The sequence below is a fragment of the Euleptes europaea genome, chromosome 3 (genome assembly GCF_029931775.1).
Source record: "Euleptes europaea isolate rEulEur1 chromosome 3, rEulEur1.hap1, whole genome shotgun sequence".
NCBI classification, from domain to species: Eukaryota; Metazoa; Chordata; class Lepidosauria; order Squamata; family Sphaerodactylidae; genus Euleptes; species Euleptes europaea.
In genome coordinates, this window is record NC_079314.1 from 33,602,778 (window position 1) to 33,743,299 (window position 140,522).

The 140,522-nt window shown below is 48.0% G+C and overlaps 6 protein-coding genes across 8 annotated transcripts in view; 2 read left to right on the forward strand and 4 right to left on the reverse strand.

The window, feature by feature from the left end:
- The first annotated feature begins 1,190 nt into the window (after nucleotides 1-1,190).
- Nucleotides 1,191-29,035, forward strand: THRAP3 (thyroid hormone receptor associated protein 3). The gene is made up of 11 exons (XM_056846060.1): nucleotides 1,191-1,268; nucleotides 9,127-9,287; nucleotides 12,268-13,155; nucleotides 15,283-16,035; nucleotides 18,462-18,634; nucleotides 19,860-19,965; nucleotides 20,512-20,596; nucleotides 23,166-23,347; nucleotides 25,790-25,988; nucleotides 27,129-27,287; nucleotides 28,809-29,035. Exons 2-11 carry the CDS (start codon nucleotides 9,151-9,153, stop codon nucleotides 29,028-29,030), a joined length of 2,904 nt encoding a protein of 967 aa, XP_056702038.1. The 5' UTR covers nucleotides 1,191-1,268; nucleotides 9,127-9,150; the 3' UTR covers nucleotides 29,031-29,035.
- A 9,454-nt stretch (nucleotides 29,036-38,489) lies between these two features.
- On the forward strand, nucleotides 38,490-64,480 carry SH3D21 (SH3 domain containing 21). The gene is made up of 17 exons (XM_056846441.1): nucleotides 38,490-38,493; nucleotides 40,213-40,370; nucleotides 44,313-44,373; nucleotides 45,305-45,429; nucleotides 46,300-46,390; nucleotides 47,785-47,879; nucleotides 50,041-50,101; nucleotides 50,701-50,807; nucleotides 51,631-51,729; nucleotides 52,497-52,533; nucleotides 53,708-53,776; nucleotides 54,748-54,862; nucleotides 56,315-56,379; nucleotides 56,547-56,662; nucleotides 59,567-59,718; nucleotides 64,121-64,184; nucleotides 64,343-64,480. Exons 1-17 carry the CDS (start codon nucleotides 38,490-38,492, stop codon nucleotides 64,478-64,480), a joined length of 1,557 nt encoding a protein of 518 aa, XP_056702419.1.
- Nucleotides 64,481-69,447: 4,967 nt separating this feature from the next.
- On the reverse strand, nucleotides 69,448-79,741 carry EVA1B (eva-1 homolog B). Of its 2 annotated transcripts, none has more exons than XM_056847416.1 (3): nucleotides 79,644-79,741; nucleotides 74,619-74,705; nucleotides 69,448-69,904 (listed from the first exon to the last, which is right to left on the reverse strand). In XM_056847416.1, exons 2-3 carry the CDS (start codon nucleotides 74,683-74,685, stop codon nucleotides 69,486-69,488), a joined length of 486 nt encoding a protein of 161 aa, XP_056703394.1. In that variant the 5' UTR covers nucleotides 74,686-74,705; nucleotides 79,644-79,741; the 3' UTR covers nucleotides 69,448-69,485. The 2 variants fall into 2 exon arrangements, with proteins under 2 accessions (XP_056703394.1, XP_056703395.1); XM_056847417.1 differs by lacking the exon at nucleotides 79,644-79,741 and adding an exon at nucleotides 75,064-75,082.
- A 20,342-nt stretch (nucleotides 79,742-100,083) lies between these two features.
- STK40 (serine/threonine kinase 40) lies at nucleotides 100,084-111,946 on the reverse strand. Its single transcript, XM_056846871.1, has 10 exons — nucleotides 111,836-111,946; nucleotides 110,698-110,783; nucleotides 109,594-109,737; nucleotides 107,688-107,915; nucleotides 107,250-107,302; nucleotides 105,879-105,994; nucleotides 104,717-104,861; nucleotides 104,425-104,544; nucleotides 102,518-102,602; nucleotides 100,084-100,354 (listed from the first exon to the last, which is right to left on the reverse strand). Exons 1-10 carry the CDS (start codon nucleotides 111,939-111,941, stop codon nucleotides 100,136-100,138), a joined length of 1,302 nt encoding a protein of 433 aa, XP_056702849.1. The 5' UTR covers nucleotides 111,942-111,946; the 3' UTR covers nucleotides 100,084-100,135.
- Nucleotides 111,947-130,274: 18,328 nt separating this feature from the next.
- On the reverse strand, nucleotides 130,275-130,782 carry LSM10 (LSM10, U7 small nuclear RNA associated). The gene has a single exon (XM_056847261.1). It carries the CDS (start codon nucleotides 130,732-130,734, stop codon nucleotides 130,363-130,365), a length of 372 nt encoding a protein of 123 aa, XP_056703239.1. The 5' UTR covers nucleotides 130,735-130,782; the 3' UTR covers nucleotides 130,275-130,362.
- A 3,537-nt stretch (nucleotides 130,783-134,319) lies between these two features.
- The window catches only part of OSCP1 (organic solute carrier partner 1), a 15,912-nt gene continuing 9,709 nt past the window's right edge, over nucleotides 134,320-140,522 (reverse strand). For both annotated transcript variants that reach the window (XM_056846796.1, XM_056846795.1), the window contains 8 exons: nucleotides 140,006-140,173; nucleotides 139,260-139,340; nucleotides 139,017-139,120; nucleotides 138,052-138,180; nucleotides 137,891-137,960; nucleotides 136,078-136,217; nucleotides 135,695-135,758; nucleotides 134,320-134,462 (listed from right to left, as the gene is read on the reverse strand). In XM_056846796.1, the coding sequence (XP_056702774.1) occupies nucleotides 134,346-134,462; nucleotides 135,695-135,758; nucleotides 136,078-136,217; nucleotides 137,891-137,960; nucleotides 138,052-138,180; nucleotides 139,017-139,120; nucleotides 139,260-139,340; nucleotides 140,006-140,173 (873 nt within the window). In that variant the 3' untranslated portion in view covers nucleotides 134,320-134,345. The remainder of the gene's footprint in view (nucleotides 134,463-135,694; nucleotides 135,759-136,077; nucleotides 136,218-137,890; nucleotides 137,961-138,051; nucleotides 138,181-139,016; nucleotides 139,121-139,259; nucleotides 139,341-140,005; nucleotides 140,174-140,522) is intronic.

A 140,522-nucleotide genomic window follows, 5' to 3' on the forward strand; every position in this document is an offset into this window, starting at 1 on the left:
ACTTACTGATAGTTCAGGAAGACACTTCAAATAATATCCAAGCAACAGTTGCCTCATAATAGAAATGAGAAGGCTAAGCTGTTTATATAGTAGGTAGATGTGAAAGGTGACTGGTACTTGTGTGCAGTTCCTCCTACGTATAAGAAGCTGCAGAACATGTTTTCATATGCTTCTGAAGTGGCAACGTTCTACACTCTGTATTTGGTGGGCCTGCACTTTGATGCACAACATGTTTGATTAACTCTGTTATAGAGATGTGAAGGCTGGGGAGGGGGGCTCTTGAGGATTCTTCTTGGAAATTTTGGGGAGCAATAAAAACTTGTCAAATATATATATTTGTTTTGGAATAAGTGAAATGGGCTAAGATAATACACAATGCAACAATTTATTACTCTCTTTTTTTTAGTATCACCAATATACCTTAATTCTCAGCATGACCAAATCTATGAATGCTTAAGTCCAGAGACTGGAGCCAGGAACAGACAAGACAGATCTTTCTACAATCCTGAGGAAAGCCCCAAGGTTGTAGAAAAAATCTGAAATCTTAAAAAATATATACATCGGGGGTTAAAACAACTGCAAAATAATAGTCCAATGCCTGTACCTTTAAGAAAGAAATGCCCCCTCAGTGGCTGTTATGGCTGTTGCTAGGCAACCACAACAGTATTGCCTGCCTTCAAGCCTTGGTTTCTGCCAGTAAAAGGACCTTTTCCAGCGCTGTTTTGGCCTTTTAGGGAAGACTTATTGGGACCAGGCCTGGCAGGCAGCCATTGAGTAACTTGCCACCATGCAGCTTGCATGACGCACCTGGAACCAGCTGCTTGCTGCTGTTCAACAGTAACCACCCCATGAAACCCATTGTGGTATAGTGTTAGAATTACAGACTAGGATCTGGAGGCCCGGGTTCAGAACCCCACTCTGCCATGGAATCTTGTTGGGTTAACTTGGTCCAGTTACACACACTCAGCCTAACCTGCTTCATAGGGTTGTTGTGAAGATGAAGAGAATGATGTAAGCTGCTTTGGGTCCACACATTGATGAGAAAGGTGGGACATAAATGTAGTAAATCTCTGAAATTCTATTGCTTCATGAATTGCTTGATACAATTATTCTGATCCACCTGAAGAAGCAAGGGTGAAATGCGTAAGGACAGTACATCTGAATAAAACATGCTGTTCCTTTTGTCTTGCAGAACTTTTTGATTTCACAAGCCTGAGGAGTCCAGACAGCAATTGTATTGTGTGAAGAAAGAGAAAATATCAAACAAGGTAGGCTTGCATCACCTTAGCATTAATAGTGGGAAGGGCTTGAGTCTACTTTAAACTCATTTCCATGAAAAGTATTGTTCTAGCATTTTCATGCCTTTTCACTGAGCTGGTTCTACCTCTGTGTGACATGCTCACAATACAGTTAACCCTGGATTTTCTTCAAGCTCCCCTGAAATCTCTGTGTTTCCCATTTTTATTGTTTTATTAGCTTATGAAGCTGTGCTGTGAAATTACTTGGGATTTCCAAACAGGAGCCCATTATGCTATTGCAGTAATGCTTACAGCAACTTCTGTTTCTTAAAATTTCAGCATTCTGCATCACTATTCTCAATAGTTTTACAACCTGTACTTAGGCATTCATCTACCAAACTTCCCTCTTGTTATGCTTGATTTTTCAATAGCGTGTCATCAATAAAATAAGAGTGTCGCTTCCTGAAACACACTGCCTGTGTTGATTGATGGTGCTGTGTTTTAAGTCATTTTTTTTAAAAAAGAAAAATACTGCATAGCTAAGGCACAAAGCATTGGGTGCTGGTATGCATATCGGAATGTCCAAATGGTCAGGAAAGGGCCAAATGATCACCCCGCACTTGTCAGAGGAAAACCAGATCCGAAGCTGTTCTTTGCGGGGCGGAAAGAACTCAACAAAGAAAAAACTGCAAGCCACGAAGGGCAATAAAATGGCTGCCATAAATCAGGGAGAGAAACAAGAGGAAAGGAGAAACCGACCCAGCAAGGTGCCTGCCTCTAAAGAGGATGTCTTGTGAAACTCTTTAGACACACAGCAACAAATAATCAGTAGAATGGAGAGCCTGCTGTCCCCAATCAACGCGCAGTTAACGGAGATCAAAAGAGGCCTCTTGGAGACAGCAGCAATAGCAGGGGAGGCTAAGGACATGGCCAGTTCTAACCAAATGAAAATTGAAAACCTGGAACGGAGAGAATGTGACCTCCTTCACAAGGTTCTGTCACTGGATGCTAAATTAAGGCAAAATAATTTACGATTTAGAGGATTTTTGGCTGGAGAAGAGGGAAGTGATCCAGCACTGTTTCTTTCAAACTGGCTAGTAGGGGTGCTTGACTTGGAAGAAGGCATAGCTCCAGTTATAAATAGAGCATACAGGGTGGGCCCTCCACACAAAGAGTCCCCAAGGTTTACAAGAGACATATTGGCAAGCTTTACTCAAGAGAGGACAAAGGCTAAAGTCCTCAGAATGGCAAGGGAGAGCGGGACCCTAACCCACAAGGGAAAGAAGATACAAATTTTTGCAGATATTGCCCCAGAAATTCTGGAAAAGAGGCAGAAGCTTAAGATGGCTGCTCAGCCCCTACGGGAGAATGGGATTCGATATAGATGGGGGTTTCCCACCAAAATTGTGGTATACCATGACAACCATCTTTTCATGGCCTCTGATGAGCAACAAGGCAAGCAACTGCTATATGATTTGGGCATCAGGAATCCTTCACCTGTTAAATCTGCAAAAGCTTCGACTCCAACCTCAACTTCGCCAAAGCATAACTGATCGTTTTAAACAGAGCCGGGGGTTCCAGGTTTCTGCTTTTTAGACGGTCCGTGTCTTAATGTGGGCCAACCCTTGAGGAGTGTACAGTTATATTTAATTGGTTAAAACTGGCTAACAAGAGTATTCTATTTGACCCAAGAATAGTAACTACATAAGAAGCATGTTTCAGTTATAAACACTGTGTTGTACTGTATAATTTCTGAGGGACATACTGCCTCAGAGCTATATTTATTACAGCTGAATACTAAGCATGTTTTATTTGAGTTAAGGTTAATGCTGAGTAAAAAGGCAATTTTTAGTTTTCTCAAAGCTAAAAAGAACGGAAGTTTATTCTATGTATGAAAAGGGTGCAGCGGAGTCTGAAATAAGATACAGCTGCAAATGTTTTGTTAAACTTATTTAATTTTGTTTTTATTAAAAAAACGGGGGGATAGGAATTGATATCTTTTAATGGGTCTATATATTTAAGCATTGAGGAAGAGCATTTCTAGAAGGGTATTCTATTATAATGGACTTCCTTAGTTATAAGCAGTATGTGAAGCATATTTTAGTTATAGTTGAAAACTGAGTGTGAAGAATGTTCTACATGGTTTTAGGAGCTTTTTGTGTTTTGAAGGCGGCTAATCTTCAAGGAGGGTGATACAACAAATGGTTTTTATGGCTACAACAGTCCAGTACCCAGATTTCGCTTAACCCAAAAACAAAAGCTAAATATGAAGCATGTTTTAGTCACAGATGAATTAGGAGATTATTATAAGTTTTATCATTTTTGCTGGGTCAGTCAAAGTGCTTTATAAATTTTGATAAATCAGTTACTGGAGCAACATCTGTGTTAAACCACGTTGCTTTCTCCAATTATAAATGACCAACAAACATATTTCCTTTGCCCTGAGAGTTTAAACTAATTATGAAGAATTTTCTGACTTAGGCCATGGAAAACATACAAAGACAGGAGTAAGCCCTGAAAGCAAATCTTGAGGCTAAGTTAGCTTACAGCCATTTCAGATTAAACGTGGTTGTGATTGGCCACTATGGGCTCTTAAATTGACTAAAGGATAACTTAGTTCTTGAAATGAGGTTGAATAATTTGATTCATTGATTTGATGACTAACATGACCCTAGTATTTTCATTACATTGAAACCCAATTAGCATAAGTTAACTATGAGGGGAGAAGGACTGTAGACTCTTAACTGCTTCATTGAATGATGGTCTTAATATACTTATAATTTTAGTAAAGCTGGCTATGACAAAAGACTTAGCCACAGATGTGATGAATGCTGATTGTCTGCTCTCAGGTTTTAAATTAGGGGCCCAGCTGATCTCACAGGATATTTTGACAGAGGGCTCGAACTGATTATAGAATATCTATCAATTTCATATAGGAATAGATAGGAGAGCGGGGGGAGAGCATTTCTAGTGTGTAAACCTACACATCTCCCCAAAGACTTTACTCCTCATCGGATAGGGAGTTCCAAGAACTCTCTGAGGGGGTCATGAGAACCTCCTCACTCCTGAGAGGAAACACCTGCTTTCAGGTGTGCTTGTTGACACTCTTAATGTTTTGTTTTAGAGTGTCCAGTTTTTTTTTTCATTTGTTAGTTTTACGTTCCTGTTCCATCAAGCATGGTACACCACGCTACTAAAGATCAAAACTACAACTTTATGTAGGAGGGGAAAGGAATTCAGATTTGTACAACTTGACAGAACCACAAAATCACATTCAGAATGCACTCTAAATCACGATATAACTATACTAATAGTTTTCAAAAAACTTCAATGACGGGTTCAGTTGTCCACTATATGACATATAACTGCAAGGGGCTGAATAATCCGATCAAAAGGAAAAGAATTTCATTAATTTTGAATAAGGAAAGACCAGATGTACTATTTATACAAGAAACACATATAAAAACTGCTTCCTCGAGACTTCTTAACATACCTTGGTTTTCCCAACAATTCCAGGCCCCTGGATCCTCTAAGGCAAGAGGAGTAGCAGTACTAATCTCTACAAATTACCATTTCCATTTACAAGACTCAATGATAGACCCAAATGGAAGATTTATATTTATAAAAGGTATTCACCATGGTCAAAAAATTACTCTTGGATCTATTTACACACCCAGTGATCAACAACTTAAGTATAATGAAGAAGTCCTTTCTAAATTACTTGCATTCGGGAAAGGGGAACTAGCTATAGGAGGTGATTTTAATTTAGCGCCAGACCCTGTATGGGATAAATCTAAATATAAAAAACAAGGGCACCTTTTAAAAATGTAAAATCAAACTTTAAAGATTTATTAGAGACCTTAGGACTCTGCGACGCTTGGAGAATCTTGCACAGGGGAGAGAGAGACTACACCTTTTATTCTAATGTTCATAAAACTTATTCCCGTATAGATCTTATAATAATCCTGGTGACCCAAGTCTCTAGATTAATGGCAGCAGATATTAGACCAATCATTTGGTCTGACCACGCTTGGGTAACCTGCTCATTGAGCTCACAGGAAAATAAACAGCAATTCTCAGACTGGAAATTGAATAATTCTCTTTTAATGAAGGAAAAGATAATTTCAGAAACAACAATGAGTATTAAAGATTTTTTCCTGCATAATGAGAACTGTGGGGTAACATCGCAAGTGGTATGGGACGCATTCAAGGCGGTAATCCGAGGTAAACTAATTTCCATGGCTTCTTACTATAAAAAAGAAAAACAAAAACAAACAGAATCCATAGAGAAATTGGAAACCAGGCATAAAAAATTTGGTGGGAGGAAAACATATACAAAACTCCAAGATGAATGCATGAAATTGGAATTGTTAGAATCACACACGGTGCAAAAAAATCTCTTATTCATGAAACAAAACTATTGGGAATCAGGTGCAAGGGCTAGCAAATTACTGGCCAGAAGGGTAGCACAGCGGAAGGCATCTAATCTGATAGGTGCAATGAAAGATAAGACAGGAAAAATAAAAACAAAAAATGAAGCGATTTTAGAAATTTTTAAACAATACTACATGGATCTATATACATCAGACAAAAGCTGATGTTATGTAAACCTATGTTTTGTCATGTATGAAAATTAATAGATTTTAAATTAAAAAAAAAGAATGGGTCAATTTGGTCATATTTCACGGGGCCTTTGGAAATGATTTAATAATGGAGCCAGGGTATGAATACTTGAGAGAAATATGCAGAAAGTCTGTTAGGCTAGCCCAGTAGCGCTCAGGTAGGTCAATATTTTTATCCTCATATAGCAAATGATTGGGGGCTGAGATTTAAAGAATAATGGCTTGTTGCACCATATAGTGAATCGGTAAGGTGAAATTTGAGTGCAAGGCCTCACAGCTTGTACTCTGAGCTACTGTTTTATGCCAACTGAATCATTGCATGGACCTGCTTCATCTCAAGTTATGCATAGGAGGCGCAGCAGATGAAGGATGCCTTCAGTTGGCTAATTTTGTGACAAGCATAAATCTAAAAGTTTAGCTTTTGTTCTGGCCAAGTTGGCCAAAAGATTCCTTAAATCAACAACTTTGCACTTTGAGTAGTCTCAGAAACACCACTGGATTTATTGCTGTTGAGAGGCCCACATCTTAGTAACAACTGGATTGAGGATATAAATCTGAAGGAGGCTGTAGACTGAGAGGAAGCAAGGTAGTAGAAACTAAAAAGTAGGCGATTGGGTTAAAGGACAAAGAAACCATTTGGAGTGGCCCATAAACTGGATAATCTGTATTTTGCACAGTTGTTTGAAGAACTGTAGCAAAACTCTTAACCAGCCATTTTGAACAGAATAGGGAAATCCGTTTACACGGCATGTCCCAATGTGTTCTTTTAGTGGTTTCGTTTTTGTGGTCATTGTCTTTTTAGCACAAGAGGTAACAGCAAAAGCATCTTCACCATGCAGTTGTTGGGGGGGATGCCTAGTCCGTATAAAGAAAGATGGAATAGATGGGAGTATTAGGTTTCAGTGAGGGCACTCCCAGCTCAGACCAGCTTTTCAGCCCCAATCAGTTTGTCAGAGGGTGCTCCGCACTTCAGTTGTTCTTGGAAATCTTTTCCTGTGTACAGAATTTAATGTGAACATTAACACAAGTGGCAGCTGTGTAAGGTTGTTTCTGCATGGCAATGATTCTCTGTAGCGTTCATTGCTACTGCGAATGCAACAAAACATTCACATGGAAGTTTCCCCTGCACATTCCTCACCATGACTGCTATTCTGCCCCCTCCTCCAGACCTTTTTCAGGCTTAAAAAAAATCAGCAGTTAATGTATCACTATAGAGTTAAAATGATCTTTCTACTGGTTTCTCTGAATTCCCATCTTTCATTTAAAACAAAAGAGTTTTGTTGCAGAATTGTAAGTGGGGAAGCATATCTCCAGAATGAAAAGGGCTAGAGATGTAGGTTTTTTTTGTTTTGTTTTTAAATGAAAGCTGGGAATTCAGAGGAACTAGTAAAAAAAGATTGTTATACCCCTTTAGCGATATGTCAATTGCCAATTTAAAAAACCAACATGAAAAACCCCTATAGTGGTGGGGAGGGAATTGGTGGCTATAGGGGGGTGCTGAGGAAGGAAAATCCTGCTCAAGTTTGAGGGACATGCAAGACTGGATCTTCCCATTCACACAGCACAAAAATACACTTTGATCTTTCAGAAAAGATCGTAGCAAACTATATTTGGGAAATTGCAGCAAAGGGAGAAAAAACATAGAAAGTGAATGATTAGGGGATGATGTATGGAACCAGCTTAAGTTAATTTTTAAAAAATTTAAGAGCAAAAATGTTCACTTTGAAGCCTACTTAAATTTTTATCTTTTTTTTTATCTCACCCACATTTGTATCCTGCTGGGTGAATGTCAGGGCTTCAGAATATAGCTGACTCCACCACTTTTGCAGGAGTGGGAGGAGAATGAAGATTTAACCCTTGGTGTAAAAAAAAAAAAGTATCTGGAAATCCCACTTGTGTTGCTTCACCCCTTATAATTGCTAGGGAAGTGTAAGGGAGTGTTCGGTAGAACCGCTGTGGTATGGCTATAAACCTCCTCATTTTTCCTTGATTTCAGAGAAGCAAAAGTATTTATGATTTAAGGGGATCACTCCAAGAAATTAAGTCAGTGTGTGCTTAACTGCACAGAACTTGAGCTCCAGTTTGCTCTTTCGACGGTGAAAGTGATGAGCCAGGCCAGGTGTTAGCTTTATAGGGTTAGGTTTGCAGCACAGCCGTGTCAGAAATACAGGGGGGGCTTTCACAGCCTTCGCCAAGGATTACTCGAGGTATGTGACATCCCTGTTCCATTTCAAAAAAATGGGCTGAGCATGCAAGGGAACTGGTTTTTCTTTTAATTTGCTAACCTGAATTAGAACAGAGTCTGGGGATGGATGTGGAGAGAGGAGTTTTGTACTACACGTATGTACTTTTCACTTGCGTTTTAGATGTGCTTTGTATTCTGTTTGCAACATTAAACGGTAGGTAAGAAAGTTTTGCTTATTCTTGAATAACCAGGAGACTTTTGTTAGGGGAAGAATAGATTTTTGCAGCTCATTTGTAGCAGCGTGCTCTTTTGCTCTGCTTTGCAGCCGCAGGCTACTTGTTCTGTTGAAAGTGGCCACTTTAGGCTTTTCTTACTAGTCTAGTGTAAAAGCAGGCTCATGAAAGGTGCCTCTTGAGGAGCTTAGTCATTCTCTGTTTGGTTATGATTGGGGTGTTGGCGACGTTTTGTTTTGCCCAAGTTAGTTGCTAGAAGGATGGGGTTTCTGTTAACAGGTAACTTTGCTACATTCTGTCTATGCAAAATGTTATTCTTCAAAGACATTTGATTCTGTAGGCAAATTCTTTTCTGTTACCAACATTTGAAACCTTGGAATACTTGGAAGGACTCCCGATTTTATCTCGGCTGCAAGAGGAGTCCCTAGTGGCCACTTGATTATGACAAGTGTATAACTTGGTTCATCAGCACCAGGGCTTTTCATAGAGCCAGTACCTCATCCTTTGATCTAGTGTGTAAGTGTACATTCGTCTTAAGTGGGGGAGGTTTAGCCTCTGGTGGACAGTGAATTTTGTGTCTCTTTCTTCAAAGCATATGAGAATGCTTCAGGAAGCCTGGACAAACTTGCCTTTTGTGGTTAGACTCTAAGTGGTTTTACTTATACAGACAGTAAGAAGAGTGAAATTCTTCTGTAATGAAAGAGCATAAAAGTAGTAAATTAAAATTCCGTTTAAAAAGTTGTTGGGTATTTTTTGGATAGAGAAATGTATTGTTCTTAAACTTCTCAGAACAGCCAAGTGAAGAAGCTTGCGACCTTTTTTGATTATCTTTCTTTTTGTGACGACAGGTTGAAGTCAAGGAGGTAGCAGAGATGTCAAAAACGAATAAATCAAAGTCGGGATCCCGTTCCTCTCGTTCAAGATCTGGATCCCGGTCTCGGTCCAGATCTTTCTCAAAGTCTCGCTCTCGGTCCCGGTCTGTGTCACGGTCAAGGAAACGCAGGCTTAGGTAAGTGCTGCTGGTTGCTTCTAATAGTGTTGCGATGGTCTTTCTCGTTTTCTCGTGCACAAACTGAAGCTGTCCTGTAGAAAGCCCCTAGCTGGATTCCAGATTATTCTAAATATTCTGCCGTCTCAAGTTACTGGTTTGTTGTCTGCCACCTCCTTCTATTTTTATAACCTTTCCCTCAAAATGGCCCTGACTCAGCCACGTCAAGAGTAGCTTTTTAACCCTTCCGTTTCTTTCCCCCCCTGTGTTCTAGATTCCTCGGGAAGGACTTTTCAATACTTAGGCTTTCTTTTAGGTTTGGGTGTTGGCAGGGGTTCTGAGTGACTGGCCAGTTTCTGGCATTCTTGTGATGTGCTTAGATAAGCAGAGGAGAAGTCTGTGCTCAAGACTTCGGGTTTGGAGCTTTTGTATCTAACCTAAATTTCTTATACTTGAGCTTCTGACAACTGAAAGTAGAAAATGACATGGTGAAGCTGGTGTGTGAATTTTCTGTGTCTCATGATGAATATTCTTGAAACTTGGGAGAAGGAATTAATTTTTAACGTGGGTCTAGTTAGTCCTTAAACCTGGACTCCCTTAAAATAAATCTAAATTGTTCTTGATAATCTGAGAGAGCAGCTTGCTTGGTTCCAATTACTCCTTGAACCAGGACTCACTTAAAGAAAATCTGAATTGTTCTTGATAATCCGAGGGAGCAGTTTGCTGGCTCATTTTTCAGGCTGAAACCTCACATCTTCTATGATGCTGGTTTGCTTTTCAGGAACACTTCCTTCTATAATTTGAGTTTTTTTAAAAAATTAATACCCATTTTGTTTAGCTGAAATAACGGTAAAGGGGAAGACCAATACTCTGAATTATGCTGGGCTAGAAGTGCTGCTGTTAATAATTAGTGTGTGGTTTTGAGCAAGATACAGAAAAACAACAAAATACTGTGTGTGGGGGGGGAGTAGGAGAAGACAAAGCCAGATGGAGGAGAGGAGCCGAAAGACAAGAAATCTCTTTACAGCAGGCAAGAGCATTGGGAAAGGACTACCCATAGGCTGGGTATGTCCAGCTGCATTCAGGAGATCTGTGGTAAATGGAGTATCAGCCTGGCATGCCACATGTCCCTGGCAAGAGTCAGCTGTGGGCGTGGCTTCAGTTTTGTGAATGTCTTGGCTAGGAATCAAAATGGAGGAGACTGGCACATGCAAATCATTTGGCAAGAGCTTGGCACACTGGCAGAGGTAGGTTTTGCTCAGTGTTTTGTGGCAGAAAAAGCTGTTGCTCTTGGGTGCTTGGATTGGGAGACTGTGACTTGTTTTTCTGGGAGTCTCCCTTTACTGTGTTTCAGATCCAGTTGGGTTCTGAAGTGGGAGGAGTTAGCAGGTTGCGTGTCTCTTTTGTTCCATCCCCACTGCGCAGTTTGTGAACCTAAGATGCAGGTATAGTGTTGTGGCTCACTGGAGACTTCACAGCCCAACAGCAGCCTTTGGAAAACAACACCTCCCTCTCCACCTGTCTGCAGGTGTCCACTGCCCTTCATGTTCTGTGTCCTTTCAAGTGATTTCTGGTGGATGGCTGTCACAGATTTTTGAAGGGAAACGTTTGCAAGTTCTATGCCCCTTAAGTGGCAGAATGGATTTTGGAAGGAGCCGGCAGCAGGTCTCTTGGCAGTAATTGATAAGGCAATATAGTAGCCGCCTGGGGACTGGCTCTTACATGCACTGTTTAGTGCTTTCTGAACACATCTTAATTGGCTCATTTTTACCACCTGCACCAGGCTGTATGCATGTCTCTTCCATCTTAGGTTGCTGAAACTGTTTGCGAATGAAACAGTATCTAAGGTACGTTGCTTACCTTTCTTCCTCCCAGCAAAGGAGAATGTGTTAATGCAGGAGATGAAGCAGCAACTTCTCTTGTGTGGATTTGTAGTAAATGTTTCTGGTGCACGCAGACATTACCTTGACTGTTCTAAAGCCTGCTTTTGTTTGACTTAGATTTTTTTTTAAATTCCATACAGCATGTGGAATCTTGTCTCTTTCCCCTTCCATTCTCTTAAATCACATTTTTACACATTGTATTTAGCTCCTCCTTAGGATTGAAATCTGACACCTAGTCATATTAATGGTCCATTTTAGTTAATCAGGTTTCCTCCATATTGTGCAGAACACTTTTTGAAAGCGTTTAGTCTGTGGAAATTAATCCTGTCATGAGCACCCCGTCAGTGGGGGTTTTAATAGTGTTGTTCAAAATGTTTGCTTGTTTTCCACCAACGAGATTTTCTCTCCAAAACTGTATTTTGTAGCTGTCGTCTACAGAGTACCCCTCATGTGCTTGAGACCTACGTTCATGCTTCTTGCAGTGTGTATTCTGGCCTTGCTTTCTTTTGCTTAAAAACAGATATAAATTTCTGCCATCTTAAAAAAAATAGTTATTTTATTGAGCAGTAATCTCTGATGGAGAGTTCTTGGCTATCTACCACTCTTTCAAGAAGGAAAAATAGTGCTTGGTTAGATTTCCCCATTTGCTGTCTTAAACCTTCCCGCCCCCTTGTTGGGAGAACTTTTCTCATTGAAGCCCCATTTTTTGTGACAAATGTAAGTTTTATCTGTGAAGGACTTTTCTCTAATTAGCCATGGTTAATTGGTGAGTTTAAAATACAGGTGGCTTCTACCTGATATGCCTTCTAGTGCAATAGCTCTTGAAGGTGGGTGCTTTGAGAATGGTGTTTTGGAGGCGCATGACTAGGTGCCCAAACAGCAGTCTTGTAGGTAAATTCCAGTCTCTGCAGTAGCAGCTTCTTTTGTCCATCTACATTACCTGGGATACCCATGCAGTATAAGAAGGACAATATTGTGATACATACTGAGGTGTACATACTGAAGTTGGAGATGGCAGAAGGGAGTGATGCACACAAAAATGCTCACATTATTATTTTGCTGTCAGAAGGCTGCAATACTAGATGCAGCAGTTTCCAAATACCTTTTCTTTTTCTCAGTTCTAGGTCCCGCTCGAGATCGTATTCTCCATCTCACAACAGGGAGAGAAACCATCCACGAGTGTACCAGAATCGGGATTTCCGAGGCCATAATAGAGGGTATCGGAGGCCCTATTACTTCCGTGGAAGAAATAGAGGATTCTACCCATGGGGCCAGTATAATCGAGGCGGCTATGGAAACTACAGGTCCAACTGGCAAAACTACCGCCAAGCTTATAGCCCTCGTAGGGGCCGTTCACGTTCTCGATCGCCCAAGAGGAGGTCTCCATCCCCAAGGTCTAGAAGCCATTCTAGAAATTCTGACAAGTCTTCGTCTGACCGGTCAAGGAGGTCGTCTTCTTCTCGGTCCTCCTCTAATCACAGCAGAGGCGAGTCCTCCAAGCGTCGGTCTGTGAAGGACAAGAAGTCCTCTTCCAAGGATGCTCGAGGATCTCAGGGTGCTGGAGACAGCCAAGGAGAAGACGCCAAGGAACCACCTTTCTCGGGAGGAACTGCCCAGGATGCCAAATCTTCAGAGGGGTCAAAGCCTTGGCAAGAAGTGGGCACTTACGGCGTGAGCTCAGCATCAAGGGGCTCTGCTGTGACAGAGCTGAGTCCAAAAGAGCGCAGCCCGGCACTGAAGAGCCCCCTCCAGTCGGTCGTAGTGAGGCGCCGTTCCCCCAGGCCGAGCCCCCTTCAGAAGCCCAGCCCAACATCATCCAACCCTTCTCAGATGGGCTCGGCTCTGCAGAGCAGCAGCTCCTTCCAGGCAGGCTCGCATCAGTTTGAGCATAACTTAGGCGGCCTGAGTCCAACGAGGAAGAGCCCTGTATGCAAAAGCCCCACAACAATTGGTTCCATTTATGGGGCGTCTCAGAAGGAGGAAATGGGGTCAGCCTTCTCCAAGAGGCAAGCCTTCTTGATTCCTCCAATTTTGATTTATTGAATGTTTGCCTGACTTTTCAGTTCACTCATAGCTTGGTTTGTAGTTAGGCTAGGCGTAAGTAGTCTAAAAAGTTTAACTTAGGCTAATCAGAAAGTTTGGGGACAGCTGTTATGGAAACAATGATGTACCTTCAGTAAGCAGAAGAAAGTATTTTAATAGGGTATAGTTGGCTACAGGGGCTTAACATCTGTGGGATCTTGATCACTTATGACATTTCTAGTCTTCTCATAGAATGGCAGACTGCTCAGGGTGGCACACATGATGATGTAAAACCTATGACAATAACATAATTAAAATTGTACTTTTAAAGCCTGGAAGTTGGTTAAGGCTGGAACAACCAACTAGCATAATTCTAAAAATCTTTGCCAAATAACGTTTTAACCAAATGGCTGAAGGCAGATGGTTGAGTAGCTTAGTGGGCTTCCCCAGAAACAGGTGCAGTGAAAAAGCAGAGCTCCCTTTCAGAACTGATTTCACTAATAGAAGTTGCAGGGTGAGGACTGGGCAATACAGCTTCAGAAATAATGGTCCCTTCCATTTATATTTCAGTTTGGTACATAATGTTTTGTCTAATGCCCTAGTATGAAGTGAGAGTATCTTCCTGAGAAACTTATCTCTGGGCACATGGCTTGCTGCTGCTGAAATCAGTATGCAGTCTTGTCCGTAATTGTCATGAGTATAAATGGGCTTTGAAAAGGGTAAGAAAAACATCTGTAAGATAAGTTTAGTGGAGGCTGTATACCATGGCAGCCATTTTTAGAGATGGTGGGAGCTGACAGGGGTCAGAACCCACCCTCTTGTTCTGCATGTGAGAATAGACAGAACAGGGTTGCTCTGTCCCAGAATGGCAGTTGTTGCCTCCTTAAAGGAGGAAAGCTGTTTCTTTAACTGCTGTAGGTTGACTAGGGCTTGAGGCTTCTTGTGCACGTTTTAGATTCATGGTGCACAGGTGTTTCCTCAGGCTTCCAGGGTACAGTACTTTTTATTTTTATTTTTTAAAGAAAGTCAGATTTCCAGGCACCATCAGTGTCATGTTTTAGAAGCAGAGGAGTTTCCAGACCTGCTTTTAGAAATGCTATATGAGGCTCTTAAAAGAATGGGCAGGATTTTTGCCTTCCTCTGGAATCCGCTCATGAGCTCAGTTTCTAGCAAATCCTGGTGACAGCTGTGGAAACGCCAGCCTGCATATCCAGCAAAAACAAAGCCGTGCGCGCAGCCACCAAGATGGGAGCTGGTGCGTGTGCTTTGGGCAGGAATATTGCTTGAACTTTATTGTTTATTTTCCCAAGCTCAAAGTTCAAGAAAAACAGGCAATAAAGCCATTAACATACTAAGAAAATACAGCCTTGCCTTCCATGGTTCTTTTTGGTTGATCCCGGCTCTTTCTAAAGCCCATTTCAGAAGGAAGGATATTAATATTTTTTTTAACTCTAACTTGATTTTGTGATGTCATTCACCATTACCCAAACATGTTTTTGAAATCCACCTTGAATTGTCACTAACTCCCCCCCCCCACCCAGCATGGTAGTTTAGACATCATGCAGTTTAGTTGGGGGTTGCCAAGCTTAATGAGGTTGCTGATCTTTCGTGTTCCTCCAACCCAATGAAATATTTTCCCCGTTAACATTTTTGCTTCTATTTGTGTTTTGAATTATTCCTAGCTTCCCTAGGAGACTTGCCTCCAAATTTGAAGTAGCTTTTGAGGCTTTAATTTCCAATGTGTGTTACTTAAAAAAAGCACAACAGTCCAAGGTGAAAATATTGATGGGTTAATTCTCCACAAACAGGTTTGTAAGTGAATGCACAGGTGGGGTAAGACCTTTTGCATATTTCTCCCCCTCCTAGCTGTGGAAATAGGTTCTTTGCTCGTGCTGCAGTTCCATTTTATTGGTGGTACTTGAGTTCTGTATGCCCACCTTACACATGACCTGGTGTGAATAGATGTCTGTTTCTAAGCACTCACAGCTGAAAGAAGCTAAACAAAGTAGTAACTTTTATCAGTGACACAAGGGGCCTCCCCGCAATTCTTATCAAGGAGCTTTCAAAGTAACAGTTCCTAACCTAGTGTATATTCTGTCTCTTTAAAACAGGTACTTGGAAGAGCAAAAGTCTGAGAATGGGAAAGAAAAAGAGCAGAAACTGATGAATGTGGAAAAGGAGAAAATGAAGGAGAAGGGAAGTTTCTCCGAGATGGGATTAGCGGATGGTAAAGCAAAACTGGATCCATACGCTCCCAAAGCTGATCCTGAGAAGGTCTATCGTGGAAGTCAGTCCCCAAAGCGCTATAAGTTCCGGGATGACTTTGAAAAAAAGACAGCCGAGTTCCACAAGGAGAGCCACTATGGCAAAGATGAGGCAGATGAGCCAGACAAAAAAATGAAGGGCAAAGGGCGAAAGGATCCCAATTTTGATGAGGATGAGGATGATGAGCCCAAGTTTCTGTCTAAGACCGTGTCTGCTGCCAGTAAAAATCAGGAGGAAGATCGGGCGGGCAAATGGGAAGGCCTGGTATTTTTGCCTGGGGCTAAAGAGAAACAGAGGAAAGCAGAAGAGATGGAGGAGGACTCCTATGCCGAGCAGTCTAAGAAAGAAGAAAGGCAAGCTGCCAAGAGAGCAGAGGCCGGGCACAGAGGCTTTGTTCCAGAGAAGAATTTCCGAGTGACCACTTACAAAGCTGGCCAGGAAAAAAGTGCTGCTTCTCCTCCTCCAAGAAAGGCCTCAGAGGGTAGAGAAAAGGCAGGTGCTCGGGGAGATGGTCTAGCCGCTGGGAAGTCCTCCTTTTCAATTACTCGTGAGACCCAAGTCAATCTCCGGATGGATTCTTTTGACGAGGATCTTGCACGGTGAGAGGCTCAGCTTGTCTGTCTTTGCAGTGGAATGGAAGGCAAAGAGATGGGAGGGAGAACCAAAATGGGCAAGCCTCTTTGTACTGGGTTATTACTCTAAAGAGAATAGACATGTAACCCTTTAGAAAACTAATCATAGGAATGTGTTCCGAAATCAAATTGAACCGTACACCTGTCACAAAAGATGTAAATATAACCTTACGGTCCAAAATCAAAGTAGTAGTCCTGAAACTGAATAGGCTGCAAAGTACTAGGCTTAAATACAACAATCCCTGAAGGAAGAGCAGAAAATCACAAGTACCTGAGGATGGGGGAGAGAGCTGCTCCAGCCGCTTGCTATTAAAGTATGTCAGGAGAGGGAGAAGAAATTTTGCCCTGAGAATGCTTGCAGTCTCCGATTTCTATGGAAAACCAGCCATGCAAAGTGGCACCTGGCACAAACCCATCCTGAGTCATGTATCAGCAGGTGAAACTATCAAGGGTTCTTAGATTCTTTTTTAAAAAGATACTTCAGATAATGAATCTGGTCAGTAGATTAACCTGCTTGTAGTGAAATGTCTATATTGTGACCAAACCAATCCTTACTATATTTTCAAATGCACATCATGGCCATAATACTGCAGTAGTTACAAAACACAAGAGGTCAGATCCAAAAAACAGCACCTTTTTGCAAAAAAAAAAAAAAAAAGAAGAAGAAGAAGAAGAAAAGGTTGGAGTCAATCTTTCACTCAACTGATTTTTACTCTAAATCAAGATGTGCTAAAGTTAACCCAGATGTGCCTTTATTAGCACCTTGACTAAAATGTAAAGTCTGTATGTAATGCATTTAAATGTTGGGCTGGAGGAGCTTTTGTTGACCCATGCTTGGTTTGACTCCTATATTTGACTTCTGAGAGCCTTTGTCTTTCCCCTGCAGTTACCAAACTCCATTTACATAAATGACACTCTTGCTCCTATAAGGAGTGAACTTTAAAAAATATTTTTAATTCACTACTTGGAAGAGGTTATGAACAGAAAACACAACTGTGCTGTTTACAATGACCTCTACTGAACTTATACAAGTTCTTATACAAGACTAACAGATTCCCCTGAAGAAGCCTCTTGGGCGAAACACATCTGGACTTTTATCTGAGTAATAAGATGTATTTTACCTATTTTGCACCATCAGCCTAGGCCTTATTTTTTAATCTCCTGGGACTGGTGCGGCCCTTTTATTTCTTGCTTAATAGATGTTCCCTGTGTTAGCTTTCCAACCTGTAAAATGGTGTCTGCTTCTTGGTGTAACCTCCTTTATGAAGGAAGTCCAAAGACCCACGGATGAAATCTGAAATCTTTCTTTGAACCATAGTTAATACTTATTTCGGTTCTGGATAAATTGCTTTTGAGGTGATATGTGTGGAAGCCATCATAATATACGATAACATTTCTGTCAGGTTTTCACCTGTGAACACATTCACCAGTATGTTAAAGAGAGACTGATATAGTAGGCTTGGAAGGCTGGAAGAATGAAATTGATCCACTTATGGAAATCATACCCTTGTTTAATCCTTAAATAGTTTTAAAAAGGCCAAGTTTGCGATGAAGCAGTATGTTTGCCTTAAATTGATTGTTTTCTGACTCTCTTTATAGGACATTTTATCTTCCCACATCATGGAGATATTAGAAAGATTCAGGAAAGAGTTATTTTACCTTCTCTTAAGTCAATAGGAAAGAAAATGGTCCCTGAACTGAAAATAATGTTTAAAGTGTATTAAAGAATTTGATGTTGGCTGACATGTCTCAGGATTGAAAGGCAGGTTGCAGCTTTGTGGCTTCTGGCACAGCCAGTTACTCTGGATGACTTAAGGAAGCAAGCCATGCTACATCTGAAAGGAGGGAACACAGGGGACCCTCTTCCCTCCCCTAAGATCTGGCTAAAGTTATCTAAGAAAACACCTTCCCTGCTCTAATATGTAGCCCTCACTCAAAAGCTGAGCGTGAGCAAAATCCCTCCAGTGAGCCACCTCAAAAGAATTGGTTCAGGGCTCACGTTTGGGACGCTTGGCATTTCTGCATCCAGTCATGATATTCCCAGTGCCTATGGGAGAGATAACATGGATCGGCATTGGAACAGAGAATACAACTCTCCTAAATTAATCACAAAGTGCCTTCAGTTAGAAATCTTTGGTCCAAAAAGTTAGGAGATCCCTCCCCCATGGAGTTACGCTCCCCCGCCACAGGACCATCTATCGAACAGCCTCCCCCACAGATGACTGTGCGCTGCCGAACCAGTGCTTACAAAGACCTCAGGAGAAGCGCAGCCAGTTAACTCTTATGGCAGGTCAGCCTGCAATGCATGATATTAGCTGGCAGCTGTTGATTACCTTGCCTTTGTGGTGGCCGTACTTCTTTAACCCCTGTCTGTGTGCCTGTTTCCTCACCAGCCCAAGTGGGATTTTGGCTCAGGAGCGCAAGCTGAGTCGCGACCTGGTGCACAGCAACAAAAAAGAGCAGGAGTTCCGCTCCATTTTTCACCACATCCAGTCGGCCCAGTCTCAGCGGAGCCCCTCGGAGCTCTTTGCCCAGCACATAGTTACTATTGTCCATCATGTGAAAGGTGAGTTGCCGCAGGTGAATGTCTGGTGATCGTGCAACTGGCTTGGTGGTCGAGTCTGACGTCAGAACTAGCCTGTTGTCATTGATCCGTAGAAGGGGTGCGACTTGGTGAAGCCCCAAGGTGGCACCCTGCTCATTTCTAATGGGCTCCTCCTGTTCATGGAACTTCCGCACAGTGACTAGTGCTCATCTTGCAGTTGTAAAGGTTTTTCCAGATACGAGCAGGAGGAGTAAAAAGCCCTCAAAGGATCTTGAAACTGTCATCTTGCGTTTTTATTTTTCTGATGTGTTTGCGTTTGCAACCTGTACTGGAAGTGGAGGGGCAATAGCTCCTTGAGGCCAGAGGGAATTTAAACCAAAATGTCTAGTTGCCGAAGAGCCAGCATTTTAGTGGCACATCTCTTTTGGGGGGTTTGCGTGCAGTGCTGCAGCTACATTTGAATGGGATGCACTCTGGAATACCAAAGCCCTTATCAGTGATGTTGGACATTATGAAGCCTGACTACTTGGGAAGATGGCAATTTGAGGGGCAAAATGCACTGGTCTCCAAGCCATTTCTGGAGAAGAGGGTGGCGCTCTGGTGCAGAAAAATTAGCCACTCTTGACCTCAGCAGTTAACTAAATGGACTCTAGCAAGTGGGAAAGAATGCAGCGGGGTCCTCCTTTCTACTTGGCATCCGTCTCACAAGTGCCACCACCCAAACAGAGTGCTTTCTTTAAAAAAAAAAAAAAAAAGAGAGAGAGGTCACTTACCTGAACAACTGGGCACTAGGAACAGGATACACACGGGAAAGAAGAATGGCACAATTTCTGGGCGCAACTTCGGGTGTTCAGTAGCTTTAGGTGGCCTGCAGATTTACTGCTCTAGCAACGGCGCTATCCCCTCATGTGAGAAGCCTTCCCGTAGGCCAGGGTTCAGGAGTGCCCCTTGCATTAGGATATGAGGCATCTTGTTCTGGGACGGGCTTAGTGCAACAGATCCAAGGGGGGTCCAGCCACCGTTTTTTAAGAGAACAGATTCTCTAGTAAAATGGTCTGTGTCTCTTAGCAGTGAGATAAATCCTTTCTTCTTCCTAGTTTGTTTTTATTCTGCCCCCTTTACTTTTTTACAACATTTGCTTCCCTAAGGTATTGAAGACTTGCTGGCAGAGTTCACTGTAATCTTATCCTAGAGTCAAAATGCAATATTAACTCTTGTGATATGTTTCATCACCTCAAATTAACAGAGCACCACTTTGGGTCTTCGGGAATGACTCTGAACGAGCGCTTTACAAAATATCTAAAGCGAGCGGAGCAGGAATCGGCTAAGAACAAAAGCCCTGAAATCCACAGGTATGTGGGACTTGGCCTGATCACCAGGGTCAGGAAGGGACTGGATGGCTTGCCACTTCTTAAATTGCCTTAATGCTCCTGGGTTGCTTTTTTAACCTCCCCAAGACACCAGTGCTTTGGGGAAAGTGCCGTCACATCACAGGTGACGTTTGGTGACCCTGTAGGGTTTTCAAGGCAAGAGGCGAACAGAGGTGGTTCACCATTGCCTGCCTCTGTGTAGCAACCCTGGTCTGCCATGGTGGTCTCCCATCCAAGTGCTAACTAGAGCTAAGCCATTTGGGCTAGCCTGGGCCAGCCAGATCAGGGCAGATAAGGCTGTAGCAGTAGTGGCTTGCCCAGGACAGCCTTGGGGGTTCATGGCTGAGCCCAGGACGTTAGGCTGGGGCCTCCTGTATGGAAACCCACACTCTGTTCATCAAGTCAACTGAACACTGCGAGTCAGCTGCTGTTTGTGACATGACTTTTATGTCTGATTTGTATGTTACTTGTGTGGCAAAAAAAGTGGTTTTCATACAGTGATTTCTTGTCTCATCTCTTTATTTTTAGGAGGATAGACATTTCTCCGAGTTCATTTAGAAAACATGGATTCTCACAGGAGGAAACCAAAAGTTCCAAAGAAACCGGCTATAAGGTGAACTACTGTTTTGATCAGTAGTGGAATATGATGTGTGCGTGCTGTGGGCATGAACTTTATTTTATTTTTTTAAGAAAGTGATATTTTTGTTTAACTTGCTCTCTACTTAAGTTTGTGTTTTTCTTTCAAGGATGGGCATAATTCTAAAAATGAACTACAAAGGGTTAATTTTTATTAAAAAAAAATGTATCAACAACCTTTGTGAAGTGGTTAGAAATATGGTAAAATGACCCCAAAGTCAATTGAGGTTGAGCTTGAAACAAAAAGTGGATTTTTGGAAACAAGTGACCTTGATGATGGAAGAGACTTTTTGTGATATTTTGCTGCTTGTAAGTATGACTAAATCACTTGTATTACCCGTGATATTTCCAACCATGTTTTCAAAAAGACATGCATGTCAGAAACAGAGGGAAGTAAATCGACTCCATATCTGAGCCAAACACACTGTTGCTTAATCAAATATTTTTTCTGCAGATGTTATTTTCTGTTGACTTTCATTACTTTATTTAAAAAATACTGCAGTGAATTAAACTTTCTGTGGATCTTTTAAGCAGTTATGGACAATAAAATGATTATATAAGTTATTTATTTTAGTATCATTTTTAAAAGCTGAAACCAAAAATATGGGCACATCTTTGGGTTTAAGCATTGTCTGTTCACCTTCATACATGTTTGCTGCAAAGGTTTTTTTTTATCAATCCTGCCAAAGTGTTGCTTTCCTATCATCTGTGTTCGCAGTTCTTCAAATTCATCTGTCACTTTTGAAGGATAATAGACCGCTGGAATGGATGGGGCCTTGAGCACCAGTTGGCAGTGCAGGCCTGTGCGGGCACACGCACAAAAAGAGGCACATGCTTCAGGTGTACGGTCCTAAAGAGCTCCACATGAAACCGAACTAAGCAAAAATGTCGGCTACCTACCTTAAGTTTTGCTGCGGCCATTCAGATTACAGATCAGTTTCCGCTGTGGTGGCCAGCAATCCGCTTTGTTTTCTGAGTAGAAAAGAATCCTCCTTCACCTGTGGAAGGCAGAGGAGCAAAAACAAAACAAAAAAGATGCGCCCCTGCAAAAAAAATGGCCAGCTCCTGCTATCTTTGAAAACAACCTTTATTTTGACCCAAAATGTGCTAGCAACGCGTGTAAGTAAAACCTTTAGTAGAGGGCTGCTAACCCTTTTAAAGCTTTGCTCGTTCTCGATCCAGTTGTCCGAGGTCTCTCCTAATCCTGGGCTTGAAAGATTCTGAAGTGGATCGAGAGGCTCTAGAGATCCACTGTTAATGGTAGCCACTAAACGAGGAGGATTTGTAACAATGCAGCAGTTACTACATTGGTAACAGGACATGAATCACTGTGCTGCCATCAAGTTTGTTTGCTCCTAGAACTGAATCTTCCGACTACTTTCTCATGTTCTTAGTTATTTCTTCCCACCTGTGTCATTTAAATGCTAAACAAGAAAAGGAGAATGGGGGGAGTTGGGAGGGCGTGTCTTTATTTTTTTCCCCCTGGGAATCTTCTTTAAAGTGCTCTCTGAGGATCTCTAAGTTTTCAGCTAGTGCTCCGAGCTCATCGGTGCTGCGTAAATATTTGGTAATTGTAGGAAGCGTTGTACAAAATAAGTAATTTGGAAGTTTTATTTTACATAATGTGCTGTCAAAGCTTGTTTCTAAGCAACTCGGGTGACACTGCAAAAAGAAGGAACTAAGAGGCAGGGAAAGGTGTCTGATGGTTGGGTTTCAGATGAGCACTAAAGAACAGTTCCAGCCCCTTAACCTTGAAGGAAAAGCTGGATTTGTTTTCCAAGTCTCCAAAATCCGGTGCATTTTTCAGTCCTTTCTCTCCACCAGCTTTAGTGATAGAAATAGGCTTTTCGTTATTCTCTTGACTGTTGCAATACCACCCTTTTTTTCTTCCGTGGCGCGCCTCTGAATTTGTGAAGGGAAATTGAGCAAGTGCAAAATGTACAGTTGCTTCAAGGCTCATCCTAGACGACCCTAAAGCCAGCAGAGATTGGGTGGGGGGAGCCTGCAAATCAAGGCTGGCTCTCCCATTCATCCTTCACTGGTCCCTTTGTATGCACCAGTCTTCTCTTGGCTGGCGATGGTGAAGCGAGGCTGTTTGCATGTTTTCCTTTCTCTTTTTCCATAACTGCAGCATTGCGGTTTTGCCTCTCTTACAGGGAGGTTAGGTCTCCTTTTCTAGGCAGAGGTGAGGAATTTTGCTCAGTTAAGTCCCTGCAGAAAAATGAGAAGCTTTCAGGCGGCCAGACGAACATCATTTTATAATTCTCCTCCTTTGAGGTCTAACATTCCTCACTTGTCCTGCCTTTGAAACTAAAGGGGCTTTGGTTTGGCCCTTGTTTAGTAATAATTTATATTTGTCATAGAGAATAGTGAATGGGGGAAGACACGGACTCCTCTTGTCTTGCGTAACCAGTCAGTGTTAACAGCAGCGTCGCGTGCTCAGCTTCAAGCTTTTCAGTCCCAGGCAATGTGGAAAGGGTTGTGGATTTGTGGGAGCTGCCAATGCCTTTGTGTGTAAGCCTTTTTCCCTGTTCTTCTTCTTGCAGGCTGAAAGCAAATATAAAGATGACCCAGTTGACCTGCGCCTTGACATTGAACGGCGTAAAAAACATAAGGAGAAGGATAAGCGGGGCAAGTCGAGGGAATCGGTGGACTCCAGGCCCTCAAGTCATTCGCGGGAGAGATCATCAGAGAAAACTGAGAGGTCTCACAAAGGGTCCAAAAAGAAGTACGTAAGAGAGGAGGACTCCCCCTCCGTTTTTAGAGGCCCCACATGCTAGTGGCACATGTGATGCTATGGATGATGAGTTAAAATAATAAACTGCCAGGTGTGTGGGCCAGTTGTTGCTAATCCCAGTGTCGCATGGGCCACTGAAAGTGCCTGTATATAATGGAATCTGTCTCTTCTAGCTTCTGCTGCGAGATGAGATTAGAAATTGGGGGTGGGGTTTTTTAATTTGGATGCCAAGCCTGAATGGTCAGAGAGCCAGTTATGGGGAGTTAATGGCTTTGTGCTTTCTGCCTTCAGGATCTCAGCTGTTCGTTGATTTGTCTTGTCAAGGGACACCTGCAAGTTTGTCACGGGACCTGAATGTGTTACTGAGGGTTCTGGGGATGGGGGGTGGGGATGCACACAGTATTGGGAATATGTACTGGTTAAGATAGCAAAGGTTCACAGTCAGGAAAGCGTGGAATCGTGCAGTTAGGCACTCTTCAAGCCAGTATAATGCAACCGATAGAGAACTTAACTTTTATTGAATCTTAACTCACATTCACAAGTATTTTTGTAATAGAAGGAGAAAACAGAAGCCTAATCTTTATTTATTTATTCTTATATTCCGCCCCTCTCCGCCACAGCGGGGCTCAGGGCAGCTAGCAACACATGTAAAATACAGCAGTTTAAAACATTCCATCCTTAATACAAATCTAAAAACCCAATAAACCATCTAATAACCTTATGTCTTCCAATGGCACAGATGTTACCATATCTTAAAAATCAGCTGTCCTGGTATTGGATGGTAAAAATGGGAGAGCATTTGGTGGTAGGAGTCAGCCATAATATGTATGTGGCGGGGGAGGGGGGGAACCCAGGTGGAAACCAGTAAGCTGGTGGCATGGGAAGCACTATAGGAAGCCGGTCTGTAGTGATGGTCCAGATAACGCTGTCCTCTGCCACAGGCCTGGTAGAACAGTTCCATCTTACGTGCTCTGCAGAACTGACTAAGGTCATGCAGAACTCTTCAGACAGAGCATTCCACCAGGTTGGGGCCACAGCCCAAATGGCCCTGGACAGCCGAACCGAGTATTCCCTATTACAAGTGGCTAGATAATCCAGCAGCACATCTTTGCGAGTATGAGATCATGGGTGTGTCCTGGCTTGCTTGCACAAGAGAGATGTGCAGAAGTGTCTTGCCTCGTGCAAGACCAGGAGGAGAGAGAGCAAAGGCACAGAAAGAGGAGGAGGAGTCAGAGAAGCTTCCAGCATAGACAAAAGGAGGTATAACACAATCGGGTTCTAGAGAAAGGGAAATTCAGAGCCCCCCCCCCCCCCCGGTGTCCAGACATGCTGAGTTGCCTTCACTCCAACACTTGGTTCATTATTGATGTGGAGCTGCTGGGCCCAGCTGCTGACCAGCACAGTGGGAACACCCATGTTAGAATTCACCCACCCACCCCCGGTAGGGAGTGCCTTGCAGGAGAAGTCTGAGGAGACCAGATACTCTGTATTCTAAGGAGGCTCCCCTTTGATCTTCCCATTGAGGAAGAAGTGATGACCTTCCAAGGCACTCCAGCGCTCAGATGTAGTATGAAGATCACAGTACTTATTTGCACCCTTTCCAAAGGGTGCCAGCCCCTTTTCACTTACCAGTTCAGGTCACCCTTGGAGGAACATGAGTATTCCTGTAAACGCTGGGAAGGGGAGGAGTAGATCAATCCAGGTGGCTGAGGAGGAGTTGTGGTTCAGTGGTAGAGCGTTTGCTTGGCATGCAGAAAGTCCCAGGTTCAATCCCTGGCATCTCCAGTTAAGGATCAGGTAATGTGTGATGTGCAAGACCTCTACCTGAGACCCTGGAGAGCTGCTGCCAATCTGAGTAGACAGTGCTAATCTTGATAGACAAGGGTCTGATTCAGTGTAAGGCAGCTGTGTGTGTTGATGCAATCCACAAGCTGGGGATGAAGCGGAGTCTTGTCCTGCCTCCCTCCTGGCTTTCATGCAGCAGTTGGTTTGACCTGGTCACTGTGGTGTGTGGGAGGTGACATGGGTATGTTGCTGGATTGGGTTGGAGCTTCAGAGATCAATAAGTCATGCTGGATTGGGGGGAGGGTTGCATTATTTTGTCTCTGCCTTCTCCCTCCCCCCATTCTTCCCTCCTTTTTGGGAAACCGCTAAGAGAAAGAAGGCAACAGAAGAGATCCCATGGCAACCCTCAGGGGCCACCAGAAGGTGCTCTGATTTAAAGAGTTGGTATGTAGAGGCATTTGACTACGGGTATGATGGTTCTTGCTCAGGAAGGTGGGTGCCGAGGGGGTCTCTGCTCTTGTTGTGGAAGACCCTTTTGCAAGAGGGATCCTGTGGTTGTTCCACTCACTGTGCGAAGAGAGTCTGAGTAAAAGCCAACGCAGATTCCTCTCCTGACAGACGTTTCTCTCTCTCCCCCCTTTGGTTCAGGAAGCACCGGCGTGTGCGGGAGCGATCCAGGTCAAGCTCCTCGTCCTCACAGTCCTCGCCCTCACGGTCTTACAAAGCCGAGGAATATCCCGAGGAGACAGAAGAGCGGGAGGAGTCTGCTCCGGGGTTTGACAAATCCCGCCTTGGCACCAAGGAGTTTGCTGGCCCAAACGATCGGGGCAGAGCTCGGGGGACTTTCGTAAGTTGACCCTTTTGAAGAGGCACTTTCTCAGTGGTCAGCCTCCATTCCTGGGCAGTGGATTAGAATAAGTATTTAACTGACAAAGCTTGGTTGTGCACAAATGTTCCCAGAAGGCATTTCTCTCCCCACCTCCACCCCCTTCTTCCCTTCTGTACCTTCTCCCGTCTAGTAAATCCCCACACACACTTTCCCATCAGAATAAATCAATTCAGGAATCTTTTTGGCATCTTACTGTCAGTGCGCCCTGACCTAGATGGCCCAGGCTGGTCGAATCTCATCTGATCTCAGATGCTAAGTGGGGGCAAATAGGAGAGACCACCAAGGATTGCTATGCGGAGGCACACAATGCCAAACCACCTTTTTCCTTGAAAAACCTGTGGGGGTCGCCATAAATTGGTTGCAACTTGACGTCCCTTTCCACCACCATTGTTGGTATGTGTCCTACTTCATAGCACCTGTTGTTCTAGCCTGAAAACCTGGGTGGTTGCTGACTGGTCAAAAAAACAAATACACCCTATTTGGGGGAGGGGACAGCAAACCTCCCCCCCAATACATAGAATCCCAGCCCTGGACCTGTTTAGCTCTTACATCACTGAAGCACTCCTGGAAGTTTTTCAGTTTTTGGGTATTGGCAGGTCTTCAGTGTCGGGCAGCCCCAGTGTGGTGTCGTGGTTAAGAGCGGTGGTTTGGAGTGGTGGACTCTAATCTGAAGAACCGGGTTTGATTCCCCACTCCTCCACATGAGCGGCAGATGCTAATCTGGTGAACTGGATTTGTTTCCCCACTCCTACACATGAAGCCAGCTGGGTGACCTTGGGCTAGATACAGCTCTCAGCCCCACCTACCTCACAGGGTGTCTGTTGTGGGGAGGGGAAGGGAAGGTGACTGTAAACCAGTTTGATTCTTCCTTAAGTGGTCGAGAAAGTCAGCATATAAAAACCAACTCTTCTTCTTCCTGTAAAGAATGCCCTGGCATATAGAGGTCAGCCCATTCTGTAATAGAAACTGCTCAGGTGAGGCTGACCCACCTCAGTTTGCAGATGAGAAGGTGCTACGACAGCAGTGGCTGCGTTTTGCTGGCAACCTGTGCAGCCTCCTCTTTGACCTTTCCTTCCTTCCTCTCCTTGGTGCTCTCAGCAGCAGTTCCGAGCCAGGGGCCGTGGCTGGGGAAGAGGCACATTTTCTGGCAACAGCAACAATAACAACAGCAGCGGTGGCGCCGGTGACTTCCAAAAGAGAAGCAGAGAGGAGGAGTGGGACCCCGAGTACACACCTAAGAGCAAAAAATACTACTTGGTAAGCTCTTCCTAAAAAATTTTTAAATTAAATTTAATATTAATACAAAAACTACCGTCACGTCAGCAATTTACAAATAACTAGCAAACAATTGTCATCTGTCTGGTTATGTACAAACTATTAAAAAGGTAAAGGTCCCCTGTGCAAGCACCGGGTCATTCCTGACCCATGGGGTGACGTCACATCCCAACGTTTACTAGGCAGACTGTGTTTATAGGGTGGTTTGCCAGTGCCTTCCCCAGTCATCTTCCCTTTACCCCAGCAAGCTGGGCACTCATTTTACCGACCTTAGAAGGATGGAAGGCTGAGTCAACCTTGAGCTGGCTGCCTGAAAACGCCTTCCGTCGGGATCAAACTCAGGTCGTGAACAGAGCTTGGACTGCAGTACTGCAGCTTTCCACTCTGCGCCACGGGGCACCTAACACAAACTATTAGGGTATCTAAATAATTCTTAAATTGTGAAAGAAAATGAATCACAGAAAATGAGATGGAGAATCTTGTGGAAGAATGCTGGATTCCATTGCCCCCCACCCCCCATGCAGAACAGCAGTTGTTTCCCAGGCAGCCGTTAGATCTTTGGGTGATCTGGCAGACTGCCGGTGACAGGTTGAGAGAAAGGAAGGCTGAGGTCGGGGATATCATTAAATTCCTACTAACACATGTAGGACTTAAGGTCAAGGTATCATTAGAAAAAGAGAAGCCTTGGGGAACAACCTGCAGAAAGGAAAAGCACTAAAACTAAAGCCCTTGTTTACATCTGGGAATTAAGTACCCATTCTTCAACACTTGTACCTCCTCCAGGCCTTAGAAGCGCTTGATGAATAAATTCGTCTGGATGTTGTTAAATTATTTTGTAGACCTGGGGAAGGGGGCTTTTACTTATCTCAAGTTAGGAAATTGCTATGACTTCGTATACGCATCCCAAAGTGTGGGAAGACCGAGCATCTCCCTATGGGAAATGTGTGCATTTCAGTGGTGTGCATGAAATGAACTCCTTGGTAAGCTCTTGTAGGAAGGGCTGGAACTGGGGGAGGGGGGGCTGCAGGGGGCGAGATGCTTGCTGGGAAGTTGTCCCTTCCCCCTGGCAGCTAAAAACTCTGCGTGGAGGAGATCTGGGAATCTGTGGCAGTTGGCTTCACTGTCCCATCACCCAAGCAACAATAATTTCCCCTGCTTCTATTTGTTATCAGGAGGAAGGGGGTGGCTCAGCAGTCACTGGAGGCAGCAGCTGACTCCAGTGGAAGGGGGAGGAGAGGAAGCGAAGATGGGGGCCCGGCCTGTCTGACTGTGGCTGTGGTAGAGCATCTGCTTGGCGTGCAGAAGGTCCCAGGTTCAATCCCTGGCATCTCCAGTTGAAGGGACTAGGCAAGGAGGTGATGTGAAAGACCTCTGCCTGAGACCCTGGAGAGCTGCTGCCAGTCAAGAGTAGACAATACTGACTTTGATGGACCGAGGGTCTGATTCCGTATAAGGCAGTTTCACATGTCCTGGTCCAACTTTCCTTTGCCTTTGCTCTTGCAGCACGATGACCGCGAGGGCGAAGGTGGCGAGAAATGGGCGAACCGAGGCAGGGGCCGCGGCATCTTCCCCCGTGGGCGGGGCCGCTTCCTGTACCGGAAGTCGAACACCAGCCCCAAATGGGCCCATGACAAATTCAGCGGAGAGGAGGGAGAGATCGAGGATGACGAGAGCGGAGCTGAGAACCGAGAGGAGAAAGAAGCCCTTCAGTCGGTCGCGGAGTAGGAGCCGTGAGCTGAGGAAGAGGGGGTCCGGAGGGGCCGAAGCAGGAGCCTCTGGAGGGTGTGGCCTCTGCCAGCCCGAACTGTAATTGATCCGTATTGACTAGTTGAATGTGTTTCTGTTTGTTAAATTTTTTTTGTTGTGACCCTTGGAGGACAACGTGGAGTAAGTTTGTTTCCAATACTTTCGGCAATCATTTTTATTTCCTGGGGGAAAAGAAAAGAAAAGAAAAAAAAAAAAGACAGCGATGGGAAAGTTCCCTGCTTTTTTTGTATCCCCCTTCCTCTCCCTCCTTCTTGTTTGTGGAGTTTTAAAAATAGAATCCTTTATTTTAAGCCTTTGCGTATAATAGAGACAATGCCCGTTAAGGATGCTTAATTTCAGAACAGCCTTTGTGGTTCTTACATATTAAAGTTGAATGATGCACGTGACTATAAACACCTGAATATAAATTGTCGGGACCAAACTGCGTGTTCTTAGTTTTAAAGGAACTTTCTCTCACTTGAATTTGGAGTCCTTTCCCTTTCTAGGGAGCGCCCCTTGTGTGTTCCCTTTTTGTTGTTGTTGTTGTTGAAGGAAAGTTGGCGTGGTACAAAATTGGGGAAGGCCTTCCCACCCACCACCCACCCCAAACTGCTCTTGGCTGATCTTAGCAGCGTCTTGGTCCTTTCACTCTAGACTTCTTGCTTACCCTCTTTGCCTCCAATTGTGAATTTGAACACTTTTCAGGGTTGCATAGTTTTCTAAGAAACTTCTGGATATATTAGGTTAACGGAAATCGTAGCATGAGAAATGAGAAATTTTTTCCAGTATTTTTATTAATCTTTTTATAAAGCAATTTTGACTCACTTCTGTGATGGCCATGGCAAGTTACTGGTGGTTGGTTTTGTGTTTTATCTTCAGCTTTAAATCCGTAGTGCTCAAAGAAGTGTTTGGCACAGGGGGGGCAATCTCCCTCCCAGGCCTTCCAAGCCAGCTACAGAGAATGTTGTGGCTTCATAGAGGAATCAGTCCCTTGAAACTCCGGTTTTGTGGTGCTTCTCTTCTCTCTCCCTCCCCCTCCACCTTATCCTCTCTGCTATAAATTGAGCTCATTTTATGGGACCCAGTGCGGTTCTTGCTTAGCAACGCCTGCAAGCTTTTGTTTTGATTGTGCAAATAAAATTACATTAAAATGAACCGAGAGGAAGCACCTTTGGTTTCTTTCTTTGCCTTAATATCGATTTACTTTCTAACAGTGGAGGGTGTATAGAGGTGTCTCTTAAGACTGCTTCTGAACAAAACACACAGCTCTGCACTGCAAAAAGCTGATTTCCACGTGGATCGTGTGCGTAACAAAGTCTGCTTGGCTACTCATCTTGCTGGATGGTATGGAAGCCGTCTCATTCTTTTGACCTCTCGAACTCTTCTGAGTCCTATCCGTAATTCTGGAAATTTCACCACCTACTGGCTGCATATTTTCCTAGCCACGAGGGCCAGAAACTTGTTCTGCTTTGTGACAGTATAAGGCTGTAAGCATGAGATGGGTTAAACTCAAATCCTTAGGGAATAGGTGGGGCACAGACAGCCCGATTGTTTTGTTTCTGGGAGCTTCATTTCCCTCCCAGATTTAATTACAACCAAGATCTGCCTTGTTCCTGCTGCCTTCAGGGGTGACTAGAAGTGTGCGGCAAAGCAGCTTGGCAGCTCTCTTCGTTCTTATCTGCTAGGGCATCTCAGCGCCTTCATTGCAGCGGGAGGCGCTGCAAGCATGAGAAACTTTAGGTGCCTTAATTTGTACTTTCCAAAGACATTGTGTACCTTTTTCACCTGAAGAAGTGAACTGCGGCTCACGAAAGCTCATACTCTGCCAGAAAATATTTTTGTTAGTCTTTGAGGTGCTACTGGACTCTTGCTCTTTTCTACTACTGCAGACAGACTAACACGGCTACCCACTGTGAATTATCTTTTTCACCTGAGTGATGACTTTCCCGAGGCCACTCAGTGAGCTCTGTGGCTGAACTGGCATGGGGAATTTGGTCTGTCTCGTCCAAAGGAAGTTGTTCCTGCCCTGTGGCTTCATGACTTGTAGTTCAGCGGACACATTCCATACAGTGCCAGGGTAGAGATAGCTGTGATTGGCCCTTGATCTTTCTCCACGTGGGGGAGAGAAGGCAGGCGCTTCCTTCACACATGAAGGGGTAAATGCATGCTGCCCATTGGTTCTTGTAGGTTATCCGGGCTGTGTAACCGTGGTCTTGGAATTTTCTTTCCTGACGTTTCGCCAGCAACTGTGGCAGGCATCTTCAGAGTAGTAACACTGAAGGACAGTGTCTCTCAGTGTCAAGGGTGTAGGAAGAGTAATATATAGTCAGAAAGGGGTTGGGTTTGAGCTGAGTATTGTCCTGCAAAAGTATTGTCCTGTAAGTATCAAGATAATGTGCCAGACAAAGACAACATTCAACAATAGCCATACAGATTAGTTTTGGATTACACACATTAACAGATCACTTCAGGATACAATGGTTCCATATTAACATACCATACCCTCATTAGCACATTATCTTGATACTTACAGGACAATACTTTTGCAGGACAATACTCAGCTCAAACCCAACCCCTTTCTGACTATATATTACTCTTCCTACACCCTTGACACTGAGAGACACTGTCCTTCAGTGTTACTACTCTGAAGATGCCTGCCACAGTTGCTGGCGAAACGTCAGGAAAGAAAATTCCAAGACCACGGTTACACAGCCCGGATAACCTACAAGAACCAATGAACTCTGACCGTGAAAGCCTTCGACAATAGCATGCTGCCCAGTCTGCAGCATGTGAAGTAGCCCCAATGAGGGACTGTGACTCAGCAGTAGAGCATCTGCTTGGCATGCAGAAGGCCCCAGGTCCAATCCCTGGCATCTCCAGTTAAAGGGCCAAGGCAAGTAGGTGATATGACTCTACCTGAGACCCTGGAGAGCTGCTGCCGGTCTGAGTAGACAATACTAACTTTGATGGACCAAGGGTCTGATTCAGTATAAGGCAGCTTCATGAGTTCATGTGTGATGCTGCAGCCTACCGACTCTTCAGGGGTTCACCTGGAGGACTGCTGATGCTTCCTCAGGGCTACGCCCATGTTGGACCTCAGATGGCAACTCGTTCTAACACTTCAGTTTTGCGCCCTTCCTTCAGGGCAAGTGAAAGCATAGCAGCCGCTTCCTTTTTGAAAGTCAGCCCTGAGCAGCTGCCACACACCTGTTATTAATAAAAGTCTCGGGTTGCTTTAGGAGAATGCCTTTGGGCTGGGCTTCTGGGTAAGTGTGGAGCAGCTTCAAGAAGCGCAGTCCCCTGGGTGGATGTTTCCAATAGACAGTAGTGATTGTGAATGTGACAGTGGGACAAGGGAGGGGGGGTGTCTCTGCAGTACACAACGTTAGAGCCAGCATCTTGAATTGCATTTGAGAGCAACACTTTGGCCATTTATGCAGGGTCATTCTGCTCCTTAATGCTGATTTTTTAAACCAGACCTTTAAAATGATTATTCATGGTCCAGATGCAAGAGGAGAAAGTCAAACAAATTCCACCTCCCACTCACCTTCTCCTTCATTTACATAGCCATTAGCAATCCTCATTTGCATAATTAAGCCGCTGTGATTCTTCATGCTTCCTTCAGTGAATGCTTAGAGGTGGGGGCAGAGCAAATACAAAAGGTCGCATTAAAGGGGCTCTTAAGAAATGCAAAGCAGGTATGCACAGGCTCCTCACAGAGACTGTTCAGCATGAAGAAATCAAAAAAATATGCGGAAGCATAAACAGCCTAAGCCCTGGTATTACTCCTGCTAGTTTGCTGAACGGCGCTTTGATTAACTTGCTGCTCTCTTAAGAGTTCTTAGGGAAGCCTCAGCATTTTTGCAAGGCTTCAATTGCAAAGGGCCTGCCTGCCTTCCCCATTCTTAACTGCTTTTCCCGGTAAGTGGGAGGGGAGTTACTTTGAATAGTGTGGTTTCTAGTTTAAATGGGGATGGTACAATAGAGTGCACACCCCTTGACATCCCACTCTTTGTGTATTTCAAAACCAGGTTTACAGGTCCCAGCTGTAACTGAAAGAACATGAATGTTCAGGTTTGGCAACACTTATACACCTGGGGCATCAGCGAACCTGGTTCAAGCCCCCACTTGTAAAAGGCCCCACAAGAAGAGTGGGATTTCATAGAATAAAATCAGGAATATTCTGAGCAGCATGATCTGAGAAGATTTTGTGTGCTGTAGTTCTGAACAATAGGTTTTGTATCTCACTTTGGTGGCATCTGCAAGTAGTTGAACTGGGCTCAGTCATAACTGAGATGAAACCCAACCACGTGCATGAAGGTAACTCTCGTCACTAAAGTTTTTTTTCCTAAGTTTTTTTAGAGCACAATCTTTTTACAAAGCCAGTTAACCCTTCTCTTTTCAGAGTTCCTGGCTCTGAAAAATAAGGGGGACTCCAAAGTGGGTCCAGGATCAGAGGAGCATGCCGAATATATTAGGTGCTGTGAAACACAGGCAGGGTGGTGCTGCTGCAGTTGTCTTGCTTGTGGGCTTCCTAGAGGCACCTAGTTGGCCACTATGTGAACAGACTGCTGGACTTGATGGGCCTTGCTGTGATCCAGCATGGCCTTTCTTATGTTCTTATGACCTGTGACTTTTCCAGTGGTGTGAAATGAGGGTGAAATCTGTGTTCTCTGATAGGAAGCAGAGGTGCATGTTCCCGTGTTAACAGCAGCAGGAAGCAGAAAAGCAGGTTGACTCCGCTTCGTTCCCAGCTGCAGAAAACAGGAACTCTGGTTTCCGGGCACTCTGGTTTCCGGGCACTGCAGCCTTCTGTTGGGCAGGCCCCTTTGATTGTCTTGTTAATTGTCGGGGGGGGGGGGAACCAGGTACTTCTACTTGTCTGTGGTCAGGCAAAGTTAGAATGTCTCAGAGCTGACATCATCTCAGCCAGAAAGGCCTTGCTCATGGCATGGGGGGAGGGGGAGCAGAAATAGACTCAGGAAGAGACTGTCTTCAGGAAGTGTGCTTTCCTTCAATTGGGGTGGGGTGGGGGAGTGTTAATGCTCTCCAACAGGAAAGCACAGAGCTGTGAAGCTGAGAGCCGCCACCAGCAACCTCTGTTGGGGCAGGCCCTGAGGACGTATCTCATGCTGAGCTGGAAGTCCCTTCCCTGGCAAAGGGTATTGTTTCCAGAAAGCAACCCTTGACTCACGTACTAATCAGGTAGCCAAATCATTAGGAACTCTAGAAGCCGGCCTGGTTTTCTTGCTTTTGAGCAGGGTGACAAGGACTGAATTGCTTCCCAGTCGTCTTGGCAGCTGCCCTGGGACAGGCATGCCTGTGCGATTGCCAAGGGCGAGGTTCAGCCTCCCCAGCACCACGCTCAAATGGTTGCATCTCCTGCAGGCAGGCCAATGCAAGAAGTGACCCACTGGGAATTTCCCCAGTGACCTTCAGTGGCCAGTCCACTCCTGTTCGAATCCCCACTCTCCCATGGAAGCTTGCCAGGTGACCCTGAGCTAGTCACACACACTCAGCCTAACCCACCTCACAGGGTTGTTGTGAGGATAAAATAGAGAAGAAGAAGAGTTGGTTTTTATATGCCAGCTTTCTCTACCACTTAAGGAAGAATCAAACCGGCTTACAATCACCTTCCCCCTCCCCCCAACAGACACCCTGTGAGGTAGGTGGAGCTGAGAGAGTGTGACTAGCCCAAGGTCACCCACCTGGCTTCATGTTTAGGAGTGGGGAAACTAATCCAGTTCACCAAATAAGCCTCTGCCGCTCATGTGGAGGAGTGGGGAATCAAACCAAGATCAAATCAAGAGTCCGTTGAGCTTTTGGCAAAGAAGCTCCTATTAACCACTATACCACACTGCAGAGGAGAATGATGTAAACCAATTTGAATCCAAACTGGGGGAAAAGGCCTGGTATAAATGAGGTAGGAGCCCCATGGCATAGAGTGGTAAGCTGCAGAACTGAGTTCCATCCCGACGGAAGTTGGTCTCAGGTATCTGCCTCAAGGTTGACTCAGCCTTCCATCTTTCCGAGGTCGGTAAAACGAATACCCAGCTTGCTGGGGGTAAAGGGAAGATGACTGGGGAAGGCACTGGCAAACCACCCCATAAAAACAAAGTCTGCCTAGTAAACCTTTACCTTATAAATGAAGTAAATAAAAGTAATGTGTTTTGAGAACCCCTTCCTCCTATGCCCATTGATGGAGATTATTAAGATGCAGTTGGGTGTTCCCAAAATTCCCAAGGTACTGCAGAGAATGGAAGATTGGTTTGAGGGGGAAACATCAAAGGCTTGTGGTGGTGGTGTTGGTGTTGGAGGAAGACCTCACATGCAGCAAGGGGGGGCAGCACATGGGTCAAGCAGAGAAAGGGAGTTGTGCACCTGGGAGGTGGAGGAGGAATGCCTCCAATCCCAGCTACTTCTAGGAATGTCCAGGAAGTGGCCTCCTACTTCCTGCATCCCAGAATCAAGCATGGATCACCCAGCTATGTGCTCTTCTAGGGTGCTGAGCAAGCCCGCTTATCCTCTGAATTGTTCAAGAGTGACTGGCCAGAGTGAATGCCTCCTGTCTGGGCAGTTTCAGGCAGGATGTGACCCATTCAAGCCTTGTTTCTGTTCAACTCTTCCGTGTCTGAGCAATAAAAAGCCTCCCAAGTTTCTGTGTGTGTCTGTTTTGGGGGTGGGGGACTGTTGCAAGTTTTTTTTATGGCTTTTCAGTGCCCAACTGAGGGCTTCACAGGGCCCGTACCTCAGCCATAAACCAAATAAATGGCCTCTTTGTCACCCGAGGAAAACATTGCTGCGCTTGTAAGCTGCCACCCCATTACCCAGCTCTTCAAAGTATCTCCCCGATACTTGCTCATACCCGAATTGTTTATCTACTACGTGTGTGTGCAGAAACACACACTAACAACAAAAACCCCAACAATATGCCCAAGTGACTGTGGCAGTATGCACAATCACACCATTTTGGGGGAATAGATGATGAAGAAGAAGAGTTGGTTTTTATATGCCGACTTTCTCTACCACTTAAGGCAGAATCAAACCTTCCCTTCCCCTCCCCACAACAGACACCCTGTGAGGTAGGTGGGGCTGAGAGAGTGTGACTAGCCCAAGGTCACCCAGCTGGCTTCATGTGGAGGAGTGGAGAAACCAACCTGTCTCACCAGATTAGCGTCCGCCGCTCATGTGGAGGAGTGGGGAGTCAAACCCGGTTCTCCAGATGACAGTCCACCACTCTTAACCACCGCTCTTAACCACTACACCATGCTGGGGAATAAGTTTGGGGAATCCAGCTCTGCTGCAGGACCTCCAGCAAAAACACTTCAGAACACAATTCTGCATAGCCCCTGGGTAATTTCATGCAAAGTCTGTGAGTATAATTGTGTCAGAAGTGACATGAAGCGTTTTGGACCCCTGTGTTGCTTCTGAGCTTCTGAGCAGCTTATTCTTGTTCCAGGAGACCCCAGCCTCCAATCTCTCTTGAATTATTTATTTATACCCTGCCTTTCTCCCCAGTGGGGACCCAAAGTGGCTTACATCGTTCTCCCCTCACGACAACCCTGTGAGGTAGGTTGGGCTGAGAGAATATGACTGGCCCAAGGTCACCCAGTGAGTTTTCGTAGCACAAGTGGGGATTCAAACCTGGGTCTCCCAGATACTAGTCTGACACTTTTAGCCACTGCACCACACCAGCTCATAATAGAATGGAAGATTGCAACCCTTGGAACCTCTGAATCATAGTCAAGGCAAAAGCACCTCTGAGCATACACAGAGTGTTTTGGCCTCTGTATAACCACAGTCTTCCAGGTATCTCTGATGAAGGGGGCACAGCTGCCTGGCCAAAGGGATCAATGTCAAGAGCGCTTGAACCCCAGCACCTTTCTTGTTACGTCCCCTGTGGGAAATGCCCGTCCCGGCCTCTGTCTTTTCTCTGTTTCCTCTCCCTTTGTCAACATTTAAAACTCTTCAAGGTGGGGACATTTAGCCTACTTTGTCAAGCGCCACAAGCAGCAATATCAGCCATATCGTTCGTTTGGCGGGAGGAAGCAGGCCAGAGGCCACAGAGGGAGGGCCTGAGGGGAGGTTTAGAGGTTTGGAGCGGTGGACTCTGATCTGGAGAACCGGGTTTGATTCCCCACTCCTCCACATGAGCGGCGGAGGCTAATCTGGTGAACTGGGTTGGTTTCTCCACTCCTACACATGAAGCCAGCTGGGTGACCTTGGGCTAGTCACACTCTCTCAGCCCCACCTACATCACAGGGTGTCTGTTGTGGTGGGAGGAAGGGGATTGTAAGCTGGTTTGAGTCTCCCTTAAGCGGTAGAGAAAGTTGGCATATAAAAACCAACTCTTCTTCATCTTCAACTGTTACAAGAGTTCATGTCTTTGTTTTGAAGCCCTACAGCCTTGATTCCCCAGATAGGGTTGCTAACTCTGGGTTTGGAAATTTCTGGAGATTTGTGGGGGGGGGGAAGCCTGGGAGGGGCAGGACTTGGGGAGGGGAGAGAGCTTAGTAGGGATGTAATGCCGCAGAGTCCATCTCATGAAGTTTCTCCAGGGGAAATGATCTCTGTAGTCTGGAGATCTGTAGTCATACTGGGAGATCTCCAGGCCCCAGGTGGAGGTTGGCAATCCTATCCCCAGAGCATACCACTCCCATGTACACACGTGAAGCTGCTTTATACAGAATCAGACCATTAGTCCATCACAGTCAGAACTGTCTCCGCAAACTAGTAGCAGCTCTCCAGGGTCCTTCTTAACTGGAGATGCTGGGGATTGAGCCTGGGACATCCTGCATTCAAAACAGAGGCTCTGTCACTGATCCATAGCCCCTTCCCATGCTGTGCTGCTGCTTCCTAGACCCTGCCTGCTTCTCTGTACCCATTTTTGCCTTGTTTCCCCCTACATACCCCTGGCCTCCATTTTGGCTTGGCAATTCTCCTGCCACTGCAGGGCCACGCCAGCCTCCCTGGGGCAAGCAAGTCCGTTAGTAGGGTTGCCAACCTCCAGGTACTAGCTGGAGATCTCCTGCTATTACAACTGATCTCCAGCCGATAAGAGATCAGTTCCCCTGGAGGAAATGGCTGCTTTGGCAATTGGACTCTATGGCATTGAAGTCCCTCCCAACCCCTCCCCAACCCCTCCCCCCAGGCTCTGACCCAAAAATCTCCCATCGGTTGCGAAGAGGGACCTGGCAACCCTATCCGTTAGGCCCACCTCCCTTGCTTGCTGCAGCCTGGCTGGGCCGGGAACTCGTCTTACCTGCTCGCCTGGCCTGGGGCCATCCCTCTCCTGCGTGTGAATCAAGCGTGTCATGACGGGCCTGGCCCTCCCTGCTTCAGAAAGGGAGTGTCTGGCTGTTTCCTCTCACTTCGCCTAGGAAAGGGCAGCGGGATATATGCGGAAGGTGGCAACAAGAAGCTGAGGACTCAGCCGCCATGGGTAAGTAGCGGGGCTTTTCTCCTCCAGGCCAGCTTTGAGCCAGTGCAATCTTTAGCTCAGCCATAGAAAATGGAAGGTCAAATTTCCTCTGCTGTTTTACTGGTAGCCTCTTGCCTTTTCCACAAACTCTCTAGGCAACCTTTTAGGATGCTGCTCTCTCAGCCCCAGCCCCTCCTGGGAAGTGGAGATGATACCGGTCTACCCTACAGGGCTGTTGAGTTGCTGAGCTACTATGTGCAGAAGCATTGCTGAGGGCTTAGAAAGGCACTGTAGAAACTCCTATCTCCCTATCTGTCTGGCTGTCATGTATGTATGATGCCTGTCTCATATTGCTGTCAAGTCACAGCCGACTTATGGTGATCCCATAAGGTTTTTCAAGGCAAGAGAAGTTCAGAGGTGGTTTGCCACTGCCTGCCTCTGTGTAGCAGCCCTGGACTTCCTTGGTGGTCTTCCATCCAAGGAATATCCAGGGCCAACCTGGACTAGACTGGGCTGTTCAGGTCAGGACCAAGTTATATTACTGATGACTTTACTGTATTTCTATCATTTCATTTCATTTCTTAGATTTTTTTATCCCGCCCTTTCCCGACCGGAATTGGGCTCAGGGCGGCTTACAGCCAGAAAATAACACTATAACAACAACAGAACATAGTAATGCAATAAATTATGATTAAAACCTGTTATTTAAAGCCTTAAAATTTTAACAATTTTAAAAATCCAGAAAATTCAAGATGATAGCGACCCTGTGGGATTTTATGGGGACCCCGTAGGATTTTCAAGGCAAGAGGCGTTCAGAGGTGGTTCGCCGTTGCCTGCCTTTGCTTCATGATCCTGGTGTTCCTTGGAGGTCTCCCATCCGAATATTTGCCAGGGTGGAGGCTGAGAGTGTGTGACTGGCCCAAGGTCACCCAGCAAGCTTCCATGGTGGAGTGGGGATTCGAACCTGGGTTTCTCAGATCCTAGCCTGACACTTTAGCCACTACACCATGCTGGCTCTCTACCTTAAAGACTATCAAGAGTATCAGTTCTATGGATGTACGGACATTATTTCGGTAAATAGGTTCAAGTTATTGAAGGGGTGGTGGAGCTTCTCAGTCAAAGGATGTGGCGAATGGCTAGGGTTGCCAGGTCCCTCTTCGCCACTGCCGGGAGATTTTGGGGGCGGAGCCTGAGGATGGCTGGGTTTGGGGAGGGGAGGGACCAATGCCATAGAGTTCAATTGCCAAAGCAGCCATTTTTCTCCAGGTGATCTGATCTCTATCGGCTGGAGATCAGTTGAATCAGCAGGAGATCTCCTGCTACTACCTGGCAGTTGGCAACCCTACGAATGGCATATGCATGTGTGTGTGTATCTAGAAAAACTCAGTGAGCTTCCAGGCACGGAGGGGCACCCACCTCTGAGTATGGAGCAGCTACCTTTACCCAAGTGAACAAACCAGTGGTTGCGGAGAGGTAGAGCATGTTGTCCTTGGCCAATGCCTAGATCAGAGCTGACTCTAGGGTTGCCAGCCTCCAGATCTAGCTGGAGATCTCCTGCTAATACAACTGATCCCCAGCTGATAGAGATCAGTTCCCCTGGAGAAAATGGCTGCTTTGGCAATTGGACTCTATGGCATTGAAGTCCCTCTCCTTCCCAAACCCCGCCCTCCTCAGGCTCCACCCCCAAAGCTGTTAATCTGGACCCTGATGGGTGGCTGCCACTCTGTCTCCGTTCTCCAGAGGTCCTGGTCTTGGTTGACTTTGAGGGCCAGCTGAGCGATGAGTTGAAGATCAAGGCCGGCGACGTCCTCTGCAAGGTGCATCCAGGCCCCGAAGAGGGGTGGCTCCAGGGCGAATTGGAGGGCAGGACGGGGCTCTTCCCTCAGCAGTTTGTGCAGGTGAGCGAGACCGGGGCCAAGGCCTGATTCACACATGGCATTTTTGAAGGTGTACACCTATGGTATATTATGTGTGCTTTTGAAAAAGGTTAGGTGGGGGCCCGAGGTTGTGTTTGCAAATGGCCTTTGGGAGGAGGAACGGCACTGGGGGGACATCCCGTCTGTGGCTATGTTGGATTTGCAAAGACAGGTTGTGTGCAAAGCCCCTTTGGCAGCACAGCAGCCTCTTCAGGGGCAAAACTCAGACCGTGACAAAGAGCACCCAAGGTCTCCCCAGCAGGCTTCCATAGCAGAGCGGGGATTTGAACCTGGGTCTCCCAGATCCTAGCCCAACACTCTAACCTCTACACTATACTGTGCCCTCTTTCAAAAGGAAACTCTATACATCCTTCCCTCCTGCCCCACAGCGTCTCCTTTAGCTGCCTTAGCTTCCTCTCCCCTGCCCTCCTCCACCAAAGAGACCCAGCTGGCTATTTGTATTTTCCTGGAGGGTTTTTAGCCAAAGGATGCAAATTAGTTCCGGAGCGAAGCCGCAGCTCTGAGAATGTTTTGTTTAAACGATAGCCAGCTGGCCGGTAGAGAAACCGCCTGGAGCTAGGCTAGGGTTGCCAACTGCCAGGTAGTAGCAGGAGATCTCCTGCTAATTCAACTGATCTCCAGCCGAAAGAGATCAGATCACCTGGAGAAAAATGGCCACTTTGGCAAACGGACTCTATGGCATTGAAGTCCCTCCCCTCCCCAAACCCCGCCCTCCTTAGGCTCCGCCCCCAAAATCTCCTGCCGGTGGCGAAGAGGGACCTGGCAACCCTAAGCTAGGCAAGGCCTTGCTGATGCCCCCTCTGCACCCAGCCTTCTGCCAGTGTTTGCCTACAGCATGCCCAACCCCTGGGAAGAGTGATCGGTCAGGGCTGGGTCCAAACGGGGCAAGGAATGGGCACGTGCAGCAGGGCCAGCCAACGCTAAACCCAGGTGTGGAGACTCACTCATATTGTTGCCCAAGCTGCTGCTGGCTGGGCTAGGAAACCTGAAGAGCTCTTTCTTTCCTTCTCCTGAGGGCTGGTTCAAGGTATTTGGTGCCCCGGCCTAGGGTTGCCAACCTCCAGGTACTAGCTGGAGATCTGCTATTACAACTGATCTGCTGATAGAGATCAGTTCCCCTGGAGAAAGTGGCTGCTTTGGCAATTGGACTCTATGGCACTGAAGTCCCTCCCCTCCCCAAACCCCACCCTCCTCATGCTCCGCCCCAAAAAACCCCCGCCAGTGGCAAAGAGGGACCTGGCAACCCTATCCCTTCCCCAAACCCTGCTCTCCCTGGGCTGCACCCCTGTCTGAAATCTCCAGGAATTTCCCAGCCTAGAGCTGGCAACCCCGTGGACTCTGAACCCAGTTTTTCCCCATTGAAACCTACCTGAAGAATCTCAACTTTTGTTTTTTTCTTAATTCGTTTAAAAAATATTTCTGCCTATTATGGCTGAAAACACAAAAAGTTCAGCAAGTTACACTAGTTTTGAACTGATCTGACACGGCTTCTCTCAAAGAACCCTGTGAACTGTGTTTTTGTAAGGTCATTGTGAATGCTTGTTAACGGAGGCTTGTTGCCACATCGAACTACAATTCCCACGGTCCCTTGGGCACTGGGGAGGACAGAGGAGCCCTAAGTATTGCTCAGTCCTTGCTTTGCAGTTTATGACTGCCTGCTGACCTGCCTCCAAGGGGGAGTGTCCCCTTGAGGCCACACCCCCACACTCACCTATATATTTGGGACTGATGCACATGCTCTCTTTTGGCCTCCCTCTCCTGCTCTCTGGGATGGCTCTTCTGGCTCGGAGGCGGGGTTTACTTCGCAAGGTAAAGAAGGGAGTTTCACAGGGGGAGGCGTGCCCTTCCTATTGCTGAAGGTGGTTTCTGTGCAGGCTCAGCTCTCTCTGGCCCTTTGGGTTTGGCCCAAGAGGTGGCCGCCAAGACTCTGGGACTTAGTTTCCCCAGGGGTGATGCCCTGTGGAGGAGCCACCATCCTCGGCGTTGGTTCCTGAACATGGTGGGAGTTTCAGGACTCCTGGGCTGCCACCCAGAAGAAGAAGAGTTGGTTTTTATATGCCGACTTTCTCTACCACTTAAGGCCGAAGCAAACTGGCTTACAATTGCCTTCCCTTCCCCTCCCCACAACAGGGTGGTAGGTGGGGCTGAGAGAGCTGTAACTTGCCCCAGGTCACCCAGCTGGCTTCGTGTGTAGGAGTGGGGAAACAAATCCAGTTCACCAGATTAGCCTCCGCCGCTCATGTGGAGGAGTGGGGAATCGAACCCGGTTCTCCAGATCAGACTCCACCGCTCCAAACCGCTGCTCTTAGCTGCTACACCATGCTGTGATGACCAGACTACAGAGATGAGTTCCCGTGGAGAAATTGTGTGCTTTGGAGGATGAACTCTGTGGTATTATAGTCTTCCTTCCCAAAGCTCCACCCCCAAATCTCGAGGAATTTCCCATCCCAGAGGTGGCAACCCTCCTGGGTTCTTCTCCCAAAAGCACGCTGTTGGGCTGTGGCTCCAAAGGTGAAACGCCTTGTGTATTTGTAATGGAGACCAGCTGTACCAGGGTATTTCACTTGCTTCCTAGCCTTCCTTGATCTCTGTTGCCTAGTCTTGCGCATATAACTCCAGTCCTAGCAAGCTAGTCTGGACAGGGGAGAGAAGGTCGGGGTGAAAGGGTGGTAGGCTGGGGGCAGGCCAGGGGAGGGGAGAAAGAGAGAGGAATGGTACCAGCGTGGTTCTCTCCAAGACCTTCCTCTTTGGTCTGTTGGGAAGGGTCAGGTCTCCTGTTCTCCCCCCACCCCCACCCCCGCTGCATTTGGCTCTGTGTCATAGTGCAGTGATTCTGGGGCTCATATCTACTGGGACTGGAAGTCCAGAGGGAAATTTAGCTGGGGTAGCTTTCCTCTACTCTGCAAGCAGCAGCAGCTTCTGATGAAATGCCTTCCTCCCCAGATTAAAAGAGCAGGCGCTCCCTGGCTGTCCTGCCGACTCATTAGGGTTCTAAAGGGCGGCTTGTTCCAAGCCAATGCCAAATGAAAGCCCAGTCAAAGGTGAAATAAACCAAGCACAGCTGGCAGCAAGTTAAAGCAGCTGTCGCGGTTCATTGTGTGTGTGAAGTGCCGTCAAGTCGCTTCCCGCTCACGGCGACCCTATGAATCTATGGCCTTTTATGCGGGGTTTCGCTACAGTCACCCTGCCGACTGTTTCAGGGCTTCCCTTTGCTTATGCATGCCTTTTCCGCCCATCAGAGGTCTCTAGGGTTGCCAGGACCCTCTTTGCTTCCGGCGGGAGGTTTTTGAGGCAGAGCCTGAGGTGGGTGGATTTTGGGGAGGGGAGAGACTTCAATGCCATAGAGTCCAATTGCCAAAGCGGCCATTTTCTCCAGGTGAACTGATCTCTATCAGTTGTAATAGCAGGAGATCTCCAGCTAGTACCTGAAGGTTGGCAACCCTGGAGGTCGCCTCACCCTCCCTGTTTGTTTTGCCCGCATTTTCCAAATTCAGCATCTGGAAAATGCAGGCAAAACGCGTGGGGAGAGCGAGGCGACCTCTGAAGGCGGAAAAGGCATGCATAAGCAAAGGGAAGGCCCGGAACAGTCGGCAGGGTGACCGCGGAAAATAGTCCCCACATAAAAGGCTCGTGTCCTTCAAAAGAAGTCCAATTGTTAACAGCCTTGCTTAGGTCTTGCGAAAGTGAGCAACCAAAAGCTCAGTGAGCAACCAGATTCTTACCTGGTGCATTAAAGATCATTGGTGCTGGCACTTGGCAAGCAGTTTGGGGGAGAGTGTCATGGAAACAGTGCCTTCAGAAGGTGGGGGGCTCCCCGATGTGGAGGGGGGCAAGGATCTCTTCTTCCGCCTTCAGACCTGCTTCCGCTCTTAGTCCCCTGTGCTTTTTTTATATCTGCCCCAGGAAATCCCAGCAAGTCTCCGAGCAGATGGCTCCCAGCGGTGTCCCCGATCCGTTCGTACTGGTAAGGGTGTGCGTGTGGCTGCCTTCTGCCCTGCAGCTTCGATGGGAAAAGCTTTGGGGACCAAATGCCTCGATTTGTGACCATAAGGAATAGAAAACATTTGTCTTAAAATGATGCAAGCAAAGCAATTAGTTACAGGGTGTACATAACAGGATGTATATAACATAGCATCTGTTCTGGAGTTTTTGTGGCACTGGGGTAGATATCTGTTCCTTGCAAGAAGAATGCTAGAAATGAAAGAGGTTCCATTTCCACATGGCGATGTTTTAGGGCTGCTTCTCTGCTGGGCTGCCAATTCAAACCGATCTGAAGTTGATCTGGCTTTTCCTAAAGAACCTTGGGCCTGGGGTCTCGAGAGGGGGGTGTAGCTTCCTCGGAGATCCCGGAGCCTCTTCTACAGTCCCTGGGCTTCCAGTCTTGGGTGTTGTGGTAGCCATGGAGCATGCAGCCCAGCTCAGAGGTTGGTTCTGCAGAAGATGAGAATGCGCCATGAGATGTCCTTTCCACACTCCATTGTAATGCCTTGCGCTCAGCACTTCCAGGCGCTTCTGTATCTTCTGAGCACCAAAGCAACCCTGTCTGAACAAACATGAACGCAGGAAGCTGCCTTGTACTGAAAGAGGCCCCTTGGTCCATCAAGGTCAGTACTGTCTACTCAGACTGGCAGCTGCTCCTCAGGATCTTAGGCGGAGGTCTTTCACATCACCTGCTACCTGATCCTTTTAATTGGAGATGGTGGGAATTGAATCTGGGACCATCCACATGCCAAGCAGATGCTCTGTCACTGAGCCACAGCCTCTCCCCAGACATACATGTGGTGGATTTTGGCCTGGGGGTGGTGGTAGTGGTGTGTGTCCTTCCTGTTGGGGAGGGGATTGCTGCCCCCCTATTCCTGCTGACACGGCGCCTTCTGTGTTTGTCCCTCCTGTAGCCCATGCTGTGAAAAAGCAGCCCCCGCTGAAGCATCGCTGGTGCCAAGTCACCTTCCCCTACTCCCCTGCCAAGGAGGATGAGCTGGCATTGAGCCCCGGAGAGATGGTGCAGATCTTGGAGGAGGTGAGGTGGGGGTGGGGGAATCAAATTCAGATTCTGCTCCTTCCCCAGCTTGAGCGATTGCATTGGAAACAGGCAGGAGTAAGGAGAGATGCACCCTTCTTGGGGCTTGGGTTGCTAGCCCCAGTCCAGATTCTTACTCTTCTGACCCCCCAAGTGGGTGTTTCTCACCAAGGGATCCAGTGTTGGCTTGAGAAGGCTGGCTCTCCCTCAGCTCACCCCCCCGCAAACACAGAGCGTCCTTCGAACAGGAGGGCAAGTAGGGTTGCCAGCTGCAGGCTGGGAAATGCCTGGAGATTTGTGGGTGTGTGTGGGGGTGGAGCCTGAGGAGGGATTTCAATAGAGTATAATGCCATAGAGTCCACCCTCCAAAGCAGCTTTTTCTCCAGATGAATTTATTTTGTCATCTGAAGATCAGTTGTAATCCCAGGAGACCTCCAGCCATCACCTGGAGGTTGGCAGCCCTGAGGGCAAGGCTCCTGGCCAAGTGGCTACAAGCCCCCCGCCCCATGCTTCTGCACAGATGCCCGCCACCCCTATCAAGAAGCTCGGCTCTTTTTACCGAATGTGTTGTGGCTGAGATCCCAAAAAGTGGTCGTTGTGGAATTCATCGGGTCACTTTGAGCATCTAATGGGAAGGGGCCTTTCCCATGGCCCCATATCTAACCCCAAAGTGTTCAGGTGCTTTACCTTCCAGCAGGGTCCCATGGGGTTTAGGACTCTATCGCTATGACCAGCTTACTTAGTCCAAGACTTGCCCCAACTGTCTTGGGAACTGTTGCTGTGGTGTGTGTGTGTGAGTTCTGAGCCTTGTTAGGTTGCCCCAGAGCCAGCTGTGGGACTCTGCAGGGACCATCTTTCCCTTCTTCACAGATTGAGGATGGCTGGTGGCTGGGCAAGAAGAGCGGGAAGCTGGGAGCCTTCCCTTCCAACTTTGTGCAAGAGCTGGGCAGCCTTCCTCCAGGTGAGAAGTTAGGGGCAGCGGGGGTCTCTTCGCCACAGGTGGGAGGTTTCTGGGGCAGAGCCTGCGGGTGGGGTGTGTGTGTGGAGGGGCTTCAATGCCATAGAGTCAAATTGCCAAAGTGGCCATTTTCTCCAGGTGAACTTATCTCTATCGGCTGGAGATCAGTTTGTAATAGCAGGAGATCTCCTGCTAGTACCTGAAGGTTGGGGTGGGGGAGAAAATAGACACCACTGTACTATTATCAACCGATGAGGAAACTAGTACAGGGGCGAACCAGTATAATGAGGTGCAAAAAAATATATATTTATGAGCTACTTTGTCTAACAATTACGCACAAACAATTACACATACATATTAACAAGAAATCTTATACATCAACTGTGCATTCCATCTCATGGACGGTAAGACAAGGAATATATCTGAACAAGAGTGCAATGTCTCTCACTGTATGTACATCAGTCTTCTGTATAGGTATCATACAGGTAAATGAGTAGTTCTGACAATAGTAATAGATTCAAGGAGGATTTGCTTCAAGGAAGATACGGCCATTTCAAATTCTTTGGATTCTTCTTCAGTCTTTCAAGCATATTCCTCTGTTATTGCACATCCTTAGTAATCAATTTTCAAAGTGCTGCATGCATAACAGATCCCACAAAGGGTAACCTAGCAAATGCAAAGATGATTACATTTGCTAAGGTTACCCTTTGTGGGATCTGTTATGCATGCAGCACTTTGAAAATTGATTACTAAGGATGTGCAATAACAGAGGAATATGCTTGAAAGACTGAAGAAGAATCCAAAGAATTTGAAACGGCCGTATCTTCCTTGAAGCAAATCCTCCTTGAATCTATTACTATTGTCAGAACTACTCATTTACCTGTATGATACCTATACAGAAGACTGATGTACATACAGTGAGAGACATTGCACTCTTGTTCAGATATATTCCTTGTCTTACCGTCCATGAGATGGGATGCACAGTTGATGTATAAGATTTCTTGTTAATATGTATGTGTAATTGTTTGTGAGTACCTGAAGGTTGGCAACCCAAATTACAACTGATGTCCGGACTACAGAGGACAGTTCCCCTGGAGAAAATGGCTGCTTTGGAGGGTAGACTCTGTGGTACTATACCTCGCTGAGGTTCCTCCCCTCCTCACATCTCACCCTCTCCAGACTCCACTACTAAATGTCCAGGAAATTTTCAAACCAGAGTTAGCGATCCTATGGGAAGTGAAGGAATGGGTGAGGGGGTCATGAATGAGGGTGTCTTTGCTCCAGGTGGGCCCCTTACGGGATGAGCAAGTTTGGGAGGGGGGCAGCTGTGGAGGCAGGGCCCCCCTCCCCCTATGCTAACGCTCTCTCTTTCCCCCCTGCAACTTTGTCAATGGCAGAGCCGATTTTCCCTGAGCCCAAATCGGGGGCTGCAAAACATCGCCCCCAAATTACAGATGAGACGTTTCTGCTGAATGAATCTGAAGGTGGGAAGGTGAGTGGCGGCACGAGCAGGGTGGCCTTGACAGAGGGCAGAGGGAAACACTTGTTCCGGCCTCCTGGTTCCCCCTTGAGAGCCGTTTACAGTGCTTGGTGGCAATCGTGCAGATTTGCTGCCCTCTGCAGGGGAGGCCGGCTCCTGCATGCTCTACTGTCTGTGGTCGTTTATCTCACGATTCTTGGGTGATTTTCTTGGTTCTCCGCGGGGGTTATGCAAGATGTTCCCCTCCCAGCGTGGTGTAGTGGTTAAGAGCAGTGGTTTGGAGCGGTGGAGTCTGATCTGGAGAACCGGGTTTGATTCCCCACTCCTCCACATGAGCAACGGAGGCTAATCTGGTGAACTGGATTTGTCTCCCCACTCCTACACACGAAGCCAGCTGGGTGACCTTGGGCAAGTCACAGCTCTCTCAGCCTCACCTACCTCACAAGGTGTCTGTTGTGGGGAGGGGAAGGGAAGGTGATTGTAAGCCGGTTTGATTCTGCCTTAAATGGTAGAGAAAGTCAGCATATAAAAACCAACTCTTCTTCTTCTTCCCTCGGGGCTCAGCTCGCTTCCGTTCTGCGTTTTCCCCGGGTTTTCCAATCCCCGTTTTATTCCGAGATTATCTCAGGTGTGAGTAGGTGCATAGTTCAGCTACAAGACCTCCTCCAACTCCTCCTTTACCCAGCCTTCAGCCACCACCACCACCCGCAATGCCCCAGGAAGCCATCAGAGATGGAGGTAGCCATGGTCAGCCCCTTCTCTGGGCTCCCTCGCTGCGTTGTTAAAAATTTTTCCTGCTGCTTTTATGTAATATCGATATATCATCAAATCATCCAAAATACTGAGCAAAATTGCAGAGGGAGCCAGCAGAGGCTAGGATTGTATCTTCGCTCCCCCCATCCCCCGCATTTGGGGTGGAGAGTGAATGCACGATCCTAGGCTCCGCTGGCTCTCTCTGCGATTTTGCTTAGTATTTTGGATGATTTGATGATATGTCAATATTACATCAAAGCAGCAGGGGGGAAAATGTGGCGAGAGCCCCCAGAGAAGGAGGTTTCTTTTTTTAGTGAGTTTCAGTAATTATGTCTGTACAACAGAGAATCTCCCCCCCCCCCCGCTTTTAAATTTTTTTGTGCAATTCACAGGGACACATGGAGAATTTCCCTCTATACCATCTATTCTGGTCAGTTTCAGCAGTGTGTGTACAAGGAAGAATCTCTTTCCCCCCCCTTTACTTTTGTGGATGCAGTTCTGTACTTTATTTTGCGAGAAAGGTTGTGAAATGATCACTCACGGGGGGGGGGGAGGGTAGGAGGGGTGACGTTTTTGTCAGAGTAAGCACTACTGTCAATGACAATGCAGCAGTTAAAGTGGCGGGCCAGGGACTCAGGCGCTTCCCGATTTCTGCATGTGCTCCCGAGACTCCCAGAACTTTCCTCACAGCAAGCAACACCCCTGCATAAGGTTTTCCAATCTTGTGATATAAAAGTGGGAGACAAAAGAGGGACGAACGAGGGACGTACTAACCATGTATAAATGACCTGTGTGTGTTATATGCTGTCAGGTCACTTCCAACGTATGGAGACCCTATGAATTAGTGGCCCTGACCTGGATAGCCCCAGGCCTGCCTGATCTCATCAGATCTCAGAAGCTAATCAGGGTTGGCCCTGGCTAGTATTTGGACGGGAGACCTCCAAGGAATACCAGGGTCGTGACGAGGAGAACCCGTGGGGTCGCCATAAGTCAGCTGTGACGTGATGGCAAAAAAATAATAATAATTAGTGATTTCCAAAACATCCTATCCTTAACAGCCTTGCTCAGGTCTTGCAAACTGAAGGCCGTGGCTTCCTTGATTGAGCCAACCCTTCTCATGTTGGGTTTCCTCCTTTCCTGCTGCCTTCAACTTTTCCTAGTATGGTTGTCTTTTCCAGTGAGTCTTGTCTTCTCGTTGTGTGACCAAAGTATGATAGCCTCAGTTTAGTCATTTTAGCTTCTAGGAATGATTCTGGAACCCACTTATTTTCTTCCTGGCTGTCCGCGATATCTGTAAAACTCTCCTCCCACACTGCATTCCAAATGACTGCTGTCTCTTGCATCCTTCGTTGGACTGTCCAGATTAACACGAGCAACATTCTTGTCTCTTTCCTCCTATGCTGCCTGGTTCTCGCTGCAGTCGGAGATGGTGACGGAGAAGTCCGTTCCTCCACTCCCCAAGGCCCAGACGCCTCAAGCCTGTGAGTGAGGGCCAGAATTTCCCTATGTGATGTTGGGGGGCTGACTTTGTTCCGGGGACTGTTGACTTCTGGGGTTGGAAGAAGGAAACAAGGCAACCTCCCCTTGTCAGCACTCCAGTTGCTGTTCTGGGGGCCTCTTGTACTGTGCTACAGCTGGGGGGGAAGGAAGAGCACAAAGTCAGATTGTGGTGTGCGTAAAGTGCTGTCAAGTCACAGCTGACTTACGGTGACCCTGTAGGCCTTTAAAGGCAAGTGATCAGCAGAGGTAGTTTGCCATTGCCTTCCCCAGCATAGCAACCTGGGATTTCCTCGGTGGTCTCCCATCCAAGTATTAACCAGGGCTGATCCTGCTTAGCTTCTGAGATCTGACAAGATCGAGCTAGCCTATACCATCTAAGTCAGGGCAAAGTCATATCAGGGGTGCTATGCCTGGAATTTCTGGGGAAGGGGGGAATAGCGATTTGCAACCAATTGGGAAGGGTTTTTTAAGCTACTTGTAGACTTGTATCTTGGGGTTGAGGCATTTCTGGGATGTCTTGGAGTCCCAGGTCCAGCATCTGGCAGGTGTGGGTGCTGATGTGCCCTCTGATTTCCTACAGCTGCATCTGACTCACCTCAGTATTGCCGAGTCATGTTTGATTATGAGCCAGAGCATGAAGATGAACTGCCACTCAGGAAGGGCGACTTGGTTCTTTTGCTGAGCAAGGTGAGAGTTGGGGGGGGCTGGGAAGGGATGGCAGGGGGCTTCGTTAGAGTGGTACGATCCACTCCACAAAGACCAAGAGCTGCATTCCAGCTCGGCGTTTCAAGAACACTTAAGAGGGAAGCATCGGATGTAGGAAGCAACACTTCCAGGGGGAGATGGAACCCCCATTATTTAGTAAAAGTAGCCGTCATCTTCTAAAAAAGAGAATCAAGCCAGTCTGACATCTTCTTAGTAGTGTGACACTTTGCACATGCCTTGGGGTGTCTTCCTTCTTGCTTGTTCAAGAGTTCAACTAGATGAGTTGAAGGGAGGTTCTTCCCCCCACTCACCAAATAGCTCCATCCCCACAAGCTGCAATTTGCTGGGAGGGGAGAGAATTGCAGGTAAACAGAGGGGAGAAGGTGAAGAGCTGCCCATCCAGCTAGGGTCTCTTGTGACTACTATTTTATGACAAACGAGCTCTGGAGGTCCAATCCTGGATCCTGCAGTGTGGTCTGTTTAAGCCCTAATATTTGAGGCTTACCTGGTGTTGCTTGGTCCCCAATTTCACATTTGCAAAGTGGTAAGAGAGATGGACAAAACATTGGCAGGGAACCTGCGCGCATGTACGCATTGGTTTGCACGCACCTGTGCCCTCAGAAGATTATCTAGTTTCCAGCTTAGGGATAAGAAACCCTTCAGCCTCGAGTTCCGATCATCCCCTGGCAATGTTCCCTGGTTTAATCCAGTTCTGGGGAATGGCAAAGGAGATGGCAGGCCCTTTCCTGGAGGGCACTTGGTCCCATCTTGGCTGGAGCTAACGATTGCTCCGTCTCTTTTGCAGGACACCATGGATGTGGGTTGGTGGGAAGGGCAGACCCATGGCAAGAGGGGCTTCTTCCCCGACAACTTTGTCATTCCTTTGACCCAAGTGCCGCCAGAGGTGAGAGGGCTGTTCGTCTTTGGGGATGGGGTCGACAGATCAGAGCTCTGTGGGTTCTTTGTCGCAAGGGGGCGGGTAAGGGTAAGGGCTGCTAAAATGTTGCAGTCCGCAAACAGTCCAAAGGCTACTTGCTAGGTAGGTAGCCCAAGTCCCACCTTCAGTAGACTCTCCTCAACATCCCAGAGTGCTGGGTGTGGCGGCCAGGCAGGGAGCTCTCTCCTCTGGTATTATACTTCCTAAAGCATTCTTGAAGACCACGCCCAGCACTGCAGAATGCAGTTGTATGTTGTGGGTTCCCTCCCTCCATTCATTTGGGCTGGCTGTGCTCCAGAGAGCTAGCGTGGTGCAGTGGTTAAGAGCGGTGGTTTGGAGCAGTGGACTCTAATCTGGAGAACCGGGTTTGATTCCCCACTCCTCCACATGAGCGGAGGAGGCTAATCTGGTGAACTGGATTCCCACTTCCCCACTTCTACACATGAAACCAGCTTGGGTGACCTTGGGCTAGTCACAGCTCCCTTAGAGCTCTCTCAGCCCCACCTACCTCACACGGTATCTGTTGTGGGGAGGGGAAGAGAAGGTAACTGTAAGCCGGTTTGATTCTTCCTTAAGTGGCAGAAAAAACCGGCATATAAAAACCAACTCTTCTTTTTGCCGGCTTCTAAACTGTGCAGAAGTGAAATCTGCACAGCCTAACCTGTGCTGGTGTTTGGGGTGATTCAGCTGCCCCATTTCTTTTGGTCACCTGGCTCTTGTCTGTCTGTCTGTAGATCAAATCCCAAGTGCCAACCAGGGGCAAAGACTCTGGTGAGTAGCAGTCCTGTCTGTCTCAGGCAGCTGTCCTTCGCACTTGCAACCCAAGTCCAGGGTCTTAGCTACGGTTGACAGCTGTGGGTTGGGAAATTCCTAGAGATTTGGGGACGGAGCCTTAGGAGGTGGGGTTGGAGAGGAAGAGGCATCTCAGTGGGGTATAATGCCACAGAGTTCACTCTCCAAAGCAGCTATTTTCTCCAGGGGAATTGGAGTCTGGAAATCAGTTGTAATTCCAGGAGATCTCCGGGCCCCACCTGGAGGTTGGCAACCCTATGACTCATCGCTGGCTGTTAATCTCTGGGGGAACTCTGGAGTCTTGTATTTGACTTTGCTTTCTGCTGCAAGAGGAAAAGGAGCTGCCAGGTGGGGGGTACTAAAACCAAGGTGCCAAGTGCTAAGGTAGGCATTGGGTGCACCAGGGCGGCTCTTTCTCTGAATCACTGGGTATATTCATAATTTGGCTGGTAGAAAACTAAGGCAGATGTTTAAATTCCATAGATGTGCCAAATAGTACAGCTGTATATGCTAAGTTGTATTTTATGCTGTTATAGTAGCAAACTAAGTTTGTGTGTGTGTGTGTTAAGTGCTGTCAAGTCGCTTCCGACTCATGGCGACCCTATGAATGAAAGAAATAACTGTATGTTATTTAATTTAAAAACAAACAAACAAACTGGGGAGTAACTGGTTTCCTTCAATGGTTTCAAAATTGCCAGGATTCAGTCTTTCATTCCGCATGGACTTAAACTTGGTTCCCAGTTTTATATTTATAGGGTGGGAAGAGAGATGGACAAAATTCTTGCAGTGGAGCAGGGGAAGGGTGGTTTTTGTGTTGGTCTGTCCAGGCCTCAGGTCCATGCCACTGACAGCCAGTGTGGTGGAGTGGTTCAGAGTGTCTGACTAGGATCTGGAAGACCCAGATTCGAATCCCCACTCGTGCCCTGGAAGCTTGCTGGGTGACCTTGAGCCAGTCACACCCTCTCAGCTTAACCTACCTCACAGGGTTGTTGTGAGGATTAAAAAGGAGGAAGGGAGAATGATGTAAGCTTCTTTGGGTCACCACTGGATAGAAAAACGGGATATATATAAATAAAGGTTAAACCTGAGGAAGAGGCCTCTGAGTATCTCCCTCACACACACTCAAATCTCCTTTTAAATATCTCTTTTGAAGCCACCAAGTCAGCAAAGAAGTTCTTCCAAGGCAACAAAATGGACTTAAGACACCTCGGAGGCCACAAAGGTGAGTCTGGGCTTCATGCAGGAAGGGAAAAGTGCCTTTTGTCTTGAACACATGAAGCTGCCTTATACTGAACCAGACCCTTCGTCCATCAAAGTCAGTCTTGTCTACTCAGACCGGCAGCGGCTCTCCAGGATCTCAGACAGAGGTCTTTCACATCACCTACCTGCCTAGTCCCTTTAACTGGAGCTGCCGGGGATTGAAACTGGGACCTTCTGCATGCCAAGCAGATGCTCTATCATTGAGCCACACCCCCTCCTTCCGCTAACTGGGGGAGGCATTTGCCCAGCGACAGCCTCTGGACCTTCTCCCTGCTGTGTGCTGCTGTCGCAGGGAGCAATTGTGTCTATGCAAAATGGGACGGAGGCTGCAAGTTATGAGCAGTCTGCAGTATCTCTGCAAGAATGGTCAGACTGGGGATGGGGGGTGATACCCTCCTGGGGTGCAGAGCTCTGCATTCAGCCTACCTCTGATTTATTCCGTGTCCTCTGTAACAAAGTGTGCAAGACATGGGTTCATAAGAAAAAGAAGAAGAGTTGGTTTTTATATGCCGACTTTCTCTACCACTTAAGGCAGAATCAAACCGGCTTACAATCACCTTCCCTTTCCCTCCCCACAACAGACACCCTGTGAGGTAGGTGATGCTGAGAGAGTGTGACTAGCCCAAGGTCACCCAGCTGGCTTCATGTGGAGGAGTGGGGAATCGAACCCAGTTCTCCAGATCAGAGTCCAAACCACTGCTCTTAACCACTACACTACGCAGCGTGACCAATAGGTAGCTTTGGGCATGCTGCTGTATCTGCCGGCTCGTGGGTCAAGCAAGCAAACCTCCCTTGCAAGGTTCTGTTGAGGATAAAATCAGCAGTAGACTCCAGAGCACTTGGAACATAAAGTCCAATCTGGAGGGGAGGTGACACACAGAGCCTCTGTTCTCTCCTGTGGATGGTTCTCAGTTGCCCATTCATGTCTCACAGATGCAAAGGAACAGAAGAAAACAGACACCCCCAGGCTGAATCCTCTTGCCAAGAAAGCGGCTCCCCCTCCTCCTGCCTCTGCAAAGGCCAAGCCGGCCCCCGTCGTGCCCCACAGGTAAGATCTGCACGTTCGCAGCTGCCAGAAGCCTTGAGCCCGAGCATTGATCTGTTGAGCTCAGGTATTGTCCACTCTGACTTGCAGAGGCTCTGCAAGGTTGTCAGGCAGAGCAGCCTTTCCCAGACCTGCTATCTGTTCTCCTTAACTGAAGAGGCTAGCCAGGGACTGACCCTCTGCGTTCAAAGCGTGTGCTCTGCCACCGAGCCATGGCCCTTCCCACTTTGGGGCTTGGAGGGGGTTTGTGTCCCTCCTTTCCTTATCATACTATGCTTGTTCTCTCTCTCACACTCACACAAAAAAGGAGAAGAGTTGATTTGTATATGCCGACTTTCTCTACTACGTAAGGGAGAATCAAACCGGCGGCTTACAATCACCTTCCCTTCCCCTCCCCACAACAGACACCCTGTGAGGTAGGTGGGGCTGAGAGAGCTCTAAGAGAGCTGTGACTAGCCCAAGGTCATCCAGCTGGCTTCATGCATAGGAGTGGGGAAACAAATCCAGTTCACCAGATTAGCCTCCGCTGCTCATGTGGAGGAGTGGAGCAACAAACTCAGTTCTTCAGATTAGAGTCCTCTGCTCCAAACCACCGCTCTTAACCACTATACCACGCTGGTTTTCCCAAACCCAAAGCATTGCCTACAAGTGAAACAGAATGATGATATTAGGGACTCTTCTGCTTCCAGCTGCAGCTGGGGATTGCCCAATCTGGGGGGAAAAAAAGCTTCCCTATATATTTAAAAAGAGGCACAGTAGGGATAGAATATTTCTTTGTGCTAGTTCTTTGCGTGCACTGAATGTTTTACATGGGACAGAATCAAAGAAGTCACACACTCTCTGCTTTATGACTGGGAATGTTACATTCCATTCTTTTGCTGCATATGTCTGCTGAGCTTCAGTGTTTCTAGTAGCAGGAGAAAAGAGCAAGAGTCCAGAAGTACCTTAAAAACTAACAAAACTTCTGGCAGGGTCTGAGCTTTCGTGGGTCACATCTCAGTTCTTCAGATACAGCTTGAATCTAGTGGCATCGTGATCTACTAGCAGGCTAAGAGTGCCTCTGAGCATGTGCAGTTACCACCCAGTTGACCATAACGCAGCAGAGATTAGAAGGGAAGATTGCTGGGCTAGAGAAAGATTTAAAATCAACCTCTGGTGCCCTGGAAGGCCAGAGGAGGCATTTAAGCAGGCCCTGATGGATGGGTGATGAAGGGTAGGATAGGAGTTACCTTGGGGAATAAATCTGTGTTAGGCTTTAGGCTCTGCTTCTCCCCACCCTGATGCCCGGGATTGAACCTGGGACCGGCTGCATGCCAAGCAGATGCTCTACCACTGAGCCACATCCCCTTACCAGTGGAAGATGGTGGTATGTGTTTGTGGGGGTTTCACAGTTTTATCGTTGGCTATGGAGGTGGCTGAACGAATCCTTCCACTCCTTCTGTATGATTCTTGCAGATCCTCAGGCGTTCCCGTTTCCTGCATGGCAACCCCCGGGGGAAAAGGCAAGCCTAATGAGGCAGGTAAGTGTCTGCTCCCCCCCTCCCACAGCCCAAGTCAGAGGAGGGACTGGCTCTGGGTCAGGAAGGGCATCTCCTGGTGCCGCTTTCTGATGTGCTGGGAGGGGGGCAGAGAGGAGGCTGGCCAGGGGCTCCTTTGCTAATGGTGCCGTGGCTGTGTCTCTTCCCAGAAGCACCTCCTCTCGATGCCCTCCTTGTTCCCAGTGCCAAGCTGAGCCACCCGACGGCCGACCGCCCCAAAATGCCTGGGAAGAGGCCTCCCAGCCAGCCGACGGCAGGCTCAATGGTAGGTACTCCTCTCTTTTGCGCCCTTCAACAGCCCAAATGTCTCCACTGGGCAGGAGGGATAAGCCAGAGCGTCTGTACTTCCCCCTGAGGATGCTGGGATGCGATATTGGCTGGACTGGTGCCTTTGGCGACCTGTTGCCATTCAGTGTGGTCTGTGGTGTGCGTTTCTCTCTTTTTAGCCCTCGTTGGTGGCAATATTTTTTGACAGAGTGCCATCCAGCACCCATTTGTCCCATGTGAACATCTACTGGGGCTTTCGGCAGTGATTGTCCCTTTAAAAGTTCATTCCATCCTTCTGGGTCTGGCATAGTTCACAATTTCCGGTTCTCCGGCTGGCTGGCTGGTTCTCTTTGTTCACGAATGCCAGTCTGCTCTTGTTTCCTTTTCCAAGCGCTCTTGTGCACTGCGTACTTTGCCAAAGACACTGCTCTTTTTACTATTTTAAAATGATTGTTGTTTTGTAATTGTGCTGTTCTGAGATAGATGGCTGCAAAGTAAAACCCAGTAGTGACCCCCCCTCCCCTTCTCCGAGAGGGAGAGGGAAGAAGTAATGATTACCCACTGTTTCATGAGTGTGGGGACAGCCCCAGCTAGTCCTGAGGAAGGAATTTTCCTGACATTATGCAAGGGAATGCTCAAGGGAACTCCCTAGCAGGGTCTTGCCTTTGAGAGTGTATTTTAAGGGGGGGATATAAGACTGTGTTAAATGCCACGCAGGACCCCATATTCACTTCTTCTGGCAAACAGCAGAACAGTAACCGTGTAGCAGCGCAAAATGGCCCCTCTTTTGTCAAGCTTACAGTTCCCTGGGTTCTTGGAGGTTGGGGGTGAACTGTAGCCTTTTAAAACTGTTTATACCAGTTTTAAAAGGCTACAGTTCACCCCCACCCCCAACAGTTGGAGAGCAAGCGTAATGCTGTAGTTTAGGTGTCAGACTAGGACTTGGGGAAACCCAGGTTCAAATCCCCACTCATGCCATGGAAGCTTGCTGGGTGACCTTGGGCCAGTCACACACACTCAGTCCTGACTCTGGCTAGTATTTTGATGGGAGACCTCCAAGTATTACCAGGGTCATGACCTGGAGACAGGCAATGGCAAACCACCCCCCCGAATGTGTCTTGCCTTGAAAACCCTAAGGGGTCACCATAAGCCAGCTGTGACTTGATGGCAAAAATTTAAAAATAAAATAAAAAACCCAATCTAGACAGGTAATCTCTGAAACACAGAATATGTGGTTTAAACACCCAGGTTTAGTCCTTGGCATCTGCACTTAAAAAAATCTCTGCATTAAGCCTGAAAAAGATTCACAGAATAGAATCACAGAGTTGGAAAGGGGCTGTACAGGCCATCTAGTCCAACCCTCACTCAATGCAGGATCAGCCTAAAGCATCCCTGACAAGTGTTCGTCCAGCTGCTGCTTGAAGACTGCCAGAGAGGGGGAGCTCACCACCTCCCTAGGCCGCCAATTTCAGTGCTGAACTACTCTCACTGTAAAAAAAATGTCCCTAATGTCCAGCTGGTACCTTTCCTCCCATAATTTATACCCATTATTGCAAGTCCTATTCTTTGCTGCCAACAGGAACAGCTCCCTGCCCTCCTCTAAGTGACAGCCTTTCAAAAACTTAAAAGAGAGCAATCATGCCCCCCCCCAACCCTCCTCTTTTACAGATGAAACATTTCCAAGTCCCTCAGCCTTTCCTCATAGGGCTTGGTCATTGCAATAACATGCAGTTAACTTAGAAGCTGGTGGAAGAATATAATTTCCCCCAATGATTTGAATGCTGGATCTCCTCTTTGGTGGTACATCCAGAGGATGTAGTGAAAGCCACAGACATAGACAGTTTTAAAAGGGAATTAGGCAGATTCATGGAGGGAGAGGTCTATCAGTGGCTACTGATTGGCCACTGTGAGAGACGGAATGCTGTATTAGATGGACCAGTGGTCTGATCCAGCAGGACTCTTCTTGTGTTCCGATAGCAAGGTGATATCTGGATCTGTAGAGAGATGCTATGTGCTTCTTCTAGCTCCCTCCATGCACAGAGCTCCATGAGAAACGGCTGGGTTTATCCACACTACAGCCAGTGCACAGTGATGTCCAAATACAGGCACCTGGGTGAATTGGACTCATGGTGACCACGTAGGGTTTTCAAGGAAAGAGATGAGCAGAGGTAGTTTGCCATTGCCTGCCTCTGTGTAGCAACTCTCAACTTCTTTGGTGGTTTCCCATCCAGATACTAACCAGGGCCGACCCTGCTTAGCTTCTGAGATCTGAAGCTAAGCAGATCTCAAAGAGGGTAGTTGCTGGAAATATGGAATGGCTTTTACCTAGTGCATCTAATGATTTTGCAACTTGAATGTCTCTGTGCCTGCAGGATACCCGTCTCTCTGCCAACTCTTCATGCCCCTGATTAAATGGGCCCCAGGCCACAAAAACATTAGTCTTGAAGGTGCCACAATACTTTTTATGTGAGACAACAGATGAACAACCTTCCCCTCTGGAATGGGTCACAATGTTTGACTATCAATACCACAGCAACATTAAAACTATGTGGGGTGTGTGGGGAACGGGTTCTTTGGTCAGCTTGCCATGGTTGATGCCTGGAAGTTATAAACACGTAATGAAGCCCCTGGGGAAATTGGGATTTTCAGGTTGCCTTTGCAAAAGAGAAAGAAATCTTTCCAAAGCCTGCTTTTCCATTTTCCTTCACCAACCTGTCAGAATCCCTCATATTCCTCCCCTTTTTCTGGATGCCGTCACCCCTCTTGCTCAAGCATGGACAGACCTTGGTGGGATTGGATTCTCCATTGTCTGCCTTGAGGTTAGAGACTTTTCTCTGCTGATGAGTTTAAGCATCTCTCTCCACCCGTTTCGTACTCTGCTCTGCCTTCCTTGTTTGGGCAGGTGAAGGAGTCGTCTGTATCCATCAGGGAGGAGTCTCCGGCCCCAGCCGGTGAAATGCCTCAAATGGAGGAACACCCAGCATCCCTGGAGGACCTCAAGATGGAGATTGGCTCGTTGAAGGCCCTCATGGAGCTGTTGCGTGCTCAACATCGGTGAGACGGGCCGGGGGTGGGTAGCTTTCATCAAGAGAAAGCCTCTCTTCTTGTCTGCTCTGGCAGCCATGTTGCAATTTATATGTTGGCTCCCTTGAAATAAGCAGCTAGTGAGCCCGCACTTAGGTCATTTATGCATGGGTACTTTCACCCCCGGTCGCCCCCAGTCTGTCTCGGTTGTTCCTTGGAGTTATATATGAGTTTTCCGTCCATTAGAGATGACCTAGCTGCCAGCCCTCACAAATCCCAGGTCTCCCTGTCCCTCTGTTAACCTGATTCTTCCCTCCCCCCTGAGCTTGGCTCGGGTGAAATCCCCATGCATAAGGCAAAGCGCGGGACACGCAAGCTTGGTTTCTCTCACAGCCAATTACAAAACAGTCTCTAAAGAGGTGGAGATTCAAATGCTTCCTGCTTCCTTGGAGCTCTTTCTGAGCAGAAGAAAGGCTTTTTAAAACCAAGGTTTGGATTTCTCTCCCCCCTTTCAGATTGCTCCATATTTTGTTATTAAAATGCTTTTGTATGCAGTAATTGGGTTTTGGGGGGGGATTTTATCTCACAGTAAGCTCTACAAAGTAAACCAATTACAAAGCAGCATTTAGAGGGGTGGGGACTTGATTTGAGTTTGGAGACTGCTGGTGCATACTTCCGAAGGAAGGGGTGGGTCCAGCAAGCAACAAACCTCAGGTAAAACTCCCATGCATAAACGACCTAAGATTTCTGGGCAGGTGGCAAGTTAGCCCAGTTCTGCAGTCTAGGGGCTGGTTTTCAACTGGCGGTAGAACTGGAGGCACCAGTGCCCATCAGCAGAGTCTCTGTCTCGCCCATCTCCTGGGCATGGGGACAGCCAATAGTCCTTTCAGAACGGAAAGCAATTGGAAATCCCTTGCATGTAGAATCTTCCCAGTTTTGCTTTTGCTAAACACCAGAGCGGGGTCTGTTTAACCTGTGCAGACCCGGGGTCCAGCTTTCAACCTCCAACTGGCAGCATGGGATCCACTGAGTTGCAAGCATGAGCCAATTATGTAACAGGAAGAGCTCTTCTTTTTTCTCTCAAAGGGAATCCTCTCCACCACTCAGTTGCCTTGCTCCCTTGGAAGGTGGGCAAAGAGAGGCAGGAGGAGAACAGCTAATTCTGTGTCTGCACATCAGCAGCAAATGCTTTTAAAAAAGCAAACCAATGGCTTTATCTGGGATTGCAGTCTAGAAGGGGGGGGGTGTTCCATTAGCCCTTTGTAGGGTTGCCAACCTCCAGGTGGCACCTGGAAATCTCTCACCATTACAAATGATCTCCATACAACCCAGAGTTGGCAACCCTAGGAATAGGAAAGAAGGTGGCTGGTCCCAATAATGGCTCCCTGGTGAAGAACCATTTTAGTGTGGGACCAGCAACTAAGATAACAATTGCCCATATCTATGTAGGGTTGCCATCCTCAAGCTAGGGCCTGCAGAATTACAGCTGATCTCCAGTCCACAGAGATCAGTTCCCTTGGAGAAAATGGCTGCTTTGGAGGGTGGACTGTATGGCGTTATACCCTGCTGAGGTCCCTTGCCTCCCCAAACCCTGCCCTCCCCAGGCTCCACTCCCAAAATCTCCAGGTATTTCCCAACCCAGAACCAGCTACCCTATCTACAAATGTGTCACCCAGCTTGGAATGAGCAGGTTGTCATTGGTGATCCAGAACTGTTATTTTAAAAGCCCTGCAGCTCTGCCTGGCCTCTGCTGTGGCCTTATGGGCAGAAGGGTTATGATCCCAAGGTTATGGTGAGGGGTGTGTGTTACTTTTCCAGAATGTAGCCTCTTTAGGAGGCCACTGCTTCCTTGAAGACAAGGAAGATGGGAAAGATGACCTATGCCCCCTCCCAGCCTTAAGCTTTTCAGACTGACTCAGGTTTCTCCTGGCCAGAGTCAGGAACTTAAATGCTGCAAACAGAAAAGAGTAAGTACCCAAAGATCAAGAACAAGTCAACATCCAAGCCCAAAGGTTATACAATATAAAATTTATGTCAATACAAAATATGTATATATTTATTGCAAGCTAAAATCAATAACATGTATAAGGCCCTGCAATAGCCTACCAAACCAATGCGTTCATGTACACATACAACACAAATAGAGCACATGGCCTTATACATGTTATTGATTTTAGCTTGTAATAAATATATACATATTTTGTATTGACATAACTTTAATATTGTCTAACCTTTGGGCTTAGATGTTGACTTGTTCTTGACCTTTGGGTACTAGGAGCTCCTGGATCTGATACATAAGGGGTCAGCTACACAGTACTTTAGTTCCCCAGGCCTCTCCCAGCTCCATCCACCAAGGACTTCAGTCTTTGAAACTTCATTTTGAGGTCCGTGGGGCCTGATATAGGCAGGGACCATGGTACATGGCGAGGTTTGACTGATCTAAAACACCTCCAGGAAGCTGAGAAAAGAGTAAGGCCTTTGCTTCCTTGCAGTCGTTGGACTCTGGGATCTGCTCCTGGATAAGAGAACAGCTTGGCAGGAACTCTTCTCACCTGCCTTGGGGTCTAACATCATGTCGCACTCTTTGTAGAGTTGCCAACCTCCTGGCGGGGCCTGGAGCTCTCCTGGAATTCTGACCGATCTTCAGATAACAGAGAACAGTTTCTCTGGAGAAAATGGCTGCTGTAGAGGGAGACCCTGCGGGATTATACTCCAATGAGCTCACACCCCTCCCCAGGCTCCACCCCCAAACCTCCAGGATCTTCCCATGCTGGAGTTGGCAATCCTAGGTCACAGGCTGGGAGATGTTCCCAAACTTAATTTTCAGGCATGGGGTGGGGGTGGCAAAGTTCGTGGGAGAGGGGCTTCAGCCTCCCTCCATGCCACTTTCCCAACCTGGAACTGATCCAGGTAGGGTTGCTAGGTCCCTCTTCCCCACTGGTGGGAGGTTTTTGGGGCGGAGCCTGAGCAGAGCAGGGTTTGGGGAGGGAAGGGACTTCAGTGCCATAGAGCCCAATTGCCAAAGCAGCCATTTTCTCCAGGGGAACTGATCTCTATCAGCTGGAGATCAGTTGTAATAGCAGGAGATCTCCTGTTTACCTTCTCTTCTTTTGAAGACTTCCAAGCTGGATTGACTGTGACTGTTACTCTTTTGTAGACACTCACCTTTGGATTGATTGTTACTCTCTTGTAGACACTTACCTTGGATTGATAGTTACTGTATATTATGTGATGTTTGCTTATGCTTATTACACTTTTTGAGTATTTGGCTATAGTGATTTGTTCTGTCACCACCTGGAGGTTGGCAACCCTAGGTCCAGGGAGTAGGTATTTGACCCATTGGTGGAACTGACTGCAGCCCCGCCCCCACCAGTAGCATAAGTGTAGCAGATTTTCCCATTGGGGAGAAGAGCAGCTCCCTGGAGGTGTTTCAGATCAGTGAAACCTCTCCATGTGCCATGGTCCCTGCCTATATCAGGCCCCACGGACCTCAAAATTAAGTTTCAAAGACTGAAATCCTTGGTGGATGGGGCTGGGAGAGGCCTGGGGAACTAAAGTACTGTGTAGCTGAGACCTTATGTATCAGATCCAGGAGCTCCTAGTAGAGTACCCAAAGGCCAAGAACAAGTCAACATCCAAGCCCAAAGGTTAGACAATATAAAAGTTATGTCAATTCAAAATATGTATATATTTATTACAAGCTAAAACCAATAACATATATAAGCCTATCAAACCAATAGCCTATCAAACCAACATGCTCATGTGCTCTATTTGTGTTGTATGTGTACATGAGCATGTTGGTTTGGTAGGCTATTGCAGGGGCTTATATATGTTATTGATTTTAGCTTGTAATAAATATATACATATTTTGTATTGACATAACTTTTATATTGTGTAACCTTTGGCCTTGGTTGTTGACTTTTTCTTGACCTTTGGGTACTTAATTCTGTTGTTTTTAGGGTTAAGCTCCCCCCCTTTGTTGTTGGTGTAGCTCTTAGAAGCATGCCTGGAGTGCATTGCAGGGTTGCGCTCTTCTGATGTGTGCACATCTGGAGGAGGGGGTGGGGTGAGAAGATCCTCCTGGGACTTGGGGTGCTGTGGGGGGGGGCAAGGCTGGTGTGCCTCTTTTGAGCCACTCCTGGCTCTCAGACAATTGTCTGTCTCCAGCTTCGGATGTTGTCAGAATTCATTGCTTGAAGCATAGTTTTAATAAAATAATGCATGCACAGCAGCACCCTGCCAATGTGAAACATACAATTTTAGTGTGTTACAGTGTTTGTAATTAGCTGGCGCTGTTTCGATTGTCTCCTTGGGCCCTTTTATCCCTCCATCCCATGCAGTAAAATTCCAAAGCTTTAGCACTCGCTTCTCCCTTTGATGTGCACCCCCCAGGTCTGTGGGGCTCCATGCCTTTCCCCCCTTCCTCTTGCAGGAGAGACATGGAGGAGCTGAAGGAGCAACTGGGTCAGGAGCAGTCTAAGAGGGCAGCCCTAGAGGTAAGAAATTGCAGATGGGCTGGGCGGGGAAGAGTCGCTCCTTTGCCCAGCTGGGATTCATCGAAGCCATCTTGGAGAATGCTGTTTCCTGTGTGTGCCAAAAGGGAACTCTGCGTCTCTGCCCTGGCCTCACCCTTGTGTTCATTTTCTTTTTGAAGGCCGAGATTGGGCAGCTGAAGAACACCCTCGCCCATGACTGTAGGACCGTGACCTCCAGCGATGGAGCTCCAGACCTTGGTGCCGCCTCACTGGCACAGAACTCATGGCCGCCTTCTGTCTGCCCCAAGGAGTGTTGAGGGGGGCGGTGGCTCTCTTCTCCCTTGGCCTGGAACTGCTGGGGAAGGATCCCGTCTTCTGTTCTGCAGAATCTGAGGTTCGGTCTTCTCTCCTGTCCCCATCAACGCTGCCGGGGTTCCAGCGTGAGCTGCAAGGCCCAGTGCCACCCTTCCCCTTTTGCTTGAGCTCTTCCGCTTCAGTTGGGCCTACAGGGAACTGAGAGCACTTACCTTGCCCCCTGGCACGGCCCGAGGGTGGGGTTGGGCTTGGCCAGGCACAGTTGCGATTAAAATGCCCAGGAGAGTCTTGCAGGCTGGTGGTACCAGGATCGGTTTCACCTTTCCCTTGCTGCTTCCTGAATTTTCTGCCTTCTTGAGTGGGCATTTCCCACCAGGGCTTGGTCTGTGCCCAGACGTGACCGTCCAGTAGGTCAATTTGACATGGGGAAGGCAAGCCAAGGAGCCATTGAACATATGAAGCACAGTAACATATGAAATTGGTTTAATTTGTGGTTTCCCCTTTAAAAATATGGGACCTTTGACCAGTATACTTAGAGGATGCTGTCAGAAACCACATTTTCTTTGGGTGGAAAACCATGATGTTCTATACCCTGTTTGTTTGGGTGGTCCCCATTCTGTCTTCTTCCTACCAGGTAGCACTTTGTGTAAAATACCCAACTTTTGTTGTTTGTAATGGTTACTAATATGGGGGGGGGGAGGGAATCAGGGGATGAAAAAACATGCCTTTTCCCTAGGGCAACTGCTGATACGAGGCCAAATGGCTGGAAATTGTTATGCATAGTTCAACTTCCTCTTACTTTAAAATAAACATATTTTTATATCAAAACCAGACTGCTCTCCCCTTCATGTGTGTAAACAGTCAGTGACCCACCAAATATGGATTAATAGGTCAGTTTTTATCCTTCCGGCTTTCTTCGGTGTGGTGACAGTACAGCCTTTTATATATGCCTGTTTCCCTCGTGATCACCCCTCCGAACCTCGGGTCTTTTTTGTGATTATGCATGCTGTTTCTGACTGTCAGAAGTTGCTTCTCTCTCCCCCGGTGTTTCCCCTGCGTTTTGAGGGAATTTTATCTTGAATTTTATTTCGAATTTGAAAACGCAAGGAAAATGTGGGGGTGGGGTGGTGGAGCGAGGCAACCTCTGATGGTTGGATGCGAAGAGGGGGTGACTGTGGGGAAAACAGGCATGTATAAAAGGCTTACATGTCCTTTTGAACCTTTTGGGGTGGGGTGGGGCAAGCAAGCCTGGAGGTTGGAAAGCAGAAGAGGGCAACGTTAAAATGGCAGGCTCTTCCCAGGCTAGAGCTGAGCCTCATCCAAACATGTTGGGGGTGGAGGATGGGCTCTCTTCAGGGGGCTTCCACTTAAGAGATTTGGGATGGGGGATTTAGCAGGCCAGAGGGGCGTCCCTTCTCAGGCTGACGTTGGAAGAGAGACCAGCTCTTTGCCTTTTTCACGGCTGCTTGCTAGGGTTGTCAGGTCCCTCTTCGCCAACGGTGGGAGTTTTTGGGGCTGAGCCTGAGGAGGGCAGGGTTTGTGGAAGGGAGGGACTTTAATGCTACAGAGTCCAATTGCCAACGTGGCCATTTTCTCCAGGGGAACTGAGCTCTATCGGCTGGAGATAAGTTGTAATAGCAGGAGATCTCCATCTACTACATGGCAACCCTACTGCTAGCTGAAGCCAATCGGTTGCTCTCTGCTTGCAGGAAGGCAGTGGGGAGAACATTTGAGGGAAGACAGGGGCTTGTGTTTAATCCCCCCCTTATTTCCCTGTAAACTCTGAATAGCCCAGACTAGCCTGAGCTTGGAAGCTAAACAGCTTCCACGGCTAGTACCTGAGTGGGAGACCACCAAAGGCCAGAGCTGCTCTGCACTGGAAGGCAATGGCAAACCACCTCTGTTAGTCTCCTGCTTTGAACACCATCATAAGTCAGGCACTGAGTTATTATCAGGCTCCCAAGTAGGGTTGCCAACCTCCAGGTGGTGGCTGGAGATCTCCCACTATTACAACTCCTCTCCAGGCAACAGAAGTCAGTTTACCTGGAGAAAATGGCCGCTTTGGCAGGTGGACTCTATGGCATGATGCCCCATTAAGTCCCTCCCCAATCCCCGTCCTCCTCAGGCTCCAGCCCCAAAATATCCAGGTATTTCCCAACCTGGAGCTGGTAACCCTTCTCCCAAGCTGTCTTCAAGCCTGCCCTGTTCCCTTTCCTTGCCCCTGCTTGGGAGACGCGCACTGGTCTCAGGCTTCCCTTTGCTAATGAAGGGGGTGGCCAAAATCCATATGAAACCCCTCAGTCCTTCCCCTCAGCCTGTTACAGAAAAGCCTAGAAGGTTGAAAGGCGCAGGCTCGATTTGGATCACAGTGTAGATGCAGTTTCCACCACCGGATGGTGCCGCTTTGCCCCAAGAGCTAGGGGCCAGAGTGTCTGGTGGAGGAATGTGGGGCTGGATTCCTTCCTGTGCAGTGCCCCCCCTCCCAGTGAGCCTTATCCAGGATGGTTCAAAGCCTGCACAGTGCTTAGGAGCATCTGCTCTGCCCAGCCAGCTCTGTCTGGATCCCATTGGAGCTGTGCTGACACTGGGGAAGGGGGGGGGGGCTTTTAAAATCCCCAGATGTGTGGGGGAAATAAGTCTTTCCTCCTCCTGAAAGGACTTCAGGCTTGTGTGAGGAAGAGGGAGAAAGCACAGCTGGGCAGATGTGGGAAGTACAAAACCGGACTCCGGGTTTTACCAGCAGTCAAAGGAGCAGGGTTTTACCAGCAGTCAAACACCCCCCCATCTGATTTGACTTCTCTCTCCCCCCCCCCCCCCCGTGATGTGGATGGCTTTCATCCCCCAACACACCCTTCCCCCTGCATTCCAGGCAGGCTCCAGCCTGGCCCCTTACCCTGCAGAAAAACATCTGGCTCCAATTACAGGGGCAAAGGATGGGCTATTTTTATTAAGCCAAGCTCATGTGGGGTGGGGGGGGATTCTGCTATCCCCTTTCCTGAAGAACTGTGATCCCACACAACCACCCCGCCCCCACTTTTTTTTTTTTTGAAAGAAAAGGGTATAGTGGCTTACCTAATTACAAAATTAATTCTATGCCTTTGATTTGCAATCCTGGTGGGTAAGGGATTTATCAGAGGATATGTGGGCATCTTCTCCCCCCCCCCCGCCTTGTAAACAGAGCTTCTCTGGGGGAAAGCATACAGAGGGGAGTGATGCTGCCCGCCCCCCCCCTACGCCAAGACACAAGGCAAGGGAATCTTTGCCAGTCTGGAGGGTAGGGTTGCCAACCTCCAGGTAATAGCTTGAGATCTCCTGCTATTACAACTGATCTCCACCCGATAGGGATCAGATGACCTGGAGAAAATGGCTGCTTTGGCAATTGGACTCTATGGCATTGAAGTCCCTCCCCTCCCCAAACCCCGCCCTCAGGCACCACCCCCAAAACCTCCCGCCAGTGGCGAAGAGGGATCTGGCAACCCTAGGGGAGGGGGAAGCTTATTTGGGGGGGAAATACTGGGAATTGTGGGGGGTCTTCAGCCACCTTGAACCTTTCTGGCCCCTTTGGAAACAGGAAAGCTGAACAGCTGTATCCCTCCCCACCACCTGAATGATCCCTGCATGAGGGCTTTATATAAGGCACATGGAAACACTGCATGTTGCCTGTCTCTCCCCGCTCACTGTCATGGTTTGTGTCACAAAGTACAAGGAACACAGCTGGCGTACGGGGGCAGCAGGCACAGAGGTCTGGGTTGATAGTTTTTCCTTCTTGTCCGCCCCCCCCCCCAAGCAGGCACATCCATGCAAAACCCCACAAAGCAAACCAGCCTCTTGCAGATACAGTACAACAGGCCCTCAGGTCCACTTTGAAATGTGCCCTCCTTTCCTGAGCTTGGCATGACAGCATGACCAGAAGATAGCTTGGCGAGCCTGAGAATGCTTCTGAAGGCTGTCTCCCATCCCCCGGAAACTGTGAGATAAATTGGGTGAGGAATGCCTTCCTCTTAAGAGCCAGTTCCAGGGATTGGGGGCCCCCCAGGTAGAGAGTTCCAAAATTAGCACCAGCTCCCCACACATGCCCTCTTTCCCTGCCTCCTACCCCCATACCTCCCCCTTGCCTGTGTGTCCTCCCCCTGCCCACCTGTGAGCTCTCCCACTGCCCAAGCTTACCTGCAGCCCTTTCCCCACTGGCACAGGGCAATGAGCATACCTGGGGGCACGAGTGGGGTAGCACTAGCAAATAAGTGAGTGGGGGGAGGGGCCAACAGCAGTGGGCCCTGCCATATACCCTGGGCCCTGGCAGCTGCCCCACCCCAATGTGTGCTCACGCCGGCCCTGCTTCCTCTTCCCTCATCCCACACAGGCACATAAAGTTTGGGGCAGGCAGAAAGAAGAGGATCTTGGCCTCAAAGCTGGTTCACAGGCCAAGGGGGGGGGGCTAGCCAGTGGCCACTCTGCCAATTTATCGAACAAGAAGAAGAGTTGGTTTTTATATGCTGACTTTCTCTCCCACCTAAGGAAGAATCAAACCAGCTTCCAATCACCTTCCCTTCCTCACAACAGACACCCTGTGAGGTATGTGGGGCTGAGAGAGCTGTGACTAGCCTAAACTGGCTTCATGTGTAGGAGTAGGGAAACAAATCCAGTTCACCAGATTAGCGTCCGCCGCTCATGTGGAGGAGTGGGGAATCAAACCCGGTTCTCCAGATCAGACTCCACCGCTCCAAACCACCGCTCTTAACCACTACACCACGCTGGCTCCTTCAGGGTCCCTCATGTCGTTGTGCATGAATGCTGGTTATTGACCACCGTCGTGCACCAGTAACCCCCCTTCAAACACCCCCACCCAATCCACATGTAGTTCTGAAATAAATCTGGGTAAGTAGTTGAGACTGGTTCATTTCTGCAGCTCTCCCCGATCTGTCCAGGCAATACCAAGAGCACCAACAGGCCAGACCCCCCCAAAAAATGTCTGCTCTGCCTGAGTTTGGAGATCAGTTGATTGTGTGGTCAATAGTAGTGGACTCTGCCAATGGTCCCAGTCCCCGTCCCCAGGATGTCGGGCTGCCCGTTGCGCCAGATCTCCCGGAGAATCCGCTCACGCTCCTCCAGCCGCTGGGCCCGTTCCAGCTCTTCCGCCGAGGCAAAGACATTGACTGCGAGGGTGCTGTCGGGCGTGCCGTGGGGCTCCAGGGGTAGCTCCGTCATGGACAAGGGGCGTTCGGAATCAGCACGGTCCACAGTGTCTTCCTCCTCCTCTTCCTCGTCGTCTTCTTCATCCCCCTCGGTGAATTCCCGCAGGCTTTTGCGGGACCTGGCTGGGATGGCCTGGGGCTGCCAGGAGATGTGGATGACCAGCATGCAGAGGGTTAACACGAGCCCAAAGCAAACACCCAGTACAAAGTACAGACCGAAGCTTTCAGGGTGATCTGGGGTGGGGGGAGAGGGGAGAGAGACAGAACAGTTAGAAACAAGGACTGAATGGGGGCAGGTGACCCAAAGATGTTGGTATGGCCGTAGGATTGCCAGCCTCCAAGTGGGTCCTGGAGATCTCCGGAACACATGAACCCATGAAGCTGCCTTATACTGACTCAGACCCTCGGTCCATCAAAGTCACTATTGTCTACTCAGACCGGCAGCGGCTCTCCAGGGTCTCAGGCAGAGGTCTTTCACATCACCTCCTTGCCTGGTCCCTTTAACTGGAGATGCCGAGGATTGAACCTGGGACCTTCTGCATGACTAACAGACGCTCTACCACTGAACCACAGCCCCTTTCCGTTACAATTGATCTCCAGTCCACAGACATCAGTTCCCCTGGAGAAAATGGCTGCTTTGGACGGTGGACTCTATGGCATTATACCCCATTGAGGTCCCTCCACTCCCCAAACAACACCCTCCCCAAGCTCTGATTTCCAGGAACGTCTCAACCCGTAGCTGGCAATCCAACTTCCGTACGAATTGCTTCCTGCTACATTTGGGGTTGTGGAGCTGCCTGATTTGTGACACTGGTGGGATACCCTGGCAAAAACACAGCAAAGCAGAACGAAGTCTTCAACGAAACTCAGTTCTCGAAAGAAAAAAGTCGGTATTTATTGTTCTCACATAAAGATACCAACCCCTCTCCCCATGTCAAATCATGGCTGCCATACTCCCATGGCACTCTGACTTGACTGTCTGGCAATTTTTCTTTAGTTGATTTAGGTACCTGGTACAGTTAATTGCAAAGCTTGACCTGGTCCTTAGATACCTTCCCTTGGGGGGTGGGGGTGGGCAGCAACTTTGGGAAGGGACAGAGAGGAAGTTCCTCAACTATGACCAGGCTGTTCTTCACACTAAGCAGAAGTGGAGCGTCTTGGCACAGCTTATGCCTGCCAGAAACCTTCCTCTCAGGGAGTTTGTCAACCCCAGCTCACCCCCCCCCCCCCAGCACAGGCCTTGCAAATCATGTCTGAGATCTACCCATCTGGGCTGTACCTTGGAGGTCGGTTGCTGCCTCCAGTCCTCTGCAGAGTTCCTTTCCTTTTGGGGAAGAGGGCAGTCAAGGATGGCCACAGTCTCTGGGACCTGGGTCTGCCCAGCCTCCCTGGCATCCACGCCTGTTCGGAACAGGGCATTGCAGTGCATCTGGGCCCGTGGGAGGATTGCTGAGCTGTGTTTTTGTACATCCCAGAGCAGAATTTGGCAAAGTGCCAGTCCGAACCAGCCTTTCAAAAAGGACAATCCATTTCTAGGCTGGGTGGTACTTTGTGGGGCAGGCCCTGAGTCGGAAAAAAGGTCCCATGCAAAGGTTCAGATGTGGCTCTCCAATGGCGGGCAGCAAGGGCACCGGCTGAGGGCTGTCCCCTCCTGTAGGAAAGACTGTCTCTTTGGAAAAGGCTTTTTCCATGGGACCTGTGGCCCAAAACTGTGGCTTAGCATTGTTCATTAATACCATGAATCAGCTGAAAAGGGCCTGCCAAAGGTGTAGCACATGGGCTTGGGAAAGGTGGCTGGAAATTCTCCGGAGGGGAAGGTGATGCATTGACTCCACTTGCTGTGGCCATCAAGCCTCCCCTTGGGCTGGCCTCTCTCTCTCTCTTTCCTTTCCTGTTTACCATTAGGGTTGCCAACCTCCAGGTACTAGCTGGAGATCTCCCACTATTACAACTGATCTCCAGCCACTACAGATCAGTTCCCCGGGAGAAAATGGCCACTTTGGCCATTGGACTCTAGGGCATTGAAGTCCCTCCCCTCCCCAACCCTGCCCTCCTCAGACTCTGCTCGAAAAACTCCCACCGGTGGCAAAGAGGAACCTGGCAACCCTATTTATCATCCTTAGCCCTGTCATTCAGGGGCATCTAGGGTCTGTGAAATGTGGTTTCAGGCCCTTTGCAGAAAAAAAAAAAGAGAATCAACCGAGATTGAACTGGATCAGAGATAACCCAGTCTGACTCTTATCAGAACTCACTGGAAATAATGACAACCTAGAGAGATAAGGACCATTCCCCCTAAAACACCAAGGCTTCCAGCCTCTTAAAACTTCTTTCTTCTTAATCAGAACTTCTCAGCAATTAATCAAGCTGACCCTTGGCACAAAGGCTTGCATTACGTTCACATTTCCTCCTTAACAACAGACTCCAGTAGCATCAGCTCTTTTAACCGATAAGATTTTCTTCTTGCAGAACTGGACAGTTGGGACACACTTCCACAATCCAGTTAGATAACCAAGACTGCCTCTGACACACCTTCTACCCACCCGGCACTTCCTTTCCTTTTTTGAAGAAGTGCCCAAAACATGGGAACCCCCTGTGCCTCTCCTCCCGCCAATATCAGGAAGGCCCCCCCTCTGAGTTCACCTGGATTCTCCTCCTTTTCTCAAGCTCTGGGAAAACAGAATATTTTGCCTCCTGTTCAATTCAATCTTCCCTTTACCCCCAGCAAGCTGGGTACTCATTTTATCGACCTCGGAAGGATGGAAGACTGAGTCAACCCTGAGCAGGAAGATGACTGGGGAAGGCACTTTGCATAGGGGACCTTTACCTTTACTTTTCAATTCAGAGTCCTATAGCTGATGCCAGAATTATTCCCCAAAGTTGTGATCTGCTCTGCTTCCCTGGCCTTGCCATTCAGCTCCCTTACAATATCCAGTTGTATGGTGGACTTTACATGCCTTCTGATAGGTCTGCCAACCTCCAGGTATTCAGTACAGGAGCGAAAAACACATATAGGTGCAAAGACTGTTTATATGCTACTGTGTCTAATATAATATGCACTCATAAATACACAAGGTGAACAACACATACAATCATATCAAGCACAAACATACAAAACCATCTCAGGGATGGTGGTAACAAGGAACAGTTCAATTCAAAAGTGCAATGTCTCTCAAAGTATACACATCAATCTTCTGTATTTTGTATACAAATGTTACTCTTCGTGGGAACTAACCTGTATCCAGCACTTTGAAATTCATTATTATTACTATTAAGATGTGCAATATAAGGGGAACATGCTCGAAGGACTGATGAAGAATTCAATTGCAAAGAATTTGAAACAGCCCTATCCTCCATGAAGTTATTCCTCCCTGAATATTAAATATCTGTTATATCTGCTCACTTACCTGCATGAGATGTATACAAAATACAGAAGTTTGATGTGTATACTTTGAGAGACATTGCACTTTTGAATTGAACTGTTCCTTGTTACCACCATCCCTGAGATGGTTTTGTATGTTTGTGCTTGATATGATTGTATGTGTTGTTCACCTTGTGTATTTATGAGTGCGTATTATATTAGACACAGTAGCATATAAACAGTCTTTGCACCTATATGTGTTTTTCGCTCCTGTACTGACTTCCTAATCTCCCGATACTAGTACAGTGGTGTCTATTTTCTCCTCCACAACCTCCAGGTATTAGCTGGAGATCTCCTGCTATTACAGCTGATCTCCAGCAGATAGAGATCAGTTCATCTGGAGAAAATGGCCGCTTTGGCAATTGGACTCTATGGCATTGGAGTCCCTCCCCAAACCACACCCTCCTCAGGCTCCGCCCCCAAAACCTCCCGCCGATGGTGAAGAGGGACCTAGCAACCCTACTTCTTGATCTCTGTTCCCCTTTGATCATTACAAGGAATTTGCTTTCCTCTAATGCCATCAAGCACCCCTTCTGGCTGGCTCCTGTTTTGCATAGTTCCAAGGTCCTATTGACTGCCTAGACATATGGGAAGTTTTCCAGAGGAATCCCCATTTGGCTTCTGTGTGTGGGTAGGTATCCCTAAACCCCTGTTTTCCTCTCCTGCCTTTTATTCCCCTCTAATTCCCGACTTCCCTTCCCTGAGTGCTGCATGTGGTGCAAGTGTTTGTGTGTGGATATTTGGAATCCTCACATGGACATGGGTATTTGGTGTCTGGTATTATTTGGATGGCTTTCGTGTACTGATCATTCACCTCAACAAAAGTTACCCTTGTTGCTCAGTATTTCTGAGTCTCAGCTTTTTCTCTCAAGCTTGCCCAAGAGCCCCACTTTTCAGCCAAAACGATTCCCTGGTGTGTGTTTTGTGCCTCCTTGCCACATGCTGGGTATGAAACCTAAGTCGGCAGCCCCAGTCAGAATAGGAGTGAAAGGCTGGTAAAGGAAAGTTTCTTTCTTTACATGCAGGCTTCTCCAGAATGAAAGACAGGGGATTTCATTCACACAGACACAGGTCTAGCTCATGAATATCTTCCCAACCCCACGTGATATCATTATTGGCCACTTTGGGTGCCTGTCATGGGGAGAGAAGTCACATAGACAGGAGCTGAGAGGGTTTCACCCTTGGGGTACTTTCCTGGAACGGAAAAGGTAGCCAATGCACTGAAGTGCAATTATGATGACCCACACCAAGCCCATCAGCCCTGCCTGATGGTTAGGGTTGCTAACCTCCAGGTAGTAGCTGGAGATCTCCTGCTATTACAGCTGATCTCCAGCCGACACAGATCAGTTCCCCTGGAGAAAATGGCCTCTTTGGCAACTGGACTCTACGGCATTGGAATCCCTCCCCTCCCCAAACCCCGCCCACCTCAGGCTCCGCCCCCAAAACCTCCCGCTGGTGGCGAAGAGGGACCTGGCCACCCTACTGGTGGCCCACCAAGGCTTCCACCCCCACCCCCATTTACACACTCACCTCGGATGTGTGCGTACGCCGCCATGCTGTTGCTCAAGAGCTCCATCTCCTCCTTGTGCGTTTCCATGGTGACTTCTTCAGCGGCACCTAGGAGCCGGACAGGGAGCCGTTTTAGGAAAAGGCAGCTTTTTGCCCCAGTCCACCCAACCGGGCCTTCCCCAGAGAGATGAGCAGCTCCCAAAATAAACTCTCCTCAGCAGCCTTAGGCAAACCAGCATTGGCTCCTCATTCACATAGCGAGCCCTCTCCCTGTCCCCCGCCCCATTTTTGGTCTTCTAAACAAAGAGCATTTATGGTCTCAAAGACCTCAGAGAGAGGTTACAATACCACATCCATTTGGGATCCAAAATTCTCAACGAGGGGGAATTGTATAGTTTACATCCCTGGTCATAAAAGGGTGTGAAGGGCTAACCAAGACGCAGTAAAACACCCCCTTTGTGCTCACCGCTTAGATGGTTAAAAGCTAGCAATAAAGGAGCTTTGAAAGGAACCGGGTTCCTCCTTTAACCGGCCTGGCTCTTGGAACCAGGGGCCTGTCACGGGATTCCCCGAGAGGCGAACCGACCATGCCAGAAAACCCTGTGACAGTCATCCCAGGAAATGCAAGAGGGTCGGGATACCCAAGGCAGCAACTCCCTCACCGCTTGGCACTTCCTAGGACTTGCTTGAGCTGGCTGAGGGCTGTAAAACCTCTCACATTGAATAATCCCGAAAAAAATGAGAGCAGGCGGAGAGGAAGACTTATCCAGGGCTACCCTCTTGAGAGTCATGTAGGGTTGCCAGGTCCTTCTTTGCTAAAAGTTTTTGGGGGCGGAGACTGAGGAGGGTGGGGTTTGGGGAGGGACTTCAATGCCATAGAGTCCAATTGCCAAAGCGGCCATTTTCTCCAGGGGAACTGATCTCTATCGGCTGGAGATCAGTTGTAATAGCAGGAGATCTCCAGCTAGTACCTGGAGGTTGGCAACCCTAGATTCATGGCAGAGGGCTTTGAACCTGGGTTCCTCACATCCAAGGTAGGCACCCCTGGCCCCTGGGCATTGGCCCATAAAGCAATGCCGCCTGGTGCTTTGGTTATAGCTCCACGTCCCCCCCCCTCCTGAACTGAGTCACAGGGAGCTCCCCCCCCCCAATACACTTCCTGTCACTGGGAAAGGGAAAGAAGCATCCTCAGCAGTGGGAAGATGGTTTTTCTGTTTGGAGACTGGACGTTTCCTCTTCCTCTCTCCCCTCCCTTTCTGGCACCGCTGGTCAATCGCTCAGGTCACAGCTATTTATAGCAGGCTGCAGGGACTTTGTGGAGTCCCTGGTGGGGGTGAGGCCGTGCTCTAGTGTGGGAACCATACGGGAAGAATCAAGGTGCCCGAGCAATGGAAGGATGACAGGGAAATGGCAGAGGAACAGACGGCTCCCTAGCCCAAGGGTCTGGCTCCTGTGCCAACTTAACCCATGGTCCATCTTGCAAAAGTAAGCAGGGCTTGCACATTGATCCAAGGACACAGGCAGGGCTTCCTTCATCTGAGAGACCGCTCCCGGTGCGGAGAAAGCCGCAATAGAAGGGAAGGCTTCTAGCAGGGCAGGAGCGGCTAGCTCAGGGGTGTCAAACATACAGCCCGCAGGCGGGATCTGGCTCCTTGCGAGTTCTTATTTGGCCTGCGAGCCAGCCGAGGCGGCCACCCCTCCACTCTCGACCTGGGCTGGTAAGGCATGGCCCAGCCTGACCAAGTGACATTTATGTCATAACTGGCCCTTGTAACAAACGAGTTTGACACCTCTAGGCTAGCTCCCGTTCCCAAGTCATTTTAGGATGCGATCAGGATTCAGGGTGCATTTGCCCTGACTGTCTGGGTTCCCCCATCTGAAGTTCTGGGTTCAGTTCTGAGGGTGTGCAAATTAAATGGAAAGTCTGAGAGAAGAAACCAGCAAGAAAAGGCAGAAGAAAACTGGGGAAAGTGAGTCAGAAGAAAGAGAGTTCAACAGAAATATGCAGTGTCTCCAATGTTTAAATTCCAGCAAGGAGCTTTGCCCTTTCTCCAGGAAGGAGGATCCTGGGCCCTGGGAATGCAGACGTGAGCAGAAGGACTTTCTAGGCTTTGCCACTGGCAAGGACTCCAAGCATTGCAGAGCAGTTTAGATACATAGGATATATATCATCCTTTGTTTATAAACTGCTTATCATTGAAAGATGGGGTGTCAATCTTTCAAACAAATCTTTAAAATATGTGTGCTGGGGGAGAAGAATCAGACAAGCCTCATTTCTCCCCCACCCCCTTTGCCTGTTCCCTCATTCTGTTAAACTTCAGATCCCAAATTTCTTGGGGCAGGAGACCTCATTTGGATTTTGAGGTCAAGCTCCATGCGCATGGATGGAGTGGGAGGCAGACAGGCCAGAGAGTCTGCAGGAAAAGGGGGGGTGAGTGTTCCACAGGGACCCTCTGGGACCTTTAGAGACGCCATGTGGCTCCGAAAATGACCGGCTCATCATGGCCAACGCCAGCCACATCTGCAAACAAACACACGCCCGTGAGTGCAAGACTCTAGCAACACTACGATGTGAACCAGGCAACTGGGCAGAGATGGCACATTTGCCGTCTCTCATGCATTTGCGTGGTGTGGTGGTGAAGAGAGGTGGTTTGGAGCAGTGGACTCTGACCTGGAGAACCTGGTTTGATTCCCCACTCCTCCACATGAGTGGTGGAGGCTAATCTGGTGAACTGGATTTGTTTCCCCGCTCCTGCACACAAAGCCAACTGGGTGACCTTGGGCTAATCACAGCTCTATTAAGAGCTCTCTCAGCCCCACCTACCTCACAGGGTGTCCGTTGTGGGGAAGGGAAGGCGACTGTAAGCCGGTTTGATTCTGCCTTAAGTGGTAGAGAAAGTCGGCATATAAAAACCAACTCTTCTCCTCTTCTGTCTGTTTGTCCATGTGTGTGTGTGTGTTGCTAAACAGACGCCAAAAGTTTCAGCCTAGATCAGGGGTGTGGGAGTCACTGTCGGAGGGAGGGGGAGGAATCTTTCTACCCCTTTGCCGTTACCCAGGAGATGCACTGGGTACTTCATCACTGTCCCCAACAGCTCCTTAGCACACAATTGGAAAAAAAATCTGTAGGAAGGTACAAAGGTTGTTATCTGTGCAGCGGCTTGTTGCTCTCCTTTGCCTGTGACATTTCATTTAAATGTTTACTCCTCTGCACCTCCTCCCAGTGCCGAGCAATTTTAGAGAAAAGGAAGGGAAAAGATGGTTTGAAAAAAATCACCTGCAAAAATATTTGTGAAACTGCAAAAAATCAAACAAAAAACCCCACACCAAACAGGAGGTGTTTGAGCCCAGAGGACAAAGCACAGATGCTTTTTCTTGTCAACTGGTGTTCGTGCTCTTATTCTCCTTGTTCGTTAAAAATGAAGCAAAATGATACACATTTTCAAACGTCCACATGAGTGGTGGAGGCTAATCTGGTGAACTAGATGTGTTTCCCTACTCCTCCACACAAAGCCAGCTGGGTGACCTTGGGCTAGTCACAGCTCTCAGAGCTCTCTCGGCCCCACCTACCTCACAGGGTGTCTGTTGTGTGGAGGGGAAGGTGATTGGGAGCCGGTTTGAGTCTCTCTTAAGTGGTAGAGAAAGTTGGCATGTAAAAAACAACTCTTCTTCTTCTTTTCTGGGGAGGGGGCTTCAAATGTGCTGCCCAAAGGCACTAATCAAAACTGTCCCATTGGTTACAGAAATAATGTTAGGAATACATCAGTTCTTTCTGAGTCTGCCTTTTTGTTTACTGGGCTGAAGACTGACTCTGCCCTTCTTTAAAAGGTGTCTCGGAGAGATCCCCCCTAAAATATGGTATTTCCAGGAGATTCTGCTGGATATGGAAGAGGAGTGGGGAGAGGGAGAGGGGAGAGAAGAGAAAGGAATTTCAAAGGGAAATAAAAGCAGCCACCGATGACCCAGCAAATCCGGGCCTCATCCCACCCCCCAGCCCTCTCCAGACGCCACTAGAACTGCTGTGATGATAAATCCATCTGAGCCGGAGGGTTTAAGCCGGAAACCTCTCCTGTTTGGTCCAGCTATGCAGGATGAACCAGAAATGAGTAGAATGAGAGCCAGCCTCCTAAACAGGATTGCCAACAGCTGGCTTTGGATGGCCCATTGGTTATTTGGCCCATTGCTACAGGAAATCCAGGAGTGCAGGAACGGGGGGGGGGGTGGATGGGAGGGAGGATCCAGTGAAAGTAAAAGCTATGAGTCCACAAACCTGTTTTTAGTGGCAGGATGTGCTAAGTTATAAGAAACTCAGGAAGTACTAAAGGCAAGAGTGACTCTGAACATGCACAGAGTGCTCCCCTCACACCCAACGCATCCTGGGACCTTCATTACGAAACGGCTGAGAACCCACTAAGTCCCCAGACCTCCTCTCTCCAAAACAGCAATGCTATTATCAAGAAGCGACCTGTAACAACCTGTTTGGTGATCATGAGATGACTTCTTAAAGTTTCGACTGCGGGTTTTGTTTGTGTACCCTACATCCAAAAGAAAGAGGAAGGCAGCTTTGGATTTCTGGACATGTTAAAAGGGACATGGTGAACATACCCCAAAGCTGGATAAAGTTAAGAGGGACTGGAGAAGCCCTTTTAAAATGGGGCTTTCCACAGACCACTCAAAAACCAGTTTTCTTTTCTTCATCTAATTTCTGTTTTCATCTAGTTCAACAGAATGTCATTCAGATGTCATGGGTGTGGGGGGGGGGGCTTAACTGGAGCCTGGGCTCATGGCCAGTGTGCCTCTGAGCACGTGCAGGCTTTTCCCTGCCCGGCAACCAACTTCCAGACACCCCTGCCCGTGCCAGCACCACGAAAGCGTTAAGAGCAAGCGTTTACTTATCCTTTCCCAAAACTGAAACGAGATTTCCTGGGGGTCCGGGGTTCGTGACAGCGGAACACAGCCCCACAGCTAAGCTGCACTGTCCCAAATGCCCCCTTCCTGGGAGCCCTGGAGGGAAATGAACAGCACCAGCCCACAGAGCAAGCTTACCTGGAGCAGTGCCGGCGAACCGTTACCAGCGCTGCGCTCCCTCCATTTCCAGTCTCTGGCAGGAGCAAGGGGGCTCTGATGGGGGGGCCGGGCAGAGGACTCTCTTTCCAAAGGAGCCCCTTGAGCTGGGAGGGAGCTGCCAGTGGAAACTGCTGCTCACTTCCTTGCAGCTGGAAGAGCACAGTAAATAAAAGGGAGGACCAGGCTGGCTCCCTTTGGACTGCAAAGCCTCCTCCTCCCGCCGAGCAGGAAGCCGCCAGCGAGTGAGTGTGTGCGTGTGTCCAGAAGAAGAGAGGGCTTGCTGTTTCTCTGGGTTCGAGGCTCCCAGGCGGAGGGCCAAAAAGGCAAAGAGGGATAACGGGCGGCGCTCCGGGAAGCCAGCAATTGGACGGTCCCAAAAAAGATGCTCTTTCTGGGCGGTTGGTGTTTGTTTAAGGGAACCGCAGTGCCCAGGAAGGAGGGAGGCTTGCACAAAAGACCCCCCTTTTCTCTTGAATCTCCCCAGAGGATGGCACCGAGACCAGCAGGGACTGTTTGTACAGCCAGCAGATATAAAATCCTTCACGCCTGGCCCCATGCTCTGCCGGGTGCACGGAGGGGTGCTGGATCTTACAGAACATCCGGGTCCCACTGCTGGATCTGCTCCTGAGTGACAGCTGCAGGCATTTCAGTGATCAGGGATACTCTGCCCATGCTCAAAGGCACCCTATTATGATTTCTTACCCTCCAAGACTGAGGTTCTGGGGCTACAACCGAGTATATTATGACCCATATGGTGCCCTGGCCCTATAGGTAGGGTTGCCAGGTCCCTCTTCGCCACTGGTGGGAGGTTTTTGGGGCGGACCCTGAGGAGGGCAGGTTTTGGAGAGGGGAGGGACTTCAATGCCATAGAGTCCAGTTGCCAAAGCAGCAATTTCCTCCAGGGGAACTGATCTCTATCGGCTAGAGATCAGTTGTAATAGCAGGAGATCTCCAGCTACTACCTGGAGGATGGCACCCCTACCTATAGGCAAATGCCAAATTGCATACTGCTACCAAAAATGGGACCTTGCAGGGAATTACACAGTAAATTTAGATCAACCCAGCAAGAAAGAATGTCAGCCGTGTGGTCACATCACTTCCCCTGGAGTCTGGCGGTTGGCACACCCCGCAAGGGAGTTTTTTGTGTGTGCAAAACTTGGCCTTTCCTGCTGCCACTGCCCAGAATGTCACAAACAACTCCCCAAAAACAAAGCCCCTGGAGAGACCACAACTGGGCATCTTGCCCTGGCGTGTTTTTCAAACCTAGGCCCTCCAAAGCTATCATTTCTGGAAAGCCAGATGTTGGAACATCGCAGCTGAAAGGTCAGCAGGAAGACTCTGGTACTTGAGTGCCCCCTCCCCACGCCAATGCTTCTTGCAGGGGGTCTGGGTTTCAGGTCACCTGTTCCCGGGAGTCTAATCAACAGGCCTCAGGCATGCTGTGGAGACCATCAAATGGGCAGGATCCAGTATTAGGTTCAAAGGGGGGAGCTGTCAGTGTGGTCTAGTGGTTAAGAGCAGCAGACTCTAACCTGGAGATCGGGGTTTGATTTTCCCCGCTCCTCCACATGACGCCTGCTGGGTGACCCTGGGCCAGTCACAGTTCTCTCAGAACTCTCAGCCCCACCTACCTCCCAAGGTGTCTGTTGTGGGGAGGGGAAGGCGATGGTCAGCCGCTTTGAGACTCGTTATGGTAGAGAAAAGTGGGGTATAAAAACCTACTCTTCTTCAAAACAGACACTGCCTATTAAATAGGTTCAGAGGGGTGAATCGGGGTAGTGTAAGCTTTGGTTTCTCCAGCCCAAAGCCCAGAGGTTCCCCTCAGAATTCTCCATGGGCTCTGGGCCTTGTGGATCTATCCTGATCTTAATCGGAGCTGGGGCTGAGCTCCAAACTACTGCTTCTTTACGCATGCAGAGTGCATTTCCCTAGAAACTTTCATGCCTCTGGAGTCAAGGAAAGAGTTTCAGTGTGGCTTCTTTTAGGCACTAACCTCTCCCCGAGTGGCATGTAAGTAGGATTGCCAACCTCCAGATACTAGCTGGAGATCTCCTGCTATTACAACAGATCTCCAGCCGATAGAGATCAGCTCACCTGGAGAAAATGGCCACTTTGGCCATTGGACTCTATGGCATTGAAGTCCCTCCCCTCCCCAAGCCCCTCCCTCCTCAGGCTCCACCCCAAAACCTCCCGCTGGTGGCGATAAGGGACTTGGCAACCCTACATGTAAGACTGGAACAGAGTCGTCTCCCTGCCCCCACCCCACCCCGCATCGGCTGCTCCCGACTCGGGCCTCAGAAAGGCCACATGTTTGCTTTGCAGCTGGGGGCACATTTTCTTCTCCGCTGCAGTTTGGCTGCTGCAGCTTTCCTGGGACCGAGAGCAACGGCTGACCACTCAGATCAGCTGAAGTGGGGGAGCAGACCCAAAGGGCAGCCAGATCCTGTTTTTCTCCCAGCAGCAATATCCCTGCGGATGGGGATGGAGGGATGAAGGGAGAAATGCAAAAAATGTGACACATCAGCAGAGATGAGCCAGGCCAGGCCGGGCCGACTGCAGTAAACGCAGCTCCCCTCCTGACTCCCAGCAAGGCGTCTGGCGGCTCAGCAGAGAGACGGCTGTCCAGCCGCTGGCCGGAAGGGGACTGGAAGGGGGAGACACGGAGCCCCTTCCTGTTGATGGGGGTGGAGATAGGGTTGCCAACTGCCAGGTACTAGCTGGAGATCTCCTGATATTACAGCTGATCTCCAGCCGATAGAGATCAATCCCCCTGGGAAAAAATGGCCGCTTTGGCCACTGAAGTCTATGGCATTGAAGTCCCTCCCCTCCCCAAACCATGCCCTCCTCAGGCTCTGCCCCCCCCAAACCTCCTGCAGGTGGTGAAGAGGGACCTGGCAACCCTAGGTGGGGAGGGGATCTCATCCCCTCCCCCATGATAGCTCCCTTCTGGAGAGACAAACCCTGTCTATAGATGCAGAACAATGAAAGGGATGACTGGCTAGAGCGGGGAGCTCTGTTCATGAGGACTAGTAGCCTAGGCGTGAGTTAGGGGTTTCATTGCCACAAAGAGGAGCTCAAGCCCCCACCTCGTAAAGGCGAAGGAAGGACCCCGGCCTTCGCTGAGCCCTGATAGAAAATCCACGAGGTTCAAAGATCAGGGGAATTTGCCCTCAACTGGTCCTGCTTTTAAGGAACCTTTGGCTCTCTCCCCCCGCAACTGCGCAGCTCTGGAAAAGTCCCGATAACACTCACATTCCTGCCCTCCAGTACCTGGATGAGCTCCAAATACTGGTTAATTATTAAGGCAAAGTAAAGAGGCTTGAAGCACAGCGAAAGGGCAGCGGAGACACGGATTGGCCGCCCTTGCCAACTCGTGTTTATTGCATTATTTATTAAAAACACTTATATCCATCCCACCCTTCCAGCCTCTGAAAAATGGACAGGGGATCCCTCTGGACCAAAGCTGTGATTTCCTAACAGCTGCCTGACCCACAGAATTAGCAGACAATACACAAACCTGATGGCTGAATGCCTTGCAGTGGGGCACCAAACCCTATAGAAAATGGAGGGAGTCTCTGCAGGCTCAGAGGACCTCTTCTCATAGCTTAGGGAAGAGGGGCTGTGGCTCAGTGGCAGAGCATCTGCTTGGCGTGCAGAAGGTCCCAGGTTCAATCCCCGGCATCTCCAGTTAAAGGGACTAGGCAAGTAGGTGATGTGAAAGACCTCTGCCTGAGACCCTGGAGAGCCGCTGCCGGTCTGAGTAGACAAATACTGACTGTGATGGACCAAAGGTCTGGTTCAGTATAAGGAAAGTTTCATGTGTTCAAGTGTTCGGCTCCCCCTACGCTCTGGGCTCCGGACCGAAAAGAGAAACAAGCAACCAAGACAGAAAGCCCATTCTGACTGGGCCCCAGCTATGGTGGAAGTGCCATCACGTCACAGCCAACTTATGGCGACTCCGTACGGTTTCAAGGCAAAAGACGAACAGAGGTGGTTTGCCATTGTCTTCCTCTGCATAATGACCCTGGCATTCCTTGGTAGTCTCCCATCCAAGAACCAGGGCTGACCCTGCTTAGCTTCTGAGATCTGATGAGATCAGGCTAGCCGGGTCTTCAAGATCAGGGAGTGCCCTAGCTGGGAACCAGTAAGTAACTTTGCACCACTGAAGGCAGTTCACACAATCCTGACCAACTCCAGTTACCTCTGGGTAGCATTTGTGCCTGGCAAGCAGGGATTCCCACAGCAGCGACTGCTGCCCAAAGCTCTGGTTTGTACCTCGCATCTGTCCACAGAAGCACGTACTTGGAGATGATCCAGCTTGGCTGCCCTTGCATGGCCAGCATCTGTGGCGTGTGAACTTGGCTGGGAGGCCCCGAAAGCTTGGAGGAAGAAACTGGAGGCTGACCTTAAGTGGAGGAATTCTGGCTTCAATATGGCCTCGAGTGAACCACCAAGGGGGGCCAGGGCTGACCAACACCTGAGGAGAAGGCAAGGCTTCATCGAAACTATGGCTGTACTGGAACCTCTTTTCAACAGCGTGCCCTCCGCTTTGGAACATGGAAAGCGAATCATAAAGAACGTGCCTCTGAGCACATGCAGGGTGCTTGAGAGCCAGCGTGGTGTAGTGGTTGAGTGGTGGACTCTAATCTGGTGAACCGGGTTTGATTCCCCACTCCTCCACATGAGCGTCGGAGGCTAATCTAGGGAACCGGGTTGGTTTCCCCACTCCTACACAGGAAGCCAGCTGGGTGACCTTGGGCTAGTCACAGTTCTCTTAGAGCTCTCTCAGCCCCACCTACTTCACAGGGTGTCTGTTGTGGGGAGGGGAAGGTGATTGTAAGCCCGTTTGATTCTTTCTTAAGTGATAGAGAAAGTTGGCATATAAAAACCAACTCTTCTTCTTCTTCCGTCTTGCCACAGCCGACTGCTACAACGCTAAGATTTGGGGGAAGCAGGTTTCAACTGAGTGTGACTCAGAACCAGCCCCGGAGAAGCCGAACACCAAAGAGGGCGGAGAATGCCCTATGAAGCTCTCTGCTTGAACACGGCCAGGGAAGAAAAAAACATTCAGAAGGCTGAAAATGCCTCCATGCAAGGATCGCGAGGTCTGGATGGATCCCCGCAGGAGACCAGACCGAGCCGCTATCCCGTTTGCGCAGAACACTGCCGAAGTCCCATGAAATACGGAAAAAAATATTTCTATTTCTCTGGCTAACCCCTCCTACCCCTCATGAGGAAAAGAAGAAAATGTTGCCCCTTCCACTTGTACTCACCCAGGGACTGGAGCCAAGCAATGTGGGGCCCCCCTGACGTCTCCAGGAGACCAAGACGAAGCGCCTCCCCTGCAGAACCCCCCGTTTTGTCCTCTCGCTCGTACGGCAGAAGCCAAGCCGGGTCTGGTTCCCATTACTGCTGCTGAGCAACAGGAAATGGTTTACAGGGGGCTGCTGGGACAGAGTCCCCCCCCCATGCCCCCATGCGCAGCCAGTGAGATTTGGGGAGCAGAGCACATCTGCCTCCCGTGCTTTTGATTTCCTGCCCGGCCCATTGGGCTCGAGGCTGAGCTGGCACGATCAGGGACCTGGCCGAGAACTGGAACGTCCAAAATATCTTTCTTTTTTAAAAATTAAAATCATCTTGAATTCCTCAAGAGTGGGAGGGAGGGGAAATTCCATCTGGAATCTGGAACAGTAACTTCTGCCTGGAGAGGGCAGAAGGAGCACCGCTTTTGTGTGTGTGTATATATATATAAGTTGAACCTAGAATTGACATCTCTGGGTTTGGGAATTCCTGGGGTTTGGGGGATGGAGCCCGGGGAAGGCAGAGTTTGGGGAGGGGAGGAACCTCAGCAGGGCATAGTGTCTCCGAAGCAGCCACTTTCTCCAGGACAACTTATTTCTGTTATCTGGAGATCAGTTGCGAATCTGGGAGAGCCACGTGCTCAGCCTGGGAGCTGGCAACCCTCAGGAGGCAAAGATACAGCGCAGAGCGAGGCCCCTGGTTTCAGGGGAGGGTGGGCAAGATTTAAACCCTGGTTGAGGCAAAGCACTCTCCGGGGAGGGGGGATTTACAGGAGTAAAATAAAACCAAAATCCGGGGGCACCTTAAAGACATTTATTCCGACATGAGAGCTTTTGTGACAAAGTAGCCCTATGACTCATGAAAACCTATTCTGAAATAAATCAGTTAGATTGAAGTCCAGCTGCACCTTATTTATTAATTTATTATTTGTCGCATTTCTAACCTGCCCTCCCCGGCCGCAGCCGGCTCAGGGCAGGTAACAACCTCTAAAACCATACAAAAATTCACAACCTCCATAAAACATCCATAGAACAGTTACATAAAACCCTAAGGCATAAAATCATTAAATTAAAAATCAAATCCAAAGATGGCGTGCAGTTAGGGTTGCCACCAGCGGGAGGTTTTGGGGGCGAAGCCTGAGGAGGGCAGGGTTTGGAGAGAAGAGGGATGTTGGTGCCATAGAGTCCAATTGCCAAAGCAGCCATTTTCTCCAGGTGATCTGATCTCCATCGGCTGGAGATCAGTTGTAATAGCAGGAGATCTCCAGCTATTACCTGGAGGTTACAATAACAATAGAAAACCTGTGCCGTATATAACGTCGTTGTGGAAATTAGCAGCACGAAAGGCTCCAAATGAAATCCAACTGGAATTACATCACAAAACTATATTGAATAAAGCATTACATCATGCTAAATGGAACAAAATCAAGCATTACATCATGCAGAAAATACAACATATGCGGCTAAGACAATAACCCCGGTGCAACAAGCTGATAAAGTGGGGCAGGACAAATCCTTCTACTGTCTGGGATGGTCAAGTCGCAAGTCCAAAGAAACCAACAGGTAAGCAGGACGGAAAGAGTTCATGCAGAGGAGAGGAGAGGAGAACGCGTGGCTAGTCGCTGGTGCGCGTTTCAAAAAGGCTTTCTTCAGCTCCAATAGAAAGGCAACGTCAGCTTTTAAGTCCATATGGTGATAAGCTGGTTGTCAAAAAGACCGTCAACTGTGAAGTGCAAGGTGTTACAATGTCACTTACAAAATACATACAATATACATACAATACTAAAGTCCATGTAAATGTTATAATTCAAAAGGAAACTTACCAAAATGCGTCTTAATGAAACTCAATAGCGCATTATACAAGGAACCGCGGTGGGGAGCTAACAGGAAGGGAGTTCTTATATGGCTGCCAGTATAGCTTCTTAAAGAGACATGACCCCTAATACAAAAAGCAACCCCAAAATAAAAATGCAATTATATAAAGCATGACAAATCAAACTCATTATTTAAACCCTTGGGTATAAGAGTCTGAAAAGCGTAAATTAGGCGAGATTCTTGCTGCAAGAGAATTTTCTTGGCATCTTGAGCGTGAAAAGGTTTAGATTTAAATTGCCAAAGAACAAAAAAGAGTAGGTCTGTATCAGCATGGCGTGCATGTATAAAATGTTGTACAAGTGGAGCCTCCAGATTCCGTGCGCGAATTCGCGCACGGTGCTCACCGATCCTAAGACGGATTGGACGGGATGAGCAACCAATGTACATAAGACGACATGGACACAGAACCGCGTACACAGACATAGGGGTACCACAATTGCTGAATTGGCGAAGAGTATAAGAAAATTTTGGCGAGGTAGAATGAACCACTTTAATAGGTAAACTGTAAGGACACATAGAACAGTGGCCACATTTATAGTGGCCAATAGTTTGAGATGGTCCTTGGGGTTGGCACACATCTGTTTTTATAAGCATGTCTCGGATGGACAAAGTCCTTCTCATACCTAAGATGGGTGGTTGAGAACAACCGGGAATGGTGTCCAACAGGTGCCAGTGGCGATTCAAGATCTTTTTGATATCATGGGTCAAATGTGAGTATTGTAAGGAGGCTATAACTCTCGAGTCAGACTTAGGAGGATTATGAGTGGGCGGGGTAGACCTGTCAGTGCCCAAAAGAAGGGCACGAGATCTAGAAAGCGTTTTGTGGAAAGACCGTCGAATGACCTCAAGTGGGTATCCTCTTCTTTGAAATTTAGAAGACATGATGTCTGCAGCAGCAAAAAAATCCTGTTCCCTAGATGCGTTCCTCTTAATGCGTAAAAATTGACTGAAAGGTAGATTTACACGTAAGTGTAAGGGATGAAAGGAAGAGAAATGTAAATTGAAACCTGCATCTGTAGGTTTAGTAAATGGTTTGACCGCTAGGGTGTTATCTGGAAGCCGAAAGATGGTGACATCCAAGAAGGGAATCTCGTGTGTGTTGATGCAGCCAGAAAAGTCCAAAGCGCTATGTAAGGAATTAACCCAAGAGGAAAAGCTATGAAAGTGATCACCATTGGAAAGAATGGTGCAGACGTCATCAATGAAACGCCTGTACCACAAAACTTGAGAAGTAAAAATCTCAGAAGGAAAAAGAAACGTCTTTTCGAAGCGAGCCATGAAAATATTAGCAATCGAGGGAGCGCAGGCTGCTCCCATCGAAACGCCACTAATCTGTAAGAAAAAAACCTCCTGGTAACGGAAAAAGTTGTGCTCAAAAAGGATATCAAGAAGACTCATTAAGAAATGAGTAGGTGGTGATGGGTCTGATCTGGAATCCAAAAGTTCTTCAATAATGCCACGGACTTCATCTAGTGGAATGTTGGTGTAAAGGGATGCCACATCGAAGGTAGCTAATGCTGCCTCTGAAGGGATCTTCAAACCCTCAATCTCACGAATGAGATGCCTAGTATCTGAAAGAAACGAGGGAGTGTCCGTGGCATAAACCTGCAAAAAATGATCAAGATATTTAGCGATGGGTTCTAGAAGAGACCCCACGAGACTAATGATAGGTCTACCAGGAGGTGAAGATAAAGATTTGTGAATCTTGGGAAGAGTGTAGAAAATAGGCACACGAGGGTGATCAACAATAAGAAAGTCGGCAGTGTTTTTGGATATATAGTTCAGTGCAGATGCTTCAAACACAGTAGTCCTAATGATGTTTTGAATATGTTTAGTTGGATCCTGTGGCAGTTTTCTGTAATGTGCTGTATTATTCAATTGTCTCCAGTTCTCCCGATCGTAGTCTTCCCGATTCTGAATAACTAAGCCCCCACCTTTGTCAGCAGGATGGAAAATAAGAGAAGAATCTCGAGATAAGTCATTGATGATTTGTAACTGTGCTGAAGAGATATTCCCGGGAGGGGGATGGTGGGCTTTGTGGGTTTCCAATTTTTGTAGATCACGAAGTACGAGAGACTGGAAGGTAGAGAGGAAATGACTGCAATTCTTGGGAATGTAAGTAGATTTGGGTTTAAAAGTCGGCTGAGGTTTGGGTATAGAATGTGCTGCACCAAATTGTTCTTTTAGTTTAAGCGTTCTGAAAAATTTATATAGATCCACCCGGCTCTGAAAACGAGAGTAACGGGGGGTAGGAACAAATCCAAGACCCAGTTCCAACACTTCTCGTTCAGCAGAAGTTAAAATCCGAGAGGACAAGTTGAAAATTAAGTTTTTAATTTCTGGCGTCCCCGTGGTCTGGGATCCTTGGGAAAATCCGTGCGTCCGGATCTTAAGGAATAGGAGGAGCCATACGAGCCAAGACTAGAGGCGCTAGAACTGTGACGTTCAGCTGAAGAGTCTGATCGTTGTGATTGGGGAACCCGGGCTAGGAACCTCCGGGGGCGTCTGGTACCCTGCCCAACCCAAAAGTAAACACGATCCTGCGCATAATCCTCCTGGTCTCTGGCAATTTTCCTATTTTTATAGCTGTCAATGTTAGTAGAATAAGCAGCCAAGTCTTTTTCTAAGGTAGCAACAAGAGAAGTAAAGGTGTCATCAGACACTGTTGCTTTAAATTCTTCCTGGGCAGCTGTTGCTTGTTCCTGGATGGCGTCTCTAACTGTGAGGGAGTGCTCAATAATGAGGGTCATTAAGTCAATGGAACATTTATTTAGAATAGCAATCCACTTATCCCCAAATTCTTTATCAGACTGGTAAAGTGCAGGTGCTTTTTGAATTCGTAATCCTCGAGGAATGATATCTAATTGTATGTATTGAGATAAATTCAATGCATGTGCTTCACAGCGTAAGCTCTTTTTAAAGAGATTAGTAACAACGGAAAAATCCTTAGTATTAATAACGTTGGTCAGTTTTTTCTTAGATTTAGGCAACAATTTGAAAATTCTGTCTCTATCAGAAGCCGAGTAACTAAAGGTAGGTAAAGGTTGAGCCATAGTCAAGTAAGCTACAATAACAATAGAAAACCTGTGCCGTATATAACGTCGTTGTGGAAATTAGCAGCACGAAAGGCTCCAAATGAAATCCAACTGGAATTACATCACAAAACTATATTGAATAAAGCATTACATCATGCTAAATGGAACAAAATCAAGCATTACATCATGCAGAAAATACAACATATGCGGCTAAGACAATAACCCCGGTGCAACAAGCTGATAAAGTGGGGCAGGACAAATCCTTCTACTGTCTGGGATGGTCAAGTCGCAAGTCCAAAGAAACCAACAGGTAAGCAGGACGGAAAGAGTTCATGCAGAGGAGAGGAGAGGAGAACGCGTGGCTAGTCGCTGGTGCGCGTTTCAAAAAGGCTTTCTTCAGCTCCAATAGAAAGGCAACGTCAGCTTTTAAGTCCATATGGTGATAAGCTGGTTGTCAAAAAGACCGTCAACTGTGAAGTGCAAGGTGTTACAATGTCACTTACAAAATACATACAATATACATACAATACTAAAGTCCATGTAAATGTTATAATTCAAAAGGAAACTTACCAAAATGCGTCTTAATGAAACTCAATAGCGCATTATACAAGGAACCGCGGTGGGGAGCTAACAGGAAGGGAGTTCTTATATGGCTGCCAGTATAGCTTCTTAAAGAGACATGACCCCTAATACAAAAAGCAACCCCAAAATAAAAATGCAATTATATAAAGCATGACAAATCAAACTCATTATTTAAACCCTTGGGTATAAGAGTCTGAAAAGCGTAAATTAGGCGAGATTCTTGCTGCAAGAGAATTTTCTTGGCATCTTGAGCGTGAAAATTTTCTTGGCATCTGGAGGCTCCACTTGTACAACATTTTATACATGCACGCCATGCTGATACAGACCTACTCTTTTTTGTTCTTTGGCAATTTAAATCTAAACCTTTTCACGCTCAAGATGCCAAGAAAATTCTCTTGCAGCAAGAATCTCGCCTAATTTACGCTTTTCAGACTCTTATACCCAAGGGTTTAAATAATGAGTTTGATTTGTCATGCTTTATATAATTGCATTTTTATTTTGGGGTTGCTTTTTGTATTAGGGGTCATGTCTCTTTAAGAAGCTATACTGGCAGCCATATAAGAACTCCCTTCCTGTTAGCTCCCCACCGCGGTTCCTTGTATAATGCGCTATTGAGTTTCATTAAGACGCATTTTGGTAAGTTTCCTTTTGAATTATAACATTTACATGGACTTTAGTATTGTATGTATATTGTATGTATTTTGTAAGTGACATTGTAACACCTTGCACTTCACAGTTGACGGTCTTTTTGACAACCAGCTTATCACCATATGGACTTAAAAGCTGACGTTGCCTTTCTATTGGAGCTGAAGAAAGCCTTTTTGAAACGCGCACCAGCGACTAGCCACGCGTTCTCCTCTCCTCTCCTCTGCATGAACTCTTTCCGTCCTGCTTACCTGTTGGTTTCTTTGGACTTGCGACTTGACCATCCCAGACAGTAGAAGGATTTGTCCTGCCCCACTTTATCAGCTTGTTGCACCGGGGTTATTGTCTTAGCCGCATATGTTGTATTTTCTGCATGATGTAATGCTTGATTTTGTTCCATTTAGCATGATGTAATGCTTTATTCAATATAGTTTTGTGATGTATTACCTGGAGGTTGGCAACCCTACGGGCAGTGCCCCTTGGGCTGATTGTAGAGCAGGCAGTCCCCCCTCCAAAACTATACAATATTCATATGGGAGGGGGAGGGGAGGGAGGCCAGTAAAGATGATACTCGCGGCCGTCCTCAACTGTAGGCCTGGCAGAAAAGCTCGGTCTTGCAGGTCCTGTGGGACGCTTTAAGCAGGACCCTGATGTCACCAGGACCCTGATGTCCTCTCGTCGAGGACAGGCGCACATTCTTAGAGCCAGGGGACCACCAGCAAATTATCATCTGGCGATGTCCGGATTACATGAAGTGCTGGCATAGCTTTATTCTCTGCTCTGGTTAGACCTCACCTAGAGTATTGTGTTCAGTTTTGGGCACCACAATTTAAGAAGGATGTAGACAAGCTGGACCGTGTCCAGAGGAGGGCAACAAAGATGGGGAGGGGTCTGGAGACCAAGTCCTATGAGGAAAGGCTGAAGGAGCTGGGTATTTTTAGCCTGAAGAGGAGAAGACTGAGAGGGGATATGACAGGGGTCCTCAAACTACGGCCCGAGGGCCGGATCCGGCCCCCGGAGGGCTTTTGTCCGGCCCGGGGACCGAGAAAGCCAGTCCCCCCTTGCCCCCCTCCCCAGAGCTTTTCTGGGCTTCCTGGCCGCGTGCGCCCAGCCGGAAGCCTCCCTCCCGCCCCAGTCGCCCCCTTCCCTGCTCCCTCTCCAGCCCAAAACCCCCTTTCCTGGTGGGAGGAAGAGGGCGAAGGGGGTGACTGGGCGGCGCGAGGCGGCAAGATGCCTTGTGCGCCGCCCAGTCGCCCCCTTCGCCCTCTTCCTCCCACCCTCCCCGGCCCAAAACCCCCTTTCCTGGGCGCATGAGGCATCTTGCTGCCTCGTGCGCCGCCCAGTCGCCTCCTTCCCCATCTCCCTCCCAGCCTCCCCGGCCCAAAACCTGCTTTCCTGGGCGCACGAGGCGTCTTGCTGCCTCGCACGCCGCCCGGTCGCCCCCTTCCCCCTCTCACCCTCCCCGGCCCAAAACCCCCTTTCCTGGGCACATGAGGCATCTTGCTGCCTCGCGCGCCGCCCAATCGCCTCCTTCCCCCTCTCCCTCCCAACCTTCCGTGGCCCTGGCGTTCCTGTTTTGGCCGCAGTCGGGCAGCGTTCTCACAGCTCGGGGCTCTCTCTCCTCCCGGGGGTATTCTTGTGGCCTGGAGGTAATTGTAGGGGCCCCTTGGGGGGGCATATCTCCAGGGAGGAAGAAAAAGACTTGTGGCCATTTATGCACAGGAGGTTTTGCCTTGGATTTGCCGCTCTCCAGATGCACATTTTCCCCATCCGAATTCTCAGAACTCAAAAGTAAGCTCCCCCCACCCCCGGGCAGAGTTTGGAGAATTCGGATGGGGAAAATGTTTATCTGGAGAGCGGCAAATCCAAGGCAAAACCTCCAGTGCATAAATGGCCTTGGTTTTTACATGCCGACTTTCTGTACCACTAAAGGGAGACTCAAATTGCCTTACAATCCCCTTCCCATACTTTCCCACAACAGATGCCCTGTGAGGCAGGTGGGGCTGAGAGAGCTCTAACAGAGCTGTAACTTGCCCAAGGTCAGCCAGCTGGCTTCGTGTGTAGAGGTGGGGAAACCAACCAGGTTCACCAGATTAGCCTCCGCTTCTCACGTGGAGGAGTGGGGAATCAAACCCAGTTCTCCAGATCAGAGTCCCCGCTCCAAAACGCCACTCTTAACCACTACAGGGGGAAGGTCCGGGCTTGCGAGGAGGATGCTTTTCCGGAGAGCCCCCTCAGCCGCCACCTCCTCCCCCGCACACGTGGGGAATTTGTTCATATTTTTTTCAAACTATAGTCCGGCCCCCAACAGTGTTTGAGGGACAGTGAACTGGCCCCCTGTTTAAAAAGTTTGAGGACCCCTGCTCCAGCAGGTCAGACCAGAACCAACGGGTTGAAATTAAATCAAAGGAATTTCCGTCTCGACATTAGGAACACTTTTCTAACAGTTAGAGCAGTTCCTCAGTGGAACAGGCTTCCTCAGGAGGTGGTGAGCTCTCCTTCCCTGAAGGTTTTTAAGCAGAGGCTAGATGGCCATCTGTCAGCAATGCTGATTCTATGACCTTAGGCAGTTCATGAGAGGGAGGGCATCTTGGCCATCTTCTGGGCATGGAGTAAGGGGTCACTGGGGGTGTGGTGAGAGATAGTTGTGAATTTCCTGCATTGAGCAGGGGGTTGGACTAGATGATCCTGGTGATCCCTTCCAACTCTATGATTCTACGATTGTAATGTCCTTTGGGGGGTATACCTTCAAGACCAACAGGATTTTCAGGGGATATGCTTTTGAGTCAAAACTCCCTTTATGAAATACCAGTAGGAATGGCGATCTCGGTCTTTATCTCCCAGTCAGAAGATGGGAGGGGTGTTGTAAAGAATGCTTGTAAAGGATGCCAAGGCACCAGGCATATTGCAATCAGCTTGATCAGAGCACAGGGGAAATTCTTCGGAGGCAGAAAATTAGCATCTGTAGTGAAATAAGGATCTTATGTCCCTACTCAGCCATGGCAGGTGGTGGTGGTCCACTATTCTGAACTTGTGAATGAACTTTTTTTACTTGGTTATTTCTTGCTGCTCTTCGGCAGACCAACACGGCCACCCCATGAAACCAAAATAAATGAAAAGTCCTTGGTCTTTAAAGTGCCATTAGACCTTTGGTTTTATTGCGCTACCACAGTTTACGCAGCTACTCTTGCCATTTGCACGGCCAGCAAGCAACCCACCCGACGGGAGACACTTGGGGCGAGTGCAAAGGCCCAGGGAACAGTGTTTGCCTCACCAGCATCACGGGAAGACCAGATTGCAATGTGCTGCTGGGGGGCCGTGCAGTGCGACTTCGTTCTGGGGCTGAATTATTTCACTACCGCTGGGTGCAAAGTTACTGAATGCACGTTTTTTGCGCATCTGCACAACTGCAGCAGGGGTTTCCGCAGGCCTGCTTGCAAAAACAAGCACTCGGAAGTGCTTTGAACGTGTGAGAGCACAATCCCAAGGGGAGGTGGTGTTGTTGTTTTTTTTAATTTTAATTTTTCTTCATTTAATATATCCATAAAAATATAGTAATAATAATAAAGGAAAAAAACAAATATTTTTCTAATTTAACAATCAAATGACTTCCCCCTCTCCCTCTTCCGTCTAAAATTAAATTGTATAATCTTTTGCTAACAGGCTAATCCCAATATTATTTTAATTTATCTATTCTTATCATATCCAGCATTATGAAATCAATACCGAATATAAAAGTTAACACAAAATATGAATAAGGGATTAGATCAATAGGTATCCTTTAAATGGAGTTAAAAAGTAATTTTCACAATACATTCTCCAAGCCTCCCATTCCCCTAAAAATTGTTCATTATCAAAGCTGTAAGTTTCGCCATCTCAGTCAATTCCAGCATCTTTTTTATCCAGTCTTTTTTATCTGGTATCTCAACTGTCTTCCATTTAGCTGCATATATCAGTCGAGCAGCCGTGGTGGCATAAATCAAGAAAGTTCTGAGAGTAAAAATAGTGTCCGGTATCATACTCAATAGCATTATTTCAGGTGTTTTAGGAATATTTTGTTGTAGGTTCAACTTGATTTCATTATATATAATCTCCCTTTTTTTTTTTTTTAGCTTTTTCACAAGTCCACCACATATGATGAAAAGATCCTATTTCTTTATTGCATTTCCAACAGCTGGGTGACATGGAAGCATACGATTTTGCTAATTTCTTTGGTGTTAAATACCATTTATACATCATTTTGTAGACATCAAGGGGAGGTGTTTTTATCTCATGAACAGATGAAGCTGCCCTTATACTGAATCAGACCCTGGGTCCCTCACGGTCAGTATTGTCTACTTAGACTCGCAGTAGCTCTCCAGGGTCTCAGGCAGGGATCTTTCCCATCACCTCCTTGCCTAGTCCCTTTAACTGGAGATGCCGGGGATTGAACCTGGGATCTTCTGCATGCCAAGCAGATGCTCTGCGCCTCGTCTGCGTCACATCTCTTACTGTAGGGGTCGAATCCCGTCCACCCCTGTGGCTTCCAATCACTCGCCAGGGCAGCGGCTGGCCGGGTAGGCAGCCCGCAGGCGCCCTCTGGTGCACACACATAGCCACAGCACTCCACCTAGGAGGGGCTGTTTGAGCTTGTACTCCAGCCCCCCTCCCTCCCTCCCCCGGTGGATTCGCACGTTACGCCGGGGGACTTTGCACTCAGCAGAGCGCTTTGGGTGAACTGAGCGGCCCGCGAACCTTGCACAGGGACCGTTGTTTCGGTGCCCCCCACCCCGACCGGGGGCAGAGAAAATAGGGAGATTGCTTAAAGAGGAAGGCCAAATCCGAAGTTATCCCTGTAGGTCAATCGAGCCCTCCCGAGCGACACGGGAATTCGTTCGAAAGGGTTGTTAGCTAAAGACACAGGTAAAAAGGTAAAGGTCCTCTGTGCAAGCACCAGGTCATTCCTGACCCATGGGGTGACATCACATCCCAATGTTTACTAGGCAGACTTTGTTTTTATGGGGTGGTTTGCCAGTGCCTTCCCCAGTCATCATCCCTTTACCTCCAGCAAGCTGGGTACTCATTTCACCGACCTCGGAAGGATGGAAGGCTGAGTCAACCTTGAGCTGGCTACCTGAAACCGACTTCCGTTGCAGAGCTTTTGACTGTAGTACTGCAGCTTAACACTCTGCGCCACGGGGCGCAGACAAGGCCATATTGTCAGCCTTTTACTGTTGTGCAGGACAGCCCCCCCCCCCGGACTAGCATCTAGTTTCATACGGGCAACCAACCAGTTACCCCAAGAGGGTAGGGTTGCCAACTTCCAGGTACTTGCTGGAGGTCTCCTGCTATTACAACTGATCTCCAGCATACAGAGATCAGTTCCTCTGGAGAAAATAGTCCCTTTGGCAATTGGACTTTATGGCATTGAAGACCCTACCCAAACCCCGCCCTCCTCAGGCTCCACCCCAAAAACCTCCCACCGGTGAAGAGGGACCTGCAACCCTACTAGAGGGTGGACAGACCACGCCTCTCCACATTGCTTCCAGGCTGGCAATGGTTTTCACAGGTTTGCTGCCTCTGTAGGTGGAGGCTCCCTTCAGTCATTGTGAGTACTTCTCCTTGAACCTCTTTTGAAGCTCACAGCCATCACTATGCCCACTGGTTGTGAACTCCACAATAGTATCTACAGCACTTCTCCCCCCGCACGCACACCACAGTATTCCTGGAGCAAGCAACTTTCCCATTAGTGCATATACAGTCTCATGCGGACCATGGCTTAAGTTACAGTTCCCCTAGAAAGCTTAGTTGGCCTACCTGGAACATGCCTTCCTTTGAACAGCAAGCAGTGATGCTCCAGAAGACAAATTCTGCAGCTTTCCATACACTCTCTCTTTTTTTTGATATTTATGCAGCTTTCCATACTCTCAAACAACCCCTAGCACAAAAAGAAGCCAGTCCCTCTTGACACAGCGCAGATTTAATTCTACATTATGAAATTTTATTGCTGACATGCAGGAATAGTTGGATGTAATACAAAAATAGGTCTCTGTACAAATTCTCTTTGCAATTTTTTTACAATAGGATCTTTGTCTCCGGTCTGTCATCTAACCTGTAATCCACCAAAAACAAAACCCCATAGCTCATACTGATTTTCCATGCCAATGCATGCCTCCACGCCCCCCTTCCCCCCAACATTCCTTTTTCCAGTTTGCTTTTTATCACAATGTCAAAGATGGGCAGCTTTGCACAGTCCATGAAGTATTGCTATCTTTTGAGGAACTGGGAAGGGCAAGACAAATACAGCCAGCTACATTTAGGGAAGGGAAGAGTTAAATAGGTGAGGAAATGTAGGTTTGTCATGCCTTGGGGTGGGGGGGGAGGGGTTCATAGGGAAAGGGAGAACCTGAACTCAAAAAGGTGCTACAGAGCCCCTTCAAAGGCCTGGGAAATTGGACTGTGTTGCTCAGTCCATGAACATAGTTACAGGAGACTAGTAGTTGCTGTGGTTGAAGAGCTAGATTTCAGTCCAGCATCACCTTAAAGACCAACAAGATTGTCAGGGTATGAGTTTCCAAGAGTTAAAGTTCTCTTCATCCCTGACAAAGGGAGCTTTGACTCTTGCAAGCTTATACCCTGAAAATCTTGTTGGTTTCTACAGAGCCACTGGATTTGAATCTAGCCCTTGCTAATCCACTAAAAGATGGAGAAGCCAGCCTGCATCCGGAGCTGCCCCACCCCTCCTCAGCAGCCACAATAACCTGATCCCACCCCTTGCTTGGGCAACACTGTCAGGACCAAGGCTTAAGTTCCAGGAACTTAGGAGCAGGAAGTGGAGATATACTTCCAAAGCTCCTTCTCAGCACGATTTAGCAGAAACTAGGGCGATTTAATATCAGGCTCGCGCCATACCTGATCCAGCTGGCAAAAGTGTGCTAATATGCAGCTCACTCTTGAGTGGGAAATGGGTACCAGCCTGCTGGTGGGGGGCATCTCCTGCACTCCAGGAGAGGGCATTCCAGTACCACACAGGAGAGTGATGGAAGCAGAGGGCAAACCATCAAGGGCCCAAGCCCCTGGCTCAGCAGGGACAAGTCAGTCCTACAGCAGGGCTTTGTTAACTGGGAGGTGACAGGCCAAAGCTGCTGCTTCACGCCCACCACCAGGATGAGGTTTGAGTGTTATTTGATCCTGGCTGACTCTGCCTAGCCCAGCGCTAGCCCTAAGCCTCCAAAGGCCAGCAGGGAAAGATGCCAACTCTGAACCGTCACTGGGGCAAGGACAACGGATGCCCAGGGGGGAAGGGAGCTAGCCCAAGCAGCCTCTGCCTTCGCCCCCGATGGCCTGGAGTGCAGCAGAGGAGGCAGCTCGCCACGCAACGTTTTAGCAATTGACAGGTTTTTATTACAAGGCCTTGAAGCCTCAGCTTTCGCATTTCTTCTGTGGTTTGCATTAGACGAAAAGTGTTCCTGCACGTTGAAGCCGCTCAGACCAGATGCGGGCCGCCGAGGCGTGGCTCCCCTCCCACTGCCAAGGTTTAATGCTGCAGCGTCTGGCCTCACAAAAAAGAAAATCCCTCGTCTGTCCTCCCTTGCTCAGTCTGAACCAGCATGGCTGCTTTTTGCTACCTGGTGGCTGTAGGGGTCCAGCGCCATGGCCAGGTGCAAACGAAAAAAGCAAAAGGTCAGAGGATACAAGGGCTGGGGCTCAAAGACAGAATGGTGCAGACAAGGCAAAAGCGCTCCCCCTGCAGTGCAGACTCTTGTTTGAACTGGGGTGCTATCAGGAATTGCTACTTTGCAAGCGTCACAGTCCAGTGCAAACAAGACTCTGGGCCTGTGCGAGGTGCCCCAGGAGAGCTCTCTGGCCTTGTCGGCATCATCTTTAAACCAGGCCTGAGTGGGGGGTGGGGGAAAGCTGGAGCGGCACAGGCCCAAGAATTGCCGGCGAGCAGCTTACATGGCAAGAGAGGCATCCAGTTCCCAGAATGGGATTCCAAAGTGAGTAGGCCGGTTCTCCGGGTAACCTGCCAGGCACAAGGGCTGCTGGGGAGTTTCCTCCCTCAAGAGTGCAGATGGGGAAGCGCCCGGACAAGGTGACAGTGGCAAGAAAGAGCATCACACAGGCAAGTGGAGAAGAGCTGGCCTTTCTCAATTCAAGACGTAAGGGGGTGGGTGGGGGAGTGAGGGATAGGGAAGGGAAGACGGAGAAAACTTTTCACATTATCACAGATTTACCCCTTCGGCCATACCGCTGTGGCAGGCAGCAGCAGAATTAATGCAACGTTAACTGCACCTTCCGTAAGCTACTGATTAGGAAAAGAAAAAACAACCAATCCCAACATAAAAGTCAAAAAGTCCCAGATGCACAAAAGAATTAAGTGGCTGGAAAGGAGTGGGGCTCCAGAAAAAAAAAGTGGAATTTAACAGCCCTGGGGTGAGGCTCTCCCACCTGGGGCAGAAGTCGCATGAGATGCTCTTTGCCCTCACAAGGCTGTTGTGAAGATGACCTGTTGGCAGAGTCTGTGGTCACACAGGGCTCTGAAACCAACATTTACAGAAAAAGTATATTTAAACCAGGTGTTAAATTAAAAACAGAACAATTAGGAAGAGGAGGAGGGTTTTTTCCCTAAGAAATAGTTACTTTCATGAAACCCAGAGGGAGGAAGGGGGAAAATGATTAAGCTTATTCAAACCATACGGAGCAGAGATGCAACCCCGCGTGCTCTCTGCAGTCCAACAATTGCTTCAGAAGAGAAGCCCACTCTGGCACCCCGTTGCCAAAACAAGCTCCGTTCAGTCCAGTCCAGAGAACAGTGTGGTTAAAAAAAGACAGAGGTAGATTTCAGAGTCACGTTTAAAAAGCAGATCAGCCGTCCAGGCCTGGACTCGAAGTCCCGAGTCCGCTGTCCCCTCCCAGACAGCTTTCACCTCGCCCTGCCAGCGCTCAGAAAGCAGAGGAAGACTTGCTACATTATTGGTGACTCCCCAGCACACAGCTATCGCCGTCGCGCCACGTCAGGCAGGTGGAGGACGAACCTCGCGCTGCTGAGGAGCTACTTCCGCAGATAGCGCTGAGCCAGGATGGCCGCGTCGAGGGGGTTCATGGGCTGAGCGTCGTGGCCCAGGCGGCGCACCGGTGGGATGTTCCCAAACTGCCGCTTCTGGAGGAAGCTCTTGGCCTCATGGAGGGTGTTCTTCTCCTCGGCCAGCATCAGCTGCTGCCTCATGTAGTTCTCAAACTCGTACTGAGAGCACTCTTCCGTCACCTTGGCCTGAGGACAAGACAGATGCCTGTCAGATAACCCGGGAAGCAGGACCAGAAGAGTGCCCAAATGCTCTCCCCCCACCCTGCATTTCCCTGAGGTACTCTTGCCCCTCCAAGCGAGGGCCCGTCACACTGATAATGTAACCAGGGGTTTGTTTAATGCACCAGTACTTCCTCCATGTAAGAGCCCTGTGGCGCAGAGTGGTAAACTGCAGTACTGCAGTCCAAGCTCTGCTCACGACCTGAGCAGACTCAGTTGACTCAACCTTCCATCCTTCTGAGGTCAGTAAAATGAGTACCCAGTTTGCTGGGGGTAAAGTGTAGATGACTGGGGAAGGCACTGGCAAACCACCTCATAAACATAGTCTGCCTAGTAAATGTCAGGATGTGACATCACCCCATGGGTCAGGAATGACCCGGTGCTTGCACAGGGGACCTTTACCTTTTTACTCCCTCCCTGGGCTTTATTCATCAGGTCCCTCAAAATTCCAGCTTTTACGGGGCACCATTTTTAACCCTTATGGAGCTACTTTTAAAAAAAGATGCAGATATCTCCACTGAGGACTAAGACAGGGATCTCCAATTGAGGTGCCTGTGGGCGCCACAGTGCCCACCAACAGTGCTGCCTGCCAAATGTTATTAGAAAGTGGGCGGGACCAGGTGAGGCTTTTGCCCAGCAAGGCTTCCAATTGGCTGTGCAGATTTTAAAGATAGTTGCTTCAGCAGCAGCTGCCACCACAACACAAAGATCTTAAACAATATGTTCATATACAAAAGCATTATGTTAAAGACAGCTTCTGCCTGAAATCTTGAAAAGTTACTATTGGTGTTATGCATAACCTCACTCCCTGACATTTTTGCTTGGCTCCACCTCCTGTGGCAGCCATGTTGTGGCTGTGCCCACCACTCTGAACTTTACCTACTTAAAACAGGCAGGCAAGTCTTCAAGCTGTAGGTCTCTAGTAAGGTTTCTACACTTTAAGATGACAAATCGACTCAAAGTCTGCATTAAAGCTGCGATGTACTGATATCCACTAGCACTTTAAAGACTAATAACATTTCTTTCAATATTAGCTTTTGAGCACCACCAATCACCTCTTCAGGTATGCAAGGTAATCAGATCAAGATTCCTTCTTACCGGGCAGGGTGTGGGACGGGAGGAGGCAGGGGGCCAGTTCTACCATGAGTCTTTCATGGGTAGATTCACTATGTGGGAAAAAGGAGGTACACTTGGAGGACTCATGATATTATCAGCCTCCTACCTCAAACCCACCCAACCAGCCTTATAAGAAGGAATCTCAATTAGACTTCCCATGTATATCTGAAGAACTCAGTAGTGACTCATGAACGCTCATATTGAAATAAATGTCAGTCTTTAAACTGCCACTGGACTTCTGTTTTGTTTTGCTACAATGGAATAACACAGCTGCCCCTGCAATTTAAATCTCTGTCCTCCCTGCAGAGCTTCATGCACAGGATGTTTGACTTCCTTTTCCCAAAGCCTGCCCCCCCACCCCTTGTGAATCCTTTTCCAGCCAGCCCTCACTTATGAACTCCAGCCTGCAGTGAGCTGCTCTGCTCGACCCACCAGCGGCAAAAGCCTGCAAGACCAGCCCCCCGCAGTGCCCGTTTCTATCCAAGAAGCAGAAGCCTTAAAGCAGGTCTGTTGTCCACGAGGCTCTGGAAGCCAGTCTTGAAAGCAGTGCCCTGTGGAGTCCAGCGTGGTGTTGTGGTTAAGAGTGGTGGTTTGGAGCGGTCGACTCTAACCTGAAGAACCAGGTTGGATTCCCCACAGGAGCAGTGGAAGCAAATCTGGAGAACCGGGTTGGTTTCCCCACTCTGACACATGAAGCCAGCTGGATGACCTTGGGCTAGTCACAGCTTTCTTACAGCTCTCTCAGCCCCACCTACCTCACAGGGTGTCTGTTGTGGGGAGGGGGAGGGAAGGTGATTGTAAGCCGGTCTGAGTCTTCCTTAAGGTACAGAAAGTCGGCATATAAAAACCAACTCTTCTTCTTCTCTGGGCTCAGCTAAAGGTAAAAGCAGGCGCCAAATAGTGGTCACCGAGTAAAATCCAGGGAGGTCCAGACCCTGCTGTGCCCGAGGATACGGAAGACGAGTTGCCTGGGAAGAATCACCCCTGGCACCCACCAATTACTCCGAGCTGTACCTCATGTGCACTTTCTGGATTTGCCACCTGGTCATCGATGTCTGGCACCACCTGCAAAGGTCCGCTCAGCAAGGACATGGACTGCCTGCAAGACAAGGACACACATGGACCAGAGCACATGAAGCTCTTCCCCATCTGCCTCAGAGCTGCCCCCCAACGCCATTTCTCACCAGCCCCACCCACAGCAGGAGGAGGGACATGCCTGCCAGGGCAAGGTATTGTGTCAGCCTAACTAAGGTACAGCTTACCGTCTTCTCCCTGTTCATCCCCAAACATACAGACCATTTGGGGTGGCCCAAGTCTGGACCACAGGGAATATATGTATTTTAGGAATTTTAATCTATCATATGTTTTAACTGCTAATTATATTGGTCAGGAGAAAGACTGGCATAAACATATTTAAATAATTTTTTTGTTTTGGGGAGGGGCTGTGGTTCAGTGGTAGAGCATTCGCTTGGCATGCAGAAGGTCCCAGGTTCAATCCCCAGCATCTCCAGTTATAGGGACTAGACAAGCAGGTGATGTGAAAGACCCCTGCCTGAGACCCTGGAGAACCGCTGCCGGTCTGAGTAGACAGTACTGACTTTGATGGACCAAGGATCTGATTCAGTATAAGGCAGCTTCATGTGTTTGCATAGAAAGGGTCAAACTGTTACATTTTCATGCTGTAACTCAACTGTTCCCAGTCCTCTACCCATATCCATGTGTGTAGCTGTATCTGTTGACTGATGATCAAACTTCATGCATGTGATAAAACAGGTACTAGCTGTTAGATTTATGCTATACTAAACTTGTCCTGAAAGAGGCGCAAGTTTTCTTTTTGATTCTGCTGCAACAGACCAGCTCGTCTGCACTTGTTGACTCTGAGGTGCTATGTGTGTGTGTGTAAAGTGCCGTCAAGTCGCAGTTGACTTATGGCAACCCCTTTTTTGGGGTTTTCATGGCAAGAGACTAACAGAGGTGGTTTGCCAGTGCCTTCCTCTGCACAGCAACCTGGTATTCCTTGGTGGTCTCCCATCCAAATACTAACCAGGGCTATGGCAGGATATAAATATTTGAAAGAAATAAAATTCATGTCAGGATCTAACCAGTGCATAGCCTAGGAGTCTCTTTTTAATTCTGGAGCTCAGCCCTTGAAGGAAAACCAAGCACTCACAGAGTGGCTTTCCCTCACCACTGCGGTCTCTCGCCTCTTTGTACACTTAATGCACGGAGCTGGTTGCCTGAGCCAGGGCTGTTTTGAGAAGAATGATGTAAGGCGCTTTGGGTCCCCCGCTGGAGAGAAAGCGGGCATGTGAATGAAGTAAATAAAAGTAAGTACATAATTTTTTTAAGAATCAATGATGGGGCCTAGCTGAGGGCAGTTCCTTGAGCATGACTCCGCACTGGCAGGGGGAAAAATACAGTGAGGAGAAAACTGGATTGAGGCCAATGCTTTCACCAGTGTTCCCCTTCAAGAGAGTGGTCGTCACAGATCTATAAGTTGATGTTCAAAGTAGTGTTTTCCCCTCACAGTGAAGCTGAACAGGCTCATTCCTGACGCCCTGACATTGCAGCACAGGTGAGCTCTGGGCGGAACCTTCTAGCAGGAGGAACCAGCTCTCCCCACTGTACAAGGGGCCCTCCTTTCCCACCACCTTAAGACACACATATCCAGGGATGGACCGGGAGGAAAAAACTGGCCCTGAAAATATACCTCCTGGGTCCACCCTCGGCCAGGTGCCTCCTTCCCCACCAGGGGCTCGGCCACTGGCTTGCAGTGGCAGCTCCCACCTGCCTCGCGCAGGTGAGTACGGCCCCTTGGTTGGGGCCAGTGACCCATGCAGGCCATCCACCGGGACATTTCCCGGCGGCCTTAGTGGCCGATCTGCCCCAACACATAACCTCACCCCGTCTCCCCTACTCACCAGGAGGCAATGATGGAACTGAGCGAGTCGAGCACCTCGGAGGCCGTCAGGCGCTGTTGAGGGTCCAAGACCAGGAGCTTTCGGATCAAGCAGACCGTGTTTTCCGACACCCGCCCATCTCTGCGGAAGAAAAAGGTTGAGCCTGGGGAGGAAGGGGTGTCATGGCCAGCAAAGCCACTGAGGCTCCTGGAGCCAGAGGTGCCGAGGTTCTCACGCTGGTTCAGGAAGAGGCCCCAGCCCCCGGGGCCAAACCGCTGGGGTGTATGGTGGACTGGGTGCCGCTTTCACTCACTCCGGGATGGTGTATTCAGCGGCCTTGATTTTGCGGAAGAGCTCCTGAGGGATGCTGTCGTAGAAGGGGAACTGCCCGTACAGCATGGTGAAAAGGACCACGCCCAGCGCCCACATGTCACTGGGCTTCCCGCGATAGGGCCGGCCTGTGGAAACACAAGGCAGCCCTGCAAGTTAGCAGGGCTCGCGAACCTGCCTCTCTCCTGCATATTTGCTAGTCAGTTTCACACTCCCTTGGCAGTGGCTGGAAGAAAGCTTCCCCTTAAAAGTAAGCAGCAAGAACTGAGCTTTGCTGAAGGAGGCACAGGAGGCAGGAAGGGGAAGGGAGAAGAAGGAACATCTTTTTGCCAGTTGTACAGCATCCCTGCTGGGGACTTATAAGCCTCAGGTGTGGCCAGGGGCATGAGCCAAAGGGAATCTTGGCCCTTGGCTTTTCGCCCATGGCTTGTAACCTGTATTTTCGGACAGGTTCAGGGCCTGCCGAAGCCAGCCAACAGGCTCAGGGCCTGCCCAAGATGTGCTTTTTGTTTGGCTGCTGTGTACTATTTTATGAATGTCTCCCCTTTCCCCTCGCTTTGTATGTTGTTACGGTTCCTTTGCAAAGAAAAGCAGGGCAAAAATACTTAAAACATAATGGAGAGAAAGCGAAGCTCACCTAGCCCTGCAGGAAAGCACCAAGACACCCCTTTTTTCAGTGTGTACAAGGAAAGAAGGAAAACTCCCTCCCAGCCCTGCCTCCCAGACTGGCCAACAGTGAGGAGGCAACAATGGAGGGGGACTGGTGCTTCTTAAGATGCACCAAATGGAATTAAGAGTGCCGTCACCTAGGGCGCTGCTGCAGGCTGGCTAACGGGGACCCCGTTCCTTTCAAAACTGCAGAAATGTCTTGCTGAGGACTCTGAAAAGCTGGGGGGACTTAGGGTTGTCAGGGTCCATGATGGGAGGAAGGGAAGGAGCTTCTGCCTTTAAAGTGGCCCCAGGAGGAAGAAGATGCCTACAAGTGACCAGGGCCCTCAGCATCACCTGGCGCCACAAAAAGGTAATGGAGCAGCAGGGCCTGCTGAGGTCACAGGTGAAACAGAACAGAAGCCCTGGGGAGACAAGGTTGGGGGTGCAAGAGACCCCCCCCCTCAGCCCCACCAAAAAGAAGATACATAACATACCACTGAGAACGTCAGGACTAATGTAGGCTGGGCTCCCGCGCTGGTCCTTCAGGAGATCATCTTCGCTCACCAAGTGCTTGCCAAGGCAGAAGTTTGTGATGGTGATTCGGTGGGTCCTGAGAAGAATGAGCAGTTAATTGAGGGGGAGAAAGCAGAGACCCCCCCTCCCTACATCTGGCCACTTGGCAAAGGAAAGCTAAAGAAAGTTTTGGAGACAGCTGAGGAAAGTTGGAGGGTCAGCAGCAGCGTGCCAAGTTTGCCAATGACACAATTATTCAAGATGGTGAAAATGAAACTGGATTGGGAAGAGCTACATGAGAATCTCTTCAAACTGGGTGTTTGTGGCAGATGACGTTCAACACAGGTAAATGTAAGGTGAAACACACTGGAAACCCCCCCCCCCCCCCAGTTTGAAGTATATGCTGATGGGGCCTGAACTTGCCGAAACCAAGACGGAAAGAGACCTTGGAGTCGCATTAGATAGCCCAACGAAAGGGTCGACTCAATGTGCCATAGCAGTGAAAAAGGCAAACTCCATGCCGGGGATTATTAGGAAAGGGATTGAAAATGAAAATGCCAGTATTACAACATCCCTGTATAAAGCTATTGTTTTGCCTCATTTGGAATACTATGTGCAGTTTTGGCCACTGAATCTCAAAAAGAACACTGCAGAGCTGGAAAACATACAGAAGGGGCAACCAAAATGATCGAGGGGCTGGAGCATCTATCCTATGAGGAAAGGCTAGAGACTGGGACTTTTTAATTTAGGGGGAAAAAAGACAAATGGGGTGGAGGTGCATGGTAGAGGTTTGCAAAATTATGCATGGGGCAGAGAGCGAATTAGAGACTTTTTCCCTCCCTCTCCCAGAAGACCAGAACATGGGGGCATCCAATGAAGTGGATGGACAATTGATTCAGAATGGACAAAAGGAAGTACTTCTTTACTCAATGAGCGATTAAAATGGGGAATTCAGTGCCAGCAGGTGCAGTGAGGGCCACAAGCATAGGCAGCTTTCAAAGGGGAATAAGGAACCCTTGGAGGAGAGGTCTATCAGCGTCAAATTTCTCAGCAGATGGGTGACTTATCACACCACCTGTCTCTGCGTCTTCTTTCAGCCCTTCCCATTGTTTCCTCCTGAAATGTCCTCTGCCTCTTTCCACCCGAAAGCAGCAGTGCTGAACTTGGCTACGCTACACAGACCAAAAAGTGGAAGCTTTCCAACACAGAACTTTGAAGCAGCCAGAAGCACAGAAGTGTCACCTTCATGAGCTCAAATCAGGGGTAGAGGAGGGGATGGACACAGACTGCCCCCTTCCCAAGCTGGAAGTAACACCCCAGGGTGAAGAAATGGAATTCCAAAATGAGCTCACCTTTTGTTCAGCACCATGTTGCCCAGCTTCAAGTCTCTGTGCACAATGTTCTTCTGGAAAGGGAAGAGAACATTTAACTGTTAGAGCAACAAGCCTTCTTGTCAGGTGCCCCCCAGCAACGCTCAGCTGATGCTCCAATCCTCCTTTCTCCAGGTTACAGGCTACAGGAAATGGGATGAATTGAGACACCTCGCCCATCTCACTCATTTGGCACAACGGGATGCCATAGTTTATGAACCTAGATCCTCTCAGCTACTGCACGGGCATGTAACTATCGGGCTGCTGCCTGATACTGAGCCAGGCATCCCTCTTTGGAGCTCAGCATGCCCTCCTATAGCTAACCCAGACCCCAACCCGCACTGTGTGCACTCCCAACCTGGATGCCACCTCCCTGCCATGTTGACGGTCCTCTTCCCCCCCACCCAGGGTGACAGGCACCTTATGCAAGGCTTCCACCACCCGCACGACGTCATAGAAGATGACTACGGTCTCCCGCTCACTGAGGCGCTTCTCCTTGATGACGTAGTGCTGGAGGTTGATGAGGTCGGCTGTCTTGTCGCTGAAGTCGTGAGCGCAGAGGCAGTCCAGCACCAGACAGATACGCTTCTTCATCTTGCGGACCATCCGGTTGGACTCCAGGTCTTCCACCAGCTCGCAGGCTCGGTCCTGAGAAGCCCCAGGGAGAAAGATGATGATTTAGGGATGTGTGGTGTAGTGGTTAAGAGCGGTGGTTTGGAGCGGTGGAGTCTGATCTGGAGAACTGGGTTTGATTCCCCTCTCCTCCACATGAGCGGCGGAGGCTGGTGAACCGGGTTGGTTTCCCCACTCCTACACACGAAGCCAGCTGGGTGACCTTGGGCAAGCCACATTCTCTCAGCTTCACCTACCTCACAGGGTATCTGTTGTGGGGAGGGGAAGGGAAGGTGATTGTAAGCTGGTTTGAGTCTCCCTTAAGTGGTAGAGAAAGTTGGCATATAAAAACCAACTCGTCTTCTTCTTAGTTGGAACAGTTACAGGAAAAGGCTAAATTAATTGCTTTTTAAGAGTTGTGATTGGCCTGCTTATCTTGCTGTATCAGCTGTGTCTCATTTGCACCTGGTGATTGGCTATGTACACTTTGATTATCACTACGTCAGAGATAAGCAACCTATCAGATATCTAGAAATAGCCACATGAGTGAGATAAATCAGAGAAAGATAAAGTTGTTTTTTAAAAATAAATAAGCACACTTGTGACAAGCAAATCAGATTTTTCTGGCTGGAAGTCTCAGAAGAACAGGTGAGATCTCTTGGTGAGATTTTGGGTAACTTTAGCTTTTTTGATCATCTCTACAAGCAGCGAGACAAAAGCTGAAACCTGATTTGTTTTAAAACTATCATTAGCTACAATATGATTAAGCAATGATAGAAACACTGATAATTTTAGCATGTACATCCAACAGCATTTGTGGGGTTAATTCTTTCGTGCCTTTATGTTTTCTGTCTTGCTCAATAAAAATAATCTTTTCTTTTTTCAATAAAATATAAACGTCTATGCAGGTGTCATGTCTGGTTTGCTGGCTAACAGTTCAAAAGAATAGTCCTCATTCCTTAATTTTGCGTTCTCAGAGTTAAAGGTTGCAAATCTCCTTCAATATGATAAACCCTAGAGAATTCTGTGGCCAACCAGTTTTTGCGCAGGCACAGCCTTGAAAATTGTTAGTGTGGAGTCTTCAATAGGTTGCAGGAGGCATTCACTTGCCACAGCAGAATGGCCTCCCTACTGACCGCTGGCTGACCGCTTCATCCTGGTGCATACGTGGCTACCCAGGGCCAGCGCCCTAGCCCTGGCTGCCGTGCCTGACAAATCATAGCACATTCTACCCCTGCTGTTGCAGAACAGACAGAACTTTATTATACGAGTGGACTGTGTTCCAGAGGTGGTCTTACCACTAGCATCTGTGGCTGGATACATGTGTGGAATTTCTCTCACCTGCCACTCTCCCAATGACAAGCCTGAAAGAAGAGCTACCCGAATTTTGTTGAGTCCAGCCCTTGGTCGATTGTGGCCATGTGGGTACAGAGCAGCATTTTATTGTTACGTTGTAATTAAGCACACACAGTTGTGGGGACGGGTGCTGGAATCACTGCGAGCAACAACTAAGGATACGGGAATTACTGATTTTTAGGGAAGGTGTGAAAGACGGTTGGTGCAGCCCGTGCCTTTTGAAGTACAGGGAGCTATTTTTTTTAAAAAAAACTGCCACCTGGCCCTACACAGGGCTGGTAAGATACACATTCATGCAGAACTTGGGCTGGCAGCTCCTGTCGAGTTCCCCAAAACTGCCCAAGAAGGTTCCCCTTACCTGGAAAAGGCCATGGTGGTGGACTACCCCATCCTGGTTGTGCAAGAGGGAGAGGAGGGAGTACTCCGTATGGAGCAGCATCTTGCCCTGGCGTTCCTCCTGGGTTTCTGTGCCTTTGTCGTTCCTGTCCTCCAAGGTGAGGATCTTTTGGGAAAAGGGCAAAGGAAAAACAAAAAGCTACAATCCTTCACAAGGGAGCCCACAAGCCCAAAGCACAATTCTCATGCCTGGCCAATTCCACCAGGGCACAGAATACTCCAGTGACCCGGAGGGTATCTTGATTATGTGAAAGTCAGTCTGTTGTTTCTGCTGGAATCCGGCGAGCAGAGAACTGGGGCGGGGGCACTTACCCCTCCCACCGTTTGGAGTACAGATGGGCTGGGGGTGGGTGTCCAACAGCTTAATGGCAGAGCGCCTGGCCTGTATGCATAAGGCCCCCACCACACCCTTTTCAGAGGCCAGCCACACTGCCTCAGTGGTATTTTTAGGAGACTGAAAATCACCCTGTGGCAGCAGGCCTCTGAAAGCGGGTATGTGTGCGGAGGGGGATGTATTTGCGCTTAACAGATGAACTGAATTATGCTTTGATGTATCCAACAGATGTGTGTGTAGTTTTTGCTGGTAACTTGTACATATTTGTGATTTTAAAGTGACATTTTTAATTGTAGTTTTATTTTGTCAGTCTCTGCCCGGAACATACTAAGCCATGTTTTGACAGGATAATAAACAGTGATAAAAAAAAGGGATCTTGGGGAGTAGGTGCTGGGAACCCAACATAGCCACTGCCAGACAGAGAAGGCTACAACACAAGGCTGGAGGGACTGCAGCGCTGATGGCAGATTCACTTGGGCCCACAGAGCACATTTGCCCCAGGAAGAGAACGAATGGGGAAGGTGCCTCCCGCAGGGGATGCTGAGAGTGCCTGGGAAGGCGGTGAGGCCGCAGCAGAGTCACACAGAACCCAGCCACTGCCTTCAGTCACCTCCCCTTTCTCCACATTTTCTGCTTGCTTGAGGAACAAACACCGCCCCAACTGCAGCCGCTTCAGAGTTCCAACCAGCTCCTCCCCAGACTGGAGTGTTCGCAGCCCCACACTCTGCTCACCTTGAGCTGGTAAAAGTCATCCGTCCCGTCTTTTCTTGCCAAACACTGGACGATGCTAGGCACTGGGGAGTTGCCCAAGCGAGGCCCTGGTGACACAAAAGCAGAAATGCCTTGTTGAGGACGGAATGCCCACACTGTGACATCTGCTGGTTCGGTCATCTACCCTGATCTCCTGTAGTTCCCCCTTTCGCCTGCCCAGCACAGATGACGTGTTTTTCTGTAAGCCATGGGGAGCTCAATCATGGGCGGCTACCCTGCCTCCCTTCCCTGTGCTGGAATCCACTACAGTCCTGAGAAACTGAAGTAATGGACACCCACACCTAAACCAGAGCAGGGCAGAAGAACAGGACACACAGTGAAGCCACTTCTTTCTGTATGTCTGTCCGAGGCCCTTCCTGTGCAGATGCTTCTGGTGGCTGCCGGCAGACTCCAACCCCAACTACCATGCTCCCTTAACACAGCAGGAACAATATGGGGACCTGGTGGCCGAGACTGGGGACCAGCTGAAGACACAGTGAGCCAAACACAGCAAGGTGAAGGCAGTGGGAAAAGCAGGGACTTTGATCATCGATCAAGGAAGATAGCCATATAGGCAGGAAAGGAAGTTTGCTGTAATTCTATGGGAAGCACAGAAGGTAAAACCGGGCATAGCATTCAACTTCCAGAACCCTGGCTGTCTCGGTATATATATTTTTAAAAAGCAAGTTTCTAACCCACATCATTGGCAGGATATGCTTAGAAATGCACAAGGAGACTCTCAGGAGGCAGGGGAGCTTCTGCGCCCTGCAGAGCAGAATGAGTTATGCAATATGAAACCAGGCAAATATGATTTACTTGCATAATTTATACAAGTCGCAGAATTCTACTTTGGGGGGAGGGTAAAACACACAGTGAATTATAGGCTACATCCCGCAGCCCCCTCCAATCAGGGTCTTTTGCATCGTTAATTGCTTTAACTGTGTTCATGAGGGCTAAATTAATTGTATTTTGGTTTCTGTCATTGATGTTTTCAGGAATTATTACAGAAGCTGCCTCAGAAGCTGAGAGTAGGAGGGGTACAATTTTTGTCCCCCGCAACTAACTGACCAGCAATTCCTGGCTGCACTATGCCATGGATCACAGACTCCCTTTTGCTCACCAAGAATGAAAGGACCAGCCCGCTTGGCATTGTTGCTGGAAATCCCGGTGCAGAGAGCCTTGGCAGATGTTTCCCCACCTCCTCTGTCAGATGCCCGCCGCTTCATCCTGAGTTCTGGGAACAGACAGACAGGTCGCATGAGGGAGCTCCTAGCCATGATGGCCTTCCATGCGACAGTATGCACACCTCTCTGGCCAGCTTAAGTGATGCTAGGCACCTCCTGCCACTCATTAATGGCTGGGTGGGGGACACAGACCTCCCATCTTTTCAGGAGGGACAATCCAGATGTGCTCAAGCAAAAGGTTAAGCCACAGAACTCACTGGGTAGAAAGACCCGAGTAACTAAGATATTCAGCAAGATCTAGCTGGGTCACCCCAGTATGAACTCATCCATTTTTAAGCCACCCCGGCATCTAAAGGTTTGCCTCATTTTAAATTAAGAGGTGAGCTTCAGCCCTTCTGTTCTGCACCTCTTGCCTTCAAGGCTGTTGTTGTTGGGGGGGGGGCATTTTTCTCTCCCCTGCCTCCCTCCAAGGTAACAGCTCAGGGAAAGTGGGGGGGAAGGAGAATGTCCCCAAGGGACAAGCTATGCCGTTCAGGGGCTGATCTTTGGATGCCAGGCAGCAACCTGAGACTGCCTGAGGACGAGACCTATGCATGGACAGAACCAAGCCACCTGCTATGAGAAGGCGAACAATCAGACCTCAATTATGTCTCTGCACTCCTCATTCACAGAGCACCCCACCTGCTAGGCACCTATGGCCACGGGGTGTAATCCATTCCAGAACAACTCCTCTGGCACTGGTACATTTTTGCACTTATACCACCACTAGCAATACTGCCTCTCTAATGGAGTGGTTACAGTGCTGGACTACAATTTGGAAGACCCAGGTTTGAGTCCCCACTCTGCCACGGAAGCTTGCTGGGTGACCTTGGGAACGGCCAGTCACACAATCAGCCTAACCTACATCACAGGGTTGTTGTAAGGATAAAATGGAGGAGAGAATTATGTAAGCCATTTCTGGGTCCACACTGGGGAGAAAGATGAGGTATAGAAGAAATAAATGCCCCCAAGAACCACGCCACACACCAAGGACAAGTTCTGACATTACCTTCTGCCCCCTCATCACTCATGAGGAGCCTCTGCAAAAGACTTTCATCTGCAGAATTCCACAGCCTCAAAGGGACAAGAAGGCCAGAGCTGGGGTGATGACAGCCGAAACACAAGAGCTCCCAATCCCGTTATGTCGCTCACACGGGCAGAGCAGTCAACCAAGAACAGAGCAACACATAAAAGTGTGAACTGTCCCCAGCACAGGAAGAGCCCAACAGGCCTGGGCACATCAGCGGTGCTGGAGCAGTTCCAGGGAGGGACATCTGGGAAGGGGAGGAGGCAGGAAAAGAACAGCTACAGCAGCCGGGTTGGCTCGAGGTTCAGGATGAGGACTCAGTCATCACGGGGTGTGTGTGTGTGGGGGGGCGAGTTTCCCAACTGCCATCAGGAAGAAACAGGGCTGGAGAGGAGAGAGCCAATAGTCACCAGCCCAGTGAGGAAGCTCAGAAATACGACTCAAACACAATACGGTGTGTTTATCATGGGGGCAACCTTTTGCCCCATGACCATTCTTTCCAGTGCATCAACCAAAGCAGAATGCCCTCTCTCCAGCCCAGGCCAGGGCTCACTCCTCTCCAAGCAGGGTTGTCAGCTACAGGTTTGGAAATACCTGGAGATTTTGGGGGTGGAGCCTGATGACGGCAGGGTTTGGGTAGGGGAGGGACTTCAATGGGGTATAACACCATAGAGTCCATCTTCCAAAGGGGGCATTTTCTCCAGGTGAACTAATTTTTGTCGCCTGAGGATCCGTTGTAATAGCAGGAGATCTCCAGCCACCACCTGGAGGTTGGCAACCCTATCTCCAGGTGAGAAATTCTGCCACTCCACCAGCCAGTCAGAACTCTGTAAGCTGCTTCAAATGGCAAACATTCGTATGCTGTCATTAGTAGAGATGTAAAATTTCTGGAAACTTTGAAGCCGTGGGGTAAAAACCATTTTTTTTAGGGGGAAAAATTGGAAACCTGAGGACAACTGATATATATGCAATAGTTACTTTTTTTACAAACCTAAACTTCTTTTGCAGCGTTAACACAAAACCCATCATTCTTAACTTAGTCAGCAAACAAAAATTGTACTACTTGGCATATTTTTTTTGAATTTAAAAGCATAAATGTCTTTTTTTCTATAAGAAAAACTGCAAGTGTACCCAAAACTACAGAAAGAGTTACAAACTGCTGCACCCTATGCTACCAAAGCACTTGTTAAAATGCTACCATCTAAGAGGAAGAAAAATTAAAAGCTGAAGGTAGAGAACAAATTCTGTAGCCAACAAACTAAAGTGTATTATTTGCACAGAAGTTGAATTTGAGGTTTGCTTTTAAGAATTTTCATGCTTCGGGTTTCCAAAGAATCAAAATCCCAAGATCGGTCACTGACCTGTCACGGAGTGATTCACCAACCCAACCTAGAACAGCTGTTCTGAGAACACATTCAGCACCCTACACACACTGCAGCGATACATTGGTCATATTGCAGCGGAACTTTACAACAGCGGCTGCACGTCCGTTCAGGCCTCCAGCAAACAGAGCTGCCTGCTCGAGACTGAAGCACCAGGCAGAACATAACATGGTGAAACAGGAGAAGTTCCCACGCCACTGCCACATGCACAGCTGATGAGTCACTCCTCTCGGAGACTCCTGGCAAGCACAATTTGTCATCAAATTTGAAACGTCAGCTGTTGCGCTGCTGCAGCGGGGAGGAACAGAGATGCCCGAGTGGCAAGGGGCCAAGGGAATCTCCCAGAAGCATTTTGTGCTGGCTCTCACAAAGAAATCCCACCAGAGCCTCCTTGGGCTTCTGGACTAGAACGCTGACCGAGAATAAGAAGCCCACAGTGGAGAGTTTTCCAAATGGTGGGAGCTATGGACACCTGCCTCAGCTTTAATACCACCGTCTTAACAGAAGGCTTGACCAGGGCAGTTGTGGTTAGGGAATAGAAACAGCCAGAGGCTCGCAGACATCTCCCCAGACAGCCTGTAGAACAGAATTCTACAGGAGACTAGCTCCCCCTTTATTACTGATTTACATATTACCCCCTCCCTGGCCTTTTATCCTAGCAGCTCTACAAAGCATGTTAGGCCTGTCATTCTCTCTCGCTCTAAGGTCTAGCAGTCTGACACCAACCACTGTACAACACTGCCTTTAGCTGCTCATGAATTGATGGGTCCCCGTGGTTTGTCTTGTTCTGTCAGCATTTTTGCCTTGGACTCTCCTTCTCTTGAAGCTGAAGCACCTTTGGCATTGCCTAATAGTGCTCTGGAAGCCACAATGACTAAACTGAGGCTATGGCACTTTGGTCACATTATGAGAAGACAAGACTCACTGGAAAAGATGGTAATGCTAGGAAAAGGTGAAGGCAGAAGGAAAAGAGAAAGATGCAACATGAGATGGATTGACCCTGGCTCTCTTCTTTTTTGTGTTCCACCTTTAGGAACTGAGATTTTTGCTTGATTATGTAAGTCTTTGAATCCCACTAACTGGGAGAAATGGGGGATCTCAATATTTTAAAGAAATTAAGTTTAAAAAGCTGATGCACAAATGTGGAGTAGAAAAATTTCTATTCCCAGTGATTCATTTCCCCACATTTAACAATGGATAGATGCCATTGCCAATACAACAATGGACAAATGTGTTAGGTTTAGTGTTAGAATCATAGAAATATAGAGTTGGAAGGGACCACCAGGGTAATCTAGTCCAACCCCCTGCACAATGCAGGAAATTCACAACTACCTCCCCCACACACCCCCAGTGACCCCTACTCCATGCCCAGAAGATGGCCAAGATGCCCTCCCTCTCATAAACTGCCTAAGGTCATAGAATCATCATTGCTGAAGATGGCCATCTAGCCTCTGCTTAAAAACCTCCAGGGAAGTAGCACTTACCACTCCCAAGGTGTTGTAGTGAATGCTTTTTGTTCAATTATCTCTAGGAGGTTGTATGAAAGAGAACACATAGGTTTCAGTAACTTGTAAAAAGGGGAAATATAACAACCCAAAAATTTAAAAAATAAACAATATCACCTGATCAGCTGTGCATGTCAAATCAAAAAGAAAGCTAAAATTCTTACTGATATCTTATTCCTCTTGTTGCGTTGCAATGATATCACTTTTTTTCTCTTGCTAAGTTTGCAAGTTAACTAAAAGATTATACACCTGTTGCATAGAACTGCCTTTATCTTGGACAGTTAGTTGGAACAGTTACAGAAAAAGGCTAGATTAATCACTTTTTAAGAGTTGTGATTCGCCTGTTTATCTTGCTATATCAGCTGTATCTCTTATGTACCTGCTGATTGGCTATTTGACTTATGTTGCTTATCTCTTATGTAGTGGTAACCGACCAGATATTTAGAAATAACTACATGATTGCGATAAACGTTGAGAAAGATAAGACAGGTGTCCTATCTTGTTTGCTGGCTAATAGTTCAAAAGAAAGAAGTCGCCCCCTAATATTTTGCGTTATCAAGAGTTAGAGGCAGAAAAGTATCTCTAACGTGATAAACCCTGGAGATCTGTGGCTAATCAGTTTTTGCACAGGCACAGCCTTGAAAACTGACTTGTGCAGAGTCTTTAATAGAGCGCGAAAGGTTGCTGTGGGAAAGGATGCCGTGACCGCCAATCTGATCTGGAACTAAGCAAGCAACGCAAGTGAGGCTACAGGGCGTGACAGTGAGACCAAGGTGCCCCCTAGACCTCTGTGGAAGAGAATTAAACTATGCATGAAATGGATGAGTGGACAGCCAGAACCATGGCACATTATGGACAAATGCTAAAATGAGTGGATTTTTGATGTGTCAATGGTTTTCTCTGCCAGTGCATTTTTCTTATTTATAGTACTTCCATTATTCCATTTTTTCAAGTATTATTCTAATTTAACGATTTCCACATAAAACTTTGAACTACACTTGAACTACATAAAGTACAATTTATTTCTCCCCTAAGGAAATATTTCAGTTCCAAGTATCTGTTGCTACTGGGAACATAACATTCACATGGGACACAGTATACTTTTTGTGTATTAAACGTACGTCAAAATAAACATGTTAAGCAAGAATGCAGCTCTTGCTGTACTGAGAACACTGGATTTTTTTTCACATTCAGTCTTTTCTGGAAGCTCCCATCATCGCTCTGAAGTTAGGAATGTAACATTCTGAGGTTTCGTGGAGGCATAATAAATTGCGCAAAGCAAGCAAACAGACGCAAATATACCTCACTGACCAAATACTAAGGTTGCAGAGTTTAGGTTGCCTGTGCAGCGACCTTTGGTGTGCAGAACTCACAGCCCATATCATGAGCATGTCACTGGGACAGAGGCCTGATTATGAACTAGATGTTCTGAGCTTTGACTCTTTGCTCTGGATTTCGCCATTTCCACAAAGCAAATACAAAGCACCTGCTTCTCTACACTGTGCATTGTCCACCAAGAGTGGTTAGCAAAGCTCTTTGTTACTGAAGCACGGCCCACAACAGTTGCTCCCTGACTCCCATTCAATCTGCAAAAACTGTGGCACCCCTGCGGAAAATGCAACAATTTCTGCAAGTTCCCTGCAACAAAATCAGTCAACAAAGGCGAACCATTCAGGATCTCAGCCAGCTTGCAAAGTTCTCTGGGAGAAACAACACAGCCTTTAAAACATGGCAGCAACTGGGAAATTTAAACCAGAACGAAATCTAGGCTTAAGGGAAATCTAAGGCATATGGTTGAGGGCAGCGACGGCTCCATCTTAGGTGGCCTCCCTACCACCCCCATCCTATCATATCCTTACTGTATCCCTATTTTGTCCTTGTTCCTTAGTTGTGTTGATATTTTCTTTTCCACTATTTCCCCCCCTCTCCTCTCCCTCCCCTTGACTGGTTACCTGTTTAGTCTTATTCATTTGAAAGGTGCCATCTGAAATCTGAAAATTTTTAGAATTGTTAAATTTTAGAAATCTAAACAACGGATTTTCAAGAATAATGCATATTTTATGGTTGAGATTAATTTTGTATTTTTCTGGTTGTAAGCTGCCCTGAGCCTGAATTTGGTCGGGAAAGGGCAGGATAGAAATCTCACAAATAAATTAAATAAATCGACAAATCTCACCCCCCCCCCAAACCTCAAGTATTCCTACCAAAACCACACCCAGAAACGGGGAGAGAAAAACTGACCGTAGCTCCGCAGAACCTATAAATACCAACAACTCCTCGGGAGAAAAACCTGCTAGACAGCCTTTCCTGTTGCAAGTCCACTGATGAAACCGAAGCAGAGCAGAAGTTGCTCTAAGGCAGTGACACAATCTGGTACAGGGATGACATTGAGAGAGAGTAATGAAATGAAACTGAACATCCGGGCACAGCCAAAGAAGGTCGTTCCACAACTCTTGTCTGAGTGTGACTGGAGGATTCAAGAACCTCCCAGGAGCCAACCCGAGCCAAGACTGCTCATGCTGGATAGAAGCAACCCTCAGCGTTTCAAAGAAGAGGCCAGCCTCCCACCCCAGTCTTCAGAAAACGCCAGGGAACAAGCCTGGGACCTTCCACGTGCAAAGTGTGTATGCTGGATCAGAGGACCAACACCTCTGCTGCAACTTTCAACTGGGCAGACTAGTGAGAAAGAGAACACAGGTCCATTCCAACTCTGAACTCCCTGGGTCATTGATCATCACAGATGGCAGAAAGCCGATCAGGGCTCCCTTTTCTTTATTTATTTATATCCTGCTTTTCTCTTTCATCGTGGACTCAAAGCAGCTTTTAACATAGTTTCCCCTCTCCACTTAATCCTCAAAACAATAACCCTGTGAGGGTAGGTTTTGCTGGGAGACTGTGACCAGGCCCAAGGTCACCTAGCAGGCTTCCAAGGTCGAGCAGGGGATCAGAGCCCAGTTGTCCCAGGTGCTAGACCTACACTCCATCCACTACACCACACCCAGCTTTTGCAAAGCGTTCAAGTGGCATACCTACCTACCTGCAAGAACATCAGGACAGTGGAGCTCTACATTTGCAGCATGAAAACAAATGCTTCTATGTCCAAAGAGCAGCTACGGTTGAGGGGGGCTCAACTGGGGGTTCTGATGATGGTGCCCCCCCCTCCACTCCATAAAAGGAGCCTTCCCCCTGATGCTGTTGCAGAATGGGTTCATGGCATCTAAACTATGAACCTGTTTCAGCTGTGAAAGGGGGACTAAACAGCTGACCACCCAAGGTCACCTCTGACAGGGCCACTCACTGTGCAGTCCCCCTTCTATCCAGCATGTGCAGTTGCTCTGCCTAGCAACCCACATAAGCAAGACAGACACGAAACAAGCAAGGGAGAAGAAGCAAAGGCAGCACAAGACACTGGTTGTGGATGACTGCAGGAGAAAAAAAGGTTTGTACCCAATGAGGCTCCCCAGTTATGCTGACACAGTGAGCAACTATTTCCTAGGCATCTGGACCATTATGACAGACTTAGGGCAAGCTGCAGTTTTTCTGCACATTCATAAAAGGAGGTCCAAGACAGGCAGTAAAGGGAGATCTGTAAAATTCAAAAATATACCCCAAGGTGGTCGCACTGTAGTCTAGAAAGTCCATGGCAAAGGCCACCTCCTCCCAACATACAAGGGAGGCAGGTTGGACCACTTTGCAGATTGTAGAGTGATAACTATCACAAGACAGGGGCTTGGACATTTTATTGCCGTGATGAAATCTAATGCTGTTAAGAGTCACCAGCTGGGTAAATGGCAGAATGCCTGGGTCAGTCATCTCTGAAGGAGAACACCCTTATTTTTCTAAGTGAGTCACCATCATGGCTACATGGGTACTAGCTCACTCCTCTCCTCCCGTTCTTCGTCTCCTGCATTTAAAGTCCTCATGGGAGAAAGGACCCCAGAGAACTAAAATATGCTCCAAGGCATCAGAATCACCTCTGGGCTTTGCAGCCACAGCACACCTCCACTGAGCATACAGCGGATGCAACTGTTTTTTCTGTTTGTCATGCATGGCTTTCTCCTTTAAAAAATCCTGGAAACTGTAGTTTGGTGAAGATGCTGAGATTCTGTTCGAGATTCCCCAGTCCAACACACAGAACTACAATTCCCAGAGGGGGAAAGGAGACAGACAGACAGAGACTGCTACATTCAGTAGGCAGCGCTGATATGATGATATGCTGTGAACAAAGGGCCGGAAATAAAACCTTCCTTTTCCTCTGTCACAAGAAAGCTTACGTTTGGCACACCACTGCTCTGGAAAGTTCGTTGTGCTGCTACACATTGACACAAAGACCAAGAGAGGGATACAGAAAAATCCAGACAACCAAATTCTGGGAGCAGTTACAATGAAATACCACTGATTTATTAGCCCTGCCTGGTCAATCCAGCCTGTAGTCTGATCAGAATTCATTAACATCAGCAGGTGAGACTGCTAGATGGTTCTGTGATGATTCACAGGAGCAGAAGGGACCCCTCAAGGAAACCAGTTTTATCAAAAAGCAACTCTATGTTTGCAGCCATGTTAGATGCATAGACATGCAAACTTTAGGTGAAGCTACTCCTGAAAGATATTTAAGCATATCCTAGACATTGGTCAAAGGCAAAAGCTCTCCCCACCACCCAAGAATGTCACAAACTTAGCAGGCCATTTGCTGGACAGGCTTATTTTAGAACTGTTAGCCGACAAGAAGTATGCAAGCTATGGGGGCTTGGCAAGTTCAGCTTGGAGTGAGCCAAAAGGTTTACCTCTCTTACCAAATGTGGGCAAGAGAATGGGGGAGGGGAGAAAAGAGGACGGCTACGGCACTGCAGAATAGAAAGCACACCTAACAGTAATGCCAAATAGCCGCTCTCTGTCAGTGCATCCACATCTTGCAAAAACCCAAAGGGTCCATTCTCAGCAGTTTCCTGATATGACCAGATTGGAAGCAAGAATTTCTTTTCTGATTGCCAGCTACTTTCAGAACCATGTACATTTGCCCCCACTGCGTGTTGCCAAGTCAAGGTTGAACCTCACTAAGTTCAGACAGTCTTCCCCATCCCCGCCACAAAAACACACACACCAAAACAGAAGCTTCTTCATCACACAGGATAACCTCCAGGCACAGGCTGATCCACCCTTTGTGTGATGTCCCAGGCTTGAGATCATACAGGAAGAATCAACACAAGGGGACAACACACGTGTGTACTGTTAACTCCTGGCACATTGGAAACCCACCCTCCAATTTTTAAAAAAGGGACAAACCCAAAAGAGATGGAAGCAGGCTGTTCTAGAGCACCTGCAGGGATCTCAGTGTGTATCATTCCAAAGTTCCTGGAGGGTTACCTGTCAACATAAAGTGACCCCTCCCCCCACCACACATGGTCAGTTGCATGTGCCCAGAATGTGGTCTGACAGCACTTCTTTGCCTCTGAAGTTAAGCAGCAAAAAAATGCCACTCACAAACACTGTACGTGTGCCATTCTCGTCACTTGGTTATGGAACTGCTAATCCACAGCAGGCAGCCACCGCCTGATGACAACATCTGCCTTCAGTCAGGTGCCCGATTCAAGAGAGCCTCCATCACTCTCAAGGCCTTCTCAGTATCCCTTGGCTAAGTGGTTCGAGCACCAGCAAGGACAGCAAGAGCTGCCTGCTCAACACTCTTCCGCATTTCTTTGCTGCCCACTCTTTGGAACATGTTTGTGTCTATTGTAGCACAGAACCTGCTGCCCTTGTGGTATGTCTCAAGTTTCATCCCTGGTAGCATCTCCACTTAAGAAGGGTTGGGAAAGGCACATGACCTTGGAGAGTTGCTGTCAGCTACAGTAGACTGGAGAAGGCTGGATGAACCAGCTACTGGCTAAAGTGAAGTCACTATCCAGGAGAGACATGAATCAACTCTAGAAAAGCCTATGAATACCTGTTGTGAACTCCAAATCCATATGAAACCACACTTCTAATTTGCTTTTACCACACATTCCAGAATCCCTGCCCCCCCCCCAACTGGCACAGATACTAGACTGGTTCTGGGTTGCTCACCACCTGAACTGGCACTGATTAAAAAAAAGAGAGGACATATTAATAAAAAGCCACCCTTTATTTTCTCACTCATGCACAAGATGATGCAGAAAGCCAAGTTCATCACCTCTGAAAGCTAGAGTTTTAGCTTTCTGGTGGCATGATCAGCAACTCTGTACCTATCTGAACGACTCTCCAGTAATTAAATATCTCAAGCAGAATATCTGCAAGCCAAATGCATTTATTATGCTCATAAATCAGTCCCACACTGAGCTTCTTGTTAACATTTCAACACAGCAGTGTCATAAAAGTCACTGCAAATCCCACAGATGTGAGAAGTCAAGGTTCAAATACATTGTACTAGAACAGCATAATACTAAAAGGGATGGATGCAACCAGTGTTTCTACTGATGAAAAGGGAAAGTGTCACTTTTGACTACCCCCAAAAAACTATCCTGGGGTTCATGGGACCTCCACATATAAAAGCCATGTGGGATGAGGGCTGTAGTAAGGAGAGGAATGGTGAAGACTGAATTAAACAGCTGTCTGTAATCTAGATCCGATCCATTATCTCTAGCATTATGATCCTGAATAGCTGCCACTGCCCATTTCCCCCCAAAGCTAGGGCTGGGACCATCTACCCGAAGTGTGCTACATACCACAAGCCAAGGAAAGCACAATCAAGATGGACAGAGAAGACAGCCTCACCCAGCACCCCCCATCATCAGTGGTGGCATCCCACCGTTGGTCTACCTCAAAACCACAGTTTAAGCTGCAGCATTACTGAGAAGCAAAGCAATTAAGAAACATGAAGGATGCACCAGATTTTCCTGAAGTCAGTGTGGGCCCCAGAAAATGAGAACACTGGTCCAGATTCCCCGAGGCTGGCTTTTCGCCACCTTGTGTTACCAAGGAGAAGCTGTTTGACTAAAATCATACCATCAAATCAGTTTCCCCCCCAATCCCATTTAAGCAGTATTTTCACCTACATGCTTTTACGTCTCCCTCATAAATGAGAATGCCTCTCATTGACTTCTATACAGAAAGTGAAGGACTGTTTGGGCCCTGCCTCTGCGCACAGGATAAGCTGTATTTCCTGCCTCAACAGTCTTCATAACTACAAGCCAATAAACACTTCCCAGAGAGGTCACTGGAGTCACAGTTCAAGGGTACAGAAACTGACAACTAACAAAGCGCTTCACAATCTTTTATTGCTGCTATCTTCAGCTGCAAAATTAACACAGCATAGCTGCTGAGACATCAAGCTATAAATCAGGAACACCCCCCCCCCCGAAATCCCACCTCAGGTAGGCCAGATGTTCTCCGACCTAGAGTCTCAGTTCCCACATTAGTAACAACTGTACTGGACTACCTCCCAGGGCTGCAGTACGAACTGCTAAGGCAACTCTTGCAAAGTACTAAAACACTTGTAAAACAGTTGACATATGCAATGTGCCTGGGATTTTTGCAACCTAGAACAGAAAAAAAGACAGCTAAGGAGGTACATAACAAAGGCTTAGGAAATAACGCCCGATGCAGAGAAAGTGGATACAGGAAGCCTTTTCTCCCTCTTCCCTGATACTAAAACTCGAGGGCACCCAACAAAGTCAACAGGCAACGGGTTCAGGGCACCAGGGGGCACAGCAGCAACAGTCACGAGTGTCAGTAGCTTCAAAGGAGTTTTGCACATTTATGGAGGAGAGGTCCATCACCATTGCAGGGAGGCAGCCTCCATGGGGCAGGCGAACCTCGGGTCTGAACCTGCAGGGCTTTCCCTTCTGCTCTGAAAGTATCACCCTCCTCTGACAGGCCGCGCTCCCAGTGGGGAATGCTTGTCCCAGCACCACGGCAGAAGGGGGACCAGGCACAGGCTGCCCCCAGGTCAAGCCAGCTCGGCCACTGGATCCACCATCGCAGACCGAGAAGGGAGCCGAGCAGCTCGACCCCCCCCCCCCCGCAGGGCTGACTGCGCCCAGCATCCTCAGAGGAGCATCCCGCGCTACCTTCTCGAGGCCCAGGGGCGCCGGCACCCCGGCTCCAACCGCCTCGCCCCTCCACGTGCCCCACGCCCCCCACTCAGGAGCCGCCAGTCTGGTCCGGAGCTCTCCAGCCCCCGACCAGCGCAGCACAACCCTGGCAGGCGAGACGATGACAGACTCCGCGGGGGAGGCCGCGTCCGACGGTCTCCTCGGAAACAAAGAGGCAGGGATGCCGACAGCTCGGGGTGGGGGGGGTAAGTGTGGAGGGCTCAAACAGGTCGGGGAAACGGATCCGTTGGTGGGGGGGGGAGGCTCTGCAGGCGCAGGGCGTCTCGTGTGAACGGGGCCGTCCCCCGATGCAAAGCCCCGCCGCCTAAAGCGGGTTCGTGGGGGAGTCTTCGGCATTGGGGGGGAGGGGCGCGAGGCAGAAAGGAAGGACGCCCCCCCCCCTCCGGGACTCTCCTCATCGGCCGCCCCGCCCCCCTCGCGCGCCCAACGCCTCAGGCCGCAGCGGGCGCGGGCCTGGGCCTGCCCCCCCCCCGCCGGTCCTCCGCCTCTCCTCACCCGCCGCCGCCTCCAGGCCCGGCCCCGCCGGCCACCGTCCGCCTCGCCTTGCCCCAGCCAACTCGGGCTTTCCGACTCCGCCACCTGACAACGGACATGACGCAAGGTTCGCGTCACCACCGCTGGCCACGCCCTCTCCCCAGCCCTCCCAGGTCCGAGAGCCAGGAACGGCCGGCAGCCATGTTCTTTCCGGAAATAGCGTCCTGGCCCGAAAGGCGTCGCCGCCGCCGCTTGCTTCTGATTGGCTAAAAAACTGAGGGAACGATCCGAGAAGGAGGTGCTATTGGCGGACAAAATAAGATGATCCCGCCCACTCTCTGGGAGCACCGCCGTTCTCGCAGGTCCTCGCGTCTAAAGAAATGCTTTGGAGCGCCAGGGTCTTCCCCAGTCACGTGCTGCGAAAGATTTCAAACTATATACTCTCATGGTTATTGTATTATTATATATACTCTCATGGTTATTATTAAACGTACTTTGGGAAGGGGCTGTGGCTCAGTGGTAGAGCATCTGCTTGGCATGCAGAAGGTCCCAGGTTCAATCCCTGGCATCTCCAGTTAAAGGGACTAAGCAAGTAGGGGATGTGAAAGACCCCTGCCTGAGACCCAGGGGAGTCGCTGCCGGTCTGAATAGACAATACTGACTTTGATGGACCAAAGGTCTGATTCAGTATAAGGCAGCTTCATATGTGCCCCTCCCCATGAGAGGCAAATGGTGCACCAGTGCCGGTGGCGGACTGGATTCGCAGGGGCACAAGGGGGGAGGCGGGTTCCCCACTTCGTCTTCTCACTGCCCTCCCACATACTATTTTAGAAAGCTCCTTGGACTGCATGACTTGGCTCACATGGTCTCCCTGGCCAGCCCGAATCTCTCCACTATGTTTTTCTAAGGCTGTGTGTCTGGATGCAGAGAACTGTCTAGCCTTCAGTGGGTCCCCTTAACTAGGGAATGCGCAAAATGAGAGAATGTTTGCAAACTTCCTTGAACCATGTTGAGTGCTCAATTCCAAATGTTGGGCCTTATGCTGGTCCAAGCAATTGTCACCATCTCCACCGTCTGGAGGCAATCCGGCAGCGACCTGCTGCCATTTGAGCTCCCTGGGGTAGGGAGACAAGAATTTGACTGCTGATCTATGGAAGGAACAGGCCAATGGCCACATCTCACCATTTAGGATTTGGCACCAGGTACCAAATTTTCCACCCGGGGTAGCCCAATCTCGTCAGATCTCAGAAGCTAAGCAGGGTCAGTCCCAGTGAATACTTGGGTGGGAAACCACCAAGGAAATCTGGGTTGCTATGCAGAGGCAGGGAACTGCAAACATCCTCTGTTCATCTCTTGCCTTGAAAATGCTATAGGGTTACTATAGGTTGCAACTTGATGGCACTTTCCACCACCACCATCATCAAATTTCCCTACATATGTGACCTGTGACCTGCCATGACCATGAGACCAGAAATGCCTTCAGCACCTTCGTGGACTACCAAATGTGGGGTTGAGAGGCGCAGAATGACTGCATGTGCGTACATCATGACAGGCCCTACATGCCCCTTCATGCTGCAGAGCCAAGAGACACGCCCAGACTCTTTGCTAAGAAACAGATTAAAGTCAGCTCAACAGGGTGCCTTCCATGAAGATAGCTTCAACAGTCCTGTGGGTTTAAAAGAGAGTGCGATAGCGAGACAAAGGAGGCCTTGCAGACAAAGCCCCTCCAAAGAGGAAACGCAGCAAGGAAAAGCAGGCCTAGATAGATACAGCTGATGTGCTCCTGCCTGCTCATGGCCTTTGGATCAATTACAAGATGAATCACTTTGCAAACTTGTACCTGCCCTGCCAAGGGAAACTACCAAGCTTCAGTGGAGCAAAGAAGAGTCACATGTATGCCCTGGGGAGGAGGATGAGGCTCCAACTAGCTATCTTGGGCTGAGGACTGGAGTGGCTCTCTAGTACTCAGCTTTCTTCCAGCCATTTATATCTTTTTAATACACGCAAGAACAATAGATATGATGTGTAGGCACCTGCAACACCCAGTGGGACGGGAGGCTGCACATCAGATTGCCGCTTCTGTAGACTGGCAGTCAAGTCCTTCATGGAGCTAGGATTTCACGGGTTTCCCACTTTCATACTTGCAAGCCGCAAGCCCTTGTGCCCAGATCGCATCCTCTTCCACTGTTAACTGTCCTTATTCTTGCATCCCTTTCTTCCCACCCAAGGAAGTTAGCCCAACTATCACAAATTAAATCTTCAATTGTACTCACCCTTTCCACTTTCAATTGTAGAAAGGAAATCTAGTTCAACCCCTGACACTAAGGTAGGACCAACTCCCCATAGACTCAACCAGAGGGGAGGCGATCCTGGATTTAATACTCTGTGGTGCTGCCAGTGACTTAGTGCGGGATGTGGATGTAGTTGAGCCAGTTGGCAATAGTGATCACAATGGCATCAAATTTAATTTATATGTAAGTGGGAAAGTGACTGGGAAATCTCACACAATTACCTTTGACTTTTAAAGAGGGAAATTCTCTAAAATGAGAAAACTGGTAAAGAGGAAGTTGAAAGGAACAGTTAGGAGGGGTAAATCTCTTGAAAAGGCTTGGGGGTTACTCTCCACATTACTAGAGGCTTAGCTAGCTTGTATACCGCAGGTCAGGAAAGGTAGTAATATGTCCAAGAGGTCACCACCATGGCTAACGGGTAAGGTGAAGGAAGCAATTAGAGAAAAAAAGTCTTCCTTTAGAGACTGTAAGGTTTGCCCAAACGAGGCAAACAGAAGCAAACACACACTTGCACAAAGGAAACGTAAGCAGATAATTAGAGATGCAAAAAAAGATTTTGAGGGGCATATTGCTAAACACATCAAAACAAACAATAAGAAATTCTTTAAGTATATTAGGAGTAGGAAACCAGCTAGGGAAGTGGTTGGACCATTGGATGACAATGGGAGTAAAGGAACTCCCAAGAGTAGAGGATAAAGCGATTGCTGAAAAACTAAATGAATTCTTCTCATCTGTCTTCACTGTTGAAGATACAGGGCAGATTCCTTCTCCTGAACAGAGATTTTGGAGAGGGGAAAATGAGGAACTGAGGCAAATAGTGGTAACAAGGCAGGAAGTCCTAGAATGTCTAGACAAACTGCAAACTAACAAGTCACAGGGACCAGATGGTATTCATCCTAGAGTTCTTAAATAACTCAAATGGGAAATTGCTGAACTTCTAACGAAGGTATGTAATATGTCCCTTCGATCAGTCTCTATACCAGAGGACTGGAGAATGGCCAATGTAACACCCATTTATAAAAAGGGTTCCAGGGGGGACCCAGGAAATTACAGGTCAGTTAGCTTAACGTCTATTCCGGGTAAATTGGTGGAAAGCATTATTAAAGATAGAATTGTCAAGCATATAGAAGGGCAAGGTCTGCTGGGCAAAACCCAACATGGCTTCTGTAAGGGTAGGTCCTGTCTCACTAACCTATTAGTTTTTTGAATGCATCAATAAGCATGTGGACAGGAATGAGCCTGTGGATATTGTGTATTTGGATTTCCAAAAAGCTTTTGACAAAGCCCCCCACCAAAGACTGCTAAGCAAACTTCATAGTCATGGGATAAGAGGACAAGTCCTCTTATGGATTCAGAGCTGGCTGAAAAATAGGAAGCAGAGAGTAGGAATCAATGGTCAGTTCTCACAATGGCGGGATGTTAGCAGTGGGGTGCCTCAGGAATCTGTGTTGGGACCGGTGCTTTTCAACCTGTTCATCAATGACCTGGAGTTGGGGTTAAACAGTCAAGTAGCCAAGTTTGCAGATGACACCAAATTATTTAGGGTGGTTAAAACAAAATCCAGACTGTGAAGAGCTCCAGAAGGATCTCTACATACTGGAAGAATGGGCATTAAAATGGCAAATGAGTTTCAATGTGAGTAAGTGTAAAGTGATGCATATTGGGGCAAAAAATCCCAACTTCACATATACACTGATGGGATCTGTGCTGGCAGCGACAGGCCAAGAAAGGGATCTTGGGGGGCGGGTAGTGGATAGCTCAATGAAGATGTCAACCCAGTGTGTGGCTGCTGTAAAAAAGGCAAATTCCATGCTGGCCATAATTAGACGAGGAATAGAGAATAAAACTGCTGATATCATACTGCCCTTGTACAAATCTGTGGTGAGACCATTCTTGGAATACTGTGTACAGTTTTGGTCACCACACCTAAATTGGATATTACAGAGCTTGAGAAGCTGCAGAAAAGAGCAACCAAAATGATTAGGGGACTAGAGCAACTGTCCTATGGGGAGCGGTTAGGACGCTTAGGGCTGTTTAGCTTGGAAAGAAGGCGGCTAAGGGGAGACATGATAGAGGTCTATAAAATTATGCATGGTTTGGAGAGAGTGGACAGGGAGACGTTTTTCTCCCTCTCCCATAATACTAGAACACGGGGTCATCTGCTAAAGCTGGAGGGTGAGAGATTCTAAACAGATAAAAGGAAGTATTTTTTCACACAACGCATAGTTAAATTGTGGAACTCCCTGCCCCAGGATGTGGTGATGGCTGCCAGCTTGGAGGGCTTTAAGAGGAGAGTGGACATGTTCATGGAGGAAAGGGGTATTCATAGCTATTAGTTGGAATGGATGCTGGTCATGCTGCATACCTGTTCTCTCTAGTATCAGAGGAGCATGCCTATTATTTTGGGTGCGGTGGAACACGGGCAGGATGGTGCTGCTGCAGTCGTCTGGTTTGTGGCTTCCTAGAGGCACCTGGTTGGCCACTGTGTGAGCAGACTGCTGGACTTGATGGACCTTGGTCTGATCCAGCAGGGCCTTTCTTATGTTCTTATGTTAAGAAGACTAAAAAATGACCTCTGCAATTTTGAACCCATCTATAAGTCATACTATGGTCCAGCAGTTGATTGCTTTTTGTACAGATTTATAAGCAATATTCAATATCTACAAAGCCTTTTTTTTAAATGAAGAACTTTTTTAGCTATGCATTTATTGAACAGGGTACTGCAATGAGATTAGAATGAGATTGTACTATTACAGTGCATTCCTAAAGAGAGTTGCTCCAGTCTAAGCCCATTATTTACTTAGACTGGAGTAACTCTCCTTGTCCCTGATGTATGTGGTAGGGTTGTTGCTTTTTTAAAATTCTTCAAATGCTTTAAATATCAGGGAAGGGATTTATAGTTAGCTCTGTGTGTAAATATATTCATGAAGTTATCCCTGATGAAGAAGATGCTTAAAATGGTTTGGGATATAAAACATTTGTTTTGCAGTTCAGTTTGAGGTTTTCCAGTTAATCAGTGATTAGGGGCAAGCAAAGAGTTCTGGCAGTTCAGCCTGCAAAACTGGTGAAAGCATTTTTTCTTGCCGTCAAGTCAGAGCTGACTTATGGTGATCACATGGGGTTTTCAAGGCAAGTGACATTCAGAGGTGGTTTGTCATTGCCTGCCTCTGTGTCACAACTCCAGTATTCCTTGGTGGTCTCCCATCCAAATACTGACCAGGGCTGACCCTGGTTAGCTTCTGAGTTCTGACGAGATTGGGCTAGCCAAGTCAAGAACATAAATCAAAACTAACCCTGCTGTTGATCAAGCTGGTTAGAAACAATGTGCAAAAGGACAGAAGACCTTAAACCACACATAATATTGATACAAAAGTTTATTTGTAAAAATAAAAAAACCCAGAATTTATCAAAATAGAACTAGTGCTATAGAAACATCACACATTAGAAACTTAAAATTTTTAAAGTACAAAGAGGCTTAACACCTTTCTCCTTAAAAAAAAACCAAACTGAAATCCCTGAAACATCAAAGGAGATACAGCCAGCCAAGGAGATGAAGAGCTGCCCAAGCATCATGTGAAGCCCTAACTCAAGAGAGCATATTTTACTGCAGAACAACCAGAATGGACAGAATAAGGTCAGGGCACACTGCCAGTCCCATTCATTTGTCCTTTGACCTGAGAAACTCCTTCCTCCCCTTGTCTCTACCACCAAAGGTGCGGACTCTGTGGATGAGCTGAAGCTGTTTCTCAATTGTGGTCCTGATATCTACATTATCGGGGATGTGGACATAGCGAATGTTCCTTCCTGTCACGAAGAGGCTGTCCATCCAGGAGGAGCAGCCATACTGGTCTGTGAACGTTGCCTCAGCCAAGCGGACGTTCATGAAGGCATCGACGTTGGTGATGCGGCCCACAGCCACACTCTCGTTCCGCAGCTCCACTGTGGTGACCTGCCCGTGGAGGCCCTGTAGCAGGATCACCAGACTGTTTTCAGAGATGGTGCGCTCCTTAACAGAGTGGCTGATCTCCATGGCGAAGCACCATCTAATGGCTAAAGCAGAAATACGTGCCGGTCAAGTTCAGCACTTGAAACACATCCAGGACCATCACCATCTATGGCTGTAGATTCACACCCTCCAAGCATGTATCTTTGGTGAAGGGCAGAGAATTAAGTTCTTGGAAAATAAAACCCAGCACACGTCAGGCACACTGTAACATGGAATATGTGCTGGCAATGCAAGGAGAAGCCTCAAGAGCCAGGGGCCTCAGCACAGCTTGCAGCTGTGTCTGTCCCTCCTAGGGTTTCCAACCTCCAGGTGGGACCTGGAGATCCCCCAGAATTACAACTGATTCCTCAAACTATACAGATCAGCTGCTTCGGATAACGGACTCTATTGCATTATACCACTGGTTCCCAACCAGGGGTCTGCGAGAACTAAATTAAGGTCCGCGAAACAAAGTTATAAGCCCATAATAAATTAATATTTTCAATTAAAGGTTTTCTATTATAAAAATATATATTCAAATATTATTCTAAGTTTAATGTTTTACTAACAGTTATGATTAAAGTTTATTTTCAAATTCTCAGAATTTTTATTTTGAACCTTGGGGTCCCTGCACCGAACAAAAAAGTCCTAGTGGTTGGGAACCACTGCATTACACCCTTCTGAAATCCCGTCCCTCCCCAGGGTCCACCCCCAAATTTCCAAAAAGTTCCCAACCCAGAGCTGGCAACGGTACCTCCCCCGACGGCAACCGCTCCGCCAACGAACACAAGCAGACCCATCCTGCAAAACTGGGCTTGGCTAGGCGCTCCCCAAAGCACGAATCAGGGCCAAGCGTGCAGGCGGTAGCAGCGCCCCGGCCACGGAAGCCTAAGCGCAGCCGGGCCCCGTGGGCTCGGGAAAGGCCCGTTCAGGGGACACTTTCCCGGCAAGCCGCGCAGGAATGCCGCAGCAGTCAGAAGGTGAAGGCTCCGTGGAGTGGGAACCCCCCCCCCACGGGCCTACCGACCTCTACCGACCTGAGCGTGTTCTCAGCCGAGGGACATCCCAGGCAAGCCTTCTCTCGGGGCCCTCGGGACAAGCCTAGGCCCCCAGGCACCGACTTGCCTCCCCTGCCAAGCGCAGCATTTCCGGGGTCATCGCCCCCTGCCCTTGCGCCTCTGGGTGTCAACGGGAGGGGCTTAGGGATGACCACGGGCTGCTATTGGCTGCCGCCCAGCCTCGCAGCTCTGCTTCCGCCCGGATTAGAGACCCTGCCTAGGCCAACGCTTCCGCTCAGGCCGCGCCCCCTGCAGGGTGAGAGCGGTAGAGCGAGAACCTTGCTTGCTGAATAATTCACAGTGGGTCGCCGTGTTAGTCTGTCTGCAGTAGTAGAAAAGGGCAAGAGTCCAGTAGCACCTTAACAAAAATATTGTCTGGCAGGGTATGAGCTTTCTGAAGAAGTGAGCTGTGGCTCACGAAAGCTCATACCCTGCCAGAAAATATTTTTGTTAGTCTTTAAGGTGCTACTGGACTCTTGCTTGCGAAGGCTGCTCTCTCCTGGACCGGGGTTTGCTGCTGCCTCTGTCCGTAAGACTCCTGAGCCCGGACCTTTGCAAAGGAAAGGGGAAAAAAAAAAAAGCGCCTATTAAGACGTAAAATAAAACAAACTCCCTGCCAAGGGTGGCGATGCACAGGAGGAACCACCGAAGGGACACTTTCGCCTCTCTGTCCTTCCTTGTCAAGTGTGGAGCGAATGTAAATGCCCTTCGTTTCTCCGGAGTGCCCTGGTTTGGGAGGAAGCCCGACCTTTCCGACCTGCCTCGAAGGGGTCCTCCATAGATTGTATGTCCTTGTAGCAGAAGGGCATCTGTCACACAAGCATCCTTCCACTATATCTAGATCCAGCTTCCACCTATCAAGTGCCTTTAACTAAACCAGGTATGCTTATCCTAATAAAAGGTATTTTGTGGACTGTGGTTTGTTTTTTGATCCTCTTGTCGTGCCTGGATTGAAACCTCCTTACAGTTGTCTTTCAGTTGATGTTTGTATTGTTTTTAAACCCGGTCGATATTGATGCAGAAGCCAATCTTTTGCATTGCACAGCAGTCAAAATACAACAAATAGGTTTTAAAGGGGGAGTTTCTGTAGGCATGGCTTCCTCAAGAGTGACGAGAGAAGCCATTCAGCTCTTGAAAGGTAAGGGGGATCCCTCTTCACCCCCTTAACCTGCTTCTGCTTCACAACAGTGGGAAGAAATATGGGAACAGGGAACTTTCTGTAGGCAAACAGGCCAGATCTAGAATCCATTTGGAAGTCACACTCGATCTCACTGCATGCAAATTAATTACATGCAAAGCACACCTTCCGGCAGCCAGCATTGTTAACATTTTCCTAGTACACCTCCTGTGTCTTTGACAGCTGCCAGACAACCAAAGTTCATCAGATGCCACTTTCCTCGGCATGGAGATGAGGAGGGGCTGTGGCTCATTGGCAGAGGTTCTGCTTTACATGCAGAAAGTCCCAGGTTCAACCCCCAGCATCTCTAGTTAAAAAAGGCTTCGGTAATAAGTGAAGTGAAAGACCTCTATACTTGAGATCCTGGAGAGACGCTGCCAGCCTGACTAGACAATATTGGTATTGATGGAGCAATGCTGACTCAGTATAAGAAAGCTTCACGTGTTAACGGATGAAAGCCTCATTGGTTGAAGTCCTGGCTGCCCTAGGAGCAGTTTCAGAAAAAAGATGGAAACCCTAGTAAGAGATGATACTTTTTTTTCCCATCCTTTCAATGAATGCTTATGGGAAAAGTGAGGAGTGTGTTATGTACACAGTTATGCCCAGATGGATTAATGAAAAGCGAATGCCTAGGAGGGATTTGGTGGGTGTGGTGCTGGAGTTAGCTGTCCGCAGCCAGTGTCTCTGAAGAGGCACATCTGTAGAGTGAATACAGAGATCTGATCTGGACTAAGGTAAAATGTCAAGAAAAGGCAGAAATGCTAAAAATGCCACATAGCCCACTGTTGGATGCTCCCCCACTACAGAAGGAGCACAACAATTTTAGGTGTGGACAACAAGCTAATGTGTGAGACTGCAGGTTTTTATGGATCAGCACATACAATGTTAGCAATCAGTAAGGCGCTTTGGGAACAAGCGGGTTGTTTTTTTGGTCTTTATTAGTGCAGCAGAAAAAGAACGTGGCTGCTACATTGATCCAACTTTCTTGCCAGGTTTGGTCTCTACATTCAAAATGAAGGAATTGCTCTTCCAGCTCTTTGTACGACACATTCACAAGATAATTAGCAATACTGCACAGCTTATGAAAGATACCTTGGGGGATCTGTGCCTCGTTCATGAACACGCGTGAGTTAAAGGCAGGGTGAATGTTCACTTCCACTGCTCAAGCATCGAAACGACCCTACGGGGTACAAGCTAGGCCATGACAACATAGGAAGGAGGCTGCTAAATGACCCCCCCCCCACATTTCCCCAAAGACAAAAGGTGGGTCAAATAGGCCTCAGAGCCATCCAGCTTGTGTAACCCAACACAAATGGACTGCCTCAGCGACCATTCTCTCCTGCAGGAGGCCGTTGGCTGAGCTCTGTGAGGGACAGGGTATGCCACTCTGCCCAGGCGACATCGCTTCCCAAAGCCAGGGCTTACAGCTCATCCATCATGGCTAGTAAGTCAGCTCCCTTGCTGGTGCTCTGCCTGGGCTGCTCTGCCACCTCAAACTCTTCCATGATGCGGCTCAGCTCCTCATTCCGCTCTTGGTCCTATTTAAAAGAGTTATATCGTTACAAAGAACGTCTTAAAGGGAAAAGAACGAAAATTCAACAGAAGCCAGTGCTATCTCAACTATGTAAGAAACAGATTCTTGTATTCTCTACATTTTTCTCTTTGGAAAGTATCATTTTAAAATTAATCTTGTCGTCTTGTTTGTGGCTTCCTAGAGGCAACTGGTTGGCCACTGTGTGAACAGACTGCTGGACTTGATGGGCCTTGGTCTGACCCAGCAGGGCCTTTCTTATGTTCTTAATGTAACCTCAGATGATTTCAGAAATTGCAAAATGCGGGTGAGGAGTTTCAGGTTTCGAAGGCTTTCCTCAACGAAACTGTTGTATGGCCAGTTGCATTTACTAGGGGTATCTGAGTAAGATTTTAAAGTCTGGTGCCAAAACTCTAGTTGCTGGGACTTTTACCTGTAGCACGACAGCCAGAAGCTCTCCTGGTTCTTGACTATTCAGTTCCAGGAACACAATGCCTTAGGCATTCTCTACTACAAGATGTAGTGATGGGCACTGGCTAAAATTTCTGGTAAAGCTAACTTGAGAAGTGCATGGAGAAATTACCCAATGCTAATGGCCATCGCAAAAAGGAGATCATAGGAGAAAACCATATGGCAGGGCTTGGATGCTTGGATGCACTGCTTCCTGGAAGCACCTGCCTGGCTACTATTGCAGACAGCGCACTGGACCTTTGTTCTGATTCACCCAGTCTCTTTTGTTCCATTCACAGGATGCGGGGTCCCCCCATATACAAAGGTATTCAATGTAAGCCACATCTTCATGTAGTCACTTATGCAGGCAGATCCCGTTAAACACAGGCCCACCTGCATGTTCTGTGAAACTGAAAATCTTGCGTAGCGTTATCTACACAAAGCGTTGTTTCCTAGAATGCATGTGGCATTAAATGCCTACACTGGTGCATCCCACCCAAACATACACTTTGGCTGTTACCGCACTTGTATTCCCAGCGATGTGTTAAGAGTTTGAAAACGTTATAAAAAATACTGTTCACACTTTGTTTGGCCCCTTTAGCTGTGAAGACGTCTTCCAACCATTTATAAGCTGTTGTATCCAAAACCCCTTTTAAAGCGATGTTTTTTACAACATTTTCAAACTCTTAATACATCGCTGGGAATACAAAGTGCGGTAACCCCCTTTATTTCGTTACCAAACTAAAGGCAGCCCCCCAAATGAAATGCTAGAGAGCAGTGATGCCGTACCTGGTCTGCTTGTATGCTGACAACCTGATAAGAGAGCTCCTCCGGGCGTGTCAGTGCTGCGTGTCTTGAGGGAAAAGGTAAAGAGACCGAGCTGAATTTCATTGGTTGCCCAACAAGGATGCTACAAAGATGATTTGTCTAAGAAGCTGCCCTTGCTAGCTTTTGCCACACCTCTCTCGTTTAAATTTTACTATGCTTAGCGCATTAGCTGTTGATCCATGGTGCCATATCTGATTAGCATCCTCTGTGACCCTTGTGCTGGTCCAAGTAGGTGCTGACCTTCTCCAGCAGAGGGGGACACACAAACACCACTCCTCACTTTTCTCCCTTAAGGCTGCCTCTTGCCTGCACCCACACCACACCAAAACTGAGACCGATCATACTCTTCCTCTTCATCTGTGGTGAAGAGATTCAGCCGGAAGCCTGCCTCGGTGCCCAGGGGCTTCTTTATCTCCAGGCCGCCCATCAGCCGGGCCAAAAAGTTCAGCTCTTCTTTGGCCAGAGGGTTGGGAGCGGCAGTCTCCTGCGTGGAATAGCAATGGACACATTACACAGAAAAGCAAATGAATAAATAAAGGAAGAGGCACTGGGAGGTCTTTGCACATCAGAGTTGCTGCCTCCTAGTTTGGCAGACTAGCAGCTCTAAGAGGCTAGATCAGCCCACTCTCATCGGAGCTCAGAAGCTAAGTGGGGTCTGTACGAGGATGGGAAACCACCAAGGAAGGCTGGGGCTGCTATGCAGAGGAACGTAATGGCAAACCACCTCTGCTCTTCTCTTGCCTTGAAAACCCCATGAGGCAGAACATCATGGGGCCACTATGAGATGGCTGTGACTGGACGGCACACCTTACCTTAGTTCAGCCAAGGGAGGGGCCATGAGCCTGGTCTTTAGAGGGAAAGGAGCTTTACAAGGGAAGGATATATGAATCATGAAACCACTTCCAAGAACTTGGACAGCCAAAACTTCTATCAAGCTACCTGCTGCATCTCAGAGAGTGGACTGTAATGCCATGGCATATTTCGGGGCTCAGTTTACAATTGCACAATGTCTACAAAACAAACATCTTGTTCTAGAGGCTCTCTCTTTCTCCTCTCTGGAGATCTCTTGGGAAGAGGGATGCTACTCCTCTGCCCTGGGGGGTCTCTGCCCTTCTCTCCTCCTTCCTTCCTGCCCTGATTCTCTCCCAAGTTCTTCAGAGATTCTGAGAATACACCTTTACCAGGCTACAGAGGTTGTGTCTGGCAAATGAGACAACCTGATCACAAGTAGGGTTGCCAACCTCCAGGTGGTAAATCAAAAAACATGGGCACCTCTGTGCCTATACTGTTTGGAAAACAGCACAGGAATAGGGTACAAATAAGCACAAGAAACGGGGTACAAAATAGACAAATCTTACAAGTGGTTATAAACATGAGAGACAAAGTACAAAAGTGCACATTCAACAAATAGGTACTAAGTGTACTATCCTATAAATATATACATATGTACAAGGCATCCATGATGCAAACTCTAAGCAAGGCAAAAATGTGAAACGGTCGTCCCCCATCTCATACTTTTTGGACTATACCAATATTGGATATTCCACAAGAATTGCCTTTATCTGTTACCTAGAAGAACAGACAATTTTTGCCTTGCATAGAGTTTGCATCATGGATGCCTTGTACATATGTATATATTTATAGGATAGTACGCTTAGTACCTATTTGTTGAATGTGCACTTTTGTACTTTGTCTCTCATGTTTATAACCACTTATTAGATTTGTCTATTTTGTACCCCGTTTCTTGTGCTTATTTGTACCCTATTCCTGTGCTAACCTCCAGGTGGTAGCTGGAGATCTCCCACTATTACAACTGATCTCTTGGTGACAGAGATCAGTTCACCTGGAGAAAATGGCCGCTTTGGAAGGTAGACTCTATGGCATTATACCTGATTGAAGTCCCTTTCCTCCCCAAACCCTGCCCTCCTCAGGCTCCACCCCTAAAATCTCCAGGTATTTCCCAACCTGGAGCTGGCAAACCTAATCACAAGGGAAAGCTTGGAAAAATAAAATCAAACGGATGAGGCTTCCTTGAGACAAGGGGGTTGCTCCAATCACAAAAAGATTGCACAGTGGCGAGGGGTATGTGTGGAGCAATATACCAAAGCAGGTTCTAAACACTGAATTGCTCGAGTAGATAAAATACAAGAGACTAACCTTTCTACGGGATGCCGTATTTTTGGCTGTTCCTGACATGTGTGTCTCTACAGGCCGACTGATGCTATACCTAGAAGCAAACAGAAAAGGTGTACAGCGGACACAGTAGGAAGGGGCCAAAAGCCCACTATAGAGGTGTGACTTTGCAAGATGTTGCTTACATGTTTGTTCCCAGTTTAATGACTCTGTCTCCATAAAGGTCAAATGAGCCTTCCCGGAGTGGGAGGAGATAATTCCCACCATGAACAAACTCAGTCCTTTTAATTTCATCTCCTTTATTATTGAAAAGCCTGGAAAAAAACATAAAAGCAAAATATGACCACCAATTTTACAGTAAGAACATAAGAAAGGCCATACTGGATCAGACCAAGGTCCATCAAGTCCAGCAGTGTTCACACAGTGGCCAACCAGGTGCCTCTAGGAAGCTCACAAACAAGACGACTGCAGCAGGATTGTCCTGCCTGTGTTCCACAGCACCTAATATAATAGGCATACTCCTCTGATCCTGGAGAGAATAGGTATGTATCATGACTAGCATCTATTTTTACTAATAGCCATGAATAGCCATGAACATGTCCACTTCCCTCTTAAAGCCTTCCAAGTTGGCAGCTATCAGCACATCCTGGGGCAGGGAGTTCCACAATTTAACTATGGGTTGTGAAATACAGGCTTGTGAAGCTCTAGGAAGTCTTTGTCTTCAAAAGGGTCTGTCATTAGCGGCTCAACTGGGAGAGCTTAGTCACATGTGTTGAGGATAACAAGTCTGCCAGCCTAGGGCAGACCATGAAGCTGCCCTATACTGAATCAGATCCATCGAAGTCAGTATTGTCTGCTCATACTGGCAGTGGTTCTCTAGGGTCTCTGGTGGAGGTCTTTCATTTCACCTAGTGCCTGATCCTTTAACTGGAGATGCCAAGGATTGAACCTGGGACCGTCTGCATGACCAGCTGATGCTCTTCCAATGAGCCACAGCCCCTCCAGAGACACCCTTCCTCCTATTCAGGATGCCGTTTTGCCTTAGACAGTCCATCGAACATGACACTCAGACCAGGGTCTCCCTCCAGGATGGGAAGGGTTGCACTTGACCAACCACAGTGATGCAGAGAAAGCAGATGGAAACAGTCACCTGATGAGCCCCGGAACCTCTGTTCCCCAAGGAACTGGACCCGAGGTTGGGAGTACAAAGCGGCCATTGGAGTTCTGAACTTTATCTTTTAGGAAGATGGAGACCTGTGGAGGGACAACCCCCAAAGCTTTGTCAGAGAAATGGCTCCATTTACAAATTATGTATGCTTCGTTTCCACATCTCATCATGCAACAACTTTCCCTTGCCCCTGTTTCACTGGACTGTCTTTTCGGAAATACGTACCCTGATGTGCATGTCCTGAAAGAAGATGAGCAGTGTTTGCCGAATGAGCTGAAATTCGCCATCAGAGAGCGAGCCGTACGTCTGGGAGAGAGAATCGGATCATGACATGAGCTTCTGCTTTAGTGTTATTCATATTTTAATGGGCAAAGTGCTTCATATACCCCTATAATGGCTGGTAACAAATTTCACTCTTCCCATTTCATCCGTAGGGCACTTTAAAAGTATGACTTCCCAAAACCACTCAGTGGATCTCTGAATGCTTCTGAGATCTTAAACCAGGTCTCCCAGATTCAACAATCAAGTAAACAACATGGAAAGCTGGATCAAAATAAAATGTACCGTACTTATTTCATGAAATCTGTGCAAATGGCACCAAGTTCTGAATGGGTTACAACCTCTGTACTACAATACAGACATAATCCAGGAACGCTTGCATTATATTTAAGGTTTCTGATTTATTGCTGCCTGCTGCTTAATTCCCCAAATGTTACTTTCTTTCATCACTAATCATTCTACCCCATTTGATAATCCTCCTCTCTGATCCCTTAAATCTGTATCTACTTTGTTATTTGCAAAGCTGCCACCTCTTCTGTAATCACGCACGACTGCAACTAGACAAGGGAGCCGGCCACCCAAAAGCCACAAAAAGAAGATTTGTACGAATTGTCTTTTCCCTCTTGTAGCTCTTCTGTCATTATACATAACCTATGATTGAACACAACCCAGAAGGCATGATATACGCTTACATCAATGAGCTGCCGAAAGGTTTCATCAACTTGATTCAGAATGCTGGGTGAATCTTGGATAAAATCCTTGATGGAATCCAGGTGGTTGAAAGTGACGAGTAGAATGTCTTTGGGTCGAGGGCACAGTAGAACCTGGTACTTGAAGGCCATGGTCATAAGATCGTAGAGCTACAGAAAAAAATGCAACTGGAATCTAGTTAGATCACAGAACCAGGGACAACTAGCTAAGCCGCCACATATGTCGTTCAATTCTAAGCAGAGTTACACCCTTCTGAACTTCAATGGACTTAGCCTTAGAAGCGGTGTAACTCTCCTTAAGATTGCACTGATAACTGGTTTAACGTGTCATTATCAGCATTTCTTTGCAATTCAAGCATATTCTAGCTTTCCCCCCCTCCACATACAAATTCTTGGTTGAAGATTTTTGCAGGCAGAATATGCTTTTGAGTCTTTGATAAAATCCAGGCAACACATCCTGCAGTTCACACCCAGAGAATGATATTGGTGAGAAAATGAG

Coding starts and splice junctions, on each gene's coding strand:
- THRAP3 (XM_056846060.1), top strand. CDS start 9,151: ATGTCAAAAACGAATAAATCAAAGTCGGGATCCCGTTCCTCTCGTTCA. Junction 9,288..12,267: donor TCAAGGAAACGCAGGCTTAG/GTAAGTGCTGCT, acceptor TCTTTTTCTCAG/TTCTAGGTCCCGCTCGAGAT. Junction 18,635..19,859: donor TATTGTCCATCATGTGAAAG/GTGAGTTGCCGC, acceptor TCAAATTAACAG/AGCACCACTTTGGGTCTTCG.
- SH3D21 (XM_056846441.1), top strand. Junction 50,808..51,630: donor TGGTTCTTTTGCTGAGCAAG/GTGAGAGTTGGG, acceptor TCTCTTTTGCAG/GACACCATGGATGTGGGTTG. Junction 52,534..53,707: donor AACCAGGGGCAAAGACTCTG/GTGAGTAGCAGT, acceptor TCTCTTTTGAAG/CCACCAAGTCAGCAAAGAAG.
- EVA1B (XM_056847416.1), bottom strand. CDS start 74,685: ATGGAAACGCACAAGGAGGAGATGGAGCTCTTGAGCAACAGCATGGCG. Junction 69,905..74,618: donor GGCGTACGCACACATCCGAG/GTGAGTGTGTAA, acceptor CCCCCACCCCAG/ATCACCCTGAAAGCTTCGGT.
- STK40 (XM_056846871.1), bottom strand. CDS start 111,941: ATGAAGCGGCGGGCATCTGACAGAGGAGGTGGGGAAACATCTGCCAAG. Junction 109,738..110,697: donor ATGACTTTTACCAGCTCAAG/GTGAGCAGAGTG, acceptor TTTTCCCAAAAG/ATCCTCACCTTGGAGGACAG. Junction 102,603..104,424: donor AGTTCCATCATTGCCTCCTG/GTGAGTAGGGGA, acceptor CTTGTCTTGCAG/GCAGTCCATGTCCTTGCTGA.
- LSM10 (XM_056847261.1), bottom strand. CDS start 130,734: ATGGAGATCAGCCACTCTGTTAAGGAGCGCACCATCTCTGAAAACAGT.